A 118,358-nucleotide genomic window follows, 5' to 3' on the forward strand; every position below is an offset into this window, starting at 1 on the left:
GGATAACCACAACATAAAGGGCAACAGTAAAGGGACCTTTATTGAAGTTAAAGTTTCTACATCCCACTCAAAGTGGCAAAATATTGATTCTAAGTAGACTGGAAAAGTTAAGTTTGTATATTGGGCCCCCCTAGAGCCACCACTAAAAAACTATACAAAGAGATACAGTCAGAAACACATCAGATAACATAGTAAAAAGCATGCAAATAACCCAAAAAAAATAAGAAAGGAGAAATAGAGAAACATAAAAGGGAAAAGCAGAAAATTAATAAAATGGTAGACCTAAATCCACACAGATCAATAATAACAATAATAATACTAAATGGAGATGAGCACTCCAATTAAAAGAAAGATATTGTCAAAAAGGATAAAAGAGAAATAAAACAAGATCTAAGTATATGATGCCTCCAAAAAGCTTACTTCAAATGTAATGATATAAATAGGTTAAAAATAGAGGAACGGAAAAAGATATACCATTAAGAAAACATTCAAAAGAAAGCTGGAGTGGCTATACTAAGATCAGACTAAGTAGACTTTAGAGCAAAGAAATTTACAAAGGACAAGTTCAATTTACCAAGAAACAATCTTAAATGTGTGCCCCTAAAAATAGAGCTTCGGAATACATAGAGCAAAAGCTGGCAGAAATGAAAGAAGAAATAGACAAATGCACAATTATAGTTGGAGTCTATAGCATTTTTCTGTCAGGTTGTAGTAATAGTACTAGTAGACAGAAAATCACAAAGAACTGAACAATAGAACTGAAGAACTGAACAATATCATCAGCCAACTGGGTCTAACTGACATTTATAAGACACTCCATCCAACACCATCAGAATACACCTTCTTTTCAAATGCCCATGGAACATTCACCAGGACAGACTATATTCAGGGTCCTAAAACTAACCTTCACAAATATAAAAGAAGTGAAATCATACAAAGCATGACTATAAAGAACTTAAACTAGATATCAGAACAAAATAACACAAAAATATTTGAACCCTTGGAAATGAAACAACACACTTCTAAATAATCCATGAGAGGGATCCCTGGGTGGCGCAGCGGATCCTGGAGACCTGGGATCGAATCCCACGTCGGGCTCCCGGTGCATGGAGCCTGCTTCTCCCTCTGCCTGTGTCTCTGCCTCTCTCTCTCTCTCTCTCTCTCTCTCTCTCTCTCTCTCTCTCTGTGACTATCATAAATAAAAAAAATTCATTAAAAAAATTAAAAAATAAATAAATAAATAAATAAATAAATAATCCATGAGACTGAACATCACATATTCATTCTATGAGGCCAGTGTACCCCGACATCAAAGCCAGACAAAAACATTACAAGAAAAATACTCTACAGACTAATAGCCTTTATGAAAATAGATGGGGAAAAAACTCAACAAAACCCTAGCAAACTGAACCCAAAGTATATACAAAAGATTATATACCATGACCAAGTGGGATTTATCCCAGAAATACAAGAGTGATTCAACAAACAAAAATCAGTCAAAATTAACCCAAATTGTATCAAAGTATTAAGAGTGAAAGTGGTAAAAATTCTTAGAAGAAAATTTAGTAAATCTTCATGATCTTGGATTTGGCAGTGGTTTCTTAGAAATGACATCAAAAGCATGAGCAACAGAAGAAAAATAGATAAACTGGACTTTGTCAAACTTAAAAAAACTTATATTCAAAAGATGCCACCAAGAGAGTGAAAGATAACAGGAGAAAATATTTGTGAATCATAGCTGTGATAAAGGACTAGTATCTAGAATATATAAAGAATTCTAAAAACCCAACAACAAAAAGACCAACAACCCAATTTAAAAATGGGTAAAGAGGATCTAAATAGACATTTCTCAAAAAAAAGTATGCACATGTCCAATAAACATAGGAAAAGATGCTCATTGTCATTAGGCAATAGAGAAATGCAAATCAAAGCCCAATGAGAAACCACTTCACACCCACTAGAATGGCTACAATTTTTTTTAAGGGAAAAAAGGAAATGACAAATGTTTGCAAGGATGTAAAGAAATTGAGCCATCATATATGGCTGGTGAGACTATAAAATGGTACAGCCTCTGTGGCAACAGTTAAGGATAGAGTTACCATATGACACAGCAGTTCCACCCCTAGATATATTACCAAGAGAACTGAAAACATATGTTCACATAAAAACATGTGCATGAATATTCATAGCAACATTATTCGTAAAGCCAAAATTTGGAGGTAAGATTGATGCCTGAAGAAACAGAAAGGCCAAACAGACCTATAATTAAATAAGTTGAACTACTAGTTTCACATCTTCAAAAATAAAACACTAGCTTTAGGTGGCTTTTTAGGTGAGTTCTTCCAGAAATGAAGGAACATAAAACACAAATCATGAACAAAATATGCTGAAGAAGAGAAAAAGAGATTCTCTCATTTTAGAAGGCTGATAGAGTGTTAAACCACCATCTAAGGATGAACTTTCCCAGCTTCCCTTGCAGGCTTGCTGTGGACCTCTGTTGCAATGGGGCATAAGGGCAAATTTCTGGGAGCCTTCCTTAACAGATAGCTTCTGTGCACCCTTTGCCTGTTTTATACCTTTTTCCCTCCTATGTAGAACTCAGAGACCACCTTGGACCATGAGGACCATAAAGACAGTGGGGCAGTGAGCTGCAAGAAGCTTGAGTTCTGAGGACTTTCTTGGAAAAGAGATATCATTCCAGCCTCTGGTTGCCTACATCTGAACTGTTCTATCAAAGAGAAATAAATGTTCATTTTGTTTAAGTCCCTGTTATTTGGGAATTTTCTGTCACAGCTGAAGTTAATCCTAAATGGACAAAACTGATAAAGGGTGTCTACCAAAAGCCTACCTAAATCAACTGTTATACTTAAGAGTGGAATATTAGAAACACCACCTTAAAATCAGGAATTCCATTTCAATAAAGAATGATACAAAGACATCCACTCCCATAGTCTCTACTCAGGATTGTCATGAAATTCCTGGCCAGTGCAGTAAGACAAGGAAGAAAATATGACACTGTTCCAAGATAACAGGGAGTCACATGGTTTCCCCGCCTGTCTCCCAACCAACCAAGAGTTTGGTAAGTACCCAAACTCTTGCACATGTTCATAAGAAGACACATACAAGAATGACATCATTGCTTTGGGTGAAAATGAGGGATCAGCCAAAGCATCCATCAGTAAGTCAATGTTCAAACAAATCAAATTAGTTTCCTCATGTAATCAGATTTTGTGTTAATAGTTAAAATAACAGAACTAGAGCTACATGTACCACATGGATTGACCCAAAACACCTTGTTGATTTTTTAAGGGAATGTCTCTTATCTTGGGGCACTTGGTTGGCTCAGTGGTTGAGTGTCTGCCTTTGACTCGGGTCGTGGTCCTGGGGTCCTGGGATCAAGTCTCACATCAGGCTCCCTTCAGGGAGCCTGATTCTCCCTCTGCCTGTGTCTCTGCCTCTCTCTGTGTCTCTCATGAAAAATAATAAAATCTTTTTTAAAAAGAGGAAATGTCTTTATCTTTTGAAAATATATACTGCAACTTTTATAGATGAAATTGTATGGTGTCTGTTTTGCTTTAAAATAAGTCAGAGGGGATCCCTGAGTGGTGCAGCGGTTTAGCGCCTGCCTTTGGCCAGGGGCGCGATCCTGGAGACCGGGGATCGAATCCCACGTCGGGCTCCCGGTGCATGGAGCCTGCTTCTCCCTCTGCCTGTGTCTCTGCCTCTCTCTCCCTTTCTCTCTCTGTGACTATCATAAATAAATAAAATTTAAATAAAATAAAATAAAATAAGTCAGAGGAGTGAGAGGAAGTGAGTAGGTATTTTAATGAAGAACATGTAGCCATAACTGGTGATTACTGAAGCTGGTATCTGAATACATGGGGGTTCATTATTATTCTTTTCTTTTAGGGAAAACTATGAAAAGAAATCATTAAGAATAACATTACTCAAAATGAAAGTATTTACATAGTTTAAAAGCACACAAAACACTATATTGTGTAGTGAGTGATTTTATATATATATATATATACACACATATATATACATATATGGTTTTAAATAGATGTTATTTTTGTTGTTTTGTTTGTTTTTAATTTTTTATTGGAGTTCGATTTGCCAACATATAGCATGACACCCAGTGCTCATCCCGTCAAGTGCCCCCCTCAGTGCCCGTCACCCAGTCACCCCCACCCCCACCAACCTCCCCTTCCACTACCCCTTGTTTGTTTCCCAGAGTTAGGAGTCTCTCATGTTCTGTCACCTTCACTGATATTTCTCACTGATTTTCTCTCCTTTCCCCTTTATTCCCTTTCACTATTTTTATATTCCCCAAATGAATGAGACCATATAATGTTTGTCCTTCTCGATTGACTTACTTCACTCAGCATAATACCCTCCAGTTCCATCCACGTCGAAGCAAATGGTGGGTATTTGTCGTTTCTCATGGCGGAGTAATATTCCATTGTATACATAAACCACATCTTCTTTATCCATTCATCTTTCGATGGACACCGAGGCTCCTTCCACAGTTTGGCTATTGTGGACATCGCTGCTAGAAACATCGGGGTGCAGGTGTCCCAGCATTTCACTGCATCTGTATCTTTGGGGTAAATCCCCAGCAGGGCAATTGCTGGGTCGTAGGGCAGGTCTATTTTTAACTCTTTGAGGAACCTCCACACAGTTTTCCAGAGTGGCTGCACCAGTTCACATTCCCACCAACAGTGTAAGAGGGTTCCCTTTTCTCCGCATCCTCTCCAACATTTGTGGTTTCCTGCCTTGTTAATTTTCCCCATTCTCACTGGAGTGAGGTGGGATCTCATTGTGGTTTTGATTTGTATTTCCCTGATGGCAAGTGATGCAGAGCATTTTCTCATGTGCATGTTGGCCATGTCTATGTCTTCCTCTGTGAAATTTCTGTTCATGTCTTTTGCCCATTTCATGATTGGATTGTTTGTTTCTTTGCTGTTGAGTTTAATAAGTTCTTTATAGATCTTGGAAACTAGCCCTTTATCTGTCATTTGCCAATATCTCCTCCCATTCTGTAGGTTGTCTTTTAGTTTTGTTGACTGTTTCCTTTGCTGTGCAGAAGCTTTTTATCTCAATTAAGTCCCAATAATTCAAAAAAAAAGTCCCAATAATTCATTTTTGCTTTTGTTTCCCTTGCCTTCATAGATGTATCTTGCAAGAAGTTGCTGTGGCCAAGTTCAAAAAGGGTGTTGCCTGTGTTCTCCTCTAGGGTTTTGATGGAATCTTGTCTCACATTTAGATCTTTCATCCATTTTGAATTTATCTTTGTGTCTGGTATAAGAGAATGGCCTAGTTTCATTCTTCTGCACGTGGCTGTCCAATTTTCCCAGCACCATTTATTGAAGAGACTGTCTTTTTTCTAGTGGATCGTCTTTCCTGCTTTGTCGAATATTATTGACCATAGAGTTGAGGGCCCATTTCTGGGTTCTCTGTTCTGTTCCATTGATCTATGTGTCTGTTTTTGTGCCAGTACCACACTGTCTTGATGATCACAGCTTTGTAGTACAACCTGAAATCTGGCATTGTGATGCCCCCGGCTCTGGTTTTCTTTTTAAATATTCCCCTGGATATTTGGGATATTTTCTGATTCCACACAAATCTTAAGATTATTTATTCCAACTCTTCAATAGATGCTATTTTTAAAAACATTTATGAGAGTGATAAACATTAAATTCAGAGAGATGGGGGAAATAGGTCAGGGGAGAGGTATGTAGGGAACTTCAACTGGTTTTGTGCTATTTTATTTCTTAAAATTTGAAGCAAATAATGCAAAATGTGCAGATTTGACAAAGCTGGATTGTATTAGCTGTTGGTTATATAATTTCTGAATTTTTTTTCTGAAGGCTTGACACATTTATTTTTAAAAAACATTTTTAGCTGTTTACAGAAGAAAAACATGCACACTCAAATGAATTTTAAACCAAATGCTTACACATTTGTGATCATAAAAACAAAATTTATGACTAAATCTAATAAATATTGCTATTGTTTAAAAAAGTAAATGAATTTGACACTATAAAAAATACTTATAAAATACCACTTCCATCTGAGCACAGAACTTGCTTAAGATTCTCTCTCTCTCCCTCTGTCCTTCCCCCAACTCCCCGTTTGCACTCTCTCTCTCAAAAAAAAAAAATGATAGGGCAGCCTGGTGGCTCAGCGGTTTAACGCCGCCTTCAGCCCATGGCCTGATCCTGGAGACCCGGGATCGAGTCCCACGTCGGGCTCCGTGCCTCTCTCTCTCTCTGTCTGTCTTTCGTGAATAAATAAATAAAATCTTTAAAAAAATGATATATGAATGGTCAATAAGCACATGAATAGATGCTTATGAGTAGAATATTAGAAAAACCACCTTAAAATCAGGAATTCCATTTCAATGAAGAATGATACAAAGACATCCACTCCCACAGTCTCTACTCAGGATTGTCCTGAAATTCCTGACCAATGCAGTAAGACAAGGAAGTAAATATGACACTGTTCCAAGACAAAGAGGAGTCACATGGTTTCTCTGCATACTGAGAATAATCGCATACAAAAAAACTTAAAAATCTTAGTAAGAATTGCATCATAAAATAGCTCTGTTCAGGTAGAATTCACAAAGTATACAATTTATTTTTATTTATTTGAGAGAGAGCGAGAGAACGAGTTGGGGAAAGAGACAGGGAGAGGGAGAAGTAGACTCCCCACTGAGCAGGGAGCCCAACAGGGTGCAGGGTGCTTGATCCAAGAAGTCAGAGATCACAACCTGAGCCAAAAACAGATGCTTAACTGACTGAGCCACCCAGGCACCCCACAAAAGATTTAAAGTGTACAATTCAATAGTTTTTAGTATATTAACAATTATGTACAATCATCACCACAGTCAACTTTAGAACATTTCAACACCTCCAAAAAAATTACAACCTTTAAAATAGTAAAGTAACCTTTAGCTATTACTCCCTCCCCGTGTCTCCCAGACTTAAGCCAAAACCAATCTACTTTGTGTTTCCTATAGATTTGTTTATAAATGGACATTTCATATAAATCATACAATAAGTGGTCTTCTGGGATCCCTGGGTGGCGCAGTGGTTTAGCGCCGGTCTTTGGCCCAGGGCGCGATCCTGGAGACCCGGGATCGAATCCCACGTCAGGCTCCCGGTGCATGGAGCCTGCTTCTCCCTCTGCCTGTGTCTCTGCCTCTCTCTCTCTCTCTGTGACTGTCATAAATAAATAATAAATAAATAAATAAATAAATAAATAAATAAATAAAAATAAGTGGTCTTCTGTAACTGGATTCTTTTATTTAGCAAAATGTTTTCAGTGTTCATCTGTGTTGTAACATGTATGAGTATTTGTTGCCTTTTTATTGTTGGATAATATTTCATGGTATGAAACTACCAAACTTTTTTTTTTTTGAACTACCAAACTTTTTTTATCTGGTCATTAGTTGATGAACATTTGGTTTGTTTCCATCTTTTGGATACTATGAATAATGCTGCTATCAACATTCATAAACACAGTAGTTCTGTGGATGTATGTTTTCATTTGTCTTGGGTATATAGCTAGGAGTGGAATTGCCAAATCATACGGTAACTGAATGTTCAACTGTTTAAAGAATTGCTAGGTCATTTTCTCAAAACCGTTGTATAGTTTTATAGTCCCACCACCTGTGCATGAAGGTTCTGATTTCTCCACATCTTCAACACCTGTTATTATCTGACTCTTTGATTATAGTCATGCTCAGGGTATGAAGCGGTGTCTTGTAGATTTGATTTACATTTCCCTAATGCCTGATGATATTGAGCATCTTTTCATGTGCTTATTGGCCATTCATATATATATATATATATATATATATATATATATATATATATATATATATATTTTTTTTTAGAGAGAGAGAGAGAGAACCCGCAAATGGGGGCGGGGAGGAGAGGACAGAGGGAGAGAGAGAATCTTAAGCAAATTCCATGCTCAGTAAGGAGCCCAACCTGGTGCTCAGTCTTACGACCATTCACATAGGGGTCATGACCTGAGCCAAAATTAAGAGTCAGACACTTAATCAACTCAGTCACCTCCTCATTCGTATATTTTCTTTAGAGAAATATTTATTCAGATCCTTTGGTCATTTGTAAATTGTGTTATTTGTTTTTTATTGTTGAATTTTAATTGTTCTTTCTCTAGTCTAGGTAAAACTCTCTTTCCAAATATATGATTTGCAAAATTTTCTCCCATTCTGTTAGTTTCTTTTCACTTTCTTTTTTTTTAATATTTTTTTTTAATTTTTATTTATGATAGTCACACACACACACAGAGAGAGAGAGGCAGAGACAGGAGCAGGCTCACATGCACCGGGAGCCCGATGTGGGATTCGATCCCGGGTCTCCAGGATCGCGCCCTGGGCCAAAGGCAGGCGCCAAACCGCTGCGCCACCCAGGGATCCCTCTTTTCACTTTCTTGATAGTGACTTCTGAAGCACAAAATCTTGAAAATTTTGATAGAGTCCAGTTTTCTATATTCTTATTTTGTTGCTTGTGTTTTTGGTGACATATTTGAGAAGTGTTTGCCTAATCAAGGTCATGAAGATGTATCCCTATGTTTTCTTCTAAGAGGTATATAGTTTTAGCTCTCATACCTTTGATCCATTTGGGGTTGATTTTTTTATGCAGTGTGAGATCAAGACCCAATTTTAGTTTTTTGCATGTTACTTTCCAGCTGTCCTAGCACAATTTGTTGAAGAGACTATTCTCTCCCTTTTGGATAGTCTTGTCACCATTGTGAAAAATCACTGACCATTCACACATGTTTTTTTTTTTTAATGGACTCTCGATTCTATTTTACTAATACATATGTCAATCCTTATGCTAGTACTACACTGTCTTGATTATTTTGCTTTGTAGTAAATTTTATAGGCAGGAAGTTTGGGTTCTCCAACTTTTTTTTTTTTTTGAAGATTGTTTTGACTATTCTGAGTCCTTTGTACTTCCACATAATTTTAGGATCAGCTTGATCATTTCCGGGGTGAGGGGGAAGGGAATTGAAATTTTTACAGGAGTTGCTTGAATCTTTAGGTTAATTTAATAACAAGTCTTCCAACCTATGACTTAATATTAGTCTGGATCTCTTCATTTGTTCCTGTGGATTCATTTTACCATCAAGAGTAGTAGTTGCTTTCACTCATCTCTTTTGTGCTGTTATTGGCCAAAACAAAACAAAACCAAAGAGCCCCATTACATTTCTATATGTTATAGGACCAACAATATATTATATGCATATTGTTTTATGTTATTGTTTTTAGAGAGGAAATAAAAAGAAATGTGCATTTATACTGCCTTTTATAATTACATAATTACCTACTGCTATTCCCTCATCCTCCTCCTCCTCCTCCTCCTTCTTCTTCTTCTTCTTCTTCTTCTTCTTCTTCTTCTTCTTCTTCTTTCTTCTTCTTCTTCTTCTTCCTCTTCTTCAAATTCTGTCACTTATTTTGGGATCACTTGCTCTCAGCCTGAAGGACTTCTTTTAGTACTGCTGATAAGGAAGTTCTGCTAGCAACAAATTACCTGTTTTTGTGTATTTGGGAAAGTCTTCATTTTTGTCTTGATTTTTGAAAGATAGCTTTGCTAAATATAAACTTCTTGGTTGACAGGTTTTTTTTTTCTTTGAGAATTTTGAATATGTTACCCCAGCACCTTCTGGCCCCATCATTTCTGATGAAAAGTGAGGTATTACTCTATTTGATGTTCCCTTGTAAGTGACAAGCTGTTCTCATCTTACTGTTTTCAAGATTTTCCCTTGTCTTTGGCATTCAGCATTTATACCATGATGTATCAGTGTATGGTTCTGCTTGTGTTTGTACTGTTTGGAGTTTGTTGAGATTCCTGGATGTGTAGATTAGTGTTTTTTAAGTCAATTTAGGAAGGTCTCAGCCATTATTTCTTGGAATATTTTTTCTACTCATTTCTCTCTTTTTTTTCTGGTGCTCCCATTATACATACATTGCTGTGTTTAATGATGTCCCACATTTCTCTGAACATCTGTTCCTTTTTCTTCATCCTTTTAAAATCTCTGTTCTTCACATAGCCTACTCTCTATCAGTCTATCTTTGAGCTTATTGATTCTTTCTTCTACCAGTTCAAGTCTACTGGTCTGTCTCTTGAGTGAATTTTTCATGTTAATAATTATACTTTTTCACCCCAGAATTTCCATTTGATTTCTTGTATAATTTCTTTTTATTGATATACTCTACTTGATGCAACTTTTTCATTATATCTCCTTTTACTTCTTTTATCATGGTTTCCTTTGGTTTTTTGAATATATTGAAAATGACTACGTTGAGGGTTTCATCTATTAGATCCAATACCTGGTCACTCTAATAGGCAGTTTCTGTTACCTGAATTTTTTCCTGATATATAAGTCATGCTTTCTTGTTTCTTTGAATGATTCATATTTTTTGTCGGAGCCTGGATAATTGTAAATTATAGACATTAGATTTTAGATAATATGGGACTCATATTTAGGAACTCAGTATGGTCCCCCTTACCCCTGGGGCTTGTTATTACTATTTGCCTATTTGTATTGTGCTTCAATGGATTATTTGTTCCTTTCTTTCTCCTTCTCAGTTTATAGCCTCTGATGTTGCTCCTAAGGGGGTGCAAACATCGGTATGCCCACAGACACCCCGGAATGACTGGTTTTGGCAGGGCTCTCTTTGTCTCTTTCCCTGATTGCACCCATCTATTAAGCCCCACTAATTGCTGGCTAATTATTCTTTTCAACAATGTGCTATGGCATAAATTGTTGCCAGACTGACCCAATCAAATTTGGGCTCATTGAGGGAATAGTTCCTGAGGTCAATGTTTGAGACTTGTTCTGACCCCAGACGGGATCTTTCCAAGTGTCTCTTTCCCTGATTCTGACAAACTAGCCAGCCTACAGTTTAACCTGTATCTCTAATGAATCTACTAATTTCCTTTCAACTACATTTTATCACAGTCTCCAGTGTTTTTGAGAGCACTTCTAGGCTTGAAGAAGTTCAAGCCTGTTGTAAATGAAGTCAATTCCTTTGGGGAGAGATTTGCAGCCCTCTGTTCTACAGTCTGCCTCTTCCTCTAGGTAAAAATTCTGGCTCATGTCTCTGGAGCTGGGGATAGGGACAGGGTTTGCTTCTCTCTGATAGACAGCTCTGCTTTAGGAGCTGAGTGCTCATTAGAGGGGAAGAGTGATAGCCTCAGGTCTTCTTGGTTTTCCTTTCTCATGATGGAACCTCTACCTTACAAGCCAAGGGAAGGGGATTGGGACCTAGAATTCTCAGTGGTATCATGCTCATGGCAGAATGGGGGCTAGGCAGAAGGGAGCCCAGAGCAATGGCTCAGCAGCAGATAGATGGAGGTGGGCTGAGAAATACTGGTGTCCTGCCCCATCTGGGAAGATAGCCCTCTGACTGGGAGCTAGCAGGAAAGGGACTTTGGTGTTCTGGGCTGTACCAGTCTGGAGTGGAATTACCATCTTGATGAGCTGAAGGTGGGGGATGGGAGTCTTGGTTCAAATACCACAGACTCTCACTGTTCTCACCAACTTTTAGTAGATTTTCTTAAATAAATGATTCTTCATTTTTTATATGACTTTAGGACTACTTCCAAAGGGTGCCTGAGAGCTGTGATGAACAAAGTCCACTTCCCACCCCCAGTGGACAAGCAATGTGAGGGAGAAATGTCCATTGCTGTTTTAAGCCACTGAAAGTAGGGAGTTTTGTTACCGCAGCAAAATCTAGCTTCATGGTTCTCAAGCTTAAGCATGCATTGCAATCACCCAGAAGGCTTACTGAAAAAAAGAGTACCTTACCTGCGGAGTTTCTGATGTAGCAGATCTGGGTTAGTGCCAGAGAATTCACATTTCTAGTAAGTTCCCAGATATAGATGATCCAGTACTCACACTTTGAGAACCACTGCTCCAGCCATCCTTTCTGAAATGTGGGGATAAATAATAGTACAGTAGTACTGACCTCATTAGAGGGTTGTAAGGATTATTGCATTAACATCTGTAAGTCATTTAGAATAGTGTCTGACTCACAGGCAGCCTTAGTACTATTATTAATTTGTCCCAAGGTTTTCTTAATATAAAGGTATTCTCAGGTGTTTAAATTTTAATACTCTTTGGCCTTTTACTGAAATAACCCAGATGACTAGATTTCCCAGGATTTTCAACTGTCTCTTTTTATTCCTTCTTGATCCATTCATAGCTCACACCAATTGCTAGGGAAGACACTCATCCAGGCAGGATTGTTAACTAGATAGCATAACCTTACCTACTTTCTTCGGTCAGCATGCTCACCCCTACAGAGCTGAAGGCAGCTCTGTTCCTCTCCATGCACAAAGGTGCTTGGGCTTTGTGACTGTGGTCCTCCTCTATTCCCATCAGGACTGAGCTCAGTGTTCTCCTTTCTGATGAACCAAGTACAAGACCTCCAAGGTGGTGCTAATGGAATGGTGCTGAGATGTCTTCCTTGTGAACAGATTGTAGAAAAAAGAAAGACAAAAACTAAGCTAAGTCAGGGAGAAGCGAGTATACCTGGTTCCTGCTGTACTTCTATGCCCTTCTTCCAGTTGCACAAGGCATCAGGAGGTTCATCATTACTCAGGAGGCTGTGGTCCAAGAGGAAAAGGCAAGAGCAGGTCCCTTTGAACTCCTAAAAGGGAAAGAAAAGTGGGGCTGCCTTAGAACAAATGATGTCACTCTGTACTTTGATGCCTAATATTATATCATAATCCTCCCAATACTGGTTCTGTACCACTAACTCCTTTAATCCTCCCAACAGCAAAGCCAGTACTACTACTACCCTCACTTGACAGTACAGGGAACTGAAGCACAGAGAGGTTAGATGTTTGTCTAAAGTCACACAGCTAGTTGAGAGAGCCAGGATTTGAACCCAGATGGTTCTAGAGTCTCTGCTGTCAACACTGCCACTGCAGTCCTATAAGAATCCCTGGAATGTAAGTAGTATGCAGACAGGCCCCCGTGCTGTCTTACCTGCGGCTGTCACCCCAGCCCTGGATGGCTGCCTTACCTATAGGAGTTACCCAATAAACATCTGTAGAATGCATGAGCAAATTCCCAGTTTGAAGCTGCTCATTGAGTACTGCTTGTACAAAGGAGGTTCTGAGAAGAGTAACTCCTCTGAGGTCTGGTAGGGTGTGGTGTGGCCAGAACCACTGCCCTAGTCTAATTAGATGAATTAAGTGCCTGCGAGCCTCTGGCAAAGCAAGAACCTGGGGCAGGGTGAGGTTCTGCAGGGTGGAGGCTGCTCCAGGGAGGCGGTGTCCAGCGAGGATTGAAGGGAGGGCACCCTGCCTGACGCTCACATCCTGGACATCACGAGACACAGACGCTGCGGGTAGGCAGCTCTGCATTAATACTGAGCTTGGATACAAGGAAGGATCTGGGGTTTTCCACCATGACCTAGACTGTGGGCCGTGGCCAGAGAGCCAGGTTCAAGTCCCAGCTTCAGGGATTCTGTTTTCTGAGGGAGTTCATCGTGCAGATTGATGGATGTGATTGTGAGTCGTTCAGGCAGGCCCTTAGCCCTTTTGGCTCCTCCCAGACCTGACCCCGGGGCCTCTACCCCCAGAGAGCTGCTTCTCCCCACCCCTAGCCAGGAGTGGATTTCCCAGGGAGAGGCTGGGACACTGGTAGGGAGTGATCTTGCCTCAAATAGGTCACTTTTCCAGCTGGTCACTCTTTCCTGCTGCTGCTAACCCAGAGACATCTGGCATCCTGGCTTGCCCGGGGAGATGGAAGGGGAGGGCGGTGAGCAGAGAGCCTTCGCCCTGCCCTGCCTTCCACCCCATGAGCTCCAGCCCTGTACTGGGTGGTGCATCAGAGGAGGCTTGGGCTGCGGCAGAGACTGTGGGGAACTTGCTTAACACGCACTTTTGGCTGCACCCCTGAGAGTCCAGGATCTGGCATCTCCATTGTGAGGAGCTCCCCAAATTACTCTGATGCAGGTCTCAGACTGCCCTTTGGGATACAGGAGTCTCGCCCTAGCACCGAACCTGGTTCTGGGTCACCCTAACTTCTTCCCTGCTTCTCCATTCCAGGAGAGGCCCTCACGGTGTAGCAGGATACTGACTTGGGATTTTCTGCTTAAGCACTACACCCCCAGCCCCAACCCTTGTTCCTCACCCACAACCCAGCTCTTGACTCTTTCCCCAACTTGAGTTGGCCAAGGATTCGTACTGTCCCCTCTGCCACGGGCCTGAGCCAGCCCAAAAGTCAGCAGTCTTGGCCTGGTGGACAGAGCTGCAGGGGACCCACCCAGCAGCTCTGTCTGGGAAGCACCCCCCCTCCTGCGGAGATGAGGGGCAGGCAGTGAGCCTGGTGCCCAGTGGGGAGGAGGAGGTGGAAACTTTGTCCTGATGGTCAAATGAGGCATGACCAGAAGGTGGGGCCTGGGGGCGGGGGGGTTAGCCGGGCCAGCTCTGTTCCATGCACAAGCGTGTGCAGGATGCCATGTGGCTATTTTTACTCCTGCCAAGGAAATAGCGTGATTTATGTGAGGCCTGCTCCCCTTCAGGGCTGTGTTATAAATACACCTGGCCCCACACTCTTGTTCACTTGGAGAGGAGGCTCAGGCCCGGTCCTGTGTGGCCTCTCTCCTGCCTGCCTCGCTGGGTGGTGTCCACATGTGGCCTTCTTGGGGCATCCTCCCTCCCCCACGTGGTGGCTCAGCTCCCGGTCATCAGGGCCTCAGTCTCAGTGGGTTTACCAAAGGCTTTTAGGAGGGACAGTTGTCTGGAAGCTGGCTTTGATGAGCACAAGAGGAGAAAGGTTTTGAATTCAGGGTTCACACTGCCTTCAAGGGTCAGTCCAGGTAACAGGAAGGAGAGAGGGGCTCAGGCAAGAGGGAGGCAGGCCTAAGAAAAACTCTGCCCCTCCTCCAAGAGGTACCCTTCTGACTAGAGCCTCTTCCTGGAAAGTCACAGGCAGGACAGAGAGGGTGCCCAGAGACCTGCCCTGAGGGGCCCCTCTGGGCCTGGACTGACTCCTGCCCTGCCCCCTGCCCTCAGCCGCAGGAGGGCAAACAGGGCCCCAGGTCCAGAAAGATCCAGCCTCCGGAGTGCTGGCTGGGCTGTTCCATGTGCCAGCTACATGGTCTTGGGCAAGTCCCTCAATTTCTCTGATCCTCAAGTCTGTCTTTTGAAAATGGGTGCAGAGATGCATACTTTCTGGATTGCTGTGTGTGCAGTTCAGGCTGGGTGGATGCACAGGGAGATATTCGGGGCAGGCAGCCTGCATCTGACATCATCCTCTTCCTCTGAGAATCCCTGGTCACGGGGACACAGGGATAGCCCCAAGCAGAGGATCTCACCTCTGCTCTGCCCAGAGGAAGCCAGGGCTGCTTCTCAGTGTGTTCCTGGGGCTCCCAGTTCCTCTGCTGCTGGGAGGTGGTCACTCAGGGCAGCATCCAATTCAGGGGAGTGGATGCCCAAACCCAGCCGAGCAAGGGTGGGATTGGTTCCGCTGCGGACACCATGAGCTACCAGGGGGCCCCAGGGGCCACTTAAGTGCCAGTCAGTTCTTGCCACAACAATGCTGCCTGACGAGCCATGCAACAACCCAGAAGCTTGAAGCAACAAGCATTTATTTCCTACTCATTGTGCTGGGCAGCTGGACTCGGCTCCAGGTTGGGTCCAGGATGGGGCCACACATCTCTCACCCTATGTGGCCAGGTGATGGCCGAGTCAGAAGCCCAGGGGCAGCCTGGTCACACAAGCACTTGTCAAAGCTCTGCTCACCTCATATCTGCATATATCCCATTGGCCAAAGCAAGTCACGGCCAAGGCCAACCTGAATGGGGTGGAGGCACACTCTTCCCATGGAGGGGGTCTCTGGGGAGGGAGTGACTGTCCCTGACCCATAATCTCCTGAACTCACTTTGCCATCTGCCCTGGAGCAGGATGGGGGATCCTGGAGACTACTCTGGGATAAGCAGAGGGAGAAGGGACAAATGTCACAACACCCTGCCTGCCCAGCTCCATCAGAGACTTCGCACTTCTGTCATAAGATGGGAGGCAGAGGGAAGTGTTTAGTTTTTCATATGCTCTACTCTTCTGTAGTCTTGGGAAAAGCCCTGCAAAGAGGAAGAGGAGATGGGAGGGGATGTCTGATGTCCAACTACACAATTGTGCCATCTTTAAATAGAATGAACTTGGGGTGCCTGGGTGGCTCCGTTGGTTAAGCATCTCCCCTCAGCTCAGGTCATGATCTCCAGGGTTCTGGGATGGAGCCCTATATCAGGCTCCCTGTTCGGGGGGAGTCTGCTTCTCCCTCTCCCTCTGTCCCTCCCCCAACTCATGCTCTCTCTCTCTCTCTCTCTCAAATAAATAAATAAATAAAAATCTTTTTAAAAAATAAAAAATAAAAGGAATGAACTTAATGCTGTTCCTCCCACTATAACTGACCAAGGTCCAGGCTTGGAGAACCACACCAGGCCATAGAGTTTATGATGAGGAAGATACTGGAGACAAGAGGAAGGAGATGGGTGGGAGGTCCTCCACTTCCCACACCTGGGAATTGTGAGAATGGCAGGGACTGGACCATGTGTCCCCCACCCGGGCTTCTGGATAGATGGAAAGGGGCTCTCTCGCCCTGCTGCCCGTTGGAACTATGAAGGAGACCCCTTGGGCCAACCCACAGCAAAGCAGACACAGTGGCCATCAGGGTCGGGCAGGAGAAGCCTGGACATAGAGCTCTCCAAGGCCCCTCCGAGTGGGTCCCTCGTGGGGAGTCCCCGAGCCAAAAGCCAGCCGTCAGCTCCGGGCCAGCTGTGATGGGCAAGGTGCCGCCCCCGCTGAGGGCCGACGGGCTCACATGAGGCCCGAATCCTGGAACCCAGCAGACACCAGCAGGTGCCAGCACAGGCCCCAGGAAAGCAGGAGGCTGGACCCTTCACCCCTAGCTCCCTGTGCTTCCAGGCCACCCTCTCTGAGAGGGGAGAGGCTTGTAGAAAGGGTGATTCCCAGAGAAGCAGGCTTTACTTCCATCTATGAAAAACTATGAGCCATTGAAAGGAAACTTCATAAATTACCCAAGCAGACAACAGCAGGATACCCCCTGCCCATCCCCACACACAGCTACTGCTGGCGCCAATGTCCCCCAGAAGACGTCAGAGCAGTTCACAATCTTGCTTAACATTAGTGGCCAGGCCCTCTCCCCAGGGGGCAGGGGTCTGCTCCTCAGCCTTCCCTGACTCTCCACTTCCCCCACCCCACAGCTGCTCCAGCCACACTGAAGGAGGCAGAGGCCTCTGGTTGTCCCTTGATATCCTTCCTCCCCTTTTTCTGTGGCATTTGAACCCCTGGGTTTTAGCAGGACATGTGGCCACCCAGAATAATCTCTTGGCTGTCCTTGTGGCTAGGGTGGTTAGAAACCAAGTTCTGGCCAACAGGTTATAAACAGTGTCACCTGTCAGCTTCTGAAAGCCTTCCTTCAGTACACTGACGTGTATATTCACCCCTCCTTCCTCTTCACCTCTTCCTCCATGCCAATGCCTGGAATGTGGGTGCAATGGCTGGGACTCTAACTGCCATCTTGGGCCAAGAGGTCAAAACCCACATTCCAGGGATGTGTGGTAAGCTGGCAAGAGTCTGGGTCCCTGAGGAATTCATGGAGCTAAGCCATTATGTCAGCCTGCCTGCCTCCCTCTGAACTTTTCCATGAGAAGGGGGGCAGGGGGTGGGTGGAGGAGAGAAGCTTCCATCTTGTTGAAGCCACTGCCTTTCTATCACTGTAACTAACACATTGAACTTTTCACTGTTTCCAGAATAGGCCACATTCTTTCAAAGGCCTCCAGGTCTTTGCACCTACTGTTCTCTTTTCCTGCATTTTCCTGTCCCAACTATCACCCAATAGCCTGAGAAACTCCTATCTACCTTTAAGAATTCACACATGACATCATCTTCACTGTGAAGAAATCTAATACTACACTGATTTTAGGTGATTAATGAGCCGTTCCTTCTCTTTTGAATTTTATTCTTCAACTCTCACAGAACTAGCTGCTCCTGGTTTGGGTCTCCTGCTGGGGTTCACCCCAGAGGCTGTGTGGGCCAGGACCTATCTCACTAGCCCAGCAGCATGCTCCCCTGAGACTTTGTGTCTTTACCCACCTGGCCCTGCATGAAGTGTGATTCATCCGTGGGGTCTGATGGGTTATGCATGGGGGTGATCCTGAGTCCCAATCCGGCCCTCTCTATCATTCTATCCCCCTTACACCCATCATGGGATGGCAAGAGCATGGCAAGTTGGTGAGGGTCAGCCCAAGCCAGGGGCAGGCAAGGGGCTCCACACCTGTGCCAGAGACAGTGCTGGGTGATAGGAGGTCCCCTTTTCAGAGTGGAGGTGAGAGCCTCTGACCAGGACTGTGGATGATAGGCCCAGGTGTCAGGGCTGCAGAGGGGGCAAAGGCTGTGCCAGGGCAGCATAGATTCCCCTCCCCAGAACCTTATCTTGCCCGGCCCTGGCACCCAGTCCAAGCATTACAGCTCCAGCCGTGGAGGGGCCTCAGGCTGGCTCGCCCCTGCTCCCAGTTCTCCGGGGCACTGACTTATAGGGGACCCTCTCTGTAGCCAACCTTATTTCCTTGCAGGGACATTGCCAGAGTGATGGATCCCTCCTGGACGGAGCTCCCCTGCCCCTTCTTCTCCCTGTGCTCAAAGAGGAGGTGACCCTGCTTGAAGGACTGGCCCTGCCCCCAGGGGAGAGGAGGGCTGGGCACCTGGACCGGCCTCAGAGCCACACATCGAGAATAGACAGGGTCCCGATTTCAGACCAAACTCTGCTATCTGATTGCATCCCCATGGGACCACGTGGAAGTCGATATGTCAGAGAGAAAAATCCACCTGTCTCTAAAGCTTCTTTATTGTCTGGTTCTTTCAGAGAGATGAGCTGGGCACACAAATCACATCCAATAAGGTTGTGTGATTACAACGAACAGAATGGATTCAGGATGTTCCGTGGACTGGCCTATGAACCCGGTGCTGGGAATCCAAGGTGCGTGCAAGTTTCTTTTTTTTTTTTTTTTTTTTTTTTTTTTTTTTTTTTTTTTTTAAATTTTTATTTATTTAGGATAGTCACACAGAGAGAGAGAGAGAGATAGAGGCAGAGACACAGGCAGAGGGAGAAGCAGGCTCCATGCACCGGGAGCCCGATGTGGGATTCGATCCCGGGTCTCCAGGATCGCGCCCTGGGCCAAAGGCAGGCGCCAAACCGCTGCGCCACCCAGGGATCCCAACGTGCAAGTTTCTAAACACAAAGCCCCATCGGATGTGATGTCACCCCCCATGGTGAGGACTGAGGAGAGGCAGCAGGGTGGGAAGGGGTGAGAGGCAGACCGGAATCCTGTTCCAGCTGCTGTGGTGGCTGAGTGCATGAGATGTCTGTGAGATGTCCGAGTGGAGGCCGACCCAGACACACAGGTGGGTGCCAGCACTCAGAGGGCAGGCCAGGCGGGACACGGGCTTCTGGCAGCTGCCTTGTACAAACAAGGGGGTCCTTGACAGAAAAAAACAATATTACCCTGTCAGCCCTCTGAAAGCAACAGGAAAGTTGAGGCACACCCACAATGTGCAGGTCAAGGTTAGGGGACCAAAGGCCTCTGTAGAAGACTCCAGAATGTCAACTCCATGTAGGCAGGGACCACTTGTCTGCTTATCACTTGTCTGCTTCCCCCAGCTCGGCCCTCCTGGGGAGCCTTCCAGATGCCCCCAGGTGGAGCCGACCACACCCTCTGCACCCCCAAAGTATCCCCCATTGGCATCAGACATGCTATGCTGTCAGGTATACTGCTTTTAAGGGAAAATAAGTGGAGAAAGGAAGGATTTGGGGCTGGAAGTGGTGGCAACAAATGCAAAGAATCAGTATCAGAGCTTGCCCCTCCCTGCAGGCTGGGAAGCAGCCTGGGCCTTCTGCATGGGGAGGCTAGAGTCCCAGCCATCGCACCCACATTCCAGGGATTGGGTGTGGGAGCCAGCAGAAGACAGGGACACCTAACTCTGGGAGACAAACAGGGTTTTGGAAGGGGAGGTGGGCCGGGGGATTGGGTAGCTGGGTGACGGGCACTGAGGAGGGCACTTGATGAGCACTGGGTGTTATACTATATGTTGGAAAATCGAAGTTAAATAAAAACAAATGTAAAACAAAATAAAAATCAAAAAAATAAATTGGAGGACACCCCCAAAAAAGACAGGAACGGGGCTACATCGCCCCCCCCCCACCGCTCCTCCTCTCGTGGCAATATGGGCTCAGCCTGCACCCAGAGCAGGGATGAGGCCCCGGAGGACGAGGAGGGCCCAGTCTTGCTCACTCCCCCACAGTATGGACAAAGAACCAGGAAAACTGGGGTGTAGGCCAGAGCTTCCCACCCCGTGATGCAGGGAGCTGAAGTGACTGGTCCAGGCCAGGCAGCCTGGCAAGGGGCATCCTGAGCCCTTTCTGCAGCTGGGGGCCACTTCCTTCCCCAAGATCACAGCCCCCCGAGGTGGCGCCACTGGGACGGGAGCCCGGACGCTGCCATCCACCGCAGAGCCCTTTCCGCCCGTCAGCTGCTGTGTCCCCTGCCTGGGATCCCCTGCTGGGGGTCCCTGACTCCCTGCTTCCTCTCTGGGGGTCGCCCTGGGTGAGGCTGGGGACTGGGGTGGGGGGGACGGGCGGCCCCAACCTTCTGTGGGTCCTGTTCTCTCAGGGGCCAACAGAACCCGGGGTTGGGGGCTCGGCCTTCTGTTCTGCCCTGTGGCCACACAGCAACTATGACCACAGGGTTGGGGTGGGGGAAAGAAAACCCCAACACCCCGCTTTCCACCCCAGGCCCCAACTTCTCTGTATTTGTTTATTTACCTTGGAAAAGGCCCCACGGCCCAGGCAGGAAATGGGCCAATTCCAGGAGGCTCGGCCGGGCTGGGGAACAAGGAGCCACATTGTGTTCCGTGCCCGGCTGCTCCCCACCCTAGGCCTGCCCGGGAGCCGGGGAGGGGGATCTGCGTGGGGGCCCCGGCAGGAAGGAGGCGCAGGGCCAGGGGCTGCCAGCGCTCCGAGCAGCCACCCGGCCGTGAAACGCTTCTGTGCAGGGGCGGCCGGGGGCTGCCTGTCCCCACGCCTCCTGGGGTGGATGAGGCGAGGGACGCGGGGCAGGGGCGGCCCCTGGTTGAGCCCTAGGACCCTTCTGGCACTGACCTGCCAGCTCAGCTCCGAGCAGAGAACCCAGGAGCCACCTGGCCATGCACCCCCCGCCCCCTTGCCCCATCTCTTCCCAGGCAGATGCCACCCATCCCTGTGGGGACGTCCTGCCCTCGGTGTCCCCTCCCAGGTCCCAACTCTGGCCAGGCAGCTGGCCCAGCATCAGGCCTCCCTGCGGAGGAGACTGCAGGCCGAGAGCCCTGTGGTCAGAGCCCTGCCCTGGCTGAAGAAGGCCAAGGTGGTGTGGAGCTTCATGTCACCATTCTTCATACCAGCAGGCTGCGTCCACCCACTCAGCACAGGGGCCCCCTGTCTGTGGGTGCTCACTCCCTTCTCTCTCCCTGCAGCTCTGACTCAGGAACGGCCCCCTCCCCAGGGTCCCAGAGTGCTACCGGGAAATGCAGATCTGAGTCTGGTACCCTGTCTCTAGGGGTCTTCTTCAGAGATGTCCTACTATTTTCCCACCTGCGCTCAGGCCCCAGCACACCAATGACAGGGTGCAGGGGACCATGGAAGGTCAGGGGTGAGATGGATGTCTCCCACCCAGCATTCAGGGGGCTTTGGGATAAACATGTCCTTCCAGCTGGAAGAGAGTCTGAGGGGCCTCAGAATTGGGATGAAGACATGGAACCCAGGACGGCCCCTCCCAGCTGAGTTCCAGGCACCCACACCCCCACTCAGGCCTCTGCTGTGACTCTGTGCCCCCACCCCTGCTGCCCTCACAGCTCCACACCACCTGGCGTGTGCATTGATCTGTGTTCATCTCCAACCAGATCATCAGCCCCGCTGGCAGGGACCAGGTCCGTCTCCTCACTGTGCCCACCGATGTGGGCCATAGTAGGTGCCCAGTAAATGTGTACAGGATGAAGGAAGCAGGAAAGGGAGGAAGGGTGTGCATCCCACATGTTAGGAGCAGCCTTTCCTATATGGACCCATCAGAACCTTACATGAATCCCCTTTTACAGCCACCGCCATTTCCAGGTAGGGAGACAGACACAACAGAGTTAGGGCACCAGCTCAAGGCTCACCTGCTGTGCCCCAGGCCCTGTTCTAAGTGCTTAGATCTGATATTTAGCCCTTAGAACAACCCATGCAGTGGGAACCGTTACCCACTCAGTCCAGCAAGAATACATTCGTGCCGTGTGAGATGCTGAGCTGCGGTTATAACGGAGGCTGACTCAGCTTTGAAAGGGCCCAAGCCCCATCACGTGAAAAAAAGTTACAGAATGACACATACATCATGGAAGGGAGACACAGGGAAAGTCCTGTTCTGTACACATGAGTGTGGAGGTGTGTGTGAGTACAGAAGCTTCTGGAAACAAACAAAATGAGATCCACAGTATCACTTCTGCAGAGGGGAGAGAGATGGGGGCTTTTGGATTTGGCTTCATATACTTTCACACGCCCCTTTCCTTCTTAAGTGGTAAAACATCACACACAGAAACGTGCACAAAATGCTAAGTGTTCCCACGGGAACTTGTAATCAAAGGAGCACCTGCATGCCCCACCCAGCCAGGAGAGAGACCAGCCCCCGCCTGCCCTTCCCACACCTGACCACCACCTCCAGTCCCGGTCTGACTGCCACATCCTCCCTACCGATTATGATGGGAACCCTTTTGCATTTCGGTAGCATTTCTCGCAAACAGCGATTTACTTTTGCCTGTTTCCAGGCTTTGTCTAAATGAGCGGTACATATCCTGCCGGGCCCAGCTTCTTTCAGCCTTGTGATTTATAGATTCACCACTGATGCACGTAGCTTGTGTAAAGACGCTAATCTAGCTCGTGGGGCTCCACCCTCGTGACCTGTCACCTGACAAAGGTCCTACCTCCTCACACCATCATGCTGGGAGTGGGATTCCCCACCAAGGAATTTGGGGGGACACAGACTATCAGCAAGCCCCAAACCAGAGGCAACCCAAATGTCCATCAACAGGAGAACACACCAACTGTGCTGTGTCCATAGAGCAGAGCCCCACTCGGCTACAAGACTGAACAAATCACAGAGCCTCGCAATGACGTAGAGGGGTGGCCCAGATACCACGCGGAGCACAAGGAGCCAGACACAGGGAACACCGTATGATTCCATTTATACAACCGTCGAGAACAGGTGCAGCCAAGCAGGGATGCAGGCCGTGAGAGGAGCCGAGCGGCTGGCTGGAAGCTGACGGACGGGAGGCGGCCCACGGGGGGAACAGGCCGGCTCCGTTTCTCCATCAGGGTGGTGGTCACGGGGCCATATTCACTCTGTTAATAATTGGTCAAGCTGAACCCATGGGACTTGTGCATCTTAGCGTATGTCATATTGCAATAAAGAGAAAACTACAGGCTTGTATTACTCTAATTACAGTGGGCGCCTGGGGGGCTCAGTTGGTTGAGCATCAGCCTCTTGTTTTCTGCTCAGGTGGTGACCTCAGGGTGGTGGGATCAGCCCCGTTGTGGGCTCTGTGCTCAGTGGGGAGTCGCTGGAGACTCTCCCTCTCCCTCTGCCCTTCCCTGCACTGTGTGCCCTCTCTCCCTCTAGAGTAAGTAAATAAATAAATCCCTTAAAAAAAAACTATTACGGGGCAGCCCAGGTAGCTCAGTGGTTTAGCGCTGCCTTCGGCCCAGGGTGTGATCCTGGGGTCCCAGCATTGAGTCCCACGTCGGGCTCCCTGCATGGAGCCTGCTTCTCCCTCTGCCTGTTTCTCTCCTTTCTCTCTCTGTCTCTCTGTCTCTCATGAATAAACAAACAAATAAATAATAAATTTAAAAACTATTAGAAGTAAACAAAAGCATCTCAATTTATTTATTTTTTTTAAAGATTTTTATTTATTTATTCATGTGTGAGAGAGAGAGAGAGAGAGGCAGAGCACAGGCAGAGGGAGAAGCAGGCTTCATGCAGGAAGCCCGACGTGGGACTCGATCGGAGGATTCCAGGATCACACCCTGGGCCGAAGGCAGGTGCTCAACCACTGAGCCACCCAGGGATCCCCTCAATTTATTCATTTGTAAGAAGGCCCTTGGGTCCCCATCTATGGGCTGGATGGACACATCCCTCACTGCCTGCAGGAGACCCTCCAGAGAAGGGGATGGGAGTGCATGAAGATTTTCACTCTCTTTTTAAAGTTTTTGTTTTTTGTTTTTTTAAATTTACCAATCCATTTACTTAAATTTTTAGTAATCTCCACACCCAACGTGGAGCTTGAATTCATGACCCCGAGATCAAGAGTCACACGCTCTGCCGAGCCAACCAGACAACCACATTTCACTTTTTATTTTAAACTTGTATCTAGGGATGCCTGGGTGGCTCAGTGGTTTAGCACCTGCCTTTGGCCCAGGGTATGATCCTGGAGTCCTGGGATCGAGTCCCACGTAGGGCTCCCTGCATAGAGCCTGCTTCTCTCTCTGTCTCTTATGAATAAATAAATAAAATCTTTTTAAAAATAAGAAGTAAAAAAAAATAAACTCGTGTCTAAAGTTTCCACAAGATATAATGCTATTTTTAAAATGTGTGTTTATAATTATATATATATAATACTATAGACATATATAATATTTCTTTCTCTTTAAAAAGAGTAAATCAGGAAGCAATGGTGATGAAGAGACCACAGTCAGCAGAGGGATTGTCCTGAGCAAAGATGTGGCCCCAGCCAGGAGTGACGGCACATGTTTAGGGGCCCACAGGGGGCATGAGTGCTGGGACCCTGGCCTCCATGAATGGGTGGTAGGCTCCATTTGAGAAGCTGAACACTGAGCCCAGGGCAAGGCATTGCTCACTAGGCTGGGCCTTTTGGGTCTGACCCTACAGAAAGTGGGAGCCAGTAAAGAAGCAGGAGCAGAGTAGATGTGGTATGTCACAAAGACCTAGTCTGTCCTTGAGGAAAGCCACCTGGGGTCAGGAGACTGGGGAGGGTGCCGCAGATATGGGTGAATTCAGGGGACCAGGGAAGGCCACAGGGTGATCTTGGGCCAACTCTCCCTCCTTCCTAGGAGAAAGCTCTCTTTGCACAGGCACAGGAGAGAAAGGAGGGAATCCTTCCAGGCAGGGAGAGGCAGACAGAGCCCCCTGTTGGGGTGTATGGCCTCACCACAGCACCAGGGACAGCACGAAGCCGGGCTGGTCCATATCCAGGGCTGACTTACCCATCAGACTCCACAGGCACCATGCCAGGGCCCATGGCACTTCCTGGGACCCTCCAACATGCTGTTTTTTAAAGACAGAATTAAAAAATCTTGCAGGTCAAAAGTGTTTTCATAAAGAATATTGATGTATTCATCTTTATACTAATGTAGGTGTCAAATATAATTTTTAATAATTGTTTTTACTGGAGGAAGGGGCCCAGGAAGGCCAGAGTGTGTAAGTCACAGGCGGCAACTGGAGACAACAGTTTATTTAGCACAAAGTCCTGGTGAGAGTGCACGGGGCCAGGCATGCATATGTGAGGAAGGAGGTGCGGAGTGTGGGGAAGTTGTGTGTGAACCGGCAGTAACTGAGCTCTGGCCAGGGCCGTACACATGGTGGAGCCTTCCCAGCAGCCCCGGAGCACCGCACCACAGCCCAGGGATGGTGCACAGATTACTTAAGATGACAGCTGCCGGGAACAGTTTGAATCCAGGCAGCTGAATCCACAAACTGTTTCTAACTGTCCTGAGACAAGGCCATGCGGGGACTGGAGGCCTCAAAGATACACTTGCGGTTTGGCCTGGGTCAGTGGCTGCAGGATGGGTAGTACAGGCCCCAGGAGAAGACATATGGGAAGGGGGGCGTCCTTCACATGGGATAACATGTCCCTTTGCTTCTCCCCAGGGCATACCTAGGAAGGGTCAGGAACGGGCAAGGACCAGGAGGGACCAGGATGGAGGAACGTGCTCCCTGCCTGTGCTGCAGCCCATTGTGGGACTGACATGATGACGGGGCCGTGCAAGCGGGGACTCCCATGGGCCTGTCCAGTGGGATGACCTAAGGCACAGAGGTAAGGCAGGGCACAGGGAAGGGTCAGGCCTGAAGGCCCCACTCAACACTCAGCCTCAGTCCCCTCATCTGTCAAATGGGGCCCATGAAGTCCTGGGTATGAAAGGGCCTCCAGGGTCATAGGGAGAGCTGGGACCATAATCCAAAAGCATTGGAGCCTGGAAGGGGAGGCCCCTCCTGGGCTGTGGGGGGCCGGAGGGCACTGTCCACAGTTTTTCTTCCACATGCCCATCCCTGACTGAGGGAGAACATGGTCTGGAGCGGCTAAAGGTCATGCCTCTGCATCTGACAAACCTTGTTAGGCTTCTGCCCTCAGAGCTAGTGCGGCCAGGAGCCAGGCTCCTGCGTGGGCCGCAGGCGGGGGTGGGGCGGGGCAGCAGAAGGGCTCCAGAACACACTCAGCACCGTCCAGCCGGGAGCCTCCCCAGGCAGGGCCCGCAGAGGGGTGAGGGGAGCCCCCTGGCAAGGGCTCGCTGGCCCAGCAGGCAGCTGAGTTGCCCTGGGAGAACCCCCAGGGGGCACCCCCCCCCCGCCTCCCCCCGCCCCCCCCCCCAGACAGCAGCTTCAGAGAGGGCAGGGGTCCCAGGCCCCCTGGGCTGGGGAGTGTGAGGCCCAGGCCGCCGACTGCCCTGCCCGCAGGCCCGAGATCCCTGGCTGCGCGGGGCAGGGTGGCAGCGGCGGCGGGGGCCAGGCTGGGGCCTCCTTCCTCCCCGTCAGCAGCTGAGGTTACTTTTTTCCCCTCCGCTGCTGCTGAATTTCCCTTAGAGTTGGATAAATAAGCAGCAGGTTCCAACGTCAACGAAACAGGAGCTCAAGCCGCCTCACAAAAGCGGCTTTCAGTAGCGGCAGGCGCCTCGGGCCGTCCTGGCCTCAGGTGGCTGCAGCAGCCCCAGCCCGGTGTGAGGCTGGACCCAGGACGGGCCTCCCTGGAGGTGGGGCACCCCCCCCCCCCCCCCCCCCCCCCCCGCACTCTGCACTCACAGACACCAAGACCCTTCCCGGCAGGGAAAGGGCCCGCTTCCTGCTGGTAGCTCTGCAACTCTCTGCCTCAAATGCTTTCCCCCTTCCCTTGGCCCAGAGAGAGCACCTCCCTCTCCAGCACTCACAAGCTGGTCACCTCTTTGGATCCTGGCCTAAGCCCCGGCAGAGCCCACATTCGTCCTTTGCACCCATGGCACTCAGCAAGATGGAGTAATGCCCACCCTCCCTTAAAACCATACTGGGCTCCCCATTGACCAAGAGGGGACATTGGCTTTCCAGCCTTCGCTGCGACCCCGACCCCAGCAGGCTGCCTCCTTTCTCTCTCTGGAGCTTTTCCAAAGGCTGTGCCCTCTGTCTAGAATGCCTTTCCTTCTCGTCTACCTGGTCTCCCACTTGGCTTTGTAGACTCAGTTCGTGCATCACCTTCTGACACCCACCCCAGGGCCTCTGTGTAATCCCAGATGTCTGCTGACACCACAGTGGTCGCTATTTTGTCTGGGACTCGCACTGCCTGTGAGCGACCAGAGAGCAGTCTCCCAGTCTCGCTCATCTTGTGTCCCCAGCATCCAGCCCAGGCTGTGCTGTGTGAGCCAAGGTGCCTGGTGCAAAGGAAGTGCTCAGTTCGTGCTTGGTACCACACATTCCTATAAAATCACATTAACGTTCCACTTACATAAACTAAATGTAAACTACATTATACTGACCGCAGTCCAGCACCGGGAGGAGGGAGTAAACGTACAGAACAACCTTTAGGGATGAAGAATATATTCATTAGTATTATTTTTTAATCTTGGCGCCATTGCTTGTCCTTAGGTCAGTAGCTTGAACTCTCTCTAGGCCCGGTTCCTCACCTAAAACTTAAAATAAATAAGATCCAGGGATCCCCGTTTGGCTCAGCGGTTGAACGTCTGCCTTTGGCTCAGGGTCTGATCCCAGGATCAGGGATCAAGTCCTGCATCAGGCTCCCTGCATGGAGCCTGCTTCTCCCTCTGCCTATGTCTCTGCCTCTCTCTCTCCGTGTGTCTCATGAATAAATAAATAAAATCTTTAAAAAATAAAAAAATAAATAATATCCAGGTCCTAAGCAAAATGTAAGTTAATACTTAAACAATACTTATTTTTTATTTAAGATTTTTAATTTATTTATTCATGAGAGACACACACAAAGAGAGAGAGAGAGAGAGAGATAGGCAGAGAGAGAAGCAGCCCCATGCGGGACTTGATCCCAGGACACCGGGATCACATCCTGAGCCAAAGGCAGACACTCAACCACTGAGCCACCCAGGTGCCACAAATGATACTTATTTTTAAGCTCATTTCACATTGTACTGGACAGTTATTATATATAGTAATCACGTGTGCACGTTATTTTTTTTTTTAATTTTTATTTATTTATGATAGTCACAGAGAGAGAGAGAGAGAGAGGCAGAGACACAGGCAGAGGGAGAAGCAGGCTCCATGCACCGGGAGCCTGACGTGGGATTCGATCCCGGGTCTCCAGGATCGCGCCCTGGGCCAAAGGCAGGCGCCAAACCGCTGCGCCACCCAGGGATCCCTACGTGTGCACGTTATTAATATTTTAATGTGTTACTTCCATACTTTCATATCGGGCTCCCCACAGGGAGCCTGCTTCTCCCTCTGCCTATGTCTCTGTCTCTCTCTGTGTGTCTCTCATGAATAAATAAATAAAATCTTTTTTTTTAAAAAAAAGGAGTTGACAAAACATTTTCTGTAAAGAGCCAAAGAGTAAAGGCCCCAGTTTGTGGGCCTTGTGGTCTCTGTCACAACTACTCACCTCTGCCCTTGTAGCTCAAAGACCATAGATTCCCTGTCAACCATAAGTATGGTTTTATTCCAATAAAACTTTATTTACAAAAGAAAGGCTGCGGGCCAGATTTGGCCAGTGGAACACAGTTTGCAGACCCTGAATATAGAAACATAAACTCATGTGTCTGCATGGTGATAGAAATTGTAACAGAAACCGCCTAAATATCTATCTAAAGGGGATTAGCTGAATAATTTATAATAATTCCACACTGTGGGAATCAGAGTGACAATTAAAAAGAATGAGCTGGATCCTGTGTTTTGACATGGAAAGACATTCATGACAGATTTTTTGTTTCAACTATTTTATTAGGAGAATTTAAAATATACAGAAAAGTTGAACCAAATTCATAGTGAGCGCCTGAATGCTTACCATGTAGATTCTACATTAACATTTTGCTACACTTATTTTAATCATCTATCCATCATCTACCCATGATAGATTTTTAGGTGAGAGAAATGAAGTGTAAAATGTGCAACAATATTGGGGGACCTGGGTGGCTCAGTTGATTGAGTGCCTGACTCTTGATTTCAGCTCAGGTCATGATCTCAGGGTCATGAGATCAGGCTCCCTGACAGGCTCTGCACAGAGCATGGAGCCTGCTTGAGATTCTCTCTTTCCCTTTCCCTCTGTCCCTACTCCTCTACCCTTCTCTCCCTCTCTCCCAATCTTTCTCTCTCTCTCTCTCAAAAAAAAAAAGGTAGAATATTAATTACCTTTTTTAACAGATTTTATTTATTTATTCATGAGAGACGCAGAGACAGAGGCAGAGACACAGGCAGAGGGAGAAAGAGGCTCCATGCAGGGAGCCCGATGTGGGACTCGATTCCAGGACTCCAGGATCACACCTTGGGCTAAAGGCGGCGCTAAACTGCTGAGCCACCCAGGCGTCCCGAGGTACAATATTGATTCCATTTTAGGAAAACAAAGAAAAAATAAGAAAAAACTGCACTGTGTGTGTATGTGTTTACAAAGTCTAGGAGATAGTAGCAAAAGAGGTGCCTGAACTCTTAATGCTGATTCCCCAAGGGCTGGGTTTGTAAGGAGAGGAGGACATGATCATCTTATTTCTCTCCTCACCTCTAATGCTGAGGAGTCGTGAAAATCAGAAATGTCCTAGCAAGGAATTGTTTAAATTCTTCAGTAAGAATGGAACAGTCTAGTCCAGCCCTTGACATCCTATGAAGAGACACTGAGTCATAACCAGGGTTCAAGTTTCAGGGAAGTGGGTGCATTCCTGGAGCCTGCCCTGTGCACAGGCATGTGTGCACACACAGGAACAACCAGGCCCCTGTGTGTCCCTGCAGATGCTTACACTTACCTCGCCCGCCTCCTCCTGCCCATAGTGGTATCGCTCCACACCGGCCCCTGCCCAGAAGCAGGTGCGTCATTGTACCTGCCAGGTCCTGCCGCACATTGACAGCCCTCCTAAGGTGTCCTGGGCACCTGGAGAAGGTGTGGGCTGAGCCTGCTCATTCACACAAACACCTCTGGGCTCCAGGGTCCAATCAATACACTTCCCCACCCTCAGGCCCCATTTGTATTTAGTCTCTTCCAGAAAGATCTATGGCCCCCTCCTCATTACAACATGTTTTTCATCAACAAACACTTATGGGAGCCTGCTCCAGGCCAGGCGCCCAAGACACCCAGGTGCTTCCAGGCTTGTGGGGAAGACAGGCACAGGTGTGGTGGCCCCAGGGCGCAGAAGGGGCACCAGGGCCATTGGGCAAGGGCTCATCCTGGAGGAGGCAGTATCAGAGCCAAGTTAGGGAAGGGCAGGGCAGCAAGTGTCCAGTGGGGGGGACAGGTGGCCATAGTCAAGGAGGATGTGGTAAGAAGGGCTTCGGGGAGTGCAGGCCAGGGAGACAAGGGGGGTGTAGGGGAAAAAGGTAAGGGGTGTCCCTTCCCACACGTGCAGGGCCCCCAGGAAGGGAGGCCTTCTGGGGAGGAGCTGAGAGGGGGGTTCTAGTACCACCATGCCCCTGTCTCTGGCCCCTCTGCCCAGGGAAGCAGGAATGGGGGTGGGCACTGATGGTAATCCCCCTCCTCCGGTCCATCGTCTCCCTTTCAGTGAGCCCTGGGGTATTGTTCTGCCTTTGTAAAGACGGAGATCGAGTGACAAAGCCGAGTGGGTGGGCAGGCGGCCCAAGAGGCCTCTTCTCTCCAGGCAGCATCTGCATGGGGGAGGGGTCCTTCCACACACCCCCACCTCTGGCTTCCCGGGAGCAGCTGTTGCCATGGTGACAGACCTGGCATCCCCCAGCTCCTGGGGCGCCCTCCCCACTGCCACTGATGGAGGAAGGGCCCCCAGACTCCTCTTTGCCCTGTGGGGGGGCAGGGGCACCAAAAGCCAGGATTCCCAGGCCCAGTGCTCCTGGCGGTGCGCCTCCACTGTCCTCAGCCTCCCCACCTGGCTGCCAACAGAGCGGCTCCTCTGCAGCCCCCACCTCCTACAGACGCCCTGACTGTGGGGCCCACTATCATTCATGCACCTATGTGTCCTGGGGGCCAGACACACAGAGAAATAAACTGTCCCCATAGTCCTTGAGCAGCTGCTGGCATTGGGGTGGAGGGAGGGCCAACAGTTCGTGAGCGCACAGTGAGGGGACAGGGGGTGACAAGGACTCTGGGCCCCCAGAGCAGAGCCTCCAGCCCCATCCAGGAGAGCTGGGGGACTGCCCCTAAGAGGTGATGCTGGGGGCCAGTGTGCCCAGCAGAGCAGAAGAGTTTGAGGCATGATGGGGGGATGTGCCTGGTGCGTCCCCCAGGGGGTACAGGAGAGTGATGGCAGGAGATGTGGAGGTGGGTTGGGGGCCACGCCTGGAAGGTCTTCTGCTGTTCATGCCAGGAACATGAGCTTCACCCTGGGCAATGGGAAGCTGCTGCTGGCATTTTGGGAAACTGTTATCCTTGACCAGGTGATCAATGCCAGGTCCTTTTTTGCAAGGTACCCTACCTTCTAGGAAAGTTCTGGATCTTGCAGCCGTCCCTCTCGTGGCTCAGGTGAGCTGAGTGTGGACTGTGCACTGGCCACAGGGCTGCATGCCCCTCCACGGATGCCCCATCTTGGGGTTGGGGGGAGCCTCTCGGAGAGCATGAGGCTGGGTGCAGGCCCATGACAGAACATCCCCCTTGCCTTCTCCCTTCCCGACCTCGGCGTGGCTCTGTGGGGGGCTGAGCTTGCCATCCTGAGTCCCCACCGCATGCGAGGCTCCATGATGGGGCAGGTGCCCTTCTTCCGGTGCCGACAGGCAGCCTCATGCCAGGCGAGAGCCTGAAGGCCCACCCTGACCTTTTTGAGCTGTGTAATCTGAGCAAATATTTTGAGTTTTCTGTGCCTCAATTTCTGTTCTGTAAAATGATGCAGGACTGTTATAGGGTTAGAAAGGTCACTGTGGGAAGTGCCTGGCCCAGGACCCGAGTGGCTCGGCTCCCTGGAGGCCCTTGGTCCATCTTCTAGACCCCTTGCAGGGCAGGCCCCTCCCTCGGCACCTCGTGCTCTAAGAATCCCGAGCAGCTGCTAGGGTGTCTGGACCTGTGGAGTCTGAATCTGGGTCTTCTAGGTACCCCTTCTGGGTGTGAGGGCAGACAGGGCAGGGCCTGGGGTGGGGACACCATAGTGGCTAAGTGAGTCCCAGACCAGAGCAGGACCCCTTGGGTGGCCAGCTGGGTGGCACTCGTATTCTACCTGCCGAGCTACCTGAGAGCCATAGTGAGAACCTGGCTGGGCAGAGGCAGGAGGGCGCAGGTGCTCTGGGACTCCAGACAGCAACCCCCTCCTTGACTACCCTGGGCCTTCCCAACCTTGGGGGTGTCTGGTGGCATGGGGTGGGTACTTCAGAGGGCACAGTACCAGATCTCACTTGCTGTCAGCTGTCACTGGCAGACTAAGCCATAGCCATAGGGGTCACAGTCACTGCACTGTGCATTGGTGGTGCCATCTGTGTGAGGACAGTCCTCCTAGCTTGCCATGATTTAGGTGCTGCCCATGGAAGCACAGGAGTAACAGTCTGACGTCATTCTGATGGCTCGTCTACACGAGGAGGGCATGAGGTGAACTCCTAAGCTATCCATGGGATGTCACTATACTTGCCCCTCTGCCCTGCAGGTACAGGAAGGAGAATGCAGCTCTCCAGGGGGCTGTTCGGGTGGTGGCCACAGGCTTCCTGGCCAGAGGGGATCCCCAGCGAAAGCCCTGTACCCAGGGAGCTCAGGGGAGGGGAGGGCAGAGAGAGAGGGAGTCTGGGGTGCTAAACTGAAGACCTCCAAATACTGTACGATTTCACTTATATGTGCAATCTAAAAACAAAACAAAATTCACAGATACAGAGAACAGATTGGGAGGGGTGGGCAAAGTGGGTGATGGGGGTCAGGAGGTACAAACTTCCAGTTATAAGACAATTAAGTCCTGGGGATGTCATGTTCAACCTGGTGACTAGAGTCAATAACACTGAATTGTACATTTGAAAGTTCCTAAAAGAGTGAATCTTGGAAGTTCTGATCACAAGGGAGAAAAAAAATGTGTAACTATGTATGGTGACAGATGGTGATGAGAGATTTACATGGTGATTATTTCCCAGTGTATACAAATATTGAACCATGCTGTACACCTGAAACTAGTGTTGTATGTCAATTATACTTCGGTGTGGAAAGCCAAGTCCCGGGGGGGCCTGGCTGGCTCAGGTGGTGGGGCGGGCAACTCTTGATCTAGGCGCAGTGAGATCGAGCCCCACCTTGGGTGTAAAGATTACTCAAAACTTTTTAAAAAGTTCAAACAAAAAATCTTTAAAAAATAAGTAAATAAAAATGAAAAGCCGAGTCCTTCAACTGTGAGGGAAGCACTTCCTAAATCCCTCCCGGAGGTGTTCAGGTGGCACCGTAGAGAGCGGAGCCTCCGCACGGATAGGGCGGATAGGGCGGCACTGTGACCCTCCAACCCCACCCGGGAAAGGAGCACAGGAATCTTATGGAAGGAGCATGGAGGGGCAGCCCCGGTGGCGCAGCGGTTTAGCGCCGCCTTCAGCCCGGGGTGTGATCCTGGAGACCCGGGATGGAGTCCTAGGTCGGGCTCCATGCGTGGAGCCTGCTTCTCCCTCTGCCTGTGTCTCTGCCTCTCTCTCTCTCTCTCTCATAAATAAACAAAATATTTTTTTTAAAAAGTCAAGGTAATTTTAAAAAAAAAAAAAGAAGGGGTATGGGGGGGGGTGGCGCCCGGCTGGCTCAGTCCATCAAGCAAGAGACCCTTGACCTCGGGGCTGTGAGTTCGAGGCCCGGGTTCCCCACCTGGACTGCGGAGAAAGTCATGCGTGCAGTGTAGACGGGAAAGCCGCACTCACACAACAAATGAGTTGCTTGTTTCTCGGGATCATTTGCCTGTTTTGCAGAAAAGGAGGCTGCGGGGAAAGAGCCCAAAGACACACGCTGCAACCCGCACTGTCCCTGGGTACAAAGCCGAGGCTTCCCAACGCGTGGAGGCCTCGGAGATGGTCTGCGCCTGGGGCAAAAGAGGCGACCCGGGTCGGAGGGCAGGGAAACCTCCGGCTGTCCCGTCGGGGAGAGCCGGGCAGCACCGAGCGCACCCGCGCCCCGCGCCGCACGATCGCGCCCACGCGGGGGCCGCGGCGCGGCGGGGAGACGCGGCGCCTTTAAAGCCCGGCGGGGGGCGAGCCCGGCGCGCGGAGGGGGCCGCCCCTGGGCGTGTCCGCCCAGCGCCCCGCCCCGAGGCTTGTAGCGGCGGCCCCGGGAGGCGGCGCCCGCTCTGGCTCCGCGGCCGCTCGGGTGGCAGCGGTGGTGGCGGCTCGGCGGGCTCGGCGCCTCCTCTCCCTCGGGCGGCTTCCCTGCGCGCTGCCGGGGCGCCCGGACGCACGCGGGCGGCTCGGCGATGGCCCGCGCCCCGCGACGTGGCGGGCGGGCACGGGGGCGCCGGACGGCGCGGCCCGAGTGAGCCGCCCTCCCGCCCCGGGCCGGGGCCGCCCGGGATGGCCGTGCCGCCGCTGCGCCGGGCGCTGCTGCTGTGGCAGCTGCTGGCGGCGGGCGGCGCGGCGCTGGAGATCGGCCGCTTCGACCCGGAGCGCGGGCGCGGGCCGGCGCCCTGCCAGGCGGTGGAGATCCCCATGTGCCGCGGCATCGGCTACAACCTGACCCGCATGCCCAACCTGCTGGGCCACACGTCGCAGGGCGAGGCGGCCGCGGAGCTGGCCGAGTTCGCGCCGCTCGTGCAGTACGGCTGCCACAGCCACCTGCGCTTCTTCCTGTGCTCGCTGTACGCGCCCATGTGCACCGACCAGGTCTCGACGCCCATCCCCGCCTGCCGGCCCATGTGCGAGCAGGCGCGCCTGCGCTGCGCGCCCATCATGGAGCAGTTCAACTTCGGCTGGCCCGAGTCGCTCGACTGCGCCCGGCTGCCCACGCGCAACGACCCGCACGCGCTCTGCATGGAGGCGCCCGAGAACGCCACGGCCGGCCCCGCCGAGCCCCACAAGGGCCTGGGCATGCTGCCCGTGGCGCCCCGGCCCGCGCGGCCGCCCGGCGACCCCGCCCCGGGCCCGGGCGGCAGCGGCGGGGGCGGCACCTGCGAGAACCCAGAGAAGTTCCAGTACGTGGAGAAGAGCCGCGCGTGCGCGCCGCGCTGCGGGCCCGGCGTCGAGGTGTTCTGGTCGCGGCGCGACAAGGACTTCGCGCTCGTCTGGATGGCCGTGTGGTCGGCGCTGTGCTTCTTCTCCACGGCCTTCACAGTGCTCACCTTCCTGCTGGAGCCCCACCGCTTCCAGTACCCCGAGCGCCCCATCATCTTCCTGTCCATGTGCTACAACGTCTACTCGCTGGCCTTCCTCATCCGCGCGGCGGCGGGCGCCCAGAGCGTGGCCTGCGACCAGGAGGCGGGCGCGCTCTACGTGATCCAGGAGGGGCTGGAGAACACGGGCTGCACCCTGGTCTTCCTGTTGCTCTACTACTTCGGCATGGCCAGCTCGCTGTGGTGGGTGGTGCTGACCCTCACCTGGTTCCTGGCGGCGGGCAAGAAGTGGGGCCACGAGGCCATTGAGGCCCACGGCAGCTACTTCCACATGGCGGCCTGGGGCCTGCCGGCCCTCAAGACCATCGTGATCCTGACGCTGCGCAAGGTGGCGGGGGACGAGCTGACCGGGCTGTGCTATGTGGCCAGCATGGATGCGGCCGCGCTCACGGGCTTCGTGCTGGTGCCCCTCTCCTGCTACCTGGTGCTGGGCACCAGCTTCCTCCTGACCGGCTTCGTGGCCCTCTTCCACATCCGCAAGATCATGAAGACAGGCGGCACCAACACGGAGAAGCTGGAGAAGCTCATGGTCAAGATCGGGGTCTTCTCCATCCTCTACACGGTGCCTGCCACCTGCGTCATCGTGTGCTACGTCTATGAACGCCTCAACATGGACTTCTGGCGCCTTCGGGCCACAGAGCAGCCCTGCCTGGCAGCCACGGTGCCCGGGGGCCGGAGGGACTGCTCGCTACCGGGGGGCTCGGTGCCCACCGTGGCCGTCTTTATGCTTAAAATCTTCATGTCGCTGGTGGTGGGGATCACCAGCGGCGTCTGGGTTTGGAGCTCCAAGACTTTCCAGACCTGGCAGAGCTTGTGCCACCGCAAGATGGCAGCCGGCCGGGCCCGGGCAAAGGCCTGCCGGGCTTCCGGGGGCTATGGCCGTGGCACCCACTGCCACTACAAGGCCCCCACTGTGGTCTTGCACATGACTAAGACGGACCCTTCTCTGGAGAACCCCACGCACCTCTAGGGACACAGGCCTGCGCTGGCGGCTGTTGCCCCTCCTGCCCCCGCCCCCTCCGGAGGAGACAGCTGACTAGCAGCTGCCCAGCTGTCAAGGTCAGGCAAGTGAGTGCGAGGGGCCGAGGACCGGGGCGGGGAGACGCTCCTTCCACCCTGATTGCCTGCCGGGACCCAGTGAGGCTCACTCCCCTGTGGCCTAGTGCAGGGTGTGGGCCTGGCCAGGTCCCCCCCCCCCCGCCCCACCCCCACCGGGGTCCTGGGGAGCGCGTGGGGAGGAGGAGGGGCAGAAGGGGGCGTGGTCCAGCAGGGAGTTTATTTAATGATGTAATTTATTGTTGAGTTTCTCTGGAAGCTGTGACTGGAATAAACCCCCCCCCTCCCCGTGTGGCACCGCTGAGTCTTCTGTGGGCCGGGAAGGGGGAAAGTAGGAGGGTGAGGGCCCTGCGGGAGTCTCCCTGGTGGGCGGAGCTGGGTGGGTGCTGGCCTCATGTGCCACAGTTCTATGGCCACCCACTGGTCAGGAGGACATCCCGGTGGAGCCGCTGTTTCTGCAGAGGTCCCCAACTGCGAGGGTGCTCACGCGTGTCTGTGTGTGTGTCTCCTTTGGGCAACCTGCTTGCCTGAGTCCTGGGTTCCTGCTTCAGAGTATGGCTGGAATGCCTGCTGGGACACTCGGGAATCCCCTGGGAAGACACCTGCCGGCTTGGAGACTCCAGCCTGTTTGGGGGCTGTGAGTGGGACTTTCTTTACTTGCGTGGGAAATGAGGGCGTCGTTCTGCCTCCAAGTTTCCCTTGGAGGCTCGGGACCTGCTCCCGCTGTCTCCTGTAGGTGTGTCCTGCTGTCCCTTCTCTGGGGCCCTGAAGGCTGAGGCTGGAGTGACTGACCTCACTGCCTGCCAGGACTGCTGGCACGTCCACCTCACTCCTTGGGGTCCACATCAGGGCCCCGCACGGCCTCCCCTCATCTCTCTGGGTGGAGATGGGGCAGGACCGATCTGGGGGCATCTTGGCAGCTCAGACACAGGAGATGGGGAGCCCTGGAGTCTCGTGGGAATTGGGCCCCCAGCTCTGAAGGCTGCAGAAGGATTTGAGGTGCGGATAGCTGCTGTGAGAAATGAGGCAGGTGCAAGGGAGTGTACACGGCTGCTCCAGGGCAGCTTGCACACTCCTGTGCCAGGGGACAGAAGAGGTACATACCTGTGTGTGCGCCAGGGAAGCCCAAGGCTGCTGGGACCTATGCCATCTCTGCCCACTGGAAGGCATGCATGGCCATCCTATGGAGACTCCCATCAGCTTGGGGTGAGGGGTCAGACCCCATAGCCCCATCTTGGCCTCTTCTTTGACCACTGTGACTTCAGCCAGGTGAGGGTCTTTGACCCTGTCCCTGGGTGCAAGATACACAGAGCCAGCACTCAGTGTCACAGCCAGGAGGCCCCAAAGGTCTAGCCTTGCCTCGCAGCTGACAGGAGGCCCAAGGTCAACTGCTTCCTATCAGTAGGGATGAGTTCCAGGGTCTTCTGGGCTGGAGCCCTTTGCCCTGCACCAAGCATCAGTCTCAGCGGGGCAAGAAAGACATCCGTGACACAGGTGGTGTCAGATTCCCATCAGGACTTGCGGAGAGTTTGGGGATGTCCCTTACTATGAAGAGGGGCTCTGACCCCCATGGGACCTCTCAGCCTTGGCACCTGTGCTGTGCATTTCCTGCCTGGCATGTCCCCCCACCTAAACCTTCCCTCTCATCTGACACACGAGGGCCCCTGGCCTTTCTGAACCAGACAAGCCAAGTGACCCTGACACCCCATGAGGTCCCTTGACTGAGAGACTGTGCTTCTGGAAGGTGACAGGGGCCTGGGCTGGGAGGGTGGAGACAGATCAGGTCCACAAGCCTGAGGGGAGCCAAGCTGAAGCTGCTGAGGGCCTGCGCCAGGGCAGGGGTGGTGGGAGCAAAAGGAGAGGATTCTGGAGACCTGGAGACTGGAGAGGAGAAAGGCAAGTGACATGTATGGGCAAAGGGTGGAGGGGTGCTGAGCATCAGGAGTGGTACCGGTTTACCCCTGTCCCTGGGCAGTCAGCAGCCCAGGAGGGGTGGTGCTCAGCTAAGCACCACCCAGCAGAAACAAGATTTGGGCTTCCAGAACAACCTGGAGGGGAGAGGTGGGAGGGTGAGGGGCTCTGACAGCAGCCTCTGGGCACCGGGGGCCACGGGAAAAGACCCAGACCCTGGAGGAGAAATAAGAAGGCAGCATTAGAGACCTTTTACAGAAGGCTTCCATTTGAGACTTATGTCCCCATTTTACAGACTGGGAAGTATGGGGAGCTTGGAGATCACACAGCCATGCAGCCTTTGGCTTCTAGAGCACATCCATGTGACTTCCAGCACATCATGGATTCATGGGGAGCAGCAGGTGTTAGAACCTAGGGCAGTTTTGTCCGAGAAACCCCTCCCACAGCGCCCCCCCCCCCTTCAGCCTCCAAAAGGAAATTCCAGAACCCAAGAGAAGTGGCTCAGAAACCAACATCTGCTGGCCTGTGCACAGGGTGCCCCAGCCCCTCCCCGCCGTGGCCCTAGCAGCCCAATAAGCAGATCTCAGGACAGCACACGTCCATGTGGGCTCAGCCCGGCCTGCCAGCTGAGCTTGTGCGTGGGAGGCGGGAAGTAAGGGAACTTCTTAGCCCTGACCTTGGTATTAGTTCCGAGGAAATGGTTCAAAGTTCCCAGGAGTCAGCAGTGGTGATCTTGACCAAGGTCAGACTGAAGAGGTCCCAAGGGGTCAGGAGGTCTCTCACTGCCTGCTCTGAGCCCCATTCCGGCTGAAGGCTTGGGGAGTCAAGGAAGCCGTACCCTCTCTTCAGCCTGGCTTGTTTCTTACTGTCCTGCTCGAAGAACCCTGGCTCCCCAGCAATCCAGACTCCACTTTGCTGCACCCCTGACCAATTTCCGCAGCCTCCGCAGAGACTGGGTCTGAGAAGGCAGCGCAGGAAGGACGAGGGGGAGGGTTCCGATGAATCCCAGGAGCAATGCCTCACTCCCCTGTCCTCAAGAAGTAGTTCTCATGTCTTCATTTGCAATTGTCAGCCACTCAGGAGGCTCCCAGCCACTCACACCCCTGGCAGGGGGACCCGGCTAATGGTTTAACAGGACCAGGGTATGCACCCTAGATGAGGGGACATGACTTCACGGACATGGCCGGGCCCTGGAGTCCAGTGGTGACTGTGTAGAAAATGCTTGGGAGGCCGCACAGCTCCCTTCCCCAGAGCTGGACTACTGGCTGCACTGGAGCTGACCTTGGGGCAAGCGGCTTCCTCCCCTGGAGGAAGAAAATCCCCCAGTGCTCAGAGCAGGCCTGGATGGAGGCCCTCGCTCAGCAAGGCCAGTTCCACTTCTCGGTAAATGGGACCGGACCACACAGCGAGGTCTGCAAAATCTTTGAATTCTGTAAGCAGGTTGCCACATAGCAGTGACCTACTCAAATCAACCACTCTGACTTTAAAAAGTCCCAGCTTAAAAAATAAATGAAGACATAAATAAGACTGGCTATGTGGTAGAACTGTTGAAGCAGACAGAGTACATGGGAATTGATTATATTTTCACTGTTTGTCTAAGATGTCTGAAATTTTCCTGTTTTAAAATGTCAGGAGTTGCCCCAAAATTAAGTCCTTAAGCACTACACAAGTTCCTACAGCAAAGCCCTTAAAATATTTTTCCTGAAGTTCTAAAATTCTAATGAAAATGGGGGGGGGGGGGGGCCGCACAGCTAGAGAGAAGGCTAGGAAAAGCTTGGAGGTCTTGCTTCGCTTACCCTGGGCATCAGAAATCTCTGCGGGAAGCACAGAAATGCAGCAGAGTGACCTGTGCTTAGAAAGCCAGTCAGGGATCCTCTTGTTCCTGAAGGAGAACTGCCACCAAGAGTCAGTGGGACCAGCACCTGAGACTCTGCACAATCCACTCCCACACCCAAGAGGACAAAGAAAGATTCAGCAGAACTGTTTCTTCTTTATAAACACAAGTACATAATGTTTATTTCAAATTCCAATTTATTACAAGTTTACCCTTTAATGGGGCCCTTCCTCCTTAAAGACAATTAAAAAAAAAAAACAAACAACAAACAATTCAGGTGTCACTGAAGTGGGAACACAGGATTCTCACTGTGAACAATAGACCGGCTCTCGGGTAAAAAGGCAGGGCAAGGTGTTGGTGGCTGGACTAGGGAACTGGAGCGTCAGTGCTAACTCCGAAGCTGTGGGAGAAGGGACAGGAAACCTATCCAGCAACCACTGGAGCAAATCCCCACAGTCTCCGGGAAGGGCAGGCGGGGGGGAGACCGGGACCACACCTCCAAGTTCTGTAGAGGCTTTATTCTCAAGTTCTAGGAGTTGCAATCCCCTTGGTGGACAAGTTTTCCCTTAAATTAAGTTCAGAAGAGCTGAGCTGCTCACATTTTCTAAATTCAAAGCTGATAGAAAAGAAAATTAAACCCTGTTTTGCATTTTTATCAAAATCTGCCATAAAAGGGAAGGGAGACTACCAAGTTCTGCCTAACTAGAGCTACTAGCGCCAGACTCCTAGTTGAAGGGGCCAGCCGAGCCCCTCCTCCCTCTGCCCGCCCCCCTGCACTGACATGGACCCCTGTGAGAGGACCCCTGTGCAAGACTGATCAGCTTATCAATCTCACAGAGCTCAGCATCTGAGGCCAGAACAGGCTCAGGAGGAGGGAGGCGGCGGTTGGAGATGGAGGAGGCAGAAAGCTGCCAGGGCAGGCAAAGGGACATACCCTTCCCCACCAGGTCCCACTGCTTGTCCTGCTGACCCTCCAACCCTGCTTCTCTGAAGAGAGAGAATGGGCTGAGGGAGGAGACGGGGCAAAAGAAAGCAAACACGTTATCATATAAACTGTACTGTACATGTGCCAAAGCAAGATGACAGAAATATTTTACAAGATGTTCTTTATACAATATCACTGCTGAAACAAGCAACTTTTAATAACTAGAAAAGTCAATTTAAAAAAAATTAAACATTTAAATTCTTCCTGCTTTTCTTCTGCTCCCCTAAGAGCTTGTGTCTGGTATGTGGGTGGGCTGGGCTCCAACACCCCTCTGGCCAGATCCATCCAAGTAAAGGTTATATGCATGATTATAAGCAGGACTCCAGTCTCTAAGTGAAGTGCCTTAGGTTCTTTGTGTGTGTGTGTGTGGGGGGGGTTGTTTTTTTAAGTTTTTTTTTGTTTTGTTTTGTTTTTGAAGGAGTGAGGTGGGGTGGGAGAGGGGAGAGAGCTGTCACAAAGAAGGGGAAGAGTATTCAGGAATGGCTCCAGGACATGTCCCTTTACTCCGCAAAGAGCAACTCAAAAGAGCAATGATGCTGGTGAATACAGAATGCGGTATGGCACTCACTGATACCGTCACCTGAGGGAGGGGAGGGGAGAGACCGAGGACGGCTTCAAGAAACAAGACTGTGTGAGTAGAGATCATAAAAAATTAACACCGCCTCCCCAGTTGGCCTGATTACCCCTGATCCTTCCATGTAATACAGTAATTCCTCCCCTGGAGACCAGGGGCTTGGCACTGTCATGGTGGCCAAAGTGGGAGGGACCGTAGGAAAGAAGAGAATTAAGGGACGTGGGCCCTTGAGAAAGCTGTACCCTTGGCCTCTCCCTGGAAACTCTCAGCAGGGCTAAGGCCGCCTACCACCCATGGTACCTCTGGGCAGAGACCAGCCCAAGAGTAGGCTCTCCAAAGAGCTCTGCCTGCTTAGGGCCCTCTGGAGAGTTGGGCAAGGCAGCACAAGCTTGGGATGATGGGCATTTCTGGGATCCCTGTGATCTCCTCCCTTCTACATTCTTCTCCATCTTCCTCTCCCGCTGGCTCCTGCTCCCTCCCACCCTCCCCAGCTCTCTCCATTCCCCCCACCTAGGCTCCCTTACCAGGGCCCTGTCTCTATTTCTTTTGCCTTCGTCCCCTGGACTGTCCAACGGGCTCTGACTCACTGTCCCCTTCATCTTCAGCAAGCCGATCGGGAAACTTCTTGCGTTTCCTGCGGACATATGGGTGGCCAGGAAGGTGTTTATGCAACAGAGCCACCAGACACTGTTCTGTCTTCACCATGCAGTTCAGCACATGGCTGCCGCGGCAGTTGTAAAGCTCAGCATTGGTAAACACTTGCTTCATGTCGGTAAGAAACTCCTGCACAGAACGGTAGCTCCCACAGGAACATTTGTTCTGCATTGTCTGGAAGTCCATGGGCTGGGTGATGATGTCATAATAATCCTCAGCCTCATCTCTCGTCACGGGCTCCCTGTGGAGAAAAACCAAATGGAGATGAGAGCACAGGCTAGAGGACAATAGACAGAAACCTGGTTCCCAGACCACCATTCCTGGAACACCCACCCCTGTTGTGATCAGCCGGCTGGCAGGTAGAGGAGGTATGTTCACCTTGTACTGAGTGCTGTCTCTACCAGTCTGAGAAGCTAATTCCCCTGACACTCAGATATGTCCTAAAGGAAGGATCAGTGTTGTCCCTACAACCTCCATTCAGAGAGCCCCAAGCCAACTGCCTGTCTGCATGCCCTAAGCACCCACAAGGCCGGCCGGTCCTGCTCCCTGTGCTTCAGGATACAAAGCCCACCTGAAGGGCCAGCTGAAGCGGTACTTCACAATCTTGTGGAGGATATCTTCACACTTCTGCAATTCTAGGCCTTGCCTCCGAGAGCTCCGCTTGGTCTGAAGTACCTGGTGCCAAAAAAGAGACATGCTATTACAGGTCCAAGAGAAGAGTGGACAGAACAGAAAATGTTATGTATCTGTTTGTTTTTGTTTTGTTTTGTTTTTTGTTTTTTAAGAGGGACGCCTGTGTGGCTCAATGGCTGAGCATCTGCCTTTGGCTCAGATCGTGATCCTGGGTCCAGGGATCAAGTCCCACATTGGGCTCCCTGCAAGGAGCCTGCTTCTCCCTCTATGTCTCGGTCTCTGTCTCTCTCTGTGTGTCTTTCATGAATAAATAAGTAAAATCTTAAAAAAAAGAAAAAGAAAAGATTCAACCAATTTCTTGGAGCAGAGACAGTCAAAATCATCTGACATTCAAGTCAGAGAGCATGCTCAGCCAAGGGCCAGGCATCTTCCCATCAGCCCGCCAGCCTCCGGTGGAGGCTGATCAAAGCTGCAGAGGGCAGGCAGCAGTTGCCCTATTACAGTGGTCCTGCTAGAGGTCAGCCAGAGAGGCTGCTGTCACCAGGACTCCGGTGAGAGCAGATGGACCTGGGATTATGTGCACATGGTGGAGGGGAGTATAAACAAACAACTGTGGAGACCCTGAGGGGGTAACAGGGACCTCTGACAGCCATTTCTGTGGGGTTGGGGGCTCTGATGGAAGAAAAGCAAGAAGTACAATTCTCCCAGTCTCTCCTGCTGTAAGCATGTGGAAGCTAAGCAGCTGAGGAGGAAAGGGTAGGCGTCCCCTCCAGGGCGCCATTGCTGCTGTGACTCTCAGCGGTCAGAGCCCCCAGGCTCGAAGGGTTAGTTAGGGCTGGGCCAGCAAAAGGATCTCACAAAGCTCTCAAGCTCCCTAATGGTTTGCTTTATGCCCCCAAACCATTCCCAACCTCAATTCACTCTGCCAAAGTAAGTACATTTTCAAGAGCCTCTTATTGTTCTTTAAAGCTCAAGTGAAATCTGAAGTAAAACCACTAAAATTACATTGGTTGAGGAGCAGAGGGGAGGGTAATGCCCCTCCCACAACAACTGTGGGCAAAGAACCCAAAAGTGACGGAGGCTCCAACATTGCTGACATTCCCACAATGGAGACCCAGCCCCTCTGAGCCACTGGAGACACATGGATACTATTTTAAAATCCTTAACAAGTCATGGGCTGCCTATTAACTCGAGGAGATGATGTTTTCAAGCTACAGCAGGGGAATGCCGGACATAGCTGCTCCTGGGGGGCCTGCTGCCTCCGTCTGCCTACAGGCCCACCCATCTGCCGCATCAGCCTCCAAAGGGGGGGGCGGGGGGCTTCCCACCTGTTGCCTGATGGATTCCTAAGGCTGGAGCAGGGGCGGGGTGAGAAACAATGGTATAGGGAGGAAGGGAAATCACTCACCAGCTCTTCAACCTCCACGTCATCCACAGGTGGTGCCTTTGGCCGAGACTTCCTGGCGGGATGCGGCTTCTTACCTGGCCGGCGTCCCGGCCTCGCCGCAGGGGGGATGACACCCTGCTTGCCCCGGACAGTCTTTCGAGGTCTCACTGAAATAGAAAATAGAGAGTCAGAGCCGAACAACGGAGGATGAAGAGAACAATTCTATGAGATGAGACCATGTGGTCGAGCAGAGCATTGGCTCTCTCTAGTTCTAAGATGCTCTTGTTCTCTCTTGCCCTACCTGACAGGATACTTTCAAGGTAGAGAAGCAGATGAATGGATACCTTTCACCAACTGCCAAAGACCTTCTAAGAATTGTTTTGAAAGACAGTTCCTTCATAACGGCCACTCTATCCTCACGCTGTTCACAGCTACTCCCAGGAACGAGACCTCTGAAGGAGTCTGTGGTAAGCTGACACACTCAAGAGAAGAGACTATTTGGTAACAGGCCAGCCTGGAATTCCCAGAGCCTAAGCTCAGCCTGTGTGTGTCCTTACACATGAGGTAGAATCTGGTTGTAGGGGATCTCTGGGTGGCTCAGCGATTTAGCGCCGCCTTGGGCCCAGGGTGTGATCCTGGAGTCCTGGGATCGAGTCCCACGTCAGTCTCCCTGCATGGGGCCTGCTTCTCCCTCTGCCTGTGTCTCTGCCTCTCTTTCTGTGTCTCTCATGAATAAATAAAATCCTAAAAAAAAGAATCTGGTTGTAGCAGTTCTTGCCTCATAGTTTCCCAAGTAATCTTCTGCTCGCCACAGCAATCTTCTCAGAGAAAAGCTGATACCTACTCAAAGTCTTCCCTCACTGAATCCAATTCAAGGCTCACCTTGGTCCTGTCCAGGATCCCCAAAGGGAGAATAAGGAATACAAAGGCCACCAGGATGACCAGTGTCTCCAGGTTTACAACAGGTACTCGAGGTCAGGCAAACAAACAGTTATCAATATGTCCTCAAGGAGTGATGCTCCGTAAGGATTAGCTTAAAAACTTCTCCACTAAACACATTTTCCCTTGAAAGTAGGGAGGGCCATTTGGACAGATACAGGGGTATAAGGAGCCAAGGACACAAAGAATCAATAAGCAATGTTTCATATTCTACTTCTAGACCCTGATAACCCTTCATTGGCTATTTTACGGTCTCTAAGCTCAAGACCAGGCTTGGAAAAGAGAGTAAGAAACTGACACCAAGGATGAAACTCAAATTGCTAGAAACAGCCACCAACCCAGGGCCTTCAGTTACACTAGGAAACTTCTTCGGTGGCTTAAAAGGTAGAGTAGACAAAGGGCTCTCAAGTACCAATACTTCCCAGATCCTTTTGGCAGATAAGACCCTAGAAACCTGAAGAGAACAATTCTTGGAAAGACAACAGTAACTAGCAAGAGGAAAGCATCCACTTCTCTGAAAACAAACAAAATGAGTCCATGTCACAATCAGAATTTATTTCCTGACCACCTTATGTTCCAATCATACTCTCCACCTAGCAGATGAATTCTCTTCATAATCTGGAGTTATGGATAATGGAGAGATCATGCCTAATGCACAAACAAAAGGAGTCCTGTAGGAATGACAGAAATTAAAGTATTCCACGAGAGCCCTGCAGGATTGGGAAAGCAGGGACAGGTGTGCACACCCAGCATATTTTAGCAGCACCATTGCTGTAAGACAGGTCACATCAAACATCTTCTTGGACTCCTTATAACGAAGTCTGAATGTTCAGAATGCTATGATCTTGGAAACTGTACTTTCTCTTCAAAAGCTCATCAAAATCATGATCTGTGCTCTTTTCTACTAACCTAAAAGGAAAGGTATATTTTGCAAAGGAGGAGGCTGTAAAAGGCTAGACTACAGGGCTTTAGGTTTATTTTGGGGGGGGCGGGGGGGCTTTTAGGTTTAACCATGAAAATGACTCATGAAGAATGGCCATCAGAAAGTGAGAGTCAATTAGGTTAAGTGTACCAGGAGAGCCCCCCCTCCGCCCCTCATTCCCACAGGCATCTAGCGAGAAAAAGATCTGAACCTTCATGACAACCACCCTAAGCCATGACAAAACTAGTTTTCTCTTTTCAAACTTGCAAAGCTAGACCCCTGTAGACTGATGAAGAGAAAGATCACTGTGACCAAAGGAAAAATAACTTCTTTAACAGCAGCACTGCAGCAAAGGCAGTACCTCTGTACCACTGTAACAGAGGAGAGAGGGCCTAGGCCTTCCTTACCCATTGTCCCTACACACTGAGAAGCTCAAAGCAGCAGACTCGTCCTAAATACACTTGGGGCCTTGACTTCCACTAAATCTCAGACCAAATGGACCTACATAGGGCTGATATTCTTAAAACCAAGTCACCCTACTTCCCACTAGGAGGATGGTTACATGGCATCTTAAAAATCCATTCAAAACCACGGCACTTGGGATCCCTAGGTGGCGCAGCGGTTTGGCGCCTGCCTTTGGCCCAGGGCGCGATCCTGGAGACCCAGGATCGAATCCCACATCAGGCTCCCGGTGCATGGAGCCTGCTTCTCCCTCTGCCTGTGTCTCTGCCTCTCTCTCTCTCTCTCTCTCTCTCTCTCTCTCTCTATGACTATCATAAATAAATTTAAAAAATTTAAAAAAAAAAAAAAAAACACACCACAGCACTGAGGGGCACCTGGGTGGCTCAGTTGGTGAAGCATCTACCTTCGGCTTAGGTCGTGATCCCACAGTGCTGGAATCAAGTCCCACATGGAAGGGGGGGTCCCCTGCTCAGCAGGGAACCTGCTACTCCCCCTACTTATGTTCTCTCTGTCAAATAAGTAAAATCTCAAATAAATAAATAAATAAGTGAAACCACAGCAGTGGAGTCACTCCATAGCCACAACATGAGAGAGAAAGAAGATGGGTCTGATGGCGACACTGGGTGGGGGTCTACTGCCAACCAGTCTTCCCAAGTCAGCTTGGAAAACTGTGAGGTCAACTATGAGGGGAAACTGAATACTTACATCGAAGACCAGCCACCTCATAATCCTCTTCCTCCACTTCCTCCTCCTCTTCCTCCTCCTCTTCCTCACTCTCATCATCTTCACTGTCCTCAGAGGCAGACTCTTCAGTGTAATTCCTGTGGGGAGGGAAAAGCATGTAGGGAACGTGGTCCTAGGCCAAAGTGGTCTAAGAAAGGATGAAGTTCTATAAGGATCCTCTTCACAGACTGGGCAGATTCAACAACGAGGGGAGGAAACCTGAATGGAGGCCAGGACATGGGCAGCAGCATGAAAGCCTAAGCTGCAGCAGTATGCTCCCTCCACCAGGCCCCAAATGCTCTGGATAAGACACCAACAGCAACAGAAATCAAGACCAAAATTCAACCTCTCCTCACATAAGATACAAAACCCATTCCTTTTGTCTCATAAAAATCGCCCAGATAATGTAACATTTCAGATATTAAAAGCTGTTCCCAACTCTGAAGTGCACTGAAAGGATAAACACCCCAGACAGGTGTTACTCTACCTTGATGGCCCCCTTCCAGGAGCGGAACAGCTTGCAGATGACCATAACATCAAAGCAATGGTAATCCCAGCTCAGAACAGCTGGTCCAAAGCCCTGTCATTTCAGGGTAGTGTGCCTTACTTGGCTCCAAGTGCAGCTGGAGCAGAGTAAGAAATAACCGAGTAATGCTGTTAGATGGGGTCAGGATCAAACAACTCTGCCCTCTCACAGACCAAGCCAGAGCGCTGATAAGCTGCCCTCTCACAACCTCAAACTGCAATGTGGAAAACAACGGTATTACCTTGGCAAATATAAAGCATCTTCTCTTTACAAGGCCTCTATGTTTGGCCTTATTGGGATCAGAGTGAAGAACAAAGCACCACCTCTGCTCTCGGGACACTCCAATCTCATGGGAAGACACTCATATGTGAGACTAACCATGGAGGCAAGATGCACCAAAACACTTAGATTTGCACCAAAACATGGAGATTGGACACTTGGTTGGAACACAGAGGAGAAACAATTAACCTTAAGAATATAAAAGTATTTCAACAAAAAAGCAGTGAAATTTTAAGTAAGCCATAGGCGATTCCCTCAGTTCCAGGGAGAGGGAATATTCCCAGCGAGGAGGAAAGCCCAACAGGCAAGGATACCAATGAACAGTCTGTACCAAGCACACAACACAGGAATAAGGGCTCATAAAAACAGTACTATATAAGAGTCTCAAAAATCAGGCCACGGAATATGGCCTTTATTCTAGAGGCAATGGAAAGACAAAAGTTTCAGGATAGTGACATGAGATTATCTTTGCCTTACATAAACCATTCTGGCATCCCCAGCAAAGTGGGACAAATAGGAGGGGAAAGACATGAAGTAAGGAATTGAGAAGCCACCAAAGGAGCCTGGATGGGAGATGTAGGAGGGCCAACTGACAGAATGGACCATGGAGAGTGAGCAGAAGGGGACTGACTCAGAAGATGTCTGGACACAGAACTGATCATATCTGGCAAATGAATGGGTATAGAAGCAGAAGGAGAGGAAAATGTCCAAGTTGACCCCAGAGTTCTAATCGTAAAGAAGGAAGGTCATGAGTTTCGGGATTTTTAGCAGGAAGTAGTTGCAGAAGTAATTCAGAAGGGGGCAAAGTAGGGGCGCCTGGGTAGCTCAGTTGGTTAAGCGTCCGACTCTTGGTTTCCATTCAGATTGTGATCTTGAAGTTGTGGGACTGAGCCCCGTGTTGGACTGTGCTCAGTATGGAATCTGTTTCAGATTCTCTCTCCCTCTCCCTCTCATTCACACTCTCTCGCACACTTTCTCTAATAAATAAATAAAATCTTAAAGGGGGGGCAAAGTGGAAGCAAAAGGTAAAGGGATAAAGGGAGATAAACTTATTCGAGAAGAAGGTATGATCAAGAAGATACAGAACATGTCTGGCAGTGAAAACCAGAAACGTCAACATCAAACTATAATGAAATCAGAGCCCTCTGAGCTCCTACTGTAATATCTCCAACAATTAGGTTCTGTTCACAAAAGATGAACTTAAAACTCCGTAGAATCATTCAATTTGAATAACTAAAGCTTAATTATAACAACCATTTCATTTGTTTTTAAGAGAAGAAATTCTCACCTGCCACGGGAGTTGCGCCTGGCAGTAGCAGGCTGGCAAGCTGGGCACTGCCACTCACCATCTGGTACCTCGTAGAGGGCTGGCCTCAGACAAAACAGGTGGAAGGCTTTATTACATTCATCACACAAGATCAGTTTGTCATCTTCACCTGCAAGGAGATAAACTTGTAAAGCATTGTTGGGAGCACAGCAATGGTCAGCAAGCTGTAACAAAGAGCCACTCACCCTCAATTAACACCAGGGGGAAGCAAACAGTCTAGCATAGTGTAATCGTATTTTAAGAAATAGTGATTTCTGAAAAGAAACCTAGCATAGGGACGCCTGGGTGGCTCAGTGGTTGAGTGGCTGCCTTTGGCTCAGGGCATTATCCCGCGGTCCTGGGATCGAGTCCCGCATCGGGCTCCCTGCAGGGAGCCTGCTTCTCCCTCTGCCTGTAGTCTGCCTCTCTCTCTGTGTCTCTCATGAATAAATAAATAAAATCTGAAAAGAAAAGAAAAGAAAAGAAAAGAAAAGAAAAGAAAAGAAAAGAAAAGAAAAGAAAAGAAAAGAAAAAAAAAAAAGAAAAGAAAAGAAAAGAAAAGAAAAAAGAAAACACAGCACAAACTAGACTATTGGTGATTTAAGATTCAGGTCTTCTGACATATCCCTAAAACCTGCTTGGCCTAGGAGAGGACAGTTAAAACATTTACAAAGTAGCAGCAAAAAAAAAACCAACTCATGGCAAAAAAAACAACTCAGGGCACCCCCGGTGGCGCAGCGGTTTAGCGCCGCCTGCAGCCCGGGGTCTGATCCTGGAGACCCGGGATCGAGTCCCGCGTCGGGCTCCCTGCATGGAGCCTGCTTCTCCCTCTGCCTGTGTCTCTGCCTCTCAGTCTCTCTCTCTCTCTGAATAAATAAATTAAAAAAAAATTGCTTATTAAAAAACAAACAAAAAAAAACTCATAGCAGGAAAGGTCACTACTCCTCTCCCACTAAAAAACGAATCCCCCATGAAGTATTACATTTCCTGCCCATCCTTTTCCTCAATCCCCAATGCTTCCCAACTCATATCTGATATAGTTCTCTTAAGAGATTTGGTATCAAAAATGTACAGAACTGACCCGACATGGTCACTTCCCTCTCCAACCTTCATTCTGAAACAGTGTTTAGAGCAACTGATAGATTTTTCACAGGTCTTTCCATCCTTGGGGATTAAATCCTAACCTACTTCACAAAATCACTTGAGCCAATGAGAAGTCAATCGCTTGAGTGCCATTAGTCATGATGTTCCTTTTACACAGCCTCTGAAAGCTGTGACCATTAAAGATTCTCAAATGCCTTGCTCTGTAGGACTCAGTGGCAGTGGGCACAAACTGGAGTATTCTTCCCAGTGTTAATACTGCCCTCTGCTGGTAGACCTCTTACTTCACGGATGACTTAAAAACTCCAGTGATTAAAAAAAAAAAAACAAAAAACAAGACTCCAGCGATGATAAAAACAGATGTAAAATTTTAGGTTAATTTTGTTCCCTGTAGAAAATTTAAACATTGGAGAGATAAACTGCTCTTATACTAAAAAATGAAGAACAAAGGGCTTACTTTGATTTACTGTCCTGTTATTTCAAAGAGTAGCATTTTACGGACTTCCAGAAGAAGGTAGCCCCACTACACTTCAAAGTTGTGTGCACAGACTTCTTCAGGGGAGAAAATATCTTTGGAATGGAAGTCCTAGTCCCTATTACACTCAGATAAGCAACACTGATCTATATATACCTTTCTTTCGACAGACTTTGCATCGAGCATTTTCTGCTGACATATCCCACTTGATACAGGCATCAAGCATCCCAAGTAGAACGTGCATTCTGGAAAAAGTCTGAGCTTCACGGATTGCTGTCTTCCATTTTTCCAGAGCAGATGCAACCTAAACAGAGACAAAACCAGGTCAGCATTACTACAATGACCTCAACCATATGAGGTCATTCATATGAGGTATGAAAAATGTAGATTTTTCACACAACACTGACAGAGTATGCACTTAGAGCACCAGAAACAGGGGAAGAGGTGACAGGATTCTGAGTATATTTATATCCTAGAGCTTCTTACCCATTTATTTTACAGAAGAAATCAAGGCTCTGAAGAGTGAAAAACCTTGCCAAAGACTACACAAAGAATTAAGTCGGGGTGGTGGGTGATCAGAGACCCATCTCTTCTAGTAAAATCCACTTAAAGAGTCCATATCATTTAAAAGCAGAAACACTTGTGTAAATGCTAGTGTGCAACCATGTCCTGAGCTAACACAACTTTGGTTAACAAGATGTTCAGTTTCTGCATTATGTGCCACAATCCCAGATTACAGGGCCTGGAAATTACAGTAAATACTATCTATAAAGCGTTCTACAACACTTAAAAATATTAAATACTGATATGAAGCATTTCTCTTGACTTTATCACCAACTTCTAACTAAGTGAAATCTCAGAGCCAGGGCTTAGGCTGACTTTCTGGGCAATTACTTTCAGCATAATAGGCAGTGTCTCCTCCCATCATCAGAAAATGCAAATCAATTCAGAATTACCCAGGGAAAACACAGGATGGGGGAAAATATAATCAGGAATTTCAATAATAAACACAACTAAAGAAAAATAGAAATGCCATTTTAGGATAATTAGTTTATCTGTATTACTGTTTCATTAGTCAAAAGGTGATTTTTTAGGTCTTTAAAGCATTTCTTGCCTAAATGATTAGGTAAGCATCCATAATAAACAAATGCCTCTATGGGGGTTTATTCATTCTCAGATAGTCAAAAACGCAACAGAGATAGACAAGGTAAAGCTTAGGCCCTCCCTATGGCAGAAGCTGAGAGATGAGGTCATCCCATCATCATCTATCTTATAAGGATCAAATGGCTTAACCCAGTCCTACCTGAGTTATAGTTCAGGTAGCAGCTCTTACAACTTGGCCTGCTCAAGCTAGCAGACAGTACCACTGATGCACTTCACTGCCCTGCCCGAGGCAATGAGGTCTATTTAAAGTGATATAGTCGTCCTCCTATAGGAAGGGGTAGTTATGCTGGAAGGCCACAGGCTTTATTTAAAATAGAGCTGCCAAGGGACAGAGTTGAGCTACTTCTGAAGCTGTGGTGTGAGGGTTGAGAGAGGAGAACAAAACAGACATAAAAAGTCCCGTGTGTGTAAATTCATAAATAACAAGAACACATAAATACAGACACAACAAAATTCTATTTAAGAGGCTGCTAAAACCCTAGTGGAATCTGGTTCTTTCCTGACTCCAACCTCCAATGCAGATATTTCAGTATCTGCCCTCAAAATACAGCATGATTTCTTTCCTCCCCACTCAGAGCTCCTCAGTACACTATGAGGGTCCACAACCACAACTCATCTCACTGGCTTTCTCTCTCAGAGCAGTGGAGAGTTGACATGATGATAGGTCCTTTTACTGCACTAACAACCCACATTCCTTCAATGGAATGTATATTTAAGATTTTAAGTTCAGTCCCTAAAAAGAGTGCCTACTGGCAACAGGCAGAAAATGGCTAACATGAGCTTTACTGTCCTCTAGTGGACACTCAGATGCACACAAGTAGTCAGGAAAAAGTCCTATCAGCAAGTACTGCTTTTTACACATTTCCTATAAACAACTGAACCAAACTACCCTAACAGCCATATGACCAGGACTATATATTATGGCCATGCTCAGAAATCTGTGGTTCAAGATCTGAGCACTCAATAGGGCATCCAGCCTCATTAAAAAACAAAACAGAGCAGCCCTGGTAGCGCAGCAGTTTAGCACCGCCTGCAGCCCAGGGTGTGATCCTGGAGACCTGGGATCGAGTCTCACGTCAGGCTCCCTGCAAGGAGCCTGCTTCTCCCTCTGCCTGTGTCTCTGCCTCTCTTTCTGTGTCTCTCATGAATAAATAAAAACAAAACAAAACAAAAACTGGGACTGACTCTTGGCTTCAGCTCAGGTCACGATCTCAGGGTTATGAGATAGGGCCCATGTCAAGCTCTATGCTAATAAGCACAGAGTCTGCTTGAGATTCTCCCTCTGCCCCTCCCTCTCTCCCCTCTGTCTCTCTCAAAATAAATAAATAAATCTTAAAAAAGAAACCTGAGAGATCTTGGAAATAAGCTTATTTAACCTCATTTTAATACAGATTTATGGAGATAAAATTCATATGGTAACAAGTTCACGTCGTAAAGAAAACAATGGGTTCTCAAATATTTGCAGAGCTGTGCAACTATCAATGTAATCTTACAGAACATTTTCATCACGCCAGAAATAAACCTTGCACCCTCTAGTAGTCATTCCCCATTCCCCACCCTAAACCATCACTTCCCCAGCCCTAGACAACCACTACTCTACTTCTGGTCTAGAGATTTTCTTCTTCTGGACATTTCATATAAATGTGTGGCTTTTTGGATTGCCTTCTTTGACTAAGCATAATTTTTCTAGGTTCATACACATTATAACTAGTAACAGTACTTTATTCCATTTTAATTGCTGAAAGTTTTTCCATCGTATGGATAAATCACATTTTGTTAATCCACTATCAGTAGATGGACATCTGGGTTGTTTCTATTTTTTTGGCTATTATAAATAATGCTGCTATGAACATTTGGGAATATTTGTATAACCTTCATTTATTATTTTGCCCAAGGTCTCATAGCAATTTGGTGCCAGGTCTCCTTCACATCTCTAGATCCCCAATACTAATGCTTTTGATATCATAGGTACTAGCATCCTGTTAAACCCACTGAGCTATCCACCTAGACCAGCCTAGATTCCAACCAACCTCTAATTTTGAGGGCAAAACATAAAGCATTCAAGATTTGAAAGACCATCCTAGTTTCCTACCATTGGAAAAAAAATTCCAAACAGTCCAGTACATTAAAACAAACACCCCACACTATATTCAAAGACACTGGGTTTTTTGTTTTTTAAAGACATTGTTTTTAAAAACAGATGAATAGTGGCAACTAAGTTTTGACATTCAACACTGCTGATATCTGGTAAATCCTGCCTGTCTTACAACACTGGTAGGAGGCTAAATACATTATTCTGATGAAAAACTCAAAATCTCTAACATGTTCTGGGACGCTTGGGTGGCCCAACGGCTGAGCCTCTGCCTTCAGCTCAGGGTGTGATCCCAGTCCTGGGATCGAGTCCCACATCGGGCTCCTTATGTGGAGCCTGCTTCTCCCTCTGCCTATGTCTCTGCCTCTCCCTCTCTGTCTCTCATGAACAAATAAATAAAATCTCAAAAAAAAAAAAAAATCTCTAGCATGTTTAAATAAAGATGGTCCCTATGGAGAAGTGGGTGTAACAGAATCAAAGAGAAGCCAGCTGATATGCAAAGTCACCGTTAATCCCTTTACTAACAGTAAAAAGGCAATATCCTATCTCAGCAAGGATAGGACAAGGCTTCTGACCATATTCTTCCACAAGAGAACATTTAAAATGGAAAAACAGATAATCAGCTTGTCAGGACAAACGCATAAAAAGTAAACAGAGAGCCTAACAGAACCCAGGATTTTGCCAAATTATACAAGGTCTTTCCCACTTGATGAAAAAAACAAACAAACAAACAACAACAAGAATAAACCTTAAGTTCGAGAAACAATCTACTTTTCTAAGTTAGGAAACCGAAGCCCAAACTAAAGACTGATATTAACTCATGTAACCACCTAGTGCCAGCTGAAAATGCTGGCCTATGTTAAGTGGAAACCTTCAAAGCAAAGAACAGTGGAAAATTTCAGAACTGTGGCAGAGTTGACCTTTGGTCGGGAAATGCAGGCAGGGCATAATGCCATTTTAATGGAGAACATCGTTGAACTACTTAGTAGGCAACCTAATTGATTTTCCAAGAAACTCTTCCATGCTTTCCATTTGTGTACTATGTGTCCAAGGTTAAACCTGCTAAGTTGCTCAGATTTTCCTCCCCAATCAAACTAAGAATGAAGTCTCGTATGACAAGCTAAAAAGAGGTTATTTTGCTATGGGGAGGAGTACTAAAAAAGAACTTAAGGAGAATTCTACAGCCACTACTTCCCAATGAGAAGAAAATGTTACTGGTCAAGAAATGTCAAGGAAAAGAACACATCAAGAAAGAGACTCTTCTGGATAAAGTTAAAAACAAAACCTATGCAGTGCTTGGCAAGGCTAAAAATGATGCCTAATGAAGAGACTTGGCAGAGGAGACTATAAACTAATGTTAGACTTTATCTGGAAGGTGACCTGCATGCCATGCAACCATTAAAAGGTAAACGAAGGAAGGGAGAACCCAATTCCAGGATGATACTGACATGTGTCCAGCCTCTGGATCTACGGTATGAACTAAGAGACTCTGACCTAACTGAATCTTAGTTCTCCGCTCTGCTTACCTCCCACCCAAAAGGACTCTCATTTCATCATGCATCATCTTGGCCATGGGAAGAAATAGGGAACATGACAACAGTGTACAAACACTTGAGGAGCTTTAGACAATAAAATCACTCTGAGTAAACTCAGAGGGCAAAATAAGGAGCAGCCTTCAATGACAGAAAGTCAATTTCTGCTCAGTCTAACGAAGCCTATGCCCCCTTCCATGATCGGATTAACTCCTACTATCCTTCAAAACCAGCAGACACATCCGTTTCTTGGGAGTTTTCCCTATTTGCCCAGGTGTACCTGACAGGTAGACTGAGTCCTGCCCTCTCTCATCAGGACCTGTCAGTCCACCAAAACCGTCCGTCCTAACTCCAACAGGACTCCTGGAGGGCAAGGACATCCGAACTCCACTCATCACTACAACTGCCAGACTCACCATAGGACTGCCCAAGACAAGTCTTTACCAGCTGGTTGTGAAAAGAAGGAAGTAAGAGAGGGGAAGAGAGAAATCAAACACAGGGGAAAGTATTCTAATGGGATAATGCCTGGGACCCCTCCTTAATGTAGTGGTTTCAAATTCTTTTCTTTGTAAACTTTTTTTTTTTTAAGATTTTATTTATTTATTCACGAGAGACACACAGAGAGAGACAGAGAGAAAGAGAGAAAGAGACAGAGACACGGGCTGAGGGAGAAGCAGGCTCCATGCAGGGAGCACGACGTGGGACTCGATCCTGGGTCTCCGGGCTGAAGGCGGGGCTAAACCGCTGAGCCACCCGGCCTGCCGTTTTCTTTGTAATCTTAGCAGAAATCTAATAGACAAAACAGAAAAACTGAAGCCGCTAATTATTCTACTAAAGACAAACCAGAGACAACATAACATTCATCAGCAAGGAATCAAGGCACTAAGAAAACATACTATCACATAGATCTATATGGACTAAAAGGGGGAGACAGACTGTATGACACAGACAATTCCATTCTGTAAAATTCCAATAAAACCATCTTCATATGCATACAGAAAATACACCAAACTACTGAAGAGTGACTTTCCTGGGGAGGAAAACTAGAATGGGAGTTCTTTTCTACTTTACTTACCTCTCCCACTGGGTTTACTTACAAGGAGCATGTTACTTTTAAAACTTAAAAACCAGAAAACTGGATAGCCACATGCAAAAAACTGAACTTAGACCCTTAGTTTACAAATATTAACTCAAAATGGATCAAAGGTTTAAATGTAAAAGCTAAAATTCTAAAAAACAAAAACAAACCCGTAGAAGAAAACAGAAAGATAGGACATGGATTTGTGATGCTGAATTTGGCAATGACCTGGTTGTGACACCAAAAGCAGAACCAACCAAAGAAAAAACAGGTAGGGTGAACTTCATCAAACTTGAAAACTTTTTGTCTATCAAAGGATGTCATCGACAGAATGAAAAGGCAGCTCACAGGATGAGAGAATATATCTGCAAATCATACATCTAACACAGGATTAATACCCAGAACATATAAAGAAACTACATATATAACTCAATGACAAAAAAAAAAAAAAAAAAAAAAAAAAACACAAAATCCAATTAAAAAACAGCTAAATAACTCAGAGACATTTCCCCAAAGACAGACAGACATGGCCAACAGGCACATTCTTCAACATCACTATGGAAATCATTACGGAATCATTACGGAAAGGCAAACCAAAAGCATGAGCTATCACTTCATTCCCATGAGGATGACTGCAATCACAGAAATAGAACATAACAGGCACTGGCAAGGGTGTGGAAAAATTAGAACCCTGTGCACTGCTGGTGGGCATGTAAAATGGTGCAGCTGCTCTGGAAGACATGGCAGTTCTGAAAAACTGCAACAGTATTACCATATGATGCAGCAATTCTACTTCTAGGTATATAGACAAAAGAACTGAGTAAGAGGGCATCTGGGTGGCTCAGTTGGTTAAGCATCTGCCTTCAGCTCAGGTCATGATCTCAAGGTCCTGGGATAGAGCCCTGCATTGGGCTCCCTGCTCAGTGGGGAACCTGCTTCTCCCTCTACTTCCTCTGCATCCCACCCCCCAATCCTGTTATCTCTCTCTCTCAAATAAATTTTTTTAAAAAACCAAAAAACAAAAAAACTGAAAGTAAGGACTAGAATAGAGTTGTACGCCTGCGTTCTCAGCAGACTGGATGTGAGGGCCATGTGGCTGTGATACCTGTCACCCAAGTGTTTTTTTCTCCAGGATGGCTCTGGCTGTTGTGGCTGACTAGATGGGTGTCTCCCCCCTCTCTCACTGTGCAGCCCACCGGAAGCTGTGTACTTGGCCATAAAGAACAACCTTCTTGGGGCGCCTGAGTGGCTCAGTGGTTGAGCGTCTGCCTTCAGTTCAGAGCGTGATCCCGGAATCCTGGGATTGAGTCCCACATCGGGCTCCCCACTGGGAGCCTGCTTCTCCCTCTGCCCGTGTCTCTGCCTCTCTCTCTCTGTCTCTTGAATAAATAAATAAAATCTATTAAAAAAAAAAAAAGAACAATCTTCTCCATCAGAGTAGGATTGTTTCTTGGTCAAGGGTATACAGAGGCACTCCCTGCTAGAGGCTCCATACAGTCCATAGCAGCATTATCCACGACAACCAAAAGATGGAAGTGATCCAAGTGTTCATTGATGGATGAACAGAGAATGTGGTATATACACAGAATGGGTATTACTCAGTCTTAAAGGGAAATCCTGGCACATAACACAACATAGATGAGCTTAGAAGACATTATACTAAGTTAAATAAAGCAGTCACAAAAGAACAAATATTTTGATTCCATTTCTATGTAATAGTACTCAGAGTAGTTGTTGAATCCATAGACACAGGAAGAAAACGGGGGTTGCCAGAGGTTGAGGGGACAGTGAATCAGGTAGTGTAATCTTTAGTGGGCACAATTTCAGTCTGGGAAGAGAAGGTTCTGGAGATGGATGGTAGTGACAGTTGCACAACGCTGTGAATGTACTTAACAACACAGAACATAAAAATGGTTAAGATACTACATTGTTCCTTATGTGTATTTTGCCACCATTTTTAACAATTTGAAAACCACTACCCCCCCTTTTAAAAAAGCAATCATGGCTCTGGTAAAAGGAGATGGGGGCACTCTGAGCCAATATCCAGCTGAGCTCCATAAACCAGTATGAAAACCACAACATTTAGTGGAAATGATAAAAATAGAGTATCGGCTCAAGGAACCATGCTTTCAAGGAGGTGAAGCACAGGGTTAGACAATTTTACTTTTTTTTTTTTTTTTTTTTTTTTTTTTTTATGACAGGCACACAGTGAGAGAGAGAGAGGCAGAGACACAGGCAGAGGGAGAAGCAGGCTCCATGCACCGGGAGCCCGATGTGGGATTCGATCCCGGGTCTCCAGGATCGCGCCCCGGGCCAAAGGCAGGCGCCAAACCGCTGCGCCACCCAGGGATCCCGGGTTAGACAATTTTAAAACCAGATCCACTCTCCTACAGTCATAAAACCACATCTTCACGAACAAAATACCTTTGCTTCCTCTGCCAGTTTCTTCTCTTCATCCACCTCTTCCGTCTTTGCTGAATCTTCACTTTGGAGTTTTCTTCTCTTTTGCTTGGGAGCCATGAAGCCTTGGAGAAATTTCTTTATGACACTTGCTTGTAGGGCAATCACACACTCACCAAAATCCTTCAGTTTCTCTAATGAGATCACCTACAGCAAACGAAGGAAACACCACAATGAATGAAAGACCCAGATGACAGGATACTATCCTCCCCTCTCCACACCCAACTCTGGTCATCTCTGTGCACTACTCTTATTTGCTAATAAGGGTTGTAGCGGGAAGGAGAAGGCAGCTAATTTTAAGCATGTTCAGTGGCAGTTACAGTTTCAGTGTCACTGTGAAAGTTTATTCAAAAGTAACCTCAGTTTTTCCAGGCCTTTCACCGAAGCTAACTCTTCCCCAAATGTGATAATAAAATTATTTACTCAATAATGCATGTTGTCTGCTCAAAAGAGAGAAGAGAGAAAGAGACTATCTCCAACTAAATTCAAATCAACCTAAGTCACACAACATCAATTTCCCTTGGTCCTCAGTTCAGTGGATGGTTTATAATTTAAAAGCAGCTGACAACACCTCCATTTCCCCAGCAATGTGGCCCATGAGATAGTGAACCTTGTTCTACTTAAAGAAGTTAGGGAGTTCATTCATTCATTCAGCAATTGAGTGCCTACTATATGCAAACTAGTTTCAAGGCAAAGAAAAACTGAGAAAAAAGTAAACATTTACTGACCTACTAGCTTATAAACTATAGGTCAGGTAATACTTGGTCTCATCTAAGCCTCACATTTATTTTATGGATAAGGACAGAAGCTAAATCACTTTGATCCAAAGCATGCTCTTGAGTGAATGCTATCTTCTCAGTCACACAAAACACACGTCAATTAAAAAGATACCATTTAAAAAAAAAAAAGATACCATTTTATAACTATGAAGAGAAACAAAGAATGATGATAACCCAGTTTAGCAAGGTATTGAGCATGGATTTGGCACAAAGTAGGCAATTGATAAATATCTGCCAAATAAACAAAAAAGTACATATTGTATTTGAAACTGCAGAATACATAGTGTTGAATAATTCCTTAAAAGATCATGAAGAGGGCGCCGGCCCAGTGGTTTAGCGCTGCCTTCAGCCCAGGGCGTGATCCTGGAGACCCAGGATTGAGTCCCACGTCAGGCTCCCAGCATGGAGCCTGCTTCTCACTCTGCCTGTGTCTCTGCCTTTCTCTCTCTCTCTCGCTCTCTGAGTCTCTCATGAATGAATAAATAAATAAAATCTTTAAAAAAAAAAAAAAAGATCATGAAGAATAAAGATGTTTAAATCCTTTTTCCCAGGTAATGTACCACAAATTCATAACCACTACCCCCTTTTAAAAAGTAACCATGGGGATCCCTGGGTGGCGCAGTGGTTTGGCGCCTGCCTTTGGCCCAGGGCGCGATCCTGGAGCCCGGGATCGAATCCCACGTCGGGCTCCCGGTGCATGGAGCCTGCTTCTCCCTCTGCCTGTGTCTCTGCCCCTCTCTCTCTCTGTGTGACTATCATAAATAAATAAAAAAATAAAAATAAATAAAAATAAAAAAAAATAAAAAGTAACCATGGCTCTGGTAAAAGGAGATGGGGGCGCTTGTAGCCATTATCCAGCTGAGCTCCATAAACCAGTGTGAAAACCACAACATTTAGTGGAAATGATAAAAATAGAATACTGGCTCAAGGAACCGTGCGGATTTTAAAAGGCTGCTCAATTGTTAAGATCATGCGACTCTGGATCTCAGGATTGTGAGTTTGAGCCCCATACTGAGATTGCTTTAAAAAAAAAATTAAAAAAGAGAAAAAGAAAGCTTATGTATGTATGTAAGATGCATATAAAATATGATTATAATAGCAAAGAAATATAAATACAAAAATCTGACAGTAAATGATTTATCTTATCAACTCCATGGGTTATTTTATGTACCTCAAAGTGATATAAAAACTGAAAGAAATGGAATGTATTTATAAATTAGGAAAAATGGGGAAAAAAAGATGCAATTGCCCAAAAAACACACAACTAATATACATGCTGTAATGCATATGAATAATTTGAAAAGACCCATGAGTATTATTAGTATCTTTGGAGTTATATGGACTTTTATTTTTTAAAACCAGTGAAAAGCATTTTAGTATTTCCTGACAGACAGTATTTTCCAATCTTCTCTCCAGCTGGGATATCTAAATCTATCTCATGTAGAACATGGCGTCTCCTGAATTGGTTCATCTATATCATGTGAGGGTCCTTCTGAACAGTAGGTGACAGGACTCTAAATGGATCTTGAAATGTACTCATTTACTAGCATGAGTGCTACCCAACATTAAGCATAACCCTACTGAGCTGATCAGTATAAAGGATGGACAAAACCAGAATACACAAACACATTTCAGACCTTAAAGCACAAGGATCAAGCACACAGGAATGTTAAATAACAGATGTTAAATCATGATTCAGGATTGGGACTCCAGGACTAGTTTTCATTCAACTTAATAGAAAAGTGCTTTCTGGGGCACCTGGCTGGCTCAGTCAGTGAAGCAACTCTTGATATCAGGGTTGTAGAGTTCAAGCCCCATAATGGATGCAGAGATTATTTAAAAATAAAATCTTAGGGGCACCTAAGTGGCTCAAGTAGATTAAGTGTTTGACTTCGGCTCAAATCATGATCTCAGGATCCTAGGATCAGGCTCAGCATTGGGCTCCCCACTCAACAGGGTGTCTAGTCTGCTTCTCCCTCTCCCTCTTCCCCACACCCCCTGGCCATGCTCTCTCCCTCTCTCAAATAAATAAAATGTTTTAAAAAGTAAAATCTTTAAAAAAAAGGCACTTTTTGAACAAAGAATCTAAGCCAATGATTAGATTTTTCTGGATATCAAAGGAAAAGTAAAGTATCACATGTACATGGAGAAACTTTAGCTCCACAAGTCTTTTAAAACAAACCTATACATGATTTCCAGGGTCATCTAGGGAAGTCAAGAACATTATCAGGGAATAATTTCAAATTGAGTTTCCACGAGTAACAGATCTCATAATGGTGTTTGCTTATGTTCTTACCCGAGCTTCAAATTCTGATGTTTCTTCTACATAACCAAGTCCCCCCTTTTGTAACCTTGTTGCAACTTCAATGAGATCACTACGAAGGAAGTTCAAAAGCTCCTGGTTGCCATCACAAGATTTTAGACCCAAATTTGGCTTCCGGGCCAGATGAATAGAATGGATGATGTCCTGGTACCTAGAAGAGTTGGGGGCCGAGGAGATGGGAAATAAAGAAACTCTGAATGACAGATCTCATTTCTAGAAGACTTACTCAGATCTTCTTCATCTCTCCGTGGTGATTTTAGTTTCAGGTTTCTTGTACAAATTTTCAAATGTTTCTTATTTTTGATTAATTTGAAAAACACGCTTCTTGTATTTGGTATTTGATAATCTGAAGGGTCCTGCTCTGCATTTTTTTTTTTTGTACCTTTTTACCATGAGTTTCTTGGGATTTTATCTATGGAAATTCTTTTGAGGCCTAGTCTGAAGTTGGGCTCCTCCAGAGAGAATGTCTACTTGCTCATGTTAGCTACCAGGAAATGTGACCAACCCAAGAAACTTTAAATCACCTGCCTGAAATGCCCCATAACATAGTAAAAATGTGAAACACAGCTGAAAACCTACACAAGGAGATCTTGCTCACACTAAAGATGAGGTCCCAGCAATAGACTCTAGACCAGAAGCTTCACTGTTGGCTACTTGTAACAAAATGAAAACTAAAGTTCAAGGTCATCTCGGTTGCGGTATACTAAGTTCCCACTTTGTTCTTAATAATAAGCATTTTTAATATTATTTTCCTCTGAATACAACTTCATTGTATCCCACTGGTTTTCTTACAAAGGATTTCCCTTTCCTTGCTTTCTAGAAGTTCCTTTATTTTCTTCTTTGATGTGTTATCTAGGAATATATTTAACTGTCAGTAAAGGTCTTTTTGGAAATCTTTAAGGAATCTGTTTCTAATTTTATTGCAATTTGATCAGAAAATGTATCTTGAAACTCTACTTTTAAAATCTGTTGAGATTGCTTTTGTGGCTAAGTACATGATTAACTTTCATAAATGTTCAATGGATAGAACAAAAAACTTTACTTCTGTTTCCAATTGGCCTAGTATCATTTTGTTTTTTTTTTTTTTTTTTTTTTTTTTTTTTTTAATTCTTTTTTTTTTTTTTTTTTTTTTTTTTTTAATTTTTTTTTATTTATTTATGATAGGCACACAGTGAGAGAGAGAGAGGCAGAGACACAGGCAGAGGGAGAAACAGGCTCCATGCACCGGGAGCCCGACGTGGGATTCGATCCCGGGTCTCCAGAATCGCGCCCTGGGCCAAAGGCAGGCGCCAAACCGCTGCGCCACCCAGGGATCCCTATCATTTTGTTTTTAAATTCCCTTTATTGAGATGAATGACTGAGTGCACACCCTGTAATTTATATCCTTCTTCCCCTATTGTAAAGAGAATATATATTTGTTTTATAAATGTGAACTTCAAATGGTCTGTAATACATTATCCTATTCCCTTGGTTACCCCAAAGGAAACCCAAATAACCATCACTAAGAGAAGAGATAAATAAAGTAGAATCACAAAGATTATACAAACTCCCAGAATAGTATATATAAAGAAAAATGGTTGAGTTCAGTTATAAAAATCATGGATGGAGGTCGCCTGGATGGCTCAGTTGATTGCGCATCTGTCTTTAGCTCAGGTCATGATCTCGGGGTCCTGGATCGAGCTTCATGCGAGCTCCCTGCTCAGCGGGGAGTCTGCTTCTACTACTTCTGTTCCTCCCCTACCTGCTGCCTGCGTGTACATGCACTCTCTCTGCAATTTCTCTCAAATAATTAAAACTAAAAGAAACGTAATCATACAATATGGGCCTTTTGTCTAGCAGCTTTGAGTCAGCCTGTTTTTTTTAGTTTCAGCTCTGTTTTAGTAAGTACCAGTACTTTGTTCCGTTCTGCAGTTGAATTTATGGATATGCCACATTTCGTTTATCCATCAGCTGATGGACATTTAGGTTTTCTTTTCTTTTTCTTTTTTTTTTTTTTTTTGGCTATTTTGAATGCTGACAGAATACTTCTGAATAACAACTGCTGTAGAACTGCCCTTGCAAAAAAAAAAAAAAAGAGCTGCCCTTGCAAGGCTGCCTAATTACATGAAGATCTTGGTTCATTGCACGACAAACATTAATCAATGAATAATAGCTGCTATACTGCATATATGTAGGGCTTAAAAGCAAGCTTCTTCCAAATAAGCATGAGTCAAGAAAATGCCAAACAGTAAGAACATAAAAGGGTGATAGACACTTTCTTAAAATTTATTTTTATTGCTTTTATGGATAAACAAATAACCCTTAACATATTTATAATATCTAATGCTGAAGAAAAGCTATGAAGACCAAGATGAAAAGATGAAAATTCTTACCTCTTCTCAAGCCTCTCTTTAAGTTGACTTTCTCTTATTCCCTGAGGGTGAAGGCAGTTTAGTAACTCATCCAGTTCCTTCTGACTATCACATAAAAACCTGCAAGGAGCAACACAGAATCAGTAACTCTGAAAAACAAAAACTAAGAAAGGGATCTGGGATTGTTGGTGGGAGTTGGGAGAACAGAATTCCAAACTTGGCTCACAAACAAACCAAATAATTTACTATTTCCATGAGGCCTAATGTTAACTTTATCCTAGAGTAACAGAGCCGATGTTTCCTACTAAAATACAAGACAAATTTTATAAAGTTAATAGACACACTTGTCCATACACCTTAAACGAGTAAACTTGTATCCAAAAATAAAAAATAGGGTAGCCCGGGTGGCTCAGTAGTTTAACACCGCCTTCAGCCCAGGGCCTGATCCCGGAAATCCGGGATCGAGTCCCACATCGGGCTCCCTGCACGGAGCCTGCTTCTCCCTCTGCCTGTGTCTCTGCCTCTCTCTCTCTCTCTCTCTGTGTCTCTCGTGAATAAATAAATAAATTCTTAAAAAAATAATAAAAATAAAAGGTCATTATACCAAAAGCAATCAAAGACAAAACAGTTAATGTAATCACAAAGTAAATGCGACCCTCTCAAAACCTAGTTTCCTGCCTAAAAGGGAATTGACACAAAAGCAGATCAATGGCTATATATACAATTTTTATTATTTAATTAATAAAGATGAAAATCCTAAATCTATTCCCAGGCTAAAAAGCACTTCTGATGCAATGTAACATCTATCCCAGAACATATACAAAGTTACATTATAACAGGGAAATAAAATTCCAAAGTTTAGTACAAATACATTCTTAGCAAAAAAAAAAAAAAAAAAAAAAAAAGGCTGCTTTTAATTTTAAAGCAATGAATTTACATATCTAAGAAATCAAAGTCATACATACATTATCTTAACAGATAATCACTGGTATAATTATATTAAATATTTTATTAACACGAAAAGGAAAAAAGAAAGAGCAGCCAGATGAATGCTCACATTACCATAGATTCTGGCCTTGTTTGGGTATGGTGGTCTCTACAGCTACTTCTGTTGCTGGTCCAGGTTGTGTGTTCATGCTTGTGTTTTTGCCTAGGTTTGCTTTCTTACCTAAAAAAAAAAAAAAAAAAAAAAAAAAAAAATTAAACAGTAAACAATTTCCTGTTTCAAACCTAAGCAAGACACAGCGCCAAATCCAACAATAACACAGGTGCTACCTATTAAATACACCCAACGTATAACAGGTGCTAATTTCTCTTAAATAGCTTATACATAGCACATTGACACTCTTGCTCTCAACTCAGCTAACAGTTGCACAGTTCAAAGTTTAGAGTATGGCAATTTAGAATGAAGGGGGATGACTGAATAACTATCAAAACAAATAACTCATTTACTCCTTGTATGTTAAGGCTTAGCACAGAGGCATCTGTAGTGAAGCAGGGACAACTGAAACACACAAACTACTATAAACTTACCACTAGAGGCTTCAAGTGTCAACACGATGAACTTTTTTCTAAGCCAGTTCCTATATATTAACAGGACATGAATACAGATCTTAAGCCAATCTCTGAGGCCTCATCTAACACTATAATTGGTTCTGTCCCCTGCTCCCATTCTTTACCCTTTAGCCTGTCACTTTCCCCACACTACAAACACATCACCCTGTTAGTCTTCTGAGTCAAGTGATTTTGAAGAGACCTTGCCACGCGGGAATGAGAGTACATGCAGCAACAACATGCACCAGAAGTGAAGGGATGGAATGTCCATCTTCTCTTGGGAGCTAGAATCATGGAAACCTGATTTCTAAGGATACCCATTAAATTTCTGAGTAACATTATAAATTCAGTCTCTCCTGCTGGAAACTCTCTCCCAGTCTGAAGATCCTAACTGTACATTTACTGCTCTCAAACAGAACTGCCCTCCTGTGGATACTTATAAAGTCTACTAAAACTAGATTTTTCTACTAAAGTGCTTCAGTCTAACACTTAATATAACACAATATAAAAAACTCTTAATTGTGAAGAACACAATTGGGAATTGAAGACACAGATAGAGGGGCAGAGACACAGGCAGAGGGAGAAGCAGGCTCCATGCAGGGAGCCCAATGCAGAACTCAATCCCGGGACTCCAGGATCAGGCCCTGGGTGGAAGGCAGGCATTAAACCGCTGAGCCACCCAGGGATCCCTAAGATCATTATGTTTCTTTAAGAAATTTTTTAGGGGGGAATCCCTGGGTGGCTCAGTGGTTTAGCCTGCCTTCCACCCAGGGCCTGATCCTGGAGTCCCGGGATTGAGTTCTGCATTGGGCTCCCTGCATGGAGCCTGCTTCTCCCTCTGCCTGTGTCTCTGCCCCTCTCTCTGTCTCTCTCATGAATGAGTAAATAAAATCTTAAAAAAAAAAAAAAAAGAAACATAATGATCTAATATTTGAGAAGCAAATTTCATTAAGTCATGGTAAGTAGAGCTAGAAAGAAACTTGCAGATCATTTAACCAGTGGTTCGCCACAGGGAACCAACCAGGCAGGCTGTCTCCTAGGGGACATGTGGCAATGTCTGGAGACATAGCTGGTTGTCACTATTAGCATCTAGTCTGGTGAGGCCATGGCTGCTGCTGAATATCCTACAATGAACAGGACAACCCCCAACTATAAAAAATTACCCAGGGGCGCCTGGGTGGCTCAGTTACTTAAGTGTCCACCTCTTGATTTTTTTTTTAAAGATTTTATTTATTTATTTATTTTTAGAGATTTATTTATTTATTCATTGAGAGAGAGAGAGAGAGAGAGAGAGAGAGAGAGAGAGAGAGAGAGAGGCAGAGACACAGGCAGAGGGAGAAGCGGGCTCCATTCAGGGAGCCTGATGCAGACCTGGATCCCGGGACTCCAGGATCACGCCCTGGGGCTGAAGGCAGACGCTCAACCGCTGAGCCAACCAGGCGTCCCTAACTCTTGATTTTGGCTCAAGTCATGACCCCAGGGACGTGGGTGGGACTGAGTCCTGCATCAGGTTCTGCACAGGGCATGGAGCCTGCTTGGGCTCTATCACCCTCTGCCCCTCCTCCAACCCTTAAAAAAAAAAAAAAAAAGGCATTATCTGACCCAAAATGTCAATAATGCTGAGGTTGAGGAAACCTGACCTAGGGATCCCTGGGTGGCGCAGCGGTTTGGCGCCTGCCTTTGGCCCAGGGCGCGATCCTGGAGACCCGGGATCGAATCCCACGTCGGGCTCCCAGTGCATGGAGCCTGCTTCGTGTCTCTGCCTCTCTCTCTCTCTCTCTCTGTAGCTATCATAAATAAATTTAAAAAAAAAATTAAAAAAAACTGACCTAACCTGACCTTTTTTAAAATTTTTTTCTTGAGATATTATATATATGAATATTGCAAATGTTACACATAATGTATGTTCAATATATATGTGGCTCAAGAAAAATATATATACACATCTATCAAAATATACTTGTGTATTTATTTATAAACTGAACATACCCATGTAACCAGAACCCAGATCAACAAAAAGAACATCAGGGTAGCCCTGGTGGTGCAGCGGTTTAGTGCCGCCTGCAGCCCGGGGTGTGATCCTGGAGACCCGGGATCGAGTCCCACATCAGGCTTCCTGCATGGAGCCTGCTTCTCCCTCTGCCTGTGTCTCTGCCTCTCTCTCGCTCTCTCTGAATGAATAAATAAATAATAAATCTTAAAAAAAACATTAAAAAAAAAAAGAAAAAGAAAAAGAACATCAGTGACCCTTTATGACCCTTTCTCACTTATTTTTAATTAGTTATTTGCTGTGTTTCCCCCTCACTAGAATTTTAGTTAAATGGCATTCAGGACCTTATCTGTCTTATTTGCTATCTTGTACCACAAAACATGAAAAACTAGGTGGCACACATGAGATGCTCTACTCAAACTGAATAAATAAATTCTGAAAGCAGAGGAAGAAGAGCCGTAACTATCTTCTTAGCCCTTTACCTCAATTCCAGCCATTAAGAGACCTACCGAGACACTTCCAAGGAACAAAGTTTGAAGACTACTCCTATAAAATCTAATACCTAACTATTCTAATATTCAAGCTCTTTATCTTTTCACACTATACCTGAAACAAAGCTGATAATCAAATGCTAGCTTCCCTCCTAGATCCATGCATCTCACATTCTCCTGCCCCCCTCAAATACATCTACCTAAGAAGACAAAGAAACTCTGCAAATGGAAAAAGTGACCAAGGAGAGACAGCCCTTAATAATGACCCTACTAGAAAGCGTAAAAGAACTGATAGAATACATACTACGGGGACAGTAATCTTCATCAGGAGAGTCTGCACGGTCTTTGCGGTGATTGAATCGGTAGTCGATGCTATCATGAACCCAGCCTTTTTCAATGAATAATCCTGGAACTTCATCTGAGAAGAGCCAGTATCTAGAAATCACAACCATATATTAATAAATTAATGACAAATCATGAGCACGGGATGACTTCAGTGTTAGAGGAATTGATACAGAGTATCACTGAACATTCAGACAGATACAAATGATAAAGTAAGGCACAGAATACCAACATTTTTTAAATTTGAGATTTGCTTTATAGCTTTAATTTTTTAAACTTTTTTTAAAAGATTTTATTTATTTAAGAGAGATACACAGAAAGAGAGGAAGCAGAGACCCAGGCAGAGGGAGAAGAAGGTTCCTTGCAGGGAGCCTGATGTGGGACTCCATCCCAGGACTCTCGGATCACGCCCTGAGCCAAAGGCAGATGCTCAACCGCCGAGCCACCCAGGCGTCCCCATTTTTAATAACTTCTAATATTTCTCTACTCTAGGTCCCACACAATGTACACATGTAAAACATATTACCATTTCTAATGACCTCTATTTGGATTGAGTTTCACCTATCATAATAATTTAAACTCATATTTATGGTATCTTCCAGAACTGGGCCATATGATGGCTCAGTGGTGACTCAGTTGGTTAAGCATCTGCCTTCAGATCCTGAAGATCTGAGATCAAGTCCCTCATCAGGTTCCCTGCTCAGTGGAGAGCCTGCTCTAGCAGGCTCAGGCTCTAGCCCTGCTCAGGCTCCTGTTCTCTAATAAATAAATAAAATGTTAAAAAAAAAAAAAAAAAAAGAAGAGGGTCATATCTTATTTAACTTTTTTTTTTTTTTTTTTAAATTTTTTAATTTATTTATGATAGTCATACAGAGAGAGAGAGAGAGAGGCAGAGACACAGGCAGAGGGAGAAGCAGGCTCCATGCACCGGGAGCCCGACGTGGGATTCGATCCCGGATCTCCAGGATCGCGCCCTGGGCCAAAGGCAGGCGCCAAACCGCTGCGCCACCCAGGGATCCCATTAACTTTTAACTCTAACATGTGGGCAGAGAAAACATTCAATAAATATGTGATAAGCAATTGTTTCCAAAATCCATAAATAGGAAAGTTTTTCTATTCTAAATACTTTAGAGAGTTTCATAACTAGGAACAATATAATAACCCTAAAACATGACAAAAAAATAAATCTAATAACTTACCTGTTATGGTTTCTATCTGTACCGATAGGAGTCCTACGCATGACTAGCTTTGCCTTGGCAATTCCCTCCTGGAAAGCCTTCTCAGCAGCTGCTTTGTGCTTTCGTATTCGTTCTTCTTCAGCTTCACGTTCTAGTTTCACTAGTAAAGATCAAAAGAATCAACTAGATTTTTTTTCTAATAATTTCTATTCTTATAAATTAAATAAGATATGGAATAGAAAATATAAAGGGAGATTTCTATCAAACCTTAGTTTCCTTCTCCTAATTCTGATCTGTTGTAAAAAAGTTTTTAAAAAGATTTTATTTATTTGACAAGAGTGTGAGCTAGAGGGAGAGGAAGAAAGAGAATCTGAAGCAAATTCGATGTGAGATTCAATCTCATGACCACGAGATCACTACCCAAGATCACGACCTGAGCCAAAACCAAGAGCTGGCTGCTCAACCGACTGAGACCACCCAGGCACTCCTATAAGGCAGAAATTTCTATCTGGTTTTCCTATGTCCTTTGAATTCTGGTCATGCTGCAGCCAACAACTCAGTGAAAATTCTTTTCTCTCCAAAATTTAACTTTAGTAATTAGATTAATTTTATTAATAGTTTAAAATGAAACATTAAAACAGTCTTTAAGGGGTACCAGGGTGACTCAGGCAGTTAAGTGTCTGCCCTAGCTCAGGTCATGATCCCAGGGTCCTGGGATGGGCAGCTCCTACCCTCACTCTCACTCTGCTCTCTCACAAGTGCATAATAGCAATCAATGCATACTGAACACCATTTAGGGGGTTATTCAGCAAGTTACTAATGTTAATGATGAAAAAAACGTTTTGGGGCACCTGAGTGGCTTAGTTGGTTAAGTGTCTGACTCTTGGTTTCAGCTGAGGTCATGATCTCAGGGTCATGAGATGAAGCCCCATGTCGATTCTCCACACTTGAGATTATCCCTCTCCCTCTGCCCCTGCCCAAGCTTGTAGGCTCTAAAATAAATAAACTCTTTTTTTTAAAAAAAAGTTTTAATCAACTTATTTCTGATCATTCATTATATGGGTTTATTTCATTCAGACAGAAATTTCTCTCAATAACCAAAACAGCCATGTAGTCTTGCGCCTTTTTAGTTTTTCTGTAACTGTAACAAATTTGAAACTCAAAGTATAGAGCACTACCATTTACAATGCTAGAATTTTTTTAAATGATTTTATTTATATATTCATGAGAGAGAAGCAGAGGGAGAAACAGGCTCCCTCTGGAGCAGGGAACCTGATGCAGGACTCGATCTCAGGACTCTGGGATCATGACCTGAGCTGAAGACAGATGCTACCCAGACACCCCTAACACTGATCTCCTACATTATAGTGAGAATCTGGAAAATACATCAGTCTAAAGATGTCACTTTAAAAAATCAAGGCAAATCTCATTTATATAAAACTAACATACTTGTTACCTTCGACAAAGTTTGCTCTCCCGAACAGAACTGTATGTGTGCAACGGTGATTAAAATAGAAATCAGTACAAAGGTAAACAATACAAACAGTAATGACCAAATCACAATCAAAGAAAAGTTCTCTCCTATGGCCACAAACAAACAAAAAACCATCTAAGGCAAGTCATAAAAGAAGACCAAACTTAGTTCTGGAGGTTACAGCACTAAACTAAGTACTGAACTACTTGAATTCTAATTCAAATACAGACCTTGGTAAAATATTAACATTCTTTGTCCCTTATTTCTCTATATCAGTAAGAGTATTCCCTTTGTCCTATGTTAAGATAAATATTCACACACGGAGGAAGACTTCAGAAACTCCAGAAGTCATTACATTTCATGTAAAACAGCTGAAATGTGATATATACACAAAGTTAATCTACCTGTCATTTTACTTAGAATGCAATTATACTTTAATCTTTAAAACTGAAGAGCATGTATATACAAATGCACAGTGTATATGTGTGGACATTTCAGTGGACTTAGGTAAACTAGAATCTGTTTTAAAAGATTATATATTCATTAAAGAACTACTAAAGTTATTTTCAGGTATCTAGGGTCCAACTTTGACAAATAAATGGTTTTTGCCATCTTCACTTCATAAGCAGAAAACCATAAGGTTGGAAACTATAGCAATGATCAAAATAGTTTAAAGATCAGAAACACCCCAATAAATTTAGCAGGTTTACTGTGGGTAACAGCATCTCTGAAACTAAGTTTGCATACATTGTAAGACTGATCAAATAAATAAATATTGGTATTAATGGGTGCTAGGGTTCTCATGATGCAAGAAAGGAGATACAAATATAGAATGAGGGATGGCATAGCAGAACCCGAGTATCAAAACTTCTTCAGGAGTAAGTTTAACAAAATACAAAATTTATACTCTGAAAACTATAATTTGAGAGAAATTATAAAGATCTAAATAAATGAAAAACACCTGTTTATGGATAAGACAAAATATCCTTAAGATAGCCAATACTCAAAACTGCTCTAAAGATTGAATACAATCTCTATCAGAACCTCAGCCACCTTCTTTGTAGAAATTAACAAGCTGATTCTAAAATTACCATAGAATCATGAGGGACCCCAGAACATACAAACCTATTTTGAAAAAGAGTAAATTAGAAAATTCACACTTCCCCACTTCAAAACTTACTACAAAGCAACAGTAATCAAGACACTGGTATGGTATAAGGACAGACATATGTCAATACAGGAGAACTGAGTCCAAAAACAAACCAGTGCGGCTATAGCCAATCATTTTTGACAAGGGTGCCAAGATCATTCCATGGAGAAAGAACAGTTATTTGAATAAATGATGCTGCAACATCACTGAACAGCCACATGCAAAAGAGTAAGGTTGGATCCATACTCTCATACCATATACAAAAATTAACTCAAAATGAATCAAAGACCTAAATATAAGAGCTAAAGACCTTGGATATGGCAATAGATTCTTAGGTATGACACCAAAACCTCAAGCAACCAAAGAAAAAAATACACAAACTGGACTTCATCAAAATTTTTAGACTTTGTGCTTCAAAGGATACTATCAAGAAAGTAAAGAGACAACACACAAAATGAGCGAAAATATCTGCAGATCATTTATCTGACAAGGGACTTATGTCTAGAATACATAAAGATCTCTTACAACTCTAATAAAAAGGCAAACCAATTTGAAATGGGCAAAAGATCAGACTATTCCTCCAAAGGAGATATGACCAACAGACATATGAAGATGCCTGACCATCATTAGTTATGAGGATGTGTATCAAAAACCACAATGACCTACCAATTCACAACCACTAGAATCAAGGAGTCGTTTAACAAGTGTTGTTGGGATACAGACAAGTGGAGAAATCAGAATTCTCACACACTACCAGTACATATGTAAAATTGTGCAGCCACTTTGGAAAAAGTGTGGTAGTTCCCCCAAACAGTTAAAGGACAGCTATCATGTGACCCAGCAATTCCATTCCAGTATATACCCAAGAAAAATAATGTCCACACAAAATCTTACATACCAATGCTTACAGCATTAGGTATAGTACCCAAAAGGTGGAAACCAACCAAGTGTCCACCAACTAATGAATGAATAAACAAAATGTGACAGACTAAAACAATGGAGTATTATTCAGGCATAAAGGAAATGAAGTACTGACACATGCTACAACATGGATGAACCCTGAGAACACTATGCTTCATGAAAGATGCCAGACACAAAAGACCACACATTTACTCTATGATTCCATTCATATGATATGTCTGAACAAGTAAATCTGGATGGACAGGGTGGTGACAGCTAAAGAGTCGAGGGTTTCCTTTTGAGATGAATATGTTCTAAAATTGTAACAAAAGTTACACACATCTGTGAATATATTAAAAAACAAGGTGTCATATGTTATAAATAGCCAAGTTGTACATATATGAACTATTAAAGCTGTCTAAAAATGTTCAGATTTGGGGCACCTGGGTGGGCATCAATCAGTCAAGCATCCGACCCTTGGTTTTGGCTCAAGTTATGATCTCAGGGTTTTGAGATGAAGCCCCCACACAGCTCTGCACTCAGCATGGAGTCTGAGTTTCTCTCTCCCTCTCCCACTACCCCTCCCCTCTATACTCTCCCTCAAATAAATAAATCTTTTTTAAAAAATGTTCAGATTTGATGGTGCTATCAAAGCCCCCAAATTTTATATTCTTACATCTATGATAAAGGAAAGATTAATATGAGCTGGCAACTGCTGAGGGCTTCAAATACCTTGTCATTCAATTGTTAAAACATTCTTAACAACAAGCACAGGAGAATAGTGAGGCATGGATAAGTAACTTGCCCAAAGTAATACAGTTAAGTCAGAGGTAGGGTTTGAAACCAGACCAGCAATTCTCAAGTCCTATGTGCTTTCCACTGTATCTATTTGTGAATGTGGTCCTTCACTAGATGCAGCAAAGATGCCCCTGTCACATTAATCCAAGTTAAACCCATCATTTGCAGAAGGGCAGGCTGCACACTCCCACTGGAGTAATAGGTACATACCCAGTGGGGTCTAGCCTACCACACACAGAAATAACATAGAAAAGTTATGACAGATAGAGCCTCTACCATTAGCTCGGCAATTTCCTTCCTTCTACTATCTTCTAAAGGGTTTCTTTTCTGCTCTCAACACAAGATTTTACCTTTCATCTCTCTCTCCTGGATTTCACGCTCCTTCTTGGCCTGGATGGCGAGTAGCCGCCTGCTCTTCACGGCACTGATCATATCTTCGGCTCCCAGGTCTACCTGGGGCTCAAACTTCACCACCTCTTTTTTCCTATCAGGTTTGCCTAGCCCATTCTCCTCTTTTCCATTTTCTTTGTTTCTGGCTTCCATTTCTTTCCTTTTCTGTTTCTCTGCTCTCTTCTTATCATTCTCTTCCTTCAGTACAGCAAGCCGTTCTTTCCACAGCTCTGCAGACATCTGCTGTCTGGTTTCCATGTGGTCCTGCACGGAGTACGTCATGAGGATGCGGTGGCAAAGTGCTGTCAAGATCTGGAGCTTCTCTTCTGATGTTAGTTCAAAGAACTCCGAAGTCTCTAGCTTCTCTAGGAACTCATCTTGTACTTCATTGTCCTCAAATGGTGCTGAATCTTTATTGTCATCTGTGTCAGAGCCCTCACTTTCTTCCTGAACATCAGATCTGCGCAAGCAGAGTCGCACCAGCTCTGAAACAGAATGGAGAGTCAGCGGGATTTCTGACAGCTTCATTCCCAATTCACCATAGTCTTCTGCTATTTCGTCCTGTAATAAGGTCTGTAAGAGGATGACCAACACTCTATTCAGGTATAAAAAGCCGCCTTTTTCTGCACTCAAGGCTTCCATGAGGGACACAGCAGTAATGGGATACTGAGCATCTGGTAAGAGTAGCCCGGAGTAACAGCTCAAGAACTCCACCACCATGGCCACATCCCCAAAGAGCGTGTTGGGCAGCCCCTCAGGGGTATCCACCAATCTAAATGCTGGAAGGCTTTTGCCAGTTAATTCTTGGTCCTCGTACCTCTTCTGTTTTTCTAGTTTCTCAAGCATTTCTTTCTCTCTCCGCTCCTTGGCTTTCTCCTTCAACTTTTCTTTCAGCTCCTCTCGTTTCTTTTTCAAATATTCTTTGCGTTGCTCTTCAGACATAGAGGCCCACCGCTTTTTGTGCTCTAGAAGCTCAAAGCGTTTTTGAACAATACTTCGCAGCTCTTCTGGGAGGCGAGCTCTATCTTCACTAGAGAGAAGACGAGCCGTTTTGGAGATAACACAGGACAGGGCACTCTTCTTATCCTCCCTGTCTTTGTTTTCTTTGTAGTAGGCAATAAGGTGTAGGGCAGCAGGAGGCAAATGTTTATGTGGTTTACTAGAGGACCTGGCTGTACCCCCAGAGTTCCGTGGGGCTCGTGTCATCTTCTGAGTGCCTTTGGCCATATCCAACAAAGTCATCTGCTTCATTTTGGTTTTAGGAGTCTTCAAACCCTTTTTGGGAGATTTGGAATTACCTGTAGATTTCTGTCCATTAAGGATGCCTTTACTTCTGCCCTTTGCTTTCAAAGGTTTATCACTGTGCTTCCCCGATTTCTTGGCAGGTGGGCCCTTCTTAGGAATGTGAAAGTTAGCATGCAGCTTATTGGGTGACATCATCTTCATCACTTCTTCTAAATGTTCTTCTGGAGATCTGGAATTCTTGGAGTTCTTCACTTTGAGTGGCGAGCCATTCAACGATTTCTTCAAGTGTACATGACACCATAACTTGGGATTTAGTGGTGAATTCAGAGAAGAGTTGTCTGTCTTAGATTTTTTTGAGGGCTTCCTATCTGGGGATCCAGTATTCTTCCTCTTAGTAGAAGGGTTAAGAGTCATGTACTAGAATTTAAGAATAACAGCAAAATTAATTTTAAAAACTAATTTAAAGAAGCAATATTTAAGCATCATATAGGCCCTTTGCCCAGTGAGCCAGGTAAAGCTACACATTCATTTCTGTCTACAGACACTACATCCCTGAAGAAACAAAGACGAATGTTAGCTAAGGTTTTGGCCACATCAATACAAAATTCTCTTGATACCCAGACTTAATAATCCATACTCTGAAATTAGACATTTATGCTATGTAACTAATTTTGTTAATATACAGTGCTAGCAATTCTTAAAGACTTAAATGAAATCTGTGAACCCTTTCTCCAGAAGCAACATACAAAAATTATTCATACAACTTTAGAGTGTATTCGTGGATCCCAGACTAAATGCCTGATCTAGATAATGGCAACATCTAAGGAGTTAATAATTACTTTGTATTTCTTAGCCTTTAAACCTGTTTCAACTGGTAGCACTCTATGCTTTTAAGTAGAAAGTATACTATTTAAGGTTTTTTTTTTTTTTTTTGTCTAAATGCAGAAGCATATTTTATTAAAAGTAACACAACAACAACAAAAAAAAACACTGCTCACAAACAGGGAGCCCATGTGCCACCAGCTCTGGTTCCTCAAACTTCCCTTTGTTTTCTCCCCGCCCATCAAGAACTCATTCCCATGAATGTTATTAATTTTAAGTTCCCTATATTCTCAATCTCACACGCTTTTTTTTTTTTTTTAAGATTTATTTATTCATGAGAGACACACACAGAGAGAGGCAGAGACACAGGCAGAGGAAGAAGCAGGCTCCCTGTGGGGAGCCTGATGCGGGACTTGATCCCAGCACCCCGGGGGATCATGACCTGAGCTGAAGGCAGCTGCTCAACCACAGAGCTACCCAGATGCCCCTACATCTCTTCTATCAGCATCCCCTCATATCCTTCAAATTCATTCCCTCTAGTAGCCCAACTCTGCAATCCTCCAATCCCATCAGGGCCTTAAGTCCATTAATTCTATCACACTTTCCCCCACACTCTCTTGTCCCTTTTACTCACATTAAATTCCAGTCTGTTGATAGAATCAATCTCGCAGAAATCTACAGTTCCAATGCCTTTCCTGCTCTATCATACCAAGCTACTTTTGGCCTGCACATGTTTAGCTTACCCATGACTGGAATAAAAGACGCAAAGACAATGTGTGGTCTTACTTTTTATTTTTTTATTTTTTTTATTTTTGGGATGGTCTTACTTTAAATTCAGAACCAGTTACCTCAAAGGTGTCCTGAATGCCATCCAGTAATGACATATTGTCCCTAGTCCATTCACTTCACTCTCCTCTGGACACGTATCTCCTGCTCCCTCAAACCTCCACCTTGATCCCCTCAGAGAGAATTAGTTAATAGGCTAGAACCTAGTCAACTTGTCATAATACCACTGTTTCTGTTTAAGTGTGTATTTAAAAGAAAAAAACAAAACACAAAACAACCCAAGTGCTGATTTTGGAATTTTTAAGAATGTAATTACAAAGAAAATACCTAAACTACAGGCTAAATGAAATACTAACCAAGCAATGAAAAAGTAGAGCCGTTTTTACAAAAATTCAAGTGAGTAGGAGGGAGACTAGATAACCTCTGGAATATGTGGTTTCTGTTACCAAAAGCAACTAAGCACAGAGGGCACTTGGAGACGACCCTAACTTGAGGTTTCTGGGTGAGAAGGCTGAATTACACAGAAGATGGAGGCAGGGGGTAAGACAGGCCAGTATGAGAGGACACTGCAAGCAAGGAAGCAGCTACAGACTATCGAAGATAAAACAGTGAGCCCTTTGAAAAAAGGCAAGCCCTTTGAAAAAAGGCAAGAGAAGTGCTACAGTGAAAGAAATCCCAGAGAGGATACGGAGGAACACCTACACTCTTGACAGGCATAACCAAACGGGTATGGTAAAATTTAATAAGCAGTACAGCAATGCCAAATAAAATTTAAACAGTACAGATATAATCATCCAACAGACAGACTTATAGAACCAAGGCAGCACGAGGAGGAGAAATATGGTCTGCAACAAACAAGTAGGCCATACCTAACATCTTTCTCCTGGCCAAGCCTCTAAATTCAAAGGCCAATCTGCCTCTTAAGGACTACAGGCAATTACACACTACTGTCCTCCAGCTAGCTATTTTTGTTCCCCAATTATCGTCCTCAATATTTGCTGACAAAAAGTCTCATAGCTGACGGAATATAAACAGTATCTAACCGTAACTGGGGGGGATACTTTCCCTAGAAGCAGAATTTCCTAGTTCTGTTTCCCCAGAATCACATTTCAAAATGCTAAAATGAGTAAGCAAAGATGACTTACGTGAGCTCTCCTGATGGACAGTAATGGTAGCAATACTCCAAAGAGAACAGTGTTTCAGAGACCACCCTACAAATCACAGAAAAAGGCCCAAAACTACCCTGGCAGGAATCAAAGACATACAGTAAGTGCCTTCCAAAAATTAACCATCTTCTTCAACTAGCCTTGGAAAATCTTCAGAGTATAGACCGCACAGGTTGATAGATAGTTCTAATGCTGAGGGTAACCAGCTACTGATACTTCTAATGCTGAGGATAACCGGCCATCTTTAAAGTCATTTCAAAATGAAATTTATCACTAAAAAGGAGTAGTATGAGACTATGTTAATAGAGTCTTTTAATAGTCTATTATAATTAGGCCACTTCTTAATTTACTGGTTCTTTTTCTATTTAAAAAAGTCACTCAAATTATAAGGTTCTTTAATTTTCTTCTACTTAGCAGCATTATATTTTCCAGCAATGATGTGAGAAGAAAAGGCTGGGATGGCTTAGCCATTTGAGGGTCCACCACCCCATTTTTGCTTACAAGGCGTGTGGTTTTCTTGCCAAACCATACCATGTAATTTTTTTTTCTTAAAAATGAAAGAAATTAACTCACCCAACCCCCTCCCAACAGGCCAGCTCCCTGCTTGAGCAGTCCTTCAGTAACTGGATCATCTCAGCATAGGGCATGCTGGGCAGTCACAGCCAAATGGGAGCCAGCATGGCTGCTCAGGGGGATCTGAAAAAGTATAAAACCACTTATGTGCTAAGGGTCTCCCCTATCCCCCATTTAGCATAATGGGGGATTATCTACTTAAGTAGTGTACAGGGAGGGAAAAAAGAATGGACATTGAAATAGCAGTATTGTATGTAGTTTTAGGCAAAGGCCCTTCCTAAATGCTAAACAGGAACGAAGTATTTACGAATGACTCAGCAACTTGAAAAATGTTGCATACAATTCCATACCTGGTTCCCTGTCACCTCAAACAAACCACCAACACAAATAAGAAAATCTAGTAAGATAAAAATGAAGAAACTTTATAGTGGCTCATTCAGATGCTAAATTTAACTTAACAGTAAGCAGCAAAAACCCTGAATTGGAAAACTTTAGCAATCTATATTATGATTCTTCACTCTTCTCCTTCACCTAAGGAGCCATGGTAGGAGTTTTAAGGCAACATTCACAGTGAGCTTGCCTCAATCTCCAGATATCTTTATCAGCAAATATACAAAATACATTACCATAAAATGGTTTTAAGTGTTTTTAAAGTTAACAATTTATTTTTTAAAGTGCTTCTGCTCTAGTCTCTAGCTCATAAATAAAATTCAAGAGGCAAATTTAAAGAAATAATTTAAAACCATGAACACTTACTTAAAACATTAATTAGAAGAGATAAACATCTTTCAAGATATGTAATAATTAACATCATTAGTAATGAGACAAAATTACATCACATGCCTTCTGATATGCTTCACTAAGAACACAACAATTCTGTGGTACTTCTACCCAAAATCCACAGCCTGAAAATAATCATGTGGAAACAGCCACAAATTGAGAAGCATCACACAAAAACGATCAGCTTGTATTCTTAAACAACATCAAGGTCCTTGAAAAACAAAGAAAAGGGGAAAGATGGCTCCAGATCACAAGAGACCTCAGTTTCCTAACAAGTCACAAGACAAGGAAACATAACTGCACTGGATCCTATTAAAACCAAACCAAGGAGGACACCTGGGTGGCTCAATGGTTTGAGCGTCTGCCTTTGGCTCAGGGCGTGATCCCGGGATCTGGGATTGAGTCCCACATCGAGCTCCCTGCATGGAGCCTGCTTCTCCCTTTGCCTGTGTCCAGATAGCAGATTCCATCTTAGATGACCATTATCAGACAAATTCCTTGTAAATCATTCTCAAAAAAAAAAAAAAAAAAAAAAAAAAAATCATTCTCCCAAGTCATTATCTCTAAACTCAATTGGCAGTTGCATTTTTCTCAATAAATGGTACTTCTTATAGAGATGAATTCACTAGCCACATACCTATTACACCTATGCTAAATATCACAGAATATAAAATGAGTAAGATAGTTCCTAATATATTCAAGTAATTTATGTTCTAGAGTTTTGTTTTGTTTTTTTAATTTTTATTTATTTATGATAGTCACACACAGAGAGAGAGAGAGAGAGAGAGAGAGAGAGAGAGAGAGGCAGAGACACAGGCAGAGGGAGAAGCAGGCTCCATGCACAGGGAGCCCGACGTGGGATTCGATCCCGGGTCTCCAGGATCGCACCCTGGGCCAAAGGCAGGCGCCAAACCGCTGCGCCACCCAGGGATCCCTGTTCTAGAGTTTAGGATGACAAACACACTCTCATCATATCAGGTCCTACTCGGATAACACTCCAACTTCCAAATCTCTAAATAACTTTCCACTCTCCCACCTAAGCTCCCCCATCAGTCCTTTCCTTAAACTACTGCTCAGAACTTGCTTCCTCTCCAGGTCTCCTCTCTCTCCACAGTAGCTGCATTTGGCAGCCTAGCAGAACGTGAAATTCTATGAAAATCAAAGAGAAGACAAAGAGAAAAATTTTTTAAACGTTTTGCCTTTGGGATAGGCAGATAATATGTGACCAACTTGAATCCTCAACACACTACTTAAAATTTCCTTTAGCTAAGGAAAGAATCCAGAACATTGTTTTATGGTCTTCTTATCTGTGTCTTTACTGTATTAGGTCCTGAGCTACTCTAAGTTCTTTAAGAAAACTATAAACAGGAAAAACACAACTCCTATACAAAACTCAGGAGACAAAACAATGTCAAACAGTATTGGCAATTGAAATATTGTGTAGACTGGTTTTTTACAGAAGTTTAAGCAAAAACACTGTCTTCTTATACCACTTTAATCCAAACAAGCTTATACTTCCTAGTCTCAATCTTGATTATAGCCAAATCCCATTAAGTTAGTATCTTAAGCCCTCATTAGAAAATTTCAGAGTAGAGGATTTCTTCAGAAACTGCTTCTTGGGATCCAAGTTCCTGGAATTCTAGTCTCTGGCTCCTACAAAAAAATGTGTATCAGCTTTTTTGTTTTAATAAGCCTTTTACCCATAAATAACAAAGACATTTTACCCATAAATAATACTTATTTAGCCTCTTTTTTTTTTAACTTTGTCTTTCTTTCATGTTATTCATATACTCGAATCACTAAACAAAAATACATAAAAGGTGGAAGATTTAAAAAGAGAGGAAAATATTTAAGGACTCAAATGATCCAAGAGTCTAAAACTCATTCAGAGATGATCCTGTATAGGATTTTCATACAGTAATGAGAACAATCTTATATCCACTGAAAGCTGTTACCACAGCTCCGAAACTCTTTAACAATGAAATGACAAAGATTTAAAATTTCCCCTCAGTAAATAAAAAAGTTTAGGTTTACCATAGTTCCAAAGAAACTTTACTCCTAAATCTAGAAAAAGTAAATTAATTTCTAAATGTTTATTTTTATGCAAATAATAGAAATGTAAAGAGCATAGGAACAGAACTTGATCATGCTGGTCTAGAATAGGAAAACAAGTGATAAAACTATAGTTAGAGAAGTAAAATTATTTCTCAGTATTACTTTTGTCAGCAAAATGAACCTAAAATAATAGAACTAATTTAATTGTATGACTCCAGACGTGCTTAGTTTTTCAAAACAAAAAGGGTCGGAAAAACAATCATGAGGGCACCTGGATGGCTCAGTGGTTGAGCGAGCATCTGCCTTTGGCTCAGGCTGTGGTCCTGGGGTCCTGCGATTGAGCCCCACATCTTCACAGGGAGCCTGTTTCTCCCTCTGCCTAGGTCTCTGCCTTTCTTTCTGTGTCTCTCATGAATAAATAAATAAAATCTTAAAAACAAAATCAAGGAACTCTGACTTAGTTTTAATGGATCAGCAGCTCAGTTGTCACTGTCCCATTCTGGACCTAAGACCAAGATGAGCTATCGGTATGCAAATCCGTCAACTTGCTACAAAGACACAAATAAAATCAACATTAAAAAAAATCTTACTGGACAAACCGTGAGATGAAAAAGACAGTAAGAAATCTGAGGCAATTGTCTTGGCTTTTATTTTACTTTCTGTTGGTTCTAATTAGACTAGCCTCAGCTCCTGCATCTGGAAAATAAGATTATATATACACATACCCCCCAACCCAACACTACTTTATAAGAAATGTTTTGAAGATCAAATGAGCTGATTAACCAAAAAAAAACCCAACACATTCTCAAGAGGGAAATACTAGATTTTCTACTAATCTGTCATACAAGTAATACTCATTTCAAGTCTTTTGTAAGGATACTGGTGTGTTTGATCATCTTATCTGATATACAAATTCAGTTTTCAGGGGGCCTGGGTGGCTCAGTCAGTTAGGTACCTCCCTTCAGTTTGGGTCATGATCTAAGAGTCCTGGGATCAACAGTAGGCTCCCTGCTCAGCGGGGAGTCTGCTTCTCCTCCCTCTTTCCCTCCCCCAGCTCGTGCTCGCTCACTCTCTTCAGTAAAAATAAAATCTTTTTTAAAAGAAACAAATTCAGTTTTCATTCTTAGAAATCAATCTAAGAAATACTTTTTTCTATTTATACCATACACCTCATTCCAAGAAGAATCTGAGGCAAAAAACCATATATATACACACACACATATATAATATGCATATAGATATGTATATATGCATACATGCATATATATATGCATACATATACATATATATATATTTTTTAAAGATTTATTTATTTATGAGAAGCACAGAGAGGAGAGAGAGAGAGGCAGAGACACAGGCAGAGGGAGAAGCAGGCTCCCTACAGGGAGCCCGACGCGGGACTCGATCCTGGGTCTCCAGGATCACACCCTGGGCCGAAGGCAGCGCTAAACCACTGAGCCACCAGGGCTGCCCTACATATATATTTTTTAATTATGCAACCATAGTAAAAAATAAATCAAACTAGGAGAGATATTCAATATCAATCCCACATCATTATCTACATAAAGAGATGTGAAAATTTCTGAATCCATTTTCTGATTTGAGAGTTCAAAATGCAATTGGAGCCACCAACAGAGAAAACAAACTCATCTAACAGTGTTATTTCTGTTTAAAAATTAATAGTGACCTTACCTTGTATGGATCAAGCAAAAAGTCACTGAACTTGCTAGGCAGAGAATATTTCTTCACCAATTCATCTTCTACCACCCATGGTGCATTTTCACCAGTACCAGCCCGTAATGCGTTATGCCGTATAAAGTATCGAAGTATCTCTTTATTTGGTGGGCGTTCTGTACGAATCAAGCTGTCTGCTGGCACATTACTGATGATCTAGGTTAACAAATATAAATAACTTACCACTGGGGTATAAAGCAATTAACCAGTGAAAACAAAGATTTATGTTCTCTCCAGAAAAATCGTAATTCCCTCTATGAAATATGGCTATAAACTAGATGAAACAAAAAGAATAATTTTCAGAGACAGAATATTAAATTAAACACATCCCTAGGAAATTTATCAGTATGTATGAGTCCTAAAAATGTGCATACCCACTGAACCAGCAATTCCTCTAATATGAATTTGGAAGTAAATGGATAATTAACAACTGCTTATAAAAGGAAAAAAAGGGGGGGGGGACTACATAAGGTGTATCAGTAAGGGAATCATTGTTTTAAATTAAAATACATCCATATAATGGATACAATCATTATACATATATAATATATACAAACATATAATTATATGTAATATATTGTCTACAATATATTTAGCAAGGGGAAAAGTGTTTCTCAATCAGGACAAATTTATTAGAATCATCTAAGAGTGCTATTCAAATGTAGATGATTAGGCTCCAAACTTACTGAATCAGAAGTGCCTCTGGCAGTAGAGTGTGGGAATCTACATTTTTTTTAAATTTTTATTTATTTTATGATAGTCACACACACACACAGAGAGAGAGAGAGAGAGAGAGAGAGAGAGAGAGAGAGAGAGAGAGAAAAAAAGAGGCAGAGACATAGGCAGAGGGAGAAGCAGGCTCCATGCACCGGGAGCCCGACGTGGGATTCGATCCGGGGACTCCAGAATCGCGCCCTGGGCCAAAGGCAGGCGCCAAACCGCTGCGCCACCCAGGGATCCCGGGAATCTGCATTTTTTAATAAACTCCCCCTGGTGACTATCAGACACCCTACAACCTGAAAATACTGTTTTAGAAAAACATTTAATGACATCACAGATCTTCATCATATAGTAAATGAAAAAAGCAAGATTAAAAACAGTATATATAAAATACTCCTTTATTTTAAAGATTTTATTTTTTTATTTTTTTTTTAAGGGAATTTTTTTTAATTTTTTATTTATTTATGATAGTCACAGAGAGAGAGAGAGAGAGAGAGAGAGAGAGAGGCAGAGGGAGAAGCAGGCTCCATGCACCGGGAGCCCGATGTGGGATTCGATCCTGGGTCTCCAGGATCGCGCCCTGGGCCAAAGGCAGGCGCCAAACCGCTGCGCCACCCAGGGATCCCTATTTTAAAGATTTTATTTATTCATTCATGAGAGACACAGGGAGAGAGGCAGAGACACAGGCAGAGCGGGAAGCAGACTCCCTGCGGGAGCCCGATGCGGGACTTAATCTTGGAACCAGGATCACGCTCTGAGCCAAAGGCAAGCAGTAAACCACTGAGTCACCGAGGTGTCCCGGGTATACCTCTATTTTTAAAAGTCACTTAAAAGCTAATCTCCAGGGGGCACCTGGCTGGCTCAGTTGGTTAAGCATCCAGCTCTGGGTTTCAGCAAGGCAGGCCCTGTGCTCAGTAGGGAGTCAGCTTGAGGTTCTCTCTCTGCCCCTCCCCACAACATGCCCACATTCTCCCCTCTCTAAAATAAATAAATAATTAAAAAATAATTAAACCTTAAAAAAAAAAAAGCTAACCAGCATTAACCACATCTATATTTACCAATTATCATCTCTGAGTATGGAATAAGAGGTATCTTTTTTCTTACCTGTATCCCATCTTCCTGTATTTACTACATGTGAACAAAACAATTTATACTCATCGATAAAGATAGAAGTGAGGGGCACCTGAGTGGCTCAGTTAGTTAAGCATTGGATTCTTGGTTTCCACTCACCTCATGATCTCCGGATCATCAGATCTAGTCCCAAATCAGACTCTGAGCTCAGCAGAGTCTGCTTGTCCCTCTATTGCCCCCTCTGCCCATCTCCCTGCTCCCACGCACATTTTCTCACTCTAAAATAAATAAAATCTTAAAGAAAAAAAAAGGAATACAAATAATCAGGGAAGTGGCTGAGACTTTCTAGTAATAATATTTTACCTAGTTATCTTGCTGAAGGTTAAGTAAAAAAATTAATGAAAAACTATATTTAACATCGAATTTTCAAATATAAACAAACCCTAACAATCCAGCCATGTTTTCAGATCAACTATAAAAACAAGTGAGTCAAAATGCTGGGGGTGCCCGGCTGACTCCATTGGAGGAGCAGGACACTCTTGATCTTGGGGTTGTAAATTCAAGCCCCATGTTAGGTACAGAGATTAAAAATAAAATCTTTAAAAAAAAGGGGTCAAGGGATCCCTGGGTGGTGCAGCGGTTTGGCGCCTGCCTTTGGCCCAGGGCGCAATCCTGGAGACCTGGGATCGAATCCCTTGTCGGGCTCCCGGTGCATGGAGCCTGCTTCTCCCTCTGCCTGTGTCTCTGCCTCTCTCTCTCTGTGTGTGCCTATCATCAATAAAAAAAAAAGGGGGGGGGGGTCAAGTAAGCCTTGTCAACATTCTGAGGTGGGGAAAAAACCCAAAACTACGAAGAAGCAAAAGATCTCGGTTATAATCCTTCCCACTCTCATTTACACTAAATCATGACCTTTGAAAGAACTCTTCGATTTCTTAGGCCTTAGCTGTTTCTTCTATAAAACAGTTCAACAGGAAGACAAATGTGTAGCCGACTTCCAACCCAACCGCCCACTCTGCTTCTTTCTAATTATAAGATTTTACACATACAGGTATAGAGTACCTGCAAATAATATGCCATATTTCATGGACTCTTAAGATGCTATTAATGAAAAACACATTGTTTTATATACACCACTAAGAAAAAAATTCTTGCCCATTTACTTTAGGATATATCATGAATCTGGGGGCACCTGAGTGGCACAGTGGGTTGAGCGTCTGACTATTGGTTTCAGCTCAGGTTGTGATTTCAAGGTCATGAGACTGAACTCCATGTTGGGCTCTGTATTCAGCATAGAGTTGGCTTGGGCCTCTCTCTCCCTCTCCCTCTGTCCCCACCCCCACCCCCAACCCCACTCTCTCTCTCTTTCTAAAATAAATAAATACATCTTTAAAGAAAAAAGATGTATCATGACTCTGGATGTATTAAAACAATATAAACCTTAAAATCAGTATAACAAAGCACTAAGTTATTTTAAAGGTATTTACTATTTTAGATTAGTAGCTTCACAGATTCCTTGTAAAAGCACTGATTAGTACTGACTCAGTTTCTGAGTTTAAGTGTATTACAAATTGCTTTATTTTTAACAGGGAAGAGCTATTTCCTGGGGAAACTGTATAATTGCTGGGAATCGATTCTTATTTTTCAAACTGAGTTTGAAGCTCAAATGTAAATTATTCCTATACCCTAATAATTCATATTAAAAGAAAAAACATGCTATCTCCTAGGGGGAAAAAAATACAATTTAACTTAAGGTTATAATTACATAGGTCATAATTACAAAAACTAGAAAACTGCTCAGAATTTTTTGTAGAAACACATTCATTCACATTTTTCTTTAGCACATTTTCTCCAAGAAAACAAGCCCTATATTTTCTGAAATAACATTTACTACATGTAAAAGGTTTAATATAAAGTACCAACTAACCTTATCTTCATTTTGTAATTTCACATCATATTTGTGAGGCAGAAATTTTGGTGGAGCCCATTTCCTTTCTCCTTTTTTTAATGAAGTAGGGAGTTTTCGTGGAGATCTACGTGCTCTGTCATCTAGTCAAATCAATACAAAATTAGTGAAAAAACAAGTCTTTATCCATTCATTCATTATGAATCTTATTAAACAACTATCCTGCACTAGGTACTAAGTGATGGGGCACAAAGATGAATTATAAAGTCCTTCCCTCAAGCAGATAAAGTCTATGCACCCACAAAATCACAATACAATGTGATAAACTACTGTAATAGAGATTAGCACAGAAAAATACTACGAGAAGAAAGAGAAGCAATGTCTAACTTGGACTGGAAGATAGGCAAAGGAAAGGGCCTAGGAGGAGTAAGATTTGTTTAAAGACTATAAGCAAGGAGATAAGTGACTATGATCTAGACTACAGTAAAAACTTCAGACTGAAGAAGTAGGGGCCAAATTATAAATAACACTGCATACCATTTTTTTTTAAAGTAGGCTCCATGTCCAATGTGGGGCTTGAAGTCACAACCCTAAGAGCAAAAGTCACATGCTCTACTGACAGAGCCAGCCAGGTGCCCCAACACTGAATATCATTTAAAGAGACTGGAATGTGTCTCATGGGCACTAAGGGAAACAAAGGATTTTCCATCTAACTAACTAGACATATGCATTGTGAAACATCACTAGTATGAAAAAATTAAGAGAAAGAAAGTAATACTTACAGCAGTTAGAAAAGGAATGAAAGGGGCAGGTGAAACTAAAGATTGTGAATCACAAAATACAGCACTAAATATCTGAAATTAATGTATCTGGAATAGATGCTGAAAGAGTCAAGAAGCATTTAGAAGATAGACTTGGTAACCAACTAGATGCAGAAATGCGATCAGTTTCCAAGTTTTCTGCCTTAGGGACTGAGAAAATGAGGGGGTCATTGAGTAAGAGAATGTTGAAAGAACAGCAGTATTTTTGCTGTCTTGGGAAGATAACATAAGATGATCAATTCAGTCTTACAGGTGTTAAATTTGAACTGCTTGTGACATACACGTAAAGACTGGGTCTAGAATTAAGGAATTAAGCTGATATGAGTCTGGAAACCATCAGCCTTCATACAGATTAAGAATTTAAACTGGGCAGGAATGAAATGTAACAATATACTTGTATAGAAAAACAAAAAGGGGGCAGAACAAAATCCTATGAAAAATAATTTAATGAATAGCAAATGAAAAAAAGAGGCAGGGATCCCTGGGTGGCGCAGCGGTTTGGCGCCTGCCTTTGGCCCAGGGCGCGATCCTGGAGACCCGGGATCGAATCCCACGTCGGGCTCCCGGCATGGAGCCTGCTTCTCCCTCTGCCTGTGTCTCTGCCTCTCTCTCTCTCTCTCTCTCTGTGTGACTATCGTAAATAAATAAATAAATAAATAAAAAACTAAAAAAAAAAAAAAAAAAAAAAAAGAAAAAAAGAGGTAAAAAAACCCCAGAAAGGTAGGGGTGCCTAGCTGGCTCAGTCGGAAGAGCATGCAACTCTTGATCTCGGGGTCATGAGTTCAAGTCCCACATTAGGTAGAGGAACTACTTAAACAAACAACCCCTCCCCCCCAGAAAAGTAGTTGGGAAAGATAGGGTGACTATAGTATCAAATAAGCTCAAAGATATGAGAGTGACCAACAATGTTAAATGGAACAGAAAAGTAAAACACAAAGAAGAAATCCATGAATTCTGCAATTAGGGGGATCACCAATAAGCTTATTAGAAATAGTTTCAGGAGTAAAGAGGCAGATGTTACACTGTAACATCATAAAGAATAAACTAATGGAACATTCTCAAGATTCCTACCTTGAATAAGACAAAAATAGAACAATAGGATCAAGGGAAGATCTGTTTTTGTTTTTTTGTTTCTGGAAAACAGGGCTTTGTTTATAAGCTGCAAAGAACCATTAGAAAGTTTAAAACACTGTATAATCAAGGATGGCACGTGATGAGCACTGGATGTTATATGTTGGCAAATTGAATTTAAATAAAATAAAATAAAAATAAATAAAACACTACAGTAGAGAGACACCTGGTTGGTTCAGTCAGTTAAGCATCTGACTCTTGCTATGAGCTCAGTCTTGATCTCAGTTTTGAGTTCATACCCTGCACTGGGCTCCACACTGGGCATGGAGCCTACTTAACAACAACAACAACAACAACAAAATACCATATAGTAGATAATAAAAATTTACCTAGCTCTTGAGAAACTAAGAGGGAATGGAATTCAAAGCATATGTATCTTGGCTAAGAGAAAAGAGAGCTCTCTTCTAAGATGGAGGAATAGAATCTTATCAGGGAAATTAGGAACACAAAGCTAAAAAGTTCTTGCCCTAATACATTTTTTTCCCCACAAAATAAAAGACAAGGTCACATGATGAGAAAATATTTTTCATACTAGAATTTGCCTATCATATTTTTTTTTGCCTATCATATTTCTATAGAAAAACTATCAATTTTCCCCTGAAAACATGCAGAATACATCATAACATTAATTCTTTAGCCCACCTATGATTCTTATCGACATACTTGCAGTAACATTACATCCTAGTAATTAAAACCTGAACTAAGGCACACACTCTAAAAAATAAGCCAGAGCCTAACACCAGCAGTTCCTGGTACATAATGCTTAAGGTATAAAACTAACAGCTGTAACATATTACTGGTATTCCAATAACCTCATTCTAGAAGAAAACAAGTGTTAGAAGACAGATCACCCAACACCTAGCCAAAATATTTATCAACCTCGAACCTTAAGAACTGTGAATAACACATATACTGTAAAACTTCAGTGTCATAAAAAAAGAGAAACTGACAAACACAGACTTTAGCATTCATAATACAGAGTAGAAAATAAAACTGAAGTATCAACAACTGGAGGAAACAGCTACACAACAATCTCTGAAACTTCCTTGGGATTAGATAAGGACATCCCTCTAAAATCATTTGCACATATCCTAAACACCTAGAGACACAAAATAAAATGGAAGGCAGACAGTGGAACATTCTAATGTAACATTCTACCTCAAACTTTGTGACAACTGAATAATGAGGTAAAACTGTTTAATCCTCAGTCATGGAGGGGTGTCCAATATACACAAACCCTTTGAGTGCTCATATTTTTGGAGTTTTGGATAAAGTATCCAAATTCATTATTTACACAAATAAAAAATAAAAAAGAAGGCCTCAGAGGCTGAATAGTCTCTCCAATGAGTAACGTCTCAGTTTCTCAACTTTAGAAATAATCACTATTAGGTCTCGAGGTCCCTGAAAATTACTTTTAGTGTTTAACAATTCTGACAGCTCCCATCTTAGAGGAACCTGAATTACAGAATATAGATAAAAGGAAATACCTTAAAAGCACCACAATGGCTTACAATACGAAAAGAAAAAGAGATTAAATTAGTCCCTCCTACTCCAATCACCCCCCTCCTTCCACACATATTTCCAACTTAGAGAAAAGGAAAACCAATTTTCTTTCCCATCTTGAGTAGAAAGGTATATGCACACAGATTTCTAAGCAGCCAGAGGTAATGACTTCTCAACGATCTCGGGGAGATTTAAACCTTTTTTGTAGGTAGGGGATTTAAATCTCGATTCACTTGGTGAATATTTTGTTTTCTGAATCATAAATGAACAAAAACAGGTCTAGCTATCTACAAAATTCAATTACAAATACAATTGCTAGAGAACTCAAAAAGATTTGTGTATAAAATAAACAGAGTAGCATAACTCACTAAGGAAAGCTAGCATCATACATACTAATACTCTCTCTCCTTCCTTCATCTTCTTTTACAATTGCCTCCTTCTTCTGATGATCCTGAGCAATTTGGCTAGAATTCTCTTTGTCACTTGAGGGAGAATCACAGGCACCGTCTGATTTCTTCTCAGTGGCCTCTTCATCTACTTTCTCCAAAGGATGGATTTTGACAATCCTCACCTTGAGCATTTTTTCCTTCCCAACCTATATAGGAGACAGGAGAGAATCAAAGATAATAAAGAAAAACCAGAAACCTAAAGATGTTTAGAATATACTATCCAATATTCACCCCACTCCACTTGATAAAAATTCACTGAACTGATACAGTCAAGTACAGTGATTTTTTCCAACTTAATTTCTCAGACTTCTAAATTGAAATAGGATACCTTAAAAAATAAAATGATTACCATCTAGTTCATAATTCATGCACCAATGTACTAAAGCCAAAAGGTAATCACTACAGTAACCTGACATATAGTTCAAAAATTTCTATTTTTAAGAAAATCAACTATAAAGGAGCACCTGGCTGGCTCAGTAGGAAGAGCACATGACTCCTGATCTCAGAGTGGTAAGTTCGAGCCTCACTTTGGGTGTAGATTACTTAAAAATAAAATCCTTAAAAAATAAGTATCAACTATACATAAGGATATCCAATTATTCTAGAATCATCTGTTGAAAAGACAATCTTTTCTTCATTTAATTATCTATTTCTATGAAAAATCAGTAGTGGGGGGTGCCCAGATGGTTTAGTTGGTTAACAGTCAGACTCTAGATCTCAGCTCAGGTGTTGATCTCAGGGTTGTATCAGCCCCATATTCGGTTCCACAATGGGCATGGAGTCTACTTTAAAAAAAAAAAATCAGTGTATGGATGTATGTGAGTCTATTTCTGGATGCTGTTCTTTTCCATTGATCTATTATTACTTAGCTGTCTTTATACAAATTGCACACCATCTTAATCAAAACTCAAAATCAGTATTATACCTCTAACAACTTTGTTGTTCTTTGTCAAAGTTCTTTTGGCTAGGCTCTTTGCATTTCCACATAAATTTTATATATTTTTTAAAGATTTATTTATGGGGCGCCTGGGTGTCTCAGTCAGTTAAGCATCTGCCATCAGCTTAGGTCATGATCCCAAGATCCTGGGATCAAAGACTGGGTCAGGCTCCCTCCTCAGCAAGGAGCCTGCTTCTCCCTCTCCTTCTGCCCCTCCTCCCCAATTGTGTGCTATGTCTAATAAATAAATAACAACTTAAAAAAATAAAGATTTATTTATTGCAGAGAAAGAGGAAAAAAACGCAAGCAGGGAGAGGGATAAGGAAGTTAGGGGAAGCCGACTCCTCACTGAGCAGGGAGCCCAGCGCAGGACTCAAACTCCAGACTGAGAGGTCATGACCTGAGCTGAAACCAAGAGTCGGATGGGGCCACTTAGGCACTCTAGCACATAAACTTTATGATTAGCTTGACAATTCCTACAAAAAAGTTGCTGAGATTTTTATTATTACTTTGTAATTTGAGTATAATTGAAAGCTGCCCAGGATTTTATTGCAACTGTGGTGAATCTACACATCAATTTGGGAAGAATTGACATTTTAACAATAGTGAGTTTTCTGACCCATGAACAAAAGGTCTATAATTTAAGGCCTCCTTTAAAAAAAAAAAAAAAGGCCTCCTTTAATCCTTTAATTTCTCTCAGGAACATCTTATAATTTTTAGGGTATGGGTCTTGTGTATCTCTTGTCAAATTACTCCCAGAATATTTCACATTTTTTGATATTACCATAAATGGTAATGATCTTTCTAGATTTCAATTTCCAATTGTTTGTTGCTAACATTAGTTTTTTTTATTACTTCTTGTATCCTGCTACCCTGCTAATAAACTCACTTATTAGTTCTAGTAGCTTTTATGGGAGATTGCAGGAGATTTTCTACATAGATAGTCATATTGTCTGCAAATAAAGATCACTTTAGGGGATCCCTGGGTGGCTCAGCGGTTTAGCGCCTGCCTTTGGCCCAGGGCGCGATCCTGGAGTCCCAGGATCAAGTCCCAAGTCGGGCTCCCAGCATGGAGCCTGCTTCTCCCTCCTCCTGTGTCTGTGTCTCTGCCTCTCTCTCTCTCTCTCTCATGAATAAATAAATCTTTAAAAAATAAAATAAAGATCACTTTACTTCTTCATTCCCAATTTAGATGCCCTTTATTTCCGTTTCTTGACATGCTACTACTGACTAGAACTACCAAATACAATGCTAAATGGAGTGGGACAGCAGATATTCAGTCTTTTATCATTAGGTATGTCAGCCAGAAGTTATTCTGTAAATATCATTTATTAGACTTAAGTTTCTATTTACAGTTTGTGGAGTTTTTATTAGGAACTGATGTTGGATTTTGTTGAATGCTTTTTGTGTGTAAAATGAGATGACCATATGGTTTTTCATCCTGTTTATAAGAAGAATTATAATAAATTTATAACAACTAAAAAAAAATTATAACAACTTTGCATTTATAGGATAAACCCTACTGAATCATGATGAACTAACCGTCCTTTCCCTAGTGTATTTCCTTTGCTAAAATTTTGATTAGAAAATTTTGCATCGGGATCCCTGGGTGGCGCAGCGGTTTGGCGCCTGCCTTTGGCCCAGGGCATGATCCTGGAGACCTGGGATCGAATCCCACGTCGGGCTCCCGGTGCATGGAGCCTGCTTCTCCCTCTGCCTGTGTCTCTGCCTCTCTCTCTCTCTCTCTCTCTCTCTCTGTGTGACTATCATAAATAAATAAAAATTTAAAAAAAAGAAAATTTTGCATCTATAGTCACAAGGGAGTTTTGTGAGCACAGAGTTTCTTTTTTTCCTAGTCCATTGTTTTTTTCTTATAATGTGCTTATGTGGTTTTAGTATCAGGGTAATGCTGACGGCACATAATGAGTTGCAAAGAATTCCCTTCTCACTCCCCTCTTCTATTTTCTGGAAACATCTGTATAGAATTGGTGCTCTTTCCTCCTTAAATATTTGATTCACCAATGTACACATTGGGCCTGGAGTTTTGTCAGAATTTTAACACAAATTCAAGTTCTTTTTTTTTTTTTTTAAATTCAAGTTCTTTAATAGACACAGAACTATTAATATTTCTATTTCTTGTTGAGTGGGTTTTGGTAGCTTGTATCTTTCAAAGAATTTGTCCATTTTAGTTGTCAAATTTATTGGCGTAAAGATGTTCATTATATTCCATTACCCTATCAGTATCTACAGACTGTAAACATCACCTAATTCTTCATGTTGGTTAACTTGTGTCCTCTCTTTTTCTTCTAGGAGTTTGGCTAGAAGTTTATCAATTTTATTTATTTTTTTTTTAATTTTTAAGATTTATTTATTCATGATAGACACACAGAGAGGGGCAGAGACACAGGCAGAGGGAGAAGCAGGCTCCATGCACCGGGAGCCCGACGTGGGATTCGATCCCGGGTCTCCAGGACCGCGCCCTGGGCCAAAGGCAGGCGCCAAACCACTGCGCCACCCAGGGATCCCCAATTTTATTGATCTTTTCAAATTAACAGCCTTTGGTTTCATTGATTTTCCTGTTTTCTCTTTTATTGATTTCTACTTTGATTTTTATTAAATCTTTTTTTCAGATTTAATTTACTCTTCTTTTTCTCATCTCTTAAGATAGCTGCTATGGTCAATGATTTGAGACTTTTTTTTCCCTAAAGATTTTTTTTTTTTTTATTCACGACAGAGAGAGAGAAAAAGAGAGAGAGAGAGAGAGAGAGAGAGAGAGAGGCAGAGACACAGGCAGAGGGAGAAGCAGGCTCCATGCCAAGAGCCCGACGTGGGACTCGATCCTGGGACTCCAGGATTGGGCCCTGGGCCAAAGGCAGGCACTAAACCACTGAGCCACCCAGGGATCCCCACTTTTTTTCTTTTTCTAAAAAGAGTTATTGGTTGTTAGTGCTATATATGTCTCCTAAGTCCTACCATAGACAGCATCTCACAAATTCTAACACACTGTTTTCACTTCCATGCAGTTCAAAACATTTTTCTAGGGACACCTGGGTGGCTCAGCAGTTGAATATCTGCCTTTGGCCCAGGGTATGATCCTAGAGTCCCAGGATCGAGTCCCACATCGGAAAATATTTACGAAAATAGGAAACCAGCAGCTCCACATTCTTGTCAAAACTTGTCATTATTTTGACTTTCTGATTTACCAATCTGAAGTGCATAAATGGTCTTGCTAGGCTTTTAATTTGCTTTCCTGGGTTACCAATGAGCTTAAACACTGGTCATTTGTTTATGGGCAGTACTTATCTCCCTAATTTCTCTCTCCCTCTTCATCAAACTTTTCTATCACCTTGAAGAGGTGTACAGCCTATTTTCCTTTTGCCACTCCAAATCGGTCTCCATTCCTCTCTACCTTACTCTGTGCTTATGCAGACTGATCTTTGTGACATATACCAAAGGGCTCCCTTGTTCTCTAGATGTGGTGAACTCAAAGAACAGGAAGCAAAGGCAAAAAAATCAGATGGTGGAAGAAAAGTGATGTTGGGGTATTTATTCCCTTGACTGTCTCCCCAGGAAACTGGTTACATCTTACTATCAAAGTATTCTTCTACAACTACATTACTCTCTTCTAGTCCCAGTACCCACTTGTTTCTTTGGGGTTTAGAAGTAAGTGAGATAGTCTCTCTACTGTTAATGGCAATTGGGTACCCAACCTTTTCTTGTGAGTTTTCCTTGACCTAGATCCCACTGTTGTCTATAGCCTTTATTAAATTCAATTCAAGTACACCATTTGAATATGCCATCTGTTTCCTGCTAGGACTCTAATATGAAGTATGTGATTAAAACCTACAGACAGTACAAATATAAAAAGAACTAGCTAGGAGCTACAGGGAGTCAAAGTAAATTAGAGAAAGAACAAGGACCTTGAAACCACACAGACAAAAGTTTGAATCCTTGTCCCATCACTTACTGGATGCCATTGGACTACCTAAGCCATTCCCCTACTGCTTTTCTTTTGCCAGCCTGCCTCTTCTGAGGCTTAAAAAAATAAAATAAAATAAAATTTTAAAGGTGGGGGGAGCACCTGGGTGGCTCAGCTGATAAAGCATCTACTTTCAGCTCAGGTCATGATCTCGGGAGTCCCACAGCTGGCTCCCTGCTCAGCAGGGAGTCTGCTTCTCCCTCTCCCCACAGCTCATACTCTTTCTCCTTCTCTCTCAGATAAATAAATAAAATCTTAAAAAAAAAAAAAAAAGGCAATATTCACTTTCTCAGCCTCCTTGCTGCTAAGGATGGTTGTTATATAGACACAGTCTAACCAATAACATGTAAAGATAAGGGGGTGGAGGATAGAAGAGGATACACTAGAGGGTATTACACTAAGTGAAACAAGTCAGTCAGAGAAAGACAAGTATCACATGATTTCACTCATATGTGGAATTTAAGAAACAAAACAGATGAACATGGGGAAGAGAAGGAAAAAAATGAAATAAGCTGAAATCACAGAGGGAGACAAACCCTAAGAGACTCTTAAACTATAGGAAACAAATTGAAGGTTGCTGGAGGGGAGGTGGTGGTGGGGGAATGTAGCAACTGGGTGATGGGCATTGAGGAGGGCATGTGATATAAAGAGCATTGGGTGTTATATGCAAAAGAAAAATCACTAGATTACCTCTGAAACTAATACACTATATGCTACTTAAATTGAACTTAAATAAAAAAGAAAAAAAATTAAATAAATATTTGAGCCTGTTTACCACCTCAACATTTCTGTGCAGATTCTGCAAGACATTATAGTAAAGCAACTAGTCCAGTACCCAGTACATATAGATATTTAACAAATATTAGTTCCCTCCCTCCCCAATCTTACTTTAACCATTCAAACGGTTTACTTTAGTCCTAAATTTTCATTTTAGTCAGTTATCCTTGTGCTATCTGAGCTAGAAAATTAAAATACAAATTTAGTTAAAAAAAAAAAAAAGAAGAGGGACACTTGGGTGGCTCAACAGTTGGGCGCCTGCTTTCGGCCCAGCGCGTGATCCTGGAGTCCCAGGACTGAGTCCCACAACGGGCTCCTTGCATGGAGCCTGCTTCTCTCTCTGCCTGTGTCTCTGCCTCTCTCTCTCTGTCTCTCATGAATAAATAAATAAAATCTTTTAGGGCAGCCCAGGTGGCTCAGCAGTTTAGTGCTGCCTTCAGCCCAGGGCGTGATCCTCGAGACCCGGGATTGAGTCCCACATGGGGCTCCCTGCATGGAGCCTGCTTCTCCCTCTGCCTATGTCTCTGCCTCTCTTTCTCTCTCTCTCTCTCTCTCTCTCTCTGTGTGTGTGTGTGTGTGTGTCTCATGAATAAATAAATAAAACCTTTAAAAATAAAATAAAATCTTAAAAAAAAAGAAGAAGAAAGAGAAAAAAGTCAACTTGCTCACTATTATAGTGATATGACATTCTTTGCTTGTTGGCACCTCAAATTTGGACTAAACATTATCTGAAAGCCTTTAAAAGAAAGTATGAAAAAATTACACAACCACAAAAAGCCAAGATAGAAAAGTTATCAGAAAGGGATAAAACAGGGCAAACAAGGATGCAATGGTACACAGTATAATAATTACCAAAATATTAACAAAATATTAAACATTCTCAACAATGAATATGGTTCTAAATTTGGTCCCTACAATATCTGATACTGAGTAAAGCAAACTTCAAATTTAACACAGGTTTACATGCAGAACTGCATTCTGTAATCTATACTGGAAGTTCTAGTCTCAACATATGGTGAGTCAAATTGTACAAAAAAAGGGGGAGGTGCTTACCTCAAAATCACACTCTTCTCCCACAGCATATTTGGTCATGATCTCTAACCAAGCAGTATCTACTAATTTCTCTAAAGAGGCTGTATTATGGTGAACCATTTCCAGAACAAGTTTCTCGTACCAGGCAGGGAACTCCTCCTTTAAACTAAACAAACATGTGATTAGTTACCAAGAAAATGCAGAAAAAAACCTATCTGGAAAATTAATCCAAATTAGTGCATACATTTCTTTTTTTTTTTAATTTATTTATTTATGATAGTCACACACACACACACACAGAGAGAGGCAGAGACACAGGCAGAGGGAGAAGCAGAGACACAGGCAGAGGGAGAAGCAGGCTCCATGCACCAGGAGCCCGATGTGGGACTCGATCCCGGGTCTCCAGGATCGCGCCCTGGGCCAAAGGCAGGCGCTAAACCGCTGCGCCACCCAGGGATCCCCAGTGCATACATTTCTTAAGCAAATATAAGCAGGCACTTGGGAAAACAAAGCTTAAAAACCATGTGGCAAGGGGATCCCTGGGTGGCTCAGTGGTTTAGCGCCTGCCTTTGGCCCAGGGCGCAATCCTGGAGTCGCGGGATCGAGTCCCGCGTTGGGCTCCCGGCATGGAGCCTGCTTCTCCCTCTGTCTGCTTCTCAGCCTCTCTCTATCATGAATGAATGAACGAATGAATGAATAAATAACTCGTTTATTAAAAAATGATTTCTACTTTAAATAAAAATTATAAAACCATACTTAATAAAAATTAAAACCATACTTAAATGAAAATTAAAGGGACACCTGGGTGGCTCAGTGGTTGAGCATCTGCCCTTGGTTCAGGGCATGATCCTGGAGTCCCTGGATCGAGCTCCACATTGGGCTCCCTCTGCCTGTGTCTCTGCCTCTCTATCTCTCATGAATAAATAAAATCTTAAATATATATATATAAAACCATACCTTTTCAGTAATCCCTCCCATCAAACCCTATACTCTCTCTGTTTGCTATCAAATCACAAAAAACATTCCCCAACTGTGTTCTTCAGAACTTCCCTGATGTAATGGCTTCTAAGGTCAAGTAAGTTTGGAATCCACAAGGTTAAACCAAGCTACAGTTTCTTTACTGGAGGGCTTCTGAAAATATTTAATATGCTAATGTGCATTATGAATTGTCAAAAAGAAAGTTGAGGGGGCTCTTCCAAAGTTAGGGCCAAAAAAACTCTTTTCACAGGAAGGATTAGAGAATCCATCTCATTATTTCTATTCCCAATAACACCATGACTCTCTACTTGAATACTATCCTAGCAAAAGTACATCAACTTCCCACCTGCTCTTCCTTCCCTAACTCATCCTACACACTGCTTCCAGATTAATCTCAAAGCCTAACTCCAATTGTTTCTTTCTTGATAAAAAATTATTGCTATCCTCCTACATTCACTGAATTAAATACAAATGCCTCATCTTGTCTTCTATAATTTGGTACAAACTATCCTTTCAAGTGTCACCTTCCTCATGAAGCGCCATGAAGTTTTCCCTAATGACTCCAAGTTTATCTCTAGTCTCTAAATTACCACTGTCTCTTTGTATGTAGGAAAGCAATTTATTTACATTTTTAAACTAAATTCTCTTACTTATTCCTAACATTTTTTCACTTGGTTCTCTCTGGGTTTTTCTAATATAATCATATTACAAGTAACAATAACTGAGTTCCTCCTTAGTACTCTTCATACTCTTTGTTGTAGGTTAATGGTTACCATCTTTTATTTACAAAGAATTTTCACACACATACCCTTTTGTCCCAAAAAGACACCCAGAGAAGGTAGCATTATCTCTATTTGCGAAGAGCAAACAGTAAGTGCTTATACAGTGTAGAGGATAGCACCTAGGCACTGTAACCAAATCCAGAATAAGTCAAATATGAGACCTGCCCTCAAGAAATCCATAAGCTACTATGAAGGTTGGCAACTGCCCATGGGTCAAATTCAACCTACCACTAGTTTTTGTAAATTAAATTATCTTTTACTTATAGCCATTCTCAATTTTTTATGTTTTTATCTATGGCTGTTTTCACTGTACAATGTCAGAGATGAATAGTTGAGACAGAAATCACATGGCCCACAAACCCTAAAATATTTACCAACTCACTCTCTACAGAAAAGGCTGGCTAGTCCCTGGTCTAGTAACACTAAACAAAACACATACATAAATTACACTAATCCGGGATCCCTGGGTGGCGCAGCGGTTTAGCGCCTGCCTTTGGCCCAGGGTGCAATCCTGGAGACCTGGGATCGAATCCCACGTCGGGCTCCTGGTGCGTGGAGCCTGCTTTTCCCTCTGCCTGTGTCTCTGCCTCTCTCTTTCTCTCTGTGTGACTATCATAAATAAATTTTAAAAAATTAAAAAAAAATAAAAATAAAAAATAAATTACACTAATCCAAAATGGGACAATGTAAGTGACCAAGCAAAGAAGAGACACCTGGTTAACAGACTCAACTAATTATTAGTCAGTGATGGAGCCATTACTAGAACCAGGTCTCAAGTGAACCTAGTGCCATTACACCAACAAAAGAGCAGAACAGTATTAGATTACTAAACTGTATGCTCTCTGCTTATCTGCTATCAAGAGAAGTCAATGAAAAGCCCACAGAAAAAGCTTCTATTCCCAATTCCTTAAAGATTTGTTTAATTATCACCCCTGGTTTCCTTTTTTCTCTTTAAGATTTTATTTATTTATTCATGGGAGACACAGAGAGAAGGCAGAGACATAGGGAAAGGGAGAAGCAGACTCCTTGCAGGGAGCCTGATATGGGACTCGATCCCGGAACTCTGGGATCATGCCTGAGCTAAAGGTAGATGCTCAGTAGTTGAGCCACCCAGGAGTCCCTCACCCCTGGTTTCCATATATCTTTTGCATGCCCTACTGCCCAAATTCTGAGTGTTTTCTTTGAGAGAATACTCAGATGAGTAGGCACTTTGAACATAAACATGATTTTTTTTTTAAGATTTTATTTATTCATGAGAGACACAGAGAGAGAGAGGCAGAGACACAGGCAGAGGGAGATGAAGTCTCCGTGAGGGGAGCCTGATAAGGGACTCGATCCCAGGACCCCAGGATTACAACCTGAGCCAAAAGCAGATGCTCAACCACGAAGCCATGCAGGTGCCCCTGTAGACATGTTTTTTAAAAATACCTCATTCAAAAAAAAAAAAAAAAAAAAATACCTCAATCACCCCATTTAGATAAACTGTCTTCAAACTGCTTTATGTTTGATACCTACTGTAAAGACTGTCCTAAATTTCAAATGACCACAAAATAAAGAAAACTTTCTAATTTGCTGTCTCCATATTACTTCTAGATTATCAACTTCCTTTGCTCAGAACCACATTTCCAGAGGGGCATCTGGGTGGCTGTCAGTTAAATGGTTTCGCTCAGGTCATGATCTCAGGATTGCGAGATCAAGCTCGGTGAGCCCCGTGAGCCCTGCATCAGGCTGTGTGAGTAGCATGGAGCCTGCTTAAGATTCTTTCCTTTTCCCTCTGCCCCTCCATACTCCTCACATGTGTACTCTCTCTAAAAAACAAAACAGAAAACAAAAACTGTATTTCCAGAATTATTTCGGTTAAAGTATATAGAGCAAGAACAAAGCCTAGTAAATACCTAAATAAGGGTACACACAACTATATGTTCCATATACTTTGTTACCAGCAAAATACCACTAGGCAAGGGCACTCAGTCACCAATACATTATACTAATGTGATGTATTCCAACATATGCCCACAAATTTAAATGTAAATAATTTTACTGTAAATATTCCCCCTTTCCTAATAATACAAAAACGGTGCTACAAGAGCATTGCTTCTATTACTTACAGTTCAGCAACTTCCTGTTCCTCCTCCCAGGCCTCCTTGTGTGTTAGTTGACTGCTTCCAGTACTCTTACATGTCCAAATGCGCTCACTGTACCTTTCCAGGCGGGCCTCATACTCTCTTGTTAGCGGTGGCTCAGGAAAACAATATTCAAGCAACAGAGACAATTTATCCATATCCACAAAATACTTTATTACATAAAAAAATCTATAGCATCCTTTCTATAATATACAGCATAAAAAGCTAAAATTGAAATCAGAGTTTTCAAGTGACAAATAAGAAACAAATGATTAAAAAAATGACTAAAATTGTTTGTTATGGGGCACTTGAGTGCCTCAGTCAAAGCATCTCCCTTCAGCTCAGGTCATGATCATGGGTCCTGGGATCAAGCTCCCCATTGGCTCCCTGCTTAGGGCGTCGGCTGGGAGTCTGCTACTCCCCACTGCCCCTCCACTGCTCCTGTTCCCTCTCTCACTCAAATAAATAAATAAATAAATAAATAAATAAATAAATAAATAAGATCTTTTTTTTTAAAAATAAAATTTTTAAAAAAAATAGTATCTTGTTATAATTGTGATTTCTTCAATTCACCTGTTTCATTTCAAGAAGACTCTCATAAGGAAAAAAAAAAGACTCTCATAGCACTGAAAATTTTTAAGAAAAAATAAAGGTAAATTAAACACGTCATGAGGAATAAGAATTTAAGGTATATGGAATTGTTACACAACTCAGATGGTCAACAAGCTTAAGAATTTGCTCCATTGAAAGATGAGAGGACTACCCCAATCTCGTAGGCAGTTTGGAATAACCCTGTGCATATGCTAATAATCCTTTACTAGAAGCCATCCATTCCTCAGAAACACCTGTTGATCCTTAAGAGTTTAAAAAATAAATTCCATAAAGCCCTAAAAATAATTGATATCATATTTACCCAGTCTTTATGTCATCCCAATAATACTACACTCACAAGTCATTTACCATACACTGTTCGATCTTTTGTAAGGCAAATGGAGGAAGAGACTGTCATATGTTAGTGCCTTATAAATGGTAACTTTCCACACCAGCCCAACTAGAATTCACTACCAGAGAGCCATATTCAAATTCAAACAAGTAACTAATTTACATTACACACAGCAACAGATGCTACCCAAGAAAATAAACTGACACCACAACTAGAGAATTAGCTGCCAATCTCTGTATTTTCCAAGTGACACTTTTTACAGTAGTTGAAATAAAAGTATTTAAACAACTTCCTCTATAATATCACCTCACAACTAAACAAATAATTCATTCTTAATATATGGACATTCTTTGTTTTCCAGGGTTAATAATCAGTGAAATTATGGATGACAGAGATAAATCCATAGATAGTCCAAAAATAGTAGTTTCATCCAATAGTGTAAGCACCTTCCCTTACCATGTCTTTTTCTGGATCTGCTGAAAACAAAACATAAGTCTATTTTCCTCACTGGGGAACGGTGCTAATGTTAAATGTATAAACAAGAGTATCAGCAACAACCAGGAGTCAAGCTTCCATATAAAGCTATGTAAATTCAATCTCACTAAAAATTTATAAAAACTTATAGGAAGAAAAGGAAATAGCATGGCTTCCAAAGTGACATTATCACTTTGGGATGCCTGGGTGGCTAAGTGGTTGAGTGTCTGTCTGGCTCAGGGCAGGATCCCGGGGTCCCTGGATCAGAGTACCGCATCCGGCTTCCTCCAAGGAGCCTGCTTCTCCCTCTGCCTATGTCTCTGCCTCTCTCTCCGTCATGAATAAATAAAATCTTAAAAAAAAAAAAAGTGACATTATCATAACTAACCAACAAAATTGTTATCTGTTTTGCACTAAGGGGAGGTAAAATAATGATAGGATCAGTAAGTAGATTTAAACATTCAAAAAGCTTGGTAACATTCTAATGCGCTATTTAGTTATTTTGAAGAAATTCACTATGTAATCAGAAAGGATGTGAGATAAACAAGTATGTCCTAAAGAAAGAGTATTAAGTTTCTGGTATTAGCTGTTATTTTTAAAAGTAGGAATAATGGGGGATCCCTAGGTGGCTCAGCAGTTTAGCGTCTGCCTTCAGCCAGGGTGTGATCCTGGAGTCCTGGGATGAGTCCCATATTGGGCTCCCTGCATGGAGCCTGCTTCCCCTCTGCCTGTGTCTCTCTGCCTGTCTCATGAATAAACAAAATCTTAAAAAAAAAAAAGTAGGAATAATGTGCCCAATCATCCTCCTTTGACCAACATGGCCAGTAACACACAAGACTGTATCACCAGAATGCCTCAATGATACCTCTAAACCAACTTTTTCTAAACTAAACTTTTATTTCACCTTCCCTCTCTCCTAAGCTTGCTTCTTCACAGTTATTCCCAATGCCAGTGAAAGAAAGGCCCTAAGTGTCCAAGTCAGAAACCAGGGAATCATCTCAGGTCTTCAGTTCCTAATTGCAACCTCCTATCTATTTCTCAGTTCATTCCCTCCTCTTCCACAACTGCGCCATTATTCAAATTCAGCCTCTGATCCTCACTTCAGCCAGCCAAAACATTTTTAAACATTTTAATTGGCCTCACTGGTAATCCTTCTCTGGTCCTTTGTGCTTCTCACCCAAACATTCTTCTCCACAATCTTATTTGTTTTTAAACCTAGTTCTTCCTCTTAACTTTAAAATCTCATTTGCCCTCAGGCCCCTGAAATGCAAATATGTTCACACTGGGAAGCAATCCTCTGGCTCCCAGACTACTGAAAATCACCCCACCAATCAAGATTTTGTTGAGCAAGTTCTGTAATTTTTACGAAGAAAAAAGAAGCTTTTTTCCTTCAAGCAACACATATTTAAGTATCTTTTTTTTTTTTTTACTGATTATGCTTTTGCAAACAAGTCCCTTCTATCTACTCTGATACTTATCCTTCCCACCCTTCTCCGAAAAATCACTATTAGTAAAGCATTCTCATTTTGGATGGATCACATCCATTCCCATTACTTTGATTACTATCTATATGATACTAATTTCACCAGCTCAGTCTCCTCTCTGAACTCTGGGCCCATGTAACACACTAGCAATACAGACACCTCTATTTGGATATCCACAGCAACTCAACAGAAGAACATCCAAACTAAACACTCACTTCCTACACTCCCAGTCAAAACAAAAAGGAAAAAGAAAAAAGAAAAAAGAAATAGATCCTCTATTATCTGAGAATGACCCACTAACCAAGTAACAACCAAAACATTATCCTTGATTCCTCCCCAATCACCAAATCCGGTCACATCTACCAATTTATTTCTGAAATCTATTGTACTTCTCAAGGGCTAGTAAATTAGTTCAGACTCTCATACCTGTCACTAGTTTATTTAACAAAGGCCTCACTAGTTTTGTTTTGTTTTTTTAAGAATTTATTTAATCATGAGAGACACAGAGAGAGAGGCAGAGACAATAGGAAAAGGGAGAAGCAGGCTCCATGCAGAGAGCCCAATGCAGGACTAGATGCCAGGACTCTGGGATCATGCCCTGAGCCAAAGGCAGACACTCATCAGGCATCCCTGGCCTCACTAGTTTAGTTGCCACTAGTTTCTAGGCTGCAAATCCATTCTCAACGCTGCAGCCACAGCGAGCTTCCTACCTAAGCGCCTGCTTCTATCCTACTGGAATCTGTAAACTGCTTCCCATACACATAAGGCAAAAAGCCCAAACACCTCAGCCTATCTCCCAAGGACCTATGTGGTTTAGCTCCACTAAACAGCTCTATCTCCATTCCCACTTCTTCACTCCAGCTACAGAAATCTTTCAAGTCTTAAAATTCAAGAACTTTCAAATTCACAAACTCTTCAAAAAGCACAAACCTTGGGCAGCCCGGGTGGCTCAGCGGTTTAGCACCGCCTTCAGCCCAGGGTGTGATCCTGGAGACCGGGGAGTCCCATGTCAGGCTTCCTGCATGGCGCCTGCTTCTCCCTCTGCCTCTCTCTATGTCTCTCATGAATAAATAAATAAAATCTTAAAAAAAAAAAAAAAGGCACAAACCTCTACTCTTCATTTAACTACAGTCTAATTATACTTCAGATCTCAACTTAAAAGTAACTTTACCCAGGAAACATTTCCTGAACCCTGAAATATGGTAGATTGTCTTTCCAAATGGTCATCTCCCTTCCATAAAAGGATTCTACTTCTCCACCCTCTGCCCTGTGGCTTGCAATGTCTCAGAGAGTAATGCCCATCCCCTCCTCACTAGTGTTAGGCTTAGCCACATGACTTGCTTTGATGAACAGATAGGATAGATGTCACCACAAAGAAACTTAAAAAGCCATCATGGTATCCTCCAGGTCCTTTGGCCACTAGAAAAGCACGTTAGGGACAGGGACTGTTCCTTCAGCCTGGGTCTTGGAACAAGAAAAATGTGTCTTTCCTTTTACTTGTCTTCCTTTTTTTCAAATGTGGCCATTAGAAAACCTTTAATCCCACGAGGCTCACATTATATTTCTATTGGACAGCACTATCTTCGTTAGGTTTACATCTAGGAATGAATGAATGCCCTCTGACAATACATGAAAGTTTCTGACTAGTCATCTAAGATTAATCTCAAAAGTTCAAAACTAAAATTCCTACAACCCCAACAGCAGCATTTTTAAGTTTATGTAACTCTGTTCTGGTTATTACTTTGACTTAATTAAGAGAAAAGGCAAAAAAAAAAAAAAAAAAAAGTTCAAATCAAGAGAAAAAAAAGCCCATTACAAGGATATTCAGTCAGCTGCCTCTAAATCCTATTTCAGATTTTAGGTTACCAAAATAAGTCACTTACTCTCAAATAACTACTCAGAGCAAATGCCAATTGAGGTTTTTATGTTCCAGCCACTGCTGCACATATAATTGCAGACAAAATGTCAAAGCAATTCTCCAAAGGTTGTGTAAGTTATAAATGATAGGATATTCTCAAATCCTATATCTCATTAAACATCTACTTTTTCATGAATTCAAGAGCTACCTCCTTACCACAATATGCTGATTCTTTGTTCTCTTTAGCCTTGTAAGGATTGCTTCTTTCAATAAAGTACTTGACAGCCTGAAAGGAAGTGGCCCACAAAAGTATGTAAGTTAAATAAGCATAACTATAACCCTAAGAGCTCTATGTGAAATGACAAAGCACCAATTTAAAGATTTGCTTTTTATCCTCTTTTCTGTCTTTGGAACAGTCTGTCATCAAGTTAGAGGCAATTCTCATCTAGCTTAACTCCTTAAAGAAATTAAATTATAAAAATCAACATAAGAACTCACTATTCCAACGTCCAATAAAATCCTGGCTTGCAACTACAATTTAAGTCCAACTCTTAAAACATGATCTAGTCACTCTTGCCTACTGCCAGATTAACTATGTTCTAACAGCCCCTCATTACACCATCTAAAAGCTCTCATATGTTGAGACTACAAAGATTATGAAGTAGTTGTTTCTAAGCTTTACAAAGGAAGATAGGTAAAGCAATACAACAAAACATTAGCCTACAGCAGGCTGCTTATAGCTTCAGTTCCTCCTCAAAACCCATCTTGACATAGTCACTTAGTTCTCCTATTGCCAGATAATCACATCAAGAATTGATTCCGGTAAAGTTAATTTTTCCAAAGAAGATCTAGTGTATTGCCTTAGTACTAACCTAGGAACTAATGTACCACAGATTCAAAGCTATAATACAATAAACATAATCAATATATAAAACCCAGACATTAAATTTATGCATCATTCACAACTACCACTGTAATTTTAATGAGGAGGTACAATAATGCCTACAAGAACATACCAGCTTTAAGTCAATAAAATATCTCACTGATGTGCTACTGCATATACATGCAATCAAAAGGTAGGTGTTAGGAGAAAATTAAAGTACCAAACTCTATTAAAAACATAATTGTAAATATAAATTAAGAAGTGAAAATAACAGGGCAGCCCGGGTGGCTCAGCGGTTTAGCGCCGCCTTCAGTCCAGGGCCTGATCCTGGAGTCCCGGGATCGAGTCCCACGTGGGGCTCCCTGCATGGAGCCTGCTTCTCCCTCTGCGTGTCTAACAAATAAACCTTTAAAAAAACATAAAAAACTTAAAAAAAAAAAAAAAAAAAGAAGTGGAAATAACATACTTCAAATGCTAGTTTGACCACATACTAGTTCTCTATGAACTCACTATGAGCCTAATAAAGAAATATGCCTACCTACCAACCACACAGTACAATTGTTTAAAACCATCCCCGGGACGCCTGGGGTGGCTCAGCGGTTGGGTGTCTGCTTGCAGCTCAGGGCGTAATCTCGGGGTCCTGGGATCGAATCCCGCATCAGGCTCCCTGCATGGAGACTGCCTCTCCCTCTGCCTGTGTTTCTGCCTCTCTCTGTGTGTCTCTCATGAATAAATAAATAAAATCTTATAAAAAAAATCCTTAAAGTACTTCCACTTGTAGAAATTAACCAAGGAAGCAACTTCTCCCTCCATATGCAACACAATTTAAGAACTCCTTTGTTAAAAAGGGTTCTAAATACCAGGATAGGAAATTCTTTAAATGAATTTTTTTAAATACCTAACACTTAAAAAAAAAAAAAAAAAAAAAAAAACCTAACACTTAAAAAATTTCAATTTTCAACTGCCATCATTAGCAGAAACTCATACATACCATTGCATTTCAATGATTTCTGTAAATGATACAAAAAGGCCTGGGCTGCCAGTTCTAAATTAGCTATCTATAGCCATTTTTTTACATGGCTCAATACTTACCAGACTTCGAGCTTGTCTCTATTGGGTATTTCTTACACTACACTAGAACCAGACGTGAAAAATAAACATCTGATAATATTAGTGAGTACCAATCAAATACTCAAAAAATGATGTTTAAATAACATTTGAAAAGGACATATATGGCATATTCCCACAGTAATTTTTTTTACCCCACTGATGTTTTTAAGTATTTCAAAAAATAAAAATAAAAAAGTAGGACACTTAGAATAATGCTATATTCAGTGGAGCTAGAGTACTTCTCCAAAGCTTTCCAAAAGTCCTAACAGGGAAGAAAAAAAAAAAAAAAAGATTACCACCTGAACCCCTCCCTGAAATGCACCTTACCTGAGACCACAAATTGACACAGAAGCTGCCTTCTTTTCTGGACTTAATTAAAGGGAAAAAGTAGAAAAGCACTGCATTCTACCCCTAAGTCTCATCATTTCAGTGTCTGACCTTTAACAAGACCTCAACCCTCTGGGCTCACATGGCAAAGAGGCAGGAGAACCTGACCATCCCCAAGATCCATTTCAGCTACAAGAAGATGCTATAGCTATATTTCTCCAAGAGCCTTCTTATACCACAGGCTCACTTTCCAGCTCTTTTTGAATGTAAACACCCAACCTCACAAACTGCACTGGAACAAGAATGAGGTTATCTTGTAAAGCATAATAATAGAGGATCAAAGAGAAATGAAATCAAATGACATCGCTCGCATGGGCAATGGGCACTTCCTCCCCTAAGGAAGCAAGCAAGCAAACAGAAACTAAGAAATTCAGTCCTTCCAAAGGAAAAAGGGCTGATAAAACTCAATAATAAAGTGGCCTTCAGTCTCGCAGCGTTCCATACATTAAAGAAAGCAGGATTCTTTTTGCACTCTTGAAAAGGGCATCCATAAAAGAAAAAAGTAAGTAAAAGTCGTACAGTTAAAAGACTCTTAAGCTTGGGCAAGGAACCTTAAACGAGGATTAGAAAAAGAGGATGCGTCTTATTTAAAACATCAGTCTCCTATTCCTAAAATACGACATAAAAACTTTACGCATGCTTTCGTATTTTTCAAACGCTCCTTTTAAATTTTTTAAAAAACAAATACCGATCTCCTGCTAAATCGCCAGCATTTCAAACCCGTGCGTGTCGAGGAAGGCAAGCCTCAGCTCCTTCAAGATAACTTTTTCTTCCCCTGCCCCTAAGTCTCGTCCGTCTTGGGGATGTGCCTGACGATCCTGTCACTTCATCACCAGCCTCAAGTCCACTCGGGAGAAGAAAAACACAAGAGCCGCCGCGGAGATCGGGGCAAAACGCACCAAAAAATCTTGCACACGCCGCATCACAAGGCCGCGTGGATTCAATTTCAAAAACTTAAGTTGCAGGTTTAATTTTACAAAGAAAGAAAAAGCGAGCAAACGAAAGCCCTCTCCCGGGCATACTTCGGGCCTAAAGCCGCCCGGGGGCAGGGGGCTCGCTCCTCGAAAGCGAGGCCCGGGGAAAGGATGCAGGGCGCGGGGCTCCGGGCCGCCCGCGCCCCCACCCCGCGGGACGGGCTCGAGCTCCGGCCCGGGGTGCAGGCCCGCCGGCGCCCGGCGCGCTGACAGCTGCCACCGGCGCGGGCTACGAAGCCCGCCGGGCCGCGGCTTGCCCCCCGGCCCACCCCGCCCCACCCCGCCGGCGGCCTCCCGGCCAGGCTGGAAAGGATACTCTCGGGTGCGGAAAGCCTCCTGAGTGTGCGCGATCGTGAAGAGCGGCTCCTCGCCCGGCAGCGGCTTCACCAGCGGGAAGGGCTTGCGGCCCAGGAGCGGCGCCATCGCGGCGGCGGCGGAGGCGGCGGCGGCCCGGAAGGTGGCGGCTCGTCGGAGAGCCCGCGGCGCAACACTAGGCCCCGCGGCCCGGAGCGAGCGCCTGGCTCCCGGGGGTGGGGTGGGGGAGGGGAGGGGTGAGAGGGCGGCGCGAACTCGGCTCCCTCACTGCTGGCGCGGCCGCGCGAGGGCCAGGCAACGGGACGCAAGGACACGGAACTCCCACGCACACCGCTGCGCCGCCCGGCAGCCTCCGGCCCAACCTCAGCTACCGGTCCCCGCGTTCGGCAGTCACGACTCCTCAGCGGCACCGGAGGAAATTATTGAAAAATGGCGGGAGATTCCCCTCCTCCCCCCCGCCCGGCCAGCGCACACACTAACTTGCTCCCCTGTGGCGCCGCTGGCGAATGCTCCAATAGGCGGAGAGCTGACCAGCGCTCACAGCCTATTGGCTCAGGGTAGCTGCCGCTCTGCGCTTGGGTCCCGCCCTCTTTCCCGGCCGCGTAGTTGGGTTGCCTCGCACTAGAGGGCAGTATGAAGAGGTGAAAGGTCACATTATGTAAGCGCTGGTGACAAGCCTGCGGGCCTGCAGCGGCGGCGTTAAAAATGGGAGACGGGGGGGGCCTAAAGGCCTGGAATTCAAAGAGGTCAGGCCAGAGAAGTCCCTTAACATATATAGACGCTGCGCCATCTGTCACCGACGGCGACACCGACATCCGGGCACCACTGTCCGTATGGTGTGCCGGAGGGGGAGGGGGAGCGCGCGGCCAGGGGCTTTGTCTTTCCACTTGTGCTCCGCCCCCTTCTTAAAGGCGCCGCGCTCGGCCACGCCCGGGGATGCGCGGTGGGGGCGGAAGGGGGTTGGCGGGAAGAAACCCCTGGACCTAACCCGCTGGAAGGTTCTATGGAAGGTCAACTGGAGCCTCAGCCTTGCTCACCCCAAAGTTAACTTCTAGAAGAGAGTGTGGTTGAGATCTGGTTATTAGTATGATGTTTGTTTTTAGGGGCTTGGTGGAAAAGATAATAGAGAAGCTTCTTTGGAAAAATACATTAAAGGCCATATCTATTAAAGATACATCAAAAAAAAAAGATACATCCATTAATTCAGAGTAGCCTTTACTAGCACCTCCAGTGTTCAGGGCCTTGTACTGGGAGATGCAGAGGGAGAAAAGAGGCACAAGTTAGGACAGTGCTGTGATGAGTAGGGTACAGAGGGCACAGTAGGAAGACAGCACTAACAGCCTGGAGAAGAGCCTTTCGAGCTGCTTCTCCAAACCAACGACTCTCACACAGTCCACAGCCGTGTTTGGCTATCCAGTACAACCCAAAATACTAAATTCTCTCCCCCATTTAATCATACCCCTCGTTCAAAGACCTTCACTGGCCTCAGATGTACCTTCCCAGCCTGTTCTTGAACAGGGCTAGACTACTAAGTGTCCCTGAAAGTAGTGGTGCATGCCAATGCCAGGCCCTTTTCTTCTCATTTTGAGGTGAGAAGTATCCCTATCATCCCCTGCCACCCCCCAGTAAAATGTAAGTTCCAGGTCAGATGTCATGTGAAAGAGCCACCTCTGATCACCTAGCAGACAGAGGAGGGCATCTTCCTTCAGTAGCCATTTCTTCTAGGAGGGTTAGGGGCAACCTGAGGGCATTTGAGTTGATTGTGAAAAAATAAGTTAGCAGGGCACCTGGGTGCTCAGTGGTTGGGCATCTGCCTTCGGCTCAGGATGTGATCCTGGGGTCCTGGGATGGAGTCTTGTATCAGGCTCCTTGCAGGGAGCCTGCTTCTCCCTCTGCCTATGTCTCTGCCTCTCTCTCTGTGTCTCTCATGAATAAATAAATAAAATCTTAAAAAAAAAAAAGTGGCACTTCACTAGGCAGAGAAATGAGAGATGAACGTTCTAAGCAGGAGCAGCGGGACCAACTTGGTAAATTCAGGACAGCATACCTAAAACTGGGGGTTTGAGATGGGAAATATCAAGAAATGAGAGTGGCAAAGAAAGTGATCATCCTGGTCACAGTGTGTGATGCTTGGAGTGACCACTTAGAAGGAACTACAGTTGTTTGTGGCAGGGATACCAAGGGACCCAAATGTAACAAGATCATGGGAGACAGATTGAGAGATTTGAGAGGCACACGCTAGGTGACTTAACGGGATGGATATTTGCAGGACTAGATACTAACAGCAGACTACACACAGAGTAAGGAGTCCAAAAAACATTAAGAAACACATTTTGGAAAAATTTGGTATTTCAAAAAACCTTCCAATTGCACTTGAGAATAGGGACCATAATGACTTGAACACTTGGGGCCACCTTGGTCTAGAATCCAGCCCTGGTATTGGTATTGCTGAGATCTAAAATGGGAGAATCAGGGGTACCCTGCTGGCTGAGTTGGTGGAGCACCCAACTCTTCACCTTGGTGTCATGAATTCAAACCCTACATTAGGTGTAGAGCTTACTTAAATAATAATAATAAATAAATACTTTAAAGAAAAAAAAAGTGGAACAGACTAACTTAATGTAATTACCAGTTTCCTGCTCTAATATTTTTGTTGACTGCTATTGCAGACAAAACTCTTCTGAGTTTACTCTTCCTGTTCAGTCTTCAAGCTCTTGACACAGCCAACCCCAAGTGGACTACTTCCTTCTAATTCCCAGAATTCATTAGCTTTATTCCCACCCACTGCCGGAAATGTACTTTTTTCCCCTCTGGGCATCTAAATGCTGCACTTCCTTCCTAATGCCTTTTCCCAATTGTTCCAGCTCATATCCGCTTTCACTAAACTCTCAAGGTTTTTTTTAATCATAATTGTAGTGAAATTCGTTGTTCAATGTGTTTTCTTTCCCATCATGTGAATAAACAAGCTAATAAAAAAGGGCAGAGATTAAAATGTGTAGTTTCCAGGTATCTGCACCAAAGCTGCTACTGCTCCAAGTCAATTATGGCTGCTTCGCTGCACAGGAAAAAGACTGTCTAGAGAAGCATAGCACATTTCCCTATGCAGATCTCCACTGGGCAGTTTTAGGACAAGAGCTCAGTCAGCAAGATCTGTTTCTGTGGTCTGTGTCATGTGGAGCTGTGCCCTGCCACATACCTACCCCCTCCTTCATTGATGCAGACACAAACCCTTGCTTAGCCAGTTCCAGCTGGTCCTTTCCTCCTTGTCCTGTTGGATCCTCAAACTCAAAATATCCGAAACCCATCTTACCATCCTCCTTTGCTCCATCATGTGTTTTATCTGCATGGTTTTCATTTCTATTTCATTTCATTTCATTTCTATTTCATTTCTATTAGTTACCCACTCACAACCTCACAGGCTGAGGCTTGACCTCTGTTGAGCTCCACAGCCACAGGGTCAACCAGATATCATTTGTACCTACCTAAAATCTTGAATTATCCCTTTCCTGCCATCCCTGCATCATCCTACTTCAGGCCTTTATTATTTCTGGCCCAAACTACTACTATAATGACTTCCTTCTTGTAAAATATTTATTATTTTTTAAGTAAGCTCCATGCACAACATGGGGCTTGAACTCACGACCCTGAGATCAAGAGTCACATACTCCACCGACTGAGCCAGCCAGGTCTTCCTCTTCTTTTAATTTTTTAAAGATTGTTTTTATTTACTCATGAGAACACACACAGAGGGAAGCAGAGACACAGGCAGAGGGAGAAGCAGGCTCCATGCAGGGAGCCCCAACGTCCCAGGATCATGTCCTGGGCCCAAGGTGGCGCTAAACTGCTGAGACACCCGGGCTGCCCCCCACCCCTTCTTTTTAAAAGAAGAAAAGTTTATTTTAAACTACATTAAAATTATGTCTTTTGAATGGCAAAATGAATGTAGTTCCCAAAAAGGAAACATATAAATGTACTTTTAAAAACAATAAATAGTTCTACAAAAAGCAGTCCTGGGGCACTCTCCCGCATCCACTTCCTGCTCCCACAAACATCCATTTTCAATTCTTTAAGTTATGTTAAAATTGGTTAAAAGGTAACTTCGTTTAAAATGGAATTAGGAGGCCAGAAGGGGGAGCTCTCACAACTTATGACTGGTAAATTGCACACCCAACAGGAAGAAGCCCATACTTTACTACCCCAGCAACAGGAAGAAAGCTTTCCTTCTCCCCCAGCAACAGCCCAGCCAATGAGAAACAGTCAGCACAAAGCCAATGAGAAGCCACTACACTTGGAACTCCCAGTTTCCCCCAATGGACGTGTTGTTTGTAACAGCCTTCCCACCTTCCTTTCCTCTGTAAAGGAGGTTTCCTCTGCTCTGTTCAGTAGGGCGGCCTATGGTTTTTGTTGTGAGCTGTGTGTTCAGAGTTGGGATTCTCTAGTCTTTAATAAACCTATTTTTGCTGGTAATATAGTTTTATTTTTAAAGTCAACAACTATTTCTGCTAATATTTACCTCCATGTTTCTAAGCATGTATGTTGCTATTATTTAGTTTCTCAGCTTTAGTATTATTAGCTGTTGCTTTTCTTCAATGGAAGATGAGGACTTAACCCTCTGACATCCCCCACAAGTACCGCACACAAGATCATATTCGCAAAATAATTATTGCAATCGGTTAAATCACTGTTCACTGTATAACTTATGATTATACATTATTCACAGATGAACCACATAGTGGACTGATCACATCTTTCTTTTGTTTTTGTTGGTTTGCTTCAATCTTTCAACTCATTTTCTATGTATCTATACCACTCTATTCCTAAACTGACAGAGCTATAAGTCTCCTCTCAATACGTGCACACCTATCATGTGTTCCAATTTGTCCCCCACCTCCTTTCCTCTCCATGGCATTTTGCACACTACAATCATTCCTCTGCCTCCCCTTTCAATGGTTGACTCCATAAACTTTCAATGGTTGACTCCATAGAGCCAAAAGAGTAAAACCAAACTCTTTGGCCTGGCCTTCAAGGCTCTCCATGATCTGTCCTGCCTTTCTACTACTTCCTTTAAACCTCCTGCTCCAGTAAACTAAGCTTATCGAGGTTTCTAACCAACTAAGCCACCCAGGCACCCAGGTTTATCTAGGTTTCTAAATACATTCCCCACTAAAATGATCCAGGGCTCCTTGGGAAAAGGACTGAGGCTGGCAAAGGTCAAAGTGGGTCAGGAACGTACTGTGAAAGTAAGGAAGTGCTCAAATCATGACAGGGACATGTCAGAAGGACACAGGAGCCAGCAGGAAGAGATTCTAACTGGCTAAATCTGGGACAATTTGAATATATTTTTTTTTAATGACAGCCACAGGGCAGCCCCGGTGGCTCAGCGGTTTAGTGACACCTTCAGCCTAGGGCATGATCCCGGAGACCTGGGATCGAGTCCCACATCGGGTTCCCTGCATGGAGCCTGTTTCTCCCTCTGCCTGTGTCTCTGCCTCTCTCTCTGTGTCTCTCATGAATAAATAAACAAAATTAAAAAAAAAAATGACAGCCACAGATTGTAACACATTGAACGTAAAGGGAAACCATGAGCCTGTAGTAGTATTCAGAGAGAAAGGAAGGGAGGGAGGGAGAGAAGCAGAGAGAAGGGAAATCTGTTATTTACAGAAGGCTGCCAGTGAATGAATGTAGGAGAGATTTAGAAAACTCACCATTTTGCAAACTCCAGTGAAGTAATTGCTTCAGAAAGAGATCATTAATGGATGCTAAAATCACTGGTCTAAGTGAACAGTCTATCAATCCCCAACAGAATACTTATGTAAAAGCACCCTAATGCTGAGATTGTTGGACATCTTAGGCAAGTGATAAATCTCAGCATTACCAATAATGAGACAAGAGGACAATGTTTCAATACAAGGCAATGAAAAATACTTAACACCTCTGTAGCATTCTAACCAAAAAACCTTTCACCTGAAATCCTTAAAAAAAAGATTTCAAAAATCCAGTTTGCAGATCATTCCACAAATAACTGCCTAGACCCTTCAAAAATATCAGTGACACGAGACACACCTCTCTACCCACCTCCAAAAGAAGGTTCTAACAGGAGTCCGGGGGGCGTTTGGGTGGCTCTTTGGTTGAGTGTCTGCTTTTGGCTCAGGTCATGATCTTGGGGTCCTGGGATCGAGTCCTGCATCAGGCTTCCCACAGGGAGACTGCTTCTCCCTATGCCTATGTCTCTTGTCTCTGTGTGTCTCTCATGAATAAATAGAATCTTTGAAAGAAAAAAAGGAAAGAAAGAAAAGAAAGAGAAAGAAAGAAAGAAAGAAAGAGAAAAAGAAAGAAGAAAAAGGAAAAGGAAAAGAAAGAAAAAGAAAAAGAAAAAGAAAAAGAAAAAGACAAGACTAGGGGCGGCTGGGTGGCTCAGTTAAGCATCCGACTGTTTTGGCTCAGGTCATGCTCTCAGGATCCTACAATGGAGTCCCACATCCGGATCCCTGCTCAGCAGAGTCTGCTTGTCTTCCTTCTGTCCTTCCCCCTGCTTGTGCTCTAAAATAAATAAAATCTTAATAAACAAATAGAGACTGCAGAGACATGACAACTAGATGCAATGAATGATCCTAGATTAGAGCTAGGGATGGGGGCTAAAGAGAACTACTGTTATTATTGGGACAGTTGGGGCAATTTAAATATGCTCATATTAAATATTATTGTATCATTGTTAAAGTTCTTGAGTATGATGGTGTTACTCTGGTCATATTGAGGAATGTCCTTGTCCTTAGGACATATAGGCTCAAGTATTCAAAGTGTCAGAATGACAGCAACCTATTTTCAGGTACTCACCCACCCCCACCCCCCAAGAAAAAGAAAGAAAAAATGTATATTGAGATGCAAATGTGCCAAATGTTAGTAATTGGTGTAGCTAGATAAAGGGTAGACAGTTTATTGAGCTATCTCTTTCAGCTTTCTATAGTTTTG

The 118,358-nt window shown here is 44.2% G+C and overlaps 2 protein-coding genes across 2 annotated transcripts; one reads left to right on the plus strand and one right to left on the minus strand.

Annotated features, from left to right (window-relative positions):
• The first annotated feature begins 34,966 nt into the window (after positions 1 to 34,966).
• On the plus strand, positions 34,967 to 47,398 carry FZD9 (frizzled class receptor 9). The gene is made up of 2 exons (XM_055340101.1): positions 34,967 to 36,849; positions 45,124 to 47,398. Exon 1 carries the CDS (start codon positions 34,967 to 34,969, stop codon positions 36,749 to 36,751), a length of 1,785 nt encoding a protein of 594 aa, XP_055196076.1. The 3' UTR covers positions 36,752 to 36,849; positions 45,124 to 47,398.
• BAZ1B (bromodomain adjacent to zinc finger domain 1B) lies at positions 42,616 to 111,846 on the minus strand. Its single transcript, XM_055340100.1, has 19 exons — positions 111,391 to 111,846; positions 102,947 to 103,063; positions 99,100 to 99,244; positions 92,298 to 92,499; positions 88,471 to 88,592; positions 84,714 to 84,911; positions 75,555 to 77,256; positions 70,904 to 71,042; positions 69,667 to 69,797; positions 66,390 to 66,495; positions 65,349 to 65,447; positions 62,950 to 63,127; positions 59,839 to 60,021; positions 51,705 to 51,852; positions 49,955 to 50,102; positions 47,844 to 47,959; positions 44,837 to 44,982; positions 43,367 to 43,470; positions 42,616 to 43,036 (listed from the first exon to the last, which is right to left on the minus strand). Exons 1-19 carry the CDS (start codon positions 111,495 to 111,497, stop codon positions 42,679 to 42,681), a joined length of 4,449 nt encoding a protein of 1,482 aa, XP_055196075.1. The 5' UTR covers positions 111,498 to 111,846; the 3' UTR covers positions 42,616 to 42,678.
• Positions 111,847 to 118,358: the final 6,512 nt, after the last annotated feature.

Source organism: Nyctereutes procyonoides, unplaced genomic scaffold, assembly GCF_905146905.1.
Source record: "Nyctereutes procyonoides isolate TBG_1078 unplaced genomic scaffold, NYPRO_anot_genome, whole genome shotgun sequence".
Classification (NCBI taxonomy): Eukaryota; Metazoa; Chordata; class Mammalia; order Carnivora; family Canidae; genus Nyctereutes; species Nyctereutes procyonoides.

Bases quoted from the DNA above. Each gene is read 5' to 3' on its own strand.
- BAZ1B (XM_055340100.1), bottom strand. From the start codon at position 111,497: ATGGCGCCGCTCCTGGGCCGCAAGCCCTTCCCGCTGGTGAAGCCGCTG. The intron at 103,064-111,390 runs GTATCCTTTCCA...ACCGCTAACAAG, and splicing joins GAGGCTTTCCGCACCCGAGA to AGAGTATGAGGCCCGCCTGG. The intron at 51,853-59,838 runs GTATTTTGTTCG...GTCTCTGTTTAG, and splicing joins AACTGGCAGAGGAAGCAAAG to GTTGCATCTGCTCTGGAAAA.
- FZD9 (XM_055340101.1), top strand. From the start codon at position 34,967: ATGGCCGTGCCGCCGCTGCGCCGGGCGCTGCTGCTGTGGCAGCTGCTG.